The sequence below is a fragment of the Tachysurus fulvidraco genome, chromosome 15, assembly GCF_022655615.1.
Source record: "Tachysurus fulvidraco isolate hzauxx_2018 chromosome 15, HZAU_PFXX_2.0, whole genome shotgun sequence".
Taxonomy (NCBI): domain Eukaryota; kingdom Metazoa; phylum Chordata; class Actinopteri; order Siluriformes; family Bagridae; genus Tachysurus; species Tachysurus fulvidraco.
In genome coordinates this window covers 11,237,525-11,358,718 of record NC_062532.1, presented here as the reverse complement: position 1 = coordinate 11,358,718, position 121,194 = coordinate 11,237,525, and the positions used below count along the sequence as shown (strand labels likewise).

At 38.9% G+C, this 121,194-nt stretch overlaps 8 protein-coding genes and 1 long non-coding RNA gene across 16 annotated transcripts; 4 read left to right on the top strand and 5 right to left on the bottom strand.

Annotated features, from left to right (window-relative positions):
- The first annotated feature begins 5,735 nt into the window (after positions 1 to 5,735).
- Positions 5,736 to 14,164, top strand: si:ch73-364h19.1. The gene is made up of 5 exons (XM_027141341.2): positions 5,736 to 6,397; positions 7,274 to 7,383; positions 10,865 to 10,966; positions 11,066 to 11,242; positions 12,944 to 14,164. Exons 1-5 carry the CDS (start codon positions 6,304 to 6,306, stop codon positions 13,220 to 13,222), a joined length of 762 nt encoding a protein of 253 aa, XP_026997142.1. The 5' UTR covers positions 5,736 to 6,303; the 3' UTR covers positions 13,223 to 14,164.
- A 3,347-nt stretch (positions 14,165 to 17,511) lies between these two features.
- Positions 17,512 to 25,213, top strand: si:ch211-120g10.1 (E3 ubiquitin-protein ligase TRIM69). 2 transcript variants are annotated; one of them, XM_047800628.1, is made up of 10 exons: positions 17,512 to 17,668; positions 20,623 to 20,709; positions 21,354 to 21,452; positions 21,589 to 21,690; positions 22,532 to 22,666; positions 22,853 to 22,990; positions 23,096 to 23,147; positions 23,675 to 23,701; positions 24,207 to 24,233; positions 24,318 to 25,213. In XM_047800628.1, exons 2-10 carry the CDS (start codon positions 20,650 to 20,652, stop codon positions 24,863 to 24,865), a joined length of 1,188 nt encoding a protein of 395 aa, XP_047656584.1. In that variant the 5' UTR covers positions 17,512 to 17,668; positions 20,623 to 20,649; the 3' UTR covers positions 24,866 to 25,213. The 2 variants fall into 2 exon arrangements, with proteins under 2 accessions (XP_047656584.1, XP_047656585.1); XM_047800629.1 differs by lacking the exon at positions 24,207 to 24,233.
- A 1,118-nt stretch (positions 25,214 to 26,331) lies between these two features.
- On the bottom strand, positions 26,332 to 55,507 carry recql5 (RecQ helicase-like 5). Of its 3 annotated transcripts, none has more exons than XR_007137888.1 (19): positions 55,330 to 55,507; positions 54,960 to 55,081; positions 53,528 to 54,043; positions 48,953 to 49,049; positions 48,213 to 48,324; positions 47,938 to 48,100; positions 46,016 to 46,098; positions 37,386 to 37,607; positions 36,704 to 36,800; positions 36,001 to 36,040; positions 34,828 to 34,886; positions 33,386 to 33,459; positions 33,108 to 33,201; positions 30,987 to 31,187; positions 30,122 to 30,705; positions 29,973 to 30,008; positions 28,403 to 28,627; positions 27,862 to 27,934; positions 26,332 to 26,915 (listed from the first exon to the last, which is right to left on the bottom strand). XR_007137888.1 is itself a non-coding variant. In XM_047800627.1 (19 exons), the coding sequence occupies exons 1-19, from the start codon at positions 55,421 to 55,423 to the stop codon at positions 26,776 to 26,778; spliced, it is 3,042 nt and encodes a 1,013-aa protein (XP_047656583.1). In that variant the 5' UTR covers positions 55,424 to 55,506; the 3' UTR covers positions 26,332 to 26,775. The 3 variants fall into 3 exon arrangements, 2 of the variants coding, with proteins under 2 accessions (XP_047656583.1, XP_026997314.2); XM_047800627.1 differs by having other exon boundaries at positions 30,112 to 30,705; positions 55,330 to 55,506; XM_027141513.2 differs by having other exon boundaries at positions 29,973 to 30,012; positions 55,330 to 55,505.
- LOC113639581 lies at positions 41,370 to 45,958 on the top strand. Of its 2 annotated transcripts, none has more exons than XR_003439861.2 (3): positions 41,370 to 41,799; positions 43,302 to 43,500; positions 44,974 to 45,958. It is a non-coding gene; the product is annotated as an uncharacterized LOC113639581 (long non-coding RNA). The 2 variants fall into 2 exon arrangements; XR_003439860.2 differs by having other exon boundaries at positions 41,375 to 41,799; positions 43,367 to 43,500.
- A 4,071-nt stretch (positions 55,508 to 59,578) lies between the features above and the next one.
- cdr2l (cerebellar degeneration-related protein 2-like) lies at positions 59,579 to 74,077 on the top strand. The gene is made up of 5 exons (XM_027141462.2): positions 59,579 to 60,204; positions 69,165 to 69,277; positions 70,327 to 70,475; positions 72,225 to 72,389; positions 72,797 to 74,077. The coding sequence occupies exons 1-5, from the start codon at positions 60,126 to 60,128 to the stop codon at positions 73,677 to 73,679; spliced, it is 1,389 nt and encodes a 462-aa protein (XP_026997263.1). The 5' UTR covers positions 59,579 to 60,125; the 3' UTR covers positions 73,680 to 74,077.
- A 151-nt stretch (positions 74,078 to 74,228) lies between these two features.
- On the bottom strand, positions 74,229 to 91,563 carry arhgdia (Rho GDP dissociation inhibitor (GDI) alpha). Of its 2 annotated transcripts, none has more exons than XM_027141463.2 (6): positions 91,407 to 91,563; positions 79,593 to 79,788; positions 78,530 to 78,613; positions 77,124 to 77,200; positions 76,436 to 76,499; positions 74,229 to 76,149 (listed from the first exon to the last, which is right to left on the bottom strand). In XM_027141463.2, exons 2-6 carry the CDS (start codon positions 79,777 to 79,779, stop codon positions 75,950 to 75,952), a joined length of 612 nt encoding a protein of 203 aa, XP_026997264.1. In that variant the 5' UTR covers positions 79,780 to 79,788; positions 91,407 to 91,563; the 3' UTR covers positions 74,229 to 75,949. The 2 variants fall into 2 exon arrangements, with proteins under 2 accessions (XP_026997264.1, XP_026997265.1); XM_027141464.2 differs by having other exon boundaries at positions 79,593 to 79,785; positions 91,407 to 91,559.
- A 2,112-nt stretch (positions 91,564 to 93,675) lies between these two features.
- alyref (Aly/REF export factor) lies at positions 93,676 to 97,197 on the bottom strand. 3 transcript variants are annotated; one of them, XM_027141582.2, is made up of 6 exons: positions 96,826 to 97,197; positions 95,102 to 95,266; positions 94,855 to 95,002; positions 94,696 to 94,789; positions 94,412 to 94,601; positions 93,676 to 94,304 (listed from the first exon to the last, which is right to left on the bottom strand). In XM_027141582.2, the coding sequence occupies exons 1-6, from the start codon at positions 97,078 to 97,080 to the stop codon at positions 94,290 to 94,292; spliced, it is 867 nt and encodes a 288-aa protein (XP_026997383.2). In that variant the 5' UTR covers positions 97,081 to 97,197; the 3' UTR covers positions 93,676 to 94,289. The 3 variants fall into 3 exon arrangements, with proteins under 3 accessions (XP_026997383.2, XP_026997385.2, XP_026997386.2); XM_027141584.2 differs by having other exon boundaries at positions 94,696 to 94,783; XM_027141585.2 differs by having other exon boundaries at positions 94,696 to 94,762; positions 96,826 to 97,195.
- Positions 97,198 to 100,550: 3,353 nt separating this feature from the next.
- mcrip1 (MAPK regulated corepressor interacting protein 1) lies at positions 100,551 to 105,998 on the bottom strand. Its single transcript, XM_027141297.2, has 5 exons — positions 105,842 to 105,998; positions 102,904 to 102,991; positions 102,066 to 102,181; positions 101,767 to 101,862; positions 100,551 to 101,204 (listed from the first exon to the last, which is right to left on the bottom strand). Exons 1-5 carry the CDS (start codon positions 105,966 to 105,968, stop codon positions 101,140 to 101,142), a joined length of 492 nt encoding a protein of 163 aa, XP_026997098.1. The 5' UTR covers positions 105,969 to 105,998; the 3' UTR covers positions 100,551 to 101,139.
- Positions 105,999 to 111,523: 5,525 nt separating this feature from the next.
- On the bottom strand, positions 111,524 to 113,778 carry ppp1r27a (protein phosphatase 1, regulatory subunit 27a). Its single transcript, XM_027141662.2, has 3 exons — positions 112,987 to 113,778; positions 112,648 to 112,798; positions 111,524 to 112,452 (listed from the first exon to the last, which is right to left on the bottom strand). The coding sequence occupies exons 1-3, from the start codon at positions 113,396 to 113,398 to the stop codon at positions 112,332 to 112,334; spliced, it is 684 nt and encodes a 227-aa protein (XP_026997463.2). The 5' UTR covers positions 113,399 to 113,778; the 3' UTR covers positions 111,524 to 112,331.
- Positions 113,779 to 121,194: the final 7,416 nt, after the last annotated feature.

The window sequence follows — 121,194 nt, the reverse complement described above, 5'->3', positions numbered from 1 at the left end:
TAAAATGTACTAACATATATGTAAGCATACTTTAAATTTTATTCTGTTGCTGTTTCACCAAGTTCAGGAGTGTTTACCCTTATTGACGGCACCCCAATCTGCCCAATTTTAGTCATCCATGCTGCATCTCAGATCATCATTTGCATCCTCATTCTTAACTTGACATAAACTATTTATATTTCTCCCTCACTCACTGCAGCCCATACTCTATCACTCCTCCTGACATAGCTTCCAGCACTCTATCGACCCGTCCAGAACCTGACTCCCTTTTTCTCTCTATTGCTTGACTTAGCAAACACTTTCATCGCTTTACTTTTCTCATCCATGGACCTCCTCTGCCCTCTATCTTCTAAACCTAGAAATGCTTCTCACACTGCTCCTTAACTGTCAGATGTGTTGCACAGCAATCAAAAGGGAATTAAGAGCTGCTGAGTGTCGGAAGTCACAATGTGACATTGATCTCCTCTCATACGCTCTCTTCTGGCAAAGCTCTCATCTGATGTGACAGCTGCTAAGCCCTCCATCCTATGAGGGAAAGTTAGAAACCTCTGCACATGATCCTTGTATCTTTCCTTTAAGTTTTATTCCACCACCTCATCCTTCACCATCTTTCCTGTCAGCTAACTACTTCGCCCCTTTCTTTGACAAGAAGATTGGAGAATTCCACCAGTCCTTCTGTTCTACTTTATTCCTACACTTCATGTTCAGGATTTCCCTCGTTATGCTTTGGCATATTTTTCTCCTTTGTTAACAGATTGGATCATGCAGATAATCTGATCCTGCTATCACACCACCTGCTTGCTGGATCCCATTCCATTCATCTCACATCCATCTCTTCTATTATTAATGACTCTAGTAATGTACTGACTGCATTCAAGACAGCAAGAGATATTCAAATTCTGAAGAAACACACTCTAGATGCCTCAGACATCAGCAACTACCCACTTAAACACAGTGTCTACAAGTCAAGTCAAGAAGCTTTAATTATCATTCCTTTTTATACAGCTGGTATAATGGTAAAAGGTTAGTGTCAGTCCAGCCTCTGGATATCGAGAAGTCTGTGGGAAGAAACTGTTACAGAGTCTGGCTGTGAAAGCCTGAATGCTTCAGTACATTTTTCCAGATGGCAGAAGGGCAACAAGCGTGTAGCTCTCTTGTTTTCTGACCCAGAATACCCCACAAAATTAATTTTGCTTTCTACCACTCCTGACACACTTGTTTGCTTCTTGCCTGTTTGGACAGTTAAATCAGGGGATCCACAGCCACTCCATGTAGACTCTCCACTGGTGTCCCACAAGGCTCAGTCCAGGGTCCTCTTCTATTCTATTCTTCTATTTCCTCCCTTAGAAATCTCATGTTGATTTAGAGATCTGCATACCTTGCAGACATCTCATCAGGAATGGCAGCTCATCAGCAATGCCATCCCAGCAAAAATGAATTGTTACAAATTTAACAACCAACACTTCTTCCTGTCTCACATTGTTAACTGATTCATACCTGTCAGTTTCTCCTCTACAACATCAGGCCAACATTTGGTCAATTTATGCCCCTTTTCGTTTCAACCCTCTGCCTCTCCAGAGTCCAGCTGCATAAATTGATTTCAACCTTCTCAAGTTTTCCCACATTTCACCATTGCTTTCCTCCCTCGACTTGCTTTGTGTAGCCATCCAGATTTAACACACTGATGCTTTCTTAAGTGGTAGTGGTGCTCAATGGTTAAAGCTTTAGGTTACTGATCAAAAGGTCAGGAGTTCAAGCCCCAGCATGCCAAGCCACCACTGTTGGTTCCTTGAGAAAGGCACTTAACCCTCTCTGCTCCAGGGACGCTATAGCATGGCTGACCATGCACTTTAATCCCAATCTCCTAACAAGCTGGTATATGTGAAGAAAAAAATTTCATGATGCTATAGTGTATAAGTGATAAATAACACCAAACAGACCAGCACCCACCTTTCAGAAAGCACTTATCTGCTTATCTCACTTCTACTACACCCCAACTGGATCCACTATCTATCTGGTAACAAGGAAGACATGCATCAATGCTTTTCTCTGTAGAATTGAAATGCTTTTTTCATCCTTCTTAGTGGATGTTTCAACATTAGCTGTCTTAAAAAAAAAGAGCAGTCTTAACTCGCAGACTAAATGACCCATAACTGCGGGTCAGCTACTAAAAACTAAAATATTTTTAAGCAGACAATTTTTCAGTTAATGTAGATCACATTACAAAAAAGAAAAAAACAATAACATCCAGTAATAGTGATGTTTATTGTCTTAATTTTGTTTGGCTTAGTGTTTATTGTTAGCATAGAAATTTGAGATGTGTTTGTCTGCGCTGGTACAGTACATACTGGCACATCAATTTAAATGTATTTTAATGTTCCTGTGTTTTCACCATTCTGAGAAAGCCCAGTAGTTTTTGTCACACCCACCAGTTTTATCCTCATCCAGCCAGTTCTGTGGCTAACCACCAGCTTGTATTTGTGCATTTGATGCATTGCTTAATAAAGCTTAATTGATTGTTATGACAATTCCACCCACGGGTATAATATTTTCTTTAACAATGCTCTTTCATATATCAAGATATGTTCCAGTCAAAACAATATTTAAAGCTGTTACTGTATATTGTGTTAAAACAGATCAGTAAAACATGCCATCCCATTAAATAGATGTCTCATCAATGTGCTAAAATGTCTATTTGCAATGTGGCTCTTATTGTTAACTATATTGTCATGTAGTGGACCAATTCACAGACAAATAGCCTACATTCATATAGCAGTGTTTATGAACTTTATTACTTGAGAGCAGTAGGAGGATCACATTTGAGAGGAAACTGCAATTGACTGGTATGCAGGCTTGAATATAAAGTTTTATGTATTATAACGTACAAGTTTGTTTCTAAAGCAAAGCCATTACTTGTCAGAGAACAGGGTGACCACAGAAAGACTTCATTCAGACCCAAGTGCAGGGTTAAGACTAAAAGGGGTTTAAGTAGGAAAAACAACAAAGGCTACAAACACTAGGAACATGGAAACAGAAAACAACAACAAACCAAAGACAAGGACACTGCAAAAAACAGACACAAGACCACAGGATTAAATAGGGGAGGAAAAGATGGAAACTCAAGGAACAGCTGGGACAATTAAGGATAGAGCAAGGACACATCTGATACACAAAACAGAAAAAAGGCACATGGTATAAGACAACCAAAAACTGCCAGAATGTCCACCTAGTGTCCAAGCAGGGAAAAGTCCAGACATTTCCCGACAATACTAGGTGTATTTTGATGTTGAGGGTGACCCACTAGGATGGTTTGACATTTGCATTACAGATGTAATGCATGCATCCCAGCTCACCTTTGAAAGTGAAAGGTACGTGACATACGGCTAAGTACAGTGACCCATACTCAGAATTCCTTCTCTGCATTTGACCCATCCAAAGTGCACACACACAGCAGTGAACACACACCCGGAGCAGTGGGCAGCCATTTATGGAGCAGTTGGGGGGTTCGGTGCCTTGCTCGAGGGCACCTCAGTCGTGGCCGGCCCGAGACTCGAACCCACAACCTTAGGATTACGAGTCAGACTCTCTAACCATTAGGCCACGACTTGTTTTCTTTGAATGTGGACTGACTGCTCAGATGCATTAACCACATTCCTTCAGTTCAGGCTATGGAAGTAAAAAAGCCCACATGCAACTCATATGTGACTGTGGTCATGCCACTACAATCTCTGGTCTTGTTCACACTTCACATGGCAATAACATTCATCTCAGGTAATTGGAACATAAATAGCGAGCCAGACAAATCTTCAGACAGTCCTGCCTGGTTGAAAAAAGTCTAACCTTGATAACTCTAAGGAAAAATAATTCCATGTGGGTTAATTGGATGGTTAAGGATTCTTTGCTTCCTAAAAAGTTTCTACTGGGAACCTCTTCAGGAAACTGCATGATTCTGTGTAGACCCTTTAAGAGTTCCAATAGGTGTCAAACTCAAGCATGGGCTGAAACACTGTTGGATGCATTTGATTCGCTGCATTTAGGTATTAGACTTTGTGTCTCCTTGTTCTGAGGCAGGATTCTGTACTCTCTCTCTCTGCCGTGGCCCGGCTTTGTTTGCATGACTCCCGAACAGGGAGCAGCTGAAAGAACAATGTAGTGTGATTCTGTGATGAAATGTACTCTATATAGTCTGTGATGAAATGTACACTGAAATAACTGCGTCCACTCTCCTAAGAAGGCTTTCCACTTCAATTGGACGCATAGTTGTGGGGAGATTCTGCCCATTCAGCAACAAAAGCATTAGTGAGGTTAAAAAATAATGTTGGGCAAGAAGACCTAGTGCATAATCAGCGTTCCAGTTCATCCCAAGTGTTCGGTGGGACTGAGGTCAGGACTCTGTTCAGACCACTAAAATTCTTCAATGGCAGTCATGGCAAACAGAGAAGAGCAACATGTCCTCTTTTTATTTGGGAAAGTTTGTGGAAAGCCCACAAGTGTGAGGTGCTGACCACACATGTGATATTGATGTTTCTAGAAACTTTTGTCCATGTCGTGGTCATCCAAAATAAAGACCTACAAAAAAAGCTATTGGAGGTTGAGAACTAAAGATGGAAGTGGATGGACAATATATTCATAAAAAGTTTAAAAAAACAAACAAAAAAAAATCATGTGCAAGGTGATTTCAACAAAGGTAAAATCATCTCACAGTTAAAGCCTGACTAATTTTATATCAAACTTGAGGTGATTTGTTTCTACTGATTAAAAATATCTGATAAGTCGATTTCTATTTTGCCAGTGGACCGGATCACCAGTGTGCTGGTGATATATACTGTTACATATATATATATATATATATATATATATATATATATATATATATATATATATATATATATATATATATATATATATATATATACTGCTATTCAACATGCAATATACAAGACATACAGTCATACAGTACATTATTGTACAATATGCTGCTAAATACTTGTACTAAATACTTATTTATTTATTTAAACTATCTGCACTAAATCTATACAAGTATCCATTTAATGTAACTTACACCTTTGTATAAACATACTCTGCATATCAATGGAAAGGCCAATGTGCAATATTATGGTCACTTTACTAAATAGTCACTTTATTACTATCAATGGTCTCTTTATTGAAACTGCATAATGTGAATATCACTTGGTGTATTTATGTGTAAAAGTGTACTGTACAGTCTTATAGTCAAATTTATTGTCTGTGATTATATGTCTGTTTTTCTTACACCAATCAGGAGCAGCGCTCATAATTTCATTGTATGTTGGAAAATACAATGAAAATAAAGGCATTTTTATTCTTCTTATTCTTCTTCTGCTAATACATGCAATATATAAACAGTACATGCCATAGTATAAATGTTAGCACCTATTAGTCCAATATTTCCTGTAAAACTCTCTTTGTCCTAGATGAGTGTAATAATAAATTGAACAGATAATACTATGTAAAAACAAACAAACAAACAAACAAACAAATAATAGCTTTAGTTCATGCCCCAGACACAGAACACCTTGCAGAAGTGTTGAATTTGACAGCTTTTATTTAAAGGATAAAGCTCTAAATGAAGCCAACCTAAAGCCAGGACGAGCACAAACACAAACTACATGACTAAGTAGCCTAAAAGTATTATACCGAGTTTCTATCAGTAATTCCAACTAGAAAACAAGTGCACACGCACTGAGCAGTCTACTTTTCTGCTGTGTGTTTTGTTCTCACGAGCTTTGGGTTCCTGACGCACGAGGACGCGCGTCAGTTGTAAATCATCTTGTAAATCACTTTACGCTTAGGAAAACTTCCTCACAGCCCCGATCGTGAAAAAAAGAGCTTGTGGTTAGGTCGAAGGTGAACACACCACACTACACCACACACACTTTTCTTCCCAGGCTGTAGTAGACTGACGCCGCGCTTTATTTGGTTGCCAACAGGCGGCCCACTTTAAAAGCGCGAGGTTCCCCCTGATCTCCAGGACAACCGGTAAACGCAGGCGGAATTTCTCGCCTTCACCAGTGGCACCAGCGCGCACACAGGATCACTGGTTCTGCTCACGATCTGTCCCTGGAGAGCACTTTTCATCCTCCCTAAAAGCTTCACATAGACTTTTCCTGCTTCCGTTTACACGACGTCACAGTTGTAGTCGTGACATGACGCGCAGAGGACCAGCTTCTGGATGAATATAGATGGAGCAGCAGAGGGTGAAGTCTATCTAACATTTCAGATTTTCTGATTGATCCGCTTTAAAGGAGCTCACACTGATCAGAGATGTTTACCTCAGCTCCTCTAAACGACTCTTCTGTTTACACCACTACTTCCCAGGCTATTTCCCAGGATCAGCTCTCAAAGGTTATGATTGCATGTAAGTGAAAGTTGGGTTGAGTCTTATAATCTTCATTGTTTGTCAGTATAAGTCTGATTAGGACTGTAGGAACTGTTTAGCTATATTTATTTATTGCTTGAAAATAGAAAAATGACTATTCTTATGTCACTGGTCTGGTACCTATAGAACCCTCTTTGGTTCTCAAAGCAGGGTCTCAGGAGACCCAGGAATCCTTGAAGTATAGACAAAGGGTTAATGACGATCATTGTTGTTGTTACAACAGTAACACTGTTATCATATCTCACCATTATTAAGATACAGTATTATACAGTATTTATTAAAGTGTATTTACATTACTGTATTTGACCGGTTGAATGAAATGTCATCAAGAACCCAATATCTAAACGTACAAATAATGTCATCTTGGACCTAATGAGAACAATGACTTGATGTTATTACATTTACATTTGTTCTTATAAATTATTTAGAAAAAATATAAAGATTAAATGACACGCTCTGAAATAAAGGCACCAGATGGTACCATGCTTTGCATTAGGAGTGGTGCCAACAACGGTATCTTTTGTTGCTTTAATATGTCGCCCTGACTTTCACCTGGAAAGTGGGAAAATCGTGTAGTTTTAAAAGAACATTGGAACTTAAAGACAACTGACATACCTTCAGTGTAAAAGGGAATTAAAGTAAGGGCTCCTAAACATTCTCAGGAAAGAGATACACACTGAAGGAATGAAAGATGTACCCTTGAAAAGTACAGTTATACACCTTCATTTCTGAGAACATAAAATCTTTTCAGCTTTCAGCAGCTCGGTAAAGTGTCTGATGAATGGCAGTTAACATGACCATCAACAGCACGTTTAACACTCTGATTAATGAGCCTCCTTTCTTTTCTCTTCTCAGTATCTTGTCTGGCGGTTTTTGTCGTGATTGTTCTGCTGGGGTCTCTCATCTATCGAAAGGACCCTTCCTGCTGTAAATCCCAGGCTTATCGTGACTCACATGCTGACTTGGTAAGACTCACAACATCCTACTTTCACTCCTGAAACCACAGTAAAGAAAAAAGCCAGATCAGCCCCATTGTGTGCATTTTGCAGAAGAATATATTATACTGATTTCTCAGTAGCTCCATTTGCTGATCTGTTGGACGATATTTCTTTTGTAGGTCAACTTGGAGATATCTTGCTGTTCTGGAGATATCTCCGATGTAACCTAGAGCTATTAGGAAATCATCCAAATGGGGGAGATCTGTATCAGGAATGTTAGATATATTCCTCCAAATATCCAAATACTGCCAAAGAATGCTATTATTATTATTATTATTATTATTATTATTATTATTATTATTACTACTACTACTACTACTACTATTGTTATTGCCTCTGACAATATACATCATGTACAGATTAATGCTTTACAGTTTATTCTTTCTGTTTTGATCAAAAGTGTTAGCAGAGAGGACCTTTTTTCTGAATTTATTTGCACTTCTATTTGCAATTCAAATCAAGACTCATTGTTCAGCTGCTTTAGACTTAAGCCATCCTGGCTTAATAAAGCTATAATCCACAAGAGCACATGTGCTACACTGACTTTATTTTTATGGTTCTGCAGCATAACTGTTTTATTGGTTTCAAACCTGCCACATTTAATACAGAATTCGGTTTACTCTGATCTTACTCCTGCTTCCAATGCGGCTTAGCCACTCAGATTCCAGACCCGAATATAAACGAATGCTGTTTTAGGTCTTGTAGCAATAGATTTTCTACACTCGTATCTGTAGGTCAGTTCTGGATATTTTTTATAGGCTTACACGATACCGATTGTTATAAATAAGGCGCTTGAGCTTAACGATTGTGACCTACTTGAAATTGAAAAACACATGAATTTTTTTTTCTATTCAGTACTCTTGTCTACTTCAGGTGTGTTGAGAGTGAAGTAAAAAAAACTAGCATTGCAGGAGCTGTGGAATTGGTGTGGCAATGTTTATTTCAATAGTGTGCCATCCCGTGCCACAACATCTCCGGTGTAAGAGAAAGTGATATGTGTCATGAGATATTACTACAAATAGAAGTTTCACTAAACAGGACAGAAAGGCTTGATTGTTCCCAAAGGCCTATTGACATGCAGTGTACTGTATCTTGGCAAACTTATCTTGGATAACGTGTACAGTAATCAGATCCGTGAGCTTGTGGAGGAGGGAGTCTCCTCGTACACTGCTGGTGGGAGCCGAGCTCTGCTCTCTGATATATCAGCTGACCTCTCGCCATGTTTGGCTTCACACATGCTGTAGCAGAGGTTTTTTTGACCTCACAGCGCTGCGGGTAGAGTCGCACTGCTGTGGTTTAATTTAGCATGTCAAAAATGACCAGTTATTATTGTGTAGGAAAGCATTTAATCAATCTTTCTTTCTTTCTTTCTTTCTTTCTTATTTCTTCAGTACGTTCCTTATTTCTTTGTCACTATATTACATAGAAATTCGTAATATATAGACCTTTCTTTCTTTCTTTCTTTCTTTCTTTCTTTCTTTCTTTCTTTCTTTCTTTCTTTCTTTCTTTCTTTCCTTTCTTCATGAAACATCAATTTGTGCAGTCCTTCCTGATTAACGCATGTATGGAATCCTCTTTGTTGGAGGAGGAATATACCTGCATGTGCAGTACAGAAATGTGAGAGGGTAACAGATTCTTTCTGGATGCATTGGATTCTATTGTACTGTACTCAAACCTTCAGTGGATAAAAATCTCAGGTATTTTTTATTTTGTTTACAGAAGGAATTGAGAGGAAACGGATCACAGATCTCTTTCGAATAATGGCCTTTACCTGGGCTGATGTCAGACAGGAAGTGTGCCCCCTTCTTGCATCCCACAGTTTATCAATAACATATTTAGCACTTCCTCTTCCTGTGTTCCTTAGTGTTAATATTATGCAGCTCCAGGAGGGACTTATCTTAGCAGAACAGAGACAGACTTTCCTCAATCTTACTTGAACCCAAAGGAAACACATGGCCGCTTCCTGCTATGTTTGTCTCTGCAATGAACAGACAGATGCAAATGTGGCATGTCAGGAAGTCACAGAGATTACCTTTGTAAATACATTGTCACTACATTATTACTTGGAAGTGATTACATTATTATAAACTACATTGAGCCGCTCATATAACAGTTTATAAGGCTCTAACGACAAGCTGAAAGTTTGTAGCATTTCAGAATTTCTGAAGCGAACCAGTTAATTATAGGCAAATCTATCCAATGTAAGATTTTTTTTTTACATTCTGAAACCTTACTTATCTAGTTTTTTTTCATGAATAGTAGCAAGACTATTCCTCCTGTGGGTGAGGGGTAGAATTGTGAAGACAAAAGCTTGATTTTAGTTTGTACTCTGAAAAAGCCACAGCACTGAGGAGATTGTCCCCCCGACTTCGGTCTTGATTTTACACGCCTATGCTTTTTCACACTGCCTGAATCAGGGCGCCAAACAAAAGGATGTCTCTCTTTTTTTTTAAAAGCACCCCTGACCCTGCTTTTACCAAATGCATCTCTCTTAGTTCTGGTTGGGGGAGCGGTGGGAAAGGTCAAAGCACGTCATAGCAAATGACGTCACTGTTGAAGGCAGCGTTGTGATGCAGCTCATTACACATTTTAATGGACTGTAAAGCAACCATGACCACCTTGGGAGCTACAGAGCTCAGGTTATAGGAGATATAGGACTCTATCCACTTACAGACTACTTTATGTGATCCAATCCTGAAGGCATTTGTATGCTACATGAGGTAAGAAACGACTTGAGTGACGTATGAGGCTATGAAACAGAGCATGCTCGTTAAGCAGTACCTGCTGGAGAAACAAGCAAGGAACAGTGCAAAGCCTTTAAAAGGCTAGTCTTTAAGGCTGGTTACTAAGGCCCTGGATGACATAGTGTGACGCTGCATTGTTTCTGGAAACAAAGGCTCCTATTTAGACGTGGGGTAATCACCTAATGTCCGGCTGAGACTGAAGAATCCCCCAGGATCATAGGGTGGTGGCTAGCCCTAATCACATTTGGCATGGGGGCGGGTGGCTGCGAGGAAGTCGCTTGGTGGTCCAGTCATTGGCGCTATAATTTACGGCTGACCAGAGGTCCCTAATGGGGTCTTTTGTAGAAGTTCGAATAGGAGAGGACAAAGTGACACAGATGAAGAAGATGACATGAATTTATAGCCATGTTCTGTCTTTCGTACACGTACTATATAAATACATAGGATGAATATCAGAACATGTGTTTCTGATTTTATAAAAAATTATTTGGTTGTGAGTCAAAATAGTGGTCTTAGACGGCATCATGTGACACACTCACTGAGGAAGAAAGAAGTCTATGAAACAATGGTCTATAATCTACCAACATAACAGCATATGTTTATACAAAACTAGCTATGGATATGGTAGTGACAATAGCACAATGTAAACAAAACGTACTGCCTGATGTTGTGCTTATGATTACATGTAAATGTGTTCTTTGCAGGAGGCTTCCTCTCAACACTACAGTAGCAGGCAGACTTTGGTGAGCTCACCTTGCACTGATTTACCCCAACACTTTGACAGCCTCGATAACTTCAACCCGGAGGTAAACCATCTTAAAGAGTGACACGTTCACATGAGTTTGTGTTATAAAATTTTCTATTTGCTTTCATTATTTTACAACAGAAATCTTTCCATGTATCAGCCAGGGCAGCTGTTCTATGTGGGCTTGACCAGCACATACTGTCTTCCACCTATGGACCAGTCCCTTCCTCATCTGCCCTCCTATGAGAGCGTCCGTAAAAAAGACAGACAGCGACAGATACACATGATGATTGCAGACCGCTTTGGTCTGAATGGACCTGCGACAGCAGCGACAGAGGTGAGACCCTTTGTTTACCGTAATAACAATTCGCCTCTGAGGTGGATTATACTAACCGAATCATTATAGATTGTGCCCTCATGCTGACCCATAGTTATCGCTCCTGTCTGTTCTGTAATAACTAAATAATAATGGATAATGGATTTTGTTGTGGGAATTATCTTCAATTTTTGACTGGGCTGTTATGACGCAGATGCAAACAGCTGCTCACCTGCTCTGTTGCCATGGCGTTTATTTCATTTCAGTAGCCTTTGATGTCAGGTATATGGAGCGCTCTATGACATGGGAGTTACACATGAGTGCGTGAACTAATGGAGGGGGAAAAAGGCCTGTCAAACACAATGAAGGCTGAAAAGTAAACAGCAGAATAGAATGTGGTTTATTGTCCTTTCCTATACTCCTCTCTGTGACCCTGTCAATAGGTAGACCATTCCGCCCCCTCATTTCATCACTTACGGAATGTTTCCTTCATTCATTCTGCCTAATTGTCTGCTCCAAAACCAGGGGCTACTTCTAGACTTGAAGAAAACAAGGCGAGTCCTACATTTAAAGGCAAAATGTACTATGACTCCAGAGAGAAAAGGGAGAATGTATCAGCTGAGCAGTGACCTAAAATCACCATGCAAATGTACTATGTAAATACTGCAGGAAGTGTTCTTATTTTTTACTGGAAGTTCACTAAAATAACAACAAAACCTATGGACACTGACTATATACATACACATATACAATCATATACAAATTTATGAATGTCTTTCACAGTTACAGCTGATCATGTAATTGAAAGGAAAAGATGAAGAAATTTGGTTAATCATTAGTAACATGGTGTCACTATTATTACATTGTTATGGTCGAGCTGTATAGCAATCTTACTGCATATATGTAAGAACATAATTACACACACTCACTTAACTCAGTTTGTTTACTTTCTGTGTTTTACGTCAAGTCCATAATCAGAGAAAACTTTGCCAAGAGCTATAAATGCAAACGACTTCCAAAATAATAGACAAACTCCAATGAAATGTCAGTGTCCATTTTGTTAAACGACAATGTAGCATCACGTGTAGTTTCTTTCCCAAAGCCTTAGCTGTTATCACCCTCACAATCCCCCCAGCTATTGTGGTAGCTCATGGGATGTGGTAGCAGTGGTTAAGGTGTTCGACTACTGATCGCAAGGTCATTGGTTCGAATCCCAGGTCTACTGCAGGGCCCCTGATCAAGGCCCTTAACCCTCAATTGCTCAGGTGTATAAACTGAAATAAAAATGTAAGTCACTCTGGATAAGAGTGTCTGCTAAATGCTGTAAGTGTAATTCCCCTGTTTTTTTATAAACCACTTTCCTCTAAGCTTACTCTTTACTGCTGATTGCACTGCAGTCTTTTTGTCACGTTATACAATGTGCACTGTTTCTAATGGTTTTATACTATGAGCAAAATGTACATCTCTATATACATTTTTAATAATCAAGGCACTACACTTATGTTCAATCTTATATATACAGTATTCACAGTGTACAGTTTATTTGTTCTTATTTTTCAATTTATTGATCTAAATTCCTCTCAGTGAACTTGGTGTACTCTTTGCTGTGTGTCTGAGAGTTACCACAATAAAATTTGGTCGTATTCAATACAATGACAATAAAGTACCTTAACTATATATTGTATTTTACTAATGAACTCTTGCCATCTCTGTGTCCCACAGAATCCACCCACGTATGAGGAAAGCGTTCGGCAATCTCTTCAGTCACTTCAGAACTCAGACCCTAACCCTATCCCTATCCCTATCCCTATGCCTATTCCTATCCACATCCCTAACCCTAACCTTAACCTTAACACCAACCATAATGCTATACCACCAACAATGAGACCACAAGTTGTTCTCGCTCAGCCTGTGAATGCCTTGCCTCAATATGAGGGACTAACTCACAGTACTACCTCAGCGGAGAGTAATAATGTCCCTCATTCTGGGGATTCAGTTTAATGAAGGAGACTTATACTGCTCTAACCTCTTCATTGATGCTGATGGACAATAGAAAAACTATAGATGTTAATCTCAGAAACAAATTCCAAGTGAAATATAGCAATATTTGTTTAAGCCGGTGCAACTCAGAGGCCAAAAAGGTGAAAAAGAAGAAGAAGAAGAAGAAGAAGAAGAAGAAGAAGAATAAGAAGAAGAGGAAGAAGATTGTACCTTTACACAAACACTGTAACATAAACACAGAGCCACGAGGAAAATTCTACCAGTATTCAGAAAAAACATTCAGCCGGAGCTTTGTTTATCAGTGACTCCTGACATGATGTCATGAAAAAAAGAGGATTTGACTGCAGCTTCTTGCAAAGTTAAGAAAAATGAAACAGAAGGACAAAATGCAAAGGACAACCATGCATCAGCCTTAATAAATGTGACTAAGCTTTCTCAGGTAACTTTTAGATAGTGATTTGTTAGGGAGAGTGATCAATGATTGATATTGTTTCTTTTTCATTGTTTCTTTGTATATTGTCCATATATTATTATTATTGTTTTTTTGTTTTTTTTTTACAACCCCTGATGATGTTAGTAGTACGAGTTGCACGTGCACTAATGGTATGGTGTACTCTTAAATAAAACCTACATATTTTCAGGGTAAATTTCCAAAACTGGTTAAATACAACAAGATGTGCTGATCTATTATTTTTTCTCGCTGGGTTTTACACAGCATGATTGAAATCATGTACAATTATTATATCCGAGAATGTTTTCTTTTTGAGAACACGTCAAACACGTTATAGGGTTTGCATAGCTTTGGAACAGGAGTAGAAACATCTCCACCTGCATTGCAGTTAAAGAGTAAGCTTGTCTGGGGAAAATGTCATTAAATGTAAATCTGTTTAGGAATTTCTATAAAATTGCTAAATCAATCAATAAATCAATCAGCAGACTCAATTAGTGTGAAGACCTTGTTGAACCAGTATCTGTGAGTTATTCCTAGGTGACACTATCCAACTTTTTTCTTCTCTGTCTGAGACAACAACCCCCGAACACACTGATTTTGTTTGGCTCTCTTTGCATTTAACAAATTCTTCCTTATTTGCAATTCAATTCATGTGAATTTCCTTGGCAGCCAGTGGGTGGAGTGGTACAGCAGACAGCAGAGAATCATCTTTAACCATGTAAAGGCTTCTTAATTAATGACAAAGGCTTAATAATGACATTTAAGACCTGTGTGTAGAAGTAATACATGTTACGAAGAATGAAAAATATTTCCGCTTCTTTTGTACTGGTTACTTCTATTATTCTCCCTGCTGTGTGGAGCTCTATAAATCCCTGTGTGGCATTTGTTGAGGCTTTGGAAACTGCTGAGTCAATGTTAAATAAGTAAAATTGCGGCTCCTGGTGGGAGTGTGCAGAAACGCCGTCTCTTGCCCTAGTCCATATATATTTGATTGAGCTTTTGAGAACTTTCTAGATCTACAAATGCTGTTAAAGCTTCTATTGTTCTGTAGTATCCTTAAGAGAGACAAACAGCAATGGTGCTGTCAGCAACTCCCATTTAAAGAAAGCACAGCTGCTGTTGGCCCTCGGGGAGAAAGTCACTGCGGTGACAACAGCGTGTCGCTATGGTCCAAATAAAGATGCTGGGAATGTAACAGCTGGGTAATCACTTAAACAATTGTCCTCAGTGTGACTTGACACTTCAGGTCATGGATCATCTAAGTCATGGCCAATTAAAATGAGGACCCATGTGGAGAGAGAGTCTCCTCATCACTGACATTCCACTATCCCATTAGTGTCCAGCTTAAGAGCTGTTAAAACACCTTTTAAATAAAACAGCTGTAGGATAATTTGACAAATTTCTTTAGCAAAGAGCTGGTAAAAGTTGTAAAAACTTCTAATTAAAGCCATCGTTATACATTTTTACTTTTTTTTTTGACACTTTATCTGTTTATCACACAACAGATTATATAGTAATTATAAAAAAAAAAAGCCACCAGTTTTTAAACAAAAACTCTAATGAAGTAATGAAAAAACACAATTACAATTTGTTTGGTGGCAATGAACACATCTTTGAACGTGTGACTGAAATATTAGTGACAGTTTAAAAACAGTTATATTCTATTTAATTTGGTATAATGCAGTTAATGCCAGGCACACCCAATAGGTTATTTATGCAAATACGTAGCAGAGCAATATATAAAAGTTCAAATCTATATTCAGAATGTTCTTGGAACACTTTGGACCTGTTAATATTATCACTTGAACCCCACACCTTATTTCCATATTGCCGCTGACCATGTGCATCACTTAATTGCCACAATTTTGCATCGTTTAATGTCTTATTTCAGCATGATAATGGACCATGTCACATGGTAGGTTGATTGGCATCTCTGGAAATTTGTCCGTAGTGTTTGAGTGTGTGAGTGAGTGTGTGTGCCCTGTGATGGGTTGGCACTCCATCCAGGGTGTATCCTGCCTTGATGCCCGATGATGCCTGAGATGACCCGCTTTTGTACCCCTTATCCGACGCCCGATGACCCGAGAGTTCGGATAAGCAGTACAAAATGAATGAATGAAGGATACTTATTTCAATCCTCCAATGTCCAAACCAAATCTACAAGCATGAATCCATGTCATGAAGATCTGAGGCATGTCTGAGAGCAAAGGGAGGCTTTACCCATTATTAGAATAGTGTAATTATTATAAAGTGCTGCTGTAAATTCTGCTTATAAGACATTTATGAAGGAAATAAAACACAATGGTGCATGTTATTATAGGAAAATAATTGACATCACAGTGGTGTTTATGAAGCAGAGGTTAATTCCCACCTTGGAGTAGATTATATTTCAATAATAACATCATATTACATTAAAGTGTAACTTGTAACTGAAAAATTACTTGTAATCTTTGAGCCATTATTTAGTTTATACTGTACATTTAATGTTCTGGAAGTTTCATGAGACGAGTTAGTTCTTGTTACCACTTATCAGGTATTCTCTCACCTACAAACATATAAAAACAACTCCTTTCATGACAGAAATCTTAGAGAGTTTTGTACAACAGTTCAGTGTTCTGTCTTCACTATAACCAGTAGAGGTCTTTATTTGTTATGCGACACATTTTTAAATCTGTTTACTACAGACATCCCAAGTGTCCCGGAGTCTCCTGTATATTGATAGCGGCTCCCTGATGCCCGCAAATTAGTTACAATCTCCCGGAATCTAGAGCGAGCGAGCAAGAGCGCGCATGCGCGACAGAGAGTGCGCTCCAAACCTTGTAGCGCGCACGGCAGAGAAGGAGGGGGAGCGAGAGACCTTGCGTGTTTGTGCGTGTGTGCCTCATTAAGCGCATGTAAGACATTGAGCATCCTGATTGGCCTGTTTCGGTAAGTTAACCAATCAATTGTCAGTGTGGGCGGGCTTTTATATCTTCTCCCGAACCGAATTAATCAGTGTATCTACAAACAGGAGTGCCTTCATGGCCCATGGCAGAGGGAGAGAGCCCCAAAAAACACAGACACATATAAGACACATTTTACACCAGACTGCACGAAAGTGTCCTCCAGTCTTACAAGCGTTAAACTTAATGACAATTTTGCACTCTGTAAAGTTAGACTTCAGCATTGCCCATGGCGGGGTAAATGATTGTAAAACACGTGTTGACGTGACTTCAACACGTTTCATTTCATCTTCAGCTTATATGAATAGTAAAAGTGATCTACATATTTTAATATAATTAACAAATAATTGGGTAACAATTTACAATAAGGTTCATTAGTTAACATTAGTTTACTAAGTAAGTTAGCATGAACTAATAATGAACTGCACTCATAAAGCATTTATTTATCTTTGTTAATGTTAATGTCAACATTTACTAATACATTATTCAAATCTTGTTAACAGTTAATGCACTGTGAACTAACATGAACATAAACACATAAACAGCTGTATTTTTATTAACTAACTTGTCCTGCTTTAATAATTTATTTCTTTAGGGTGGTGGGGGTGTTGTTTTTGCAGGTTGGGATGTCTGGTGACATATGATTTAAAAAAAAACAAAAAACAAAAAAACACCTGTTCTGCTGTATTTTATTACCTTAAGTGAAAAATTAACCAAAAAAATAAAAAATTGCTTGTTCACGTGTTTATGGCGTAAACCTTCACTTTGTCGTCATCATTGCATCCGGAAGTTCCTGAATCATTCACTTAATCCCAAATGACTCGTTACACCCTACATCAGTGCACTACACCACGTAACTCTCGTGCACTATAAAGTGCACTATGCTGTGATTCGGAAGTGATGTCGGATTCAGCCGTTTTGATCTAACGGAGGTTTGTGAATGTAAACAAGGTCAGTTGATTCGGCGCAGCGTGCTGGCGGTCAGGCGCAGCTTCTCTTCTACCGTCTCCTCCTTACTCAGCACACTGTATTAAAAGCTCAACATCTTCACAGGTACGTGTTTTAGTCCAAATACAAGGCAAAAAAATATGTGCAGAAAATGACTTTAGAGTTTTAGGTAGTTTATTTTTTTTTTCATTTTTATTAATACATAAGGCACTGGATTGTGTTTATAGTACAGATATTACGGTATTTACGCGGATGAAATGTGCAGGGAAAAAACCCATTTCAGATATAGGTAAAAAGTGTTGCAATGTCAGTTCAAGGTTATCATCAATATACATGTAGTTATTCAGTGGCGCAGTGTCTGCGTCCTTCCCGTGTGTTCTGGCTGGAAAAGTCTCCTTTAACTGTGTTCAATTGTAACTGTGGGACATTTTAAAGCATCAACAATAACCTGAAAACAAAATACTCTGCACTTTAATCTGCAGTCGGATCTCTTTTATCTTAAAGAGCAATTTTCCTTCTAATGCATGATGTACTGATTTATAGTAATGCATTTATATAAAGCAAGGGCTTTCTGATGCATATGACTTAGTAAGAGATGAACCCTTCTCTTAATTATCCTCCTTAATTATACAGCACATTATTATTATTATTATTATTATTATTATTATTATTATTATTATTATTATTATGCCTCTTTGGCTCACAGCATCACTTTAGATAACAGTTATTGTGAAATATTTGATCCATCCAAGGTCTGGTGTCCTATTTGTGTGAATCACTGCGATCCGCCGCATCTCTAAAGAGGACATCGTGGTTATTGAATGAATGAATGAGAGATTCTTTACTTTCTAATGGCAGGAGAGAGTAGAAATATGAGAATACCATTCAGCTGATGATATATTTAGTAACAATTCACATTAGCTTTTGGTTCACATTCTTTTACTACTCCAGTAATAATAATCCAGAACAATGTGCCATTTTATATGAATATAACGTGACATTTGAACAATATTTCACAGGCTGATTTTGACCTGAACAGAATATAAGGGATCGTCTTTCACAGATAAGGCCTTGAGGCTTTGAGAGATTCTGCTGAGTTAATTTTCTGCAGAGTGCCATGCTGGCTCAGCTGGTGTGATGACAGCATGGTCTGCAGTCCCATCTCTGCATTATGCCTTTCCACATCTTTAGATTTGTTAATAACGACGTAACAAAGTCCTTAAAGTCGTGCAGAGTTCCGCACAGATTTACACAAAGCGATCATTTACATAGCGTGTGATAGCGAATGAATAATTGCAGGGGTTCATATTTGTGTCTAAGAGGAAACATTACATTTCATTATCAAAACTAAAGGTAACTAGATATAGATTAAATTAAAAGTAAATGAAAATGGTGCATTGTCATTCATGTTACGCAAGTGCTACTGTCCTGAGACTGTGTGCGCGTATGCTTTGCTGTAGAGCTGTGTACAGGACCCAAGGGAAACCCTGCTACACTACAGACAGTTTTAGATTTGTATTGTTTGCAGAATTTTTTGTGAACTTAATTGGTTTTCTTTTCCAAAATCTAAACAAATTAACCACATAATGCAAAGCAAACTGTGCAAAAATATGAATGAATTGTGAATGTAAACATGTCACACAGCACCACATGAGTATCCACTATGGTTTCATGTTGAGAAAAGGGTTCTTTTTCTTTTTTTTCATTTCCTTTTTGTCTCTCGCACGCTTTGTATTGAACTGTTATTCACACGGTCATGAAAGCGACTTTTGTGTTGCATGCTGCAGGATTCCAGTATCAGTGTGCACACCTTTAATGTCGTGTGTTTTTGTCATTTTATTCATTTCTATCAAGTTGCCCTTGTCAAATGTACGAAATATAGGGTTAATATCTCAGATTGCTTTTTTCCCCATTTAGCCACACCCACTCAAATGTACTATTATAATATGCAAAACTTACATTTTTAACCGATCGTAGGATTTTGGGCTGGTCTCCTCAACTACTAGTGAGAGTGTGAAACATTGATATAGCGAAACAATATATCTGCCACCCATCAATCAGTTCTAAGGAGGCGGAGCTAAGGCAGATGAAGCTGGTATGTAGGCTGCATCTAACCACTAGTATCCAGTGCAATTCGCCAATTAACCTGGTGGCTTCAACCTGCATTTTAAACAACAGTATAGTTCATGTTGAGGTTCTGTATCTTGGTAAGAATTGGATGAGGAGTACTTGGACCCCACAGATTGCAGCTATATATATATACTGTACATATATACATATTATTTTTACTCTAATTATTATTATTATTTTTTTTTCAGTAAAACATTTTTTTGTTTGTTTTGACTGACTCATAGTTCTGACTCTAAATTTGAAAACTCTAAACCTTTGTAGTCACTATATGTATTTGCCTTTTACATTTATCCAATGCTTTTGCCTGTTCACCCCCTGAATTTCACACTATTGTACGGTACATGACTTTAGGGAGGCCTGGAAATTTGGTTATATATGCAATTTAATATTGAGTGCCATTAATATTGGTTAAATCTCTCAAAACAGGACTATTCTTATTTATAAATAAGGTTAAAAGACTTACCTTTTCATCCTGATTCTTTACCTTTGGCCAAACATTATTACAATGCGAATTGTTTCGAGCCACCATCAAGATATTGAGCAAACTAGCATAATATATGACACAAATGTTTCACTAATTATCGAAGCTTCATCATGATTTGTGCTTAATGAATGAGCCAAATCTTTAAAATGTCCGTGAGCTAAATGATTGAAGGTCATCACAACCTTTTAATCACCTGTTGTCTATTGTCCTCTTCTGACTGGAACACTGTTAAGTCAATATAAAATCAAATAATGCAGAGAAATGGCCTTGTAAATTAGTACATTTAATCTAAAATAACCCTAAATTTCAGTCTTATAGGATTGAAATCATTTTGCCTTGTAATATATAAACTAACCACAGCATCACCTTGTAGTAATAAATACTTTTTAATCTGTATTGCTAACATATGCCAAGGATGATAACTGTTGGGTTTAATTGCTTTTAGGGGGATTTTCAGTGCAGACCTGCCAAGATGATGCACTGTCTCCAGTTCCTCATTGAGCCGGCCAAGAACTTCACAGTCAAGCTTAAGGTGAAGCTAAAGGGTTTTGGTATTTTCCTGTAACTCTGCCTCATAAGACTGTCATACCTGCATAAATGTTTTATTTCATGCACATCATGTCTCATAAAAAGAAAATCTCTCACTGCAAAGTCTACTGTAGGATGATAAAAGGGCTGGTCATGATATTAGACATTTAGCAAAAATTAGCATTAGACATAAGCAGCCCTGGCTTTAAGAGAGGTTTATGACATGGTTATACAAGCTTATGATGAAAGGGTCAAGAAAAATTCGACCTGCACTATGAATTATGTGATGTTCAATATAGTGAGTAAAATGATTGTTTGCATTTCTTGATCGAACCAAGGGCATGGTGGCTTCGGATAAGTTCGGATAAGCGTTAGAAAATGAATGAATGAATGATCGAACAATGGTTATTCTGGCTAGTTATGGTTACCCGGTTCACAAGCTGTGAATCAAGCAAGCAATAATAGGGAAGGCTGAGGGTAAAAGTATGAGCTGCATTACAACTAGGCTCTGAACCGTCGTCCTTGTTTTTCCCCCTCTGCCTGTCTTCTCTGATTAAATCATTCCCCAGTGCTTAGCAAGATCAGATTGTTTAGTCTTTTCATACTGACTCTGGATCTTTCTCACTAGCCTGTATTCTGTATGTACAGGAGTCTCATAAGAAGGCAAAAGATGAGAAGAGGGAGCCTCTGGATGAGTGCCAAGAATTTATTGTGAACCTGGCCAAGGACCTGAGCAGAGTCTGCCAGGTAGAATAATGTCAAAACAAATTCATTATCTACACCCTGGTCCAAGGTTATAATGCATATTGAGAATAAGAATGATCCCTCAGAGGAAACTGTGTACTGTTCTTAATGCTTCTTTCCTGTCTTGGTACGGATGCAGGTGTCTGAGGTGCTGGAGCACATCACCAGCTGCGAGGATGTTTGGCCTACATTGTCCTGTAGGGCTTTTATTCTGGAGTGGGCATCTCTGTTGGAGAGCAAGGTAGAGGATTACAAACCACATGCATATTATGTTTTAGTGGACTTATGTTTTTCTCCTTCTCTGTGTATGTATGTATGTATGTATGCATGCATGCATGCATGCATGCATTATGTACACTCTCTATAGCCAAACGTCTGTGGACACCTCAACATTTTAGCTTTGGATGCTAGTTGAACATCCCATTCCAGATTTATTCCCCGTAAGCGCCATTCTTCTGTGAAGGCTTTCCATTCCATTTTAGTGGAGATTAAAGTTAATTCAGTACCAGAACTAGAGCATTTGTGAGTGTTGGGCAAGCAAGCTTATGGTGCAGTCCCCTAAAGAAGACACTTCCACATCAACCTCGTCTGTTTATGAAGCGTGCTTTGTGCACAGGGGCATTGTCATGCTGGAGAAGGTTTGGGCATCTTGGTTCCAATGAAGAGAAATTCTTGTTAGACAGTCATGTGCTCCCATATAGGGGTTGTCTAACCTCTGGGTTCATGCCTCTGGCTTGCTCATGACAGATAAACTGAATCAATTCTATCCTAAAAGCTGCTTGTTATTATTATTATTATTATTATTATTATTATTATTATTATTAATGTGATGATCAGGTTTTCACATACTTTTGGCCATATAGTGACTTTAAGTGCAGGTTTAAACAATGATTTTGAAACGTTTGGCAATAAGTCTTATAATTTTTACTACAGTGTGTATGAATATGGGAACAAAATATTGACTGTATTTAATATACACGAATAATTGACTGGTTTGTATTAAGGGCTTGAAACCTAAGTCATATAATCAATCAGTTCTTGCCAATACAGAGATATGAACTATTAGAAATGTGCTCTGGCAGAAAAGGCCGTTGCAGACTGATGGCTGGCCAGAGAAGAGTGACTGGAAGGAACTGGCTTTGAGCAGCGAGCAGGATGTAGAGAATGCTAAAAGGCTCATCATGACCTGGATCAAGGATCTGAGGGCCCAGCCAGAGGTAAAACCAAATAAACAGCAGGGCTAAATTAAATACAAGCAAAACTTCCCATTGTATTACTGTGTTACTATCCAGCCAAGCTTTGAAAATCCTAACTCTTTTTGAAACACAAATTTTGAAGCCATTCTTGTGGTGTAGTAGCTGCAGGTCAGTAGACATGCTTCTTCTCTCTGTTGCTCTCTGCAGCAGAGCGTGTGTCCCGGTGAGCAGGTGGTGATGGTGCTGGAGGATCTAGAGAAGCAGTGGCGGCGAGGCCGTGTTCCAACTCTGCAGACTGCCGTGGAGCTGATCTTCTGGACACTACTCACAAAAGAGCTGAACAAGGTGAGGGACATGCGGCCAAAGACTCCGCTAAACGTAGAGTTCTCGAGAGCTCAAGAAGATTAAAGCCGTCTGAACGTCTGGTGATTTGAGGTGTGTACATTACAGGAGAATATTCCAAAGCAGTGGCTCATCTGGAAGCAGAAGAGTCAGAAAATTGGTAAGTCTTTTTAGGTAATTTTATCCATGCTACATTTTCCTCTTTGGTGCACTGAGCTTTGATGCAGAGCAGTAATGCAGCAGAGATGTGATTTGTTCTGCATATTTTCGTCTGTCGCAATCAGGCAAGTGCTTCCGTAGTCTGATGGCTTTAAACTGATAGACTCACGAGGAGCTTCTTCCCCTCCGGCCATTAGACTCCTCAATATAGCCTCTCTGTGTCTCTGCACTCCATGGACAACACACACAGTGCAGTTTGTACTGTTACTGTTACTAAACCAAACACAATGCACATTTCTAATTTACATCACATTCTAAACAAACATTCTATTTATTTATTTCTTATATTTCTAGTTTATTTATGTGCACAGTCTACGTAGGAGGCTTTTAATTCACTGCAACGTTATCTACAGTATATAATTTACATGTGACAAATCTGTGGCCTCAGAAAGATTTGTTTACTCAGTACATATTTACAGGTTATGTATATTGTCACTTGTTCTGAAATAATTTTCTTTTGATTTTCAGGTGCTATTCCTTACATTCCTCAGTCTGGTAAGTCTTTTGATTGCTAATAATTTTTCACCATTCTTTTTCACACACAGAGCGACAAATCGACTGAAGATCATTCGTTTTCACCAAGAGCTGCTGTCTTTAGTGACCTGGCATAGTGCAGAATACATTATCTTTATGTAACTAGGAGACACCAGTGGGAGTGAAGACCTTAGAGCGGAAGTGATTCACACGCTGCTGCTCCTTCGTCTCCTGTTATATGATGCACATATACAGTACACGGTTGTATTTTATATACAAACGCCAAATCTCCTTCCAGAATCTACAGGCAATAAATCTGATACTTAATGCTAGTTGCACCACCCACTGATAACCTTTGATACTATGGCAACCAGTAGTTAAATCACATTTTTGTACATTGTACAGCTACCGGTAACTTAAAGCGTTAAAATCTCTCTCTGCATGCATGAACGTAGCTTTACAGGTATGGTTGATTTAGCTATGTGATGATGTAGAAATGTTTTTTTTTTCCCCCCACACGTATCAGTATGGGATTGGATTTGCAATGCTGCAGGTTAGTCATCAGCATTCATAATATATGTACAGATTTGTATGAGAAATTTGAATGACTTATACAAGTGCGTCACTTCTACCACAGTGGAGGTGACCATGGACCAGGACACAGCGAACCCAGATCTTCTGATTTCAGCTGACAAGAAGCGAATGCGCTGTGGCTTCGAGCGTCAAGATGTTCCCAATTACCACCAGCGCTTCGATGGCTGGTGGTGCACCGTGGGCACTGAGGGTTTCGGGATGGGGCGGCGGTACTGGGAAGTCGACGTGGGAGACATGGACTGGAGGCTGGGTGTAGCTAAAGAGTCCGCTCTGCGCAAGGGATTCAAGTCACTCAACACCAACACGGGTTACCTGACCTTGCGGCTGGAGCGAGGCATCGAGCTGAAGGCCCTCACTGTGCCCTTCACTGCACTCCCTGAGTCCCTTATCCCACGCAAGGTTGGAGTCTACCTAGATTACGAGCACGGGCAGCTGTCCTTCTATGACACTGAGCGCCGCTCGCACATCTACACGTACAACGAGCGATTTGACGAGAAGCTCTTTCCGCTCTTTGGCACGGTAGAGATTGTCAGTGACCTGGTAATCAGGTCCCCTGGGGACAGGGGTAACTGCCTGTGCCTGTGGGGCTGAGGGTCCTCGATCCAAACCTGAGCTAGAGTTTTCAAAATAATATCATCCTTCCATCATCCCCCTCCCCCTGACCGTATTCAGTGGATGGGAAACATGTGGTCACTAGTGAATGACCGAAGTCCTTAGCTCTATTACACTCTATATAGCTTTGACCAGTCAGTAAACAATCTGTTGCTGCTGCTTCTGTATTACTTGCTGTAGTACTACCTGCACCTTATTAGAAAGCAATCTGCGCACTTTCATGTATTTATGAAATTATTATATATCTGTGATTTGTGAAATAGTATTCCAGCCATAAAAATGCACTTTCTGTGAATAAGGAGTCTGAATAAACTTACTTATGCTCAAGCCACCTGCTGTTGTAATGATTAAACTCACACTCGCACATATCCTCGGTGCAGCTCAATGGGCCAGGGTTCGACCTTGAGTTAAGAGTTCTTTATGCTTAAGGTACACACCAAACCTGGACAGTTGAAAAATATAAAAAAAACTTTCCAGTTTCAATCTTTCTGTGCCAACTGTAGCTTCAGAAAACTTTGTCTTACAGAAGTGGAATTTGGATTTCTGCTGTTGCAACTCCTCCACCTCAAGGTTCTGAGATGCTTTTATGCTCAGCATGGATGTAAAGAGTGGTTACTGTTAGCAAAAAAAAAAAAAATCAGTCTGAATATTCTCCCCGACTTCTATCATCCACTCAGAATCACAAATATCACTCGCTGGATGTTTGTTTCCACACAATTCTGTACCAACTCTAGTTGTGTGTAAAAATCCCAGAATGGCACTAACAAAAGCCACTGAGATTGTGTTTCGTTCACAACTTGAGCGCTTAAAGGTGGGGTTCACGATGTTTGAAACCCCATGTTGACATTTGAAATCACCAAAACAAACACGCCCCTAACACAAATGGGTGTTACCCCTGTTTTGATGGCTCCACCCCACACATACATACGTAACCCAGGCAACTATTATGGCAGAACCTGCTGGGGCAGCTGGCCGAAGGGATATTTTTATCAATAAATGAACCCAATGAGTAATACTATGGTAATACAAATGTGTTTTTGTAGTACTGTGTGTTGTACCCTCGAAAGGTTTACGTCCGTTTCACTCGGAAGACTCTGTTCAACACCTAGAACCCGAGGCAGAGGTAACGGAAGGTATCCGCCATGGCAAGGTTTCAATCGCTTTCTGCTAATGTCAGACATGCGCACTGAACACTCTCTCTGACGGCATATTGAGAAGATACGCCCCTTTCTGCTCATTGGCTACACGTTTGTTTTGTTTGTTGGCCCGTCTCAGTATTCTGAAGCATTTTCCCAACATCGTGTACCCCACCTTTAACCTGCATCATTTAATGCTTTGTGCTGCTTCCACATAACTAGCTGATTGAATAACTCCATATGAATGTCACCTACATGCTAAATAAAGTGCATGGTGAATGTAAATATCACAAGTCATAACAGTCATACTAAAAAGTTCACTGTAGCTCACTGGAACTACATATTTATTTACTCTTTTACATGGAAGTCAATCAGGAATCATGTCTCTTCCCTTCATAATGAGTGACCACAGGAAACAAACACCACCCATTTTATTTAAAGCAAAGAAAATGAACTAAATTATGAGTTCTGTAAAACAAGACTGTTGTTTCATCTTTGTAAAATGTCTGAACGTTGTTCAGAAATTCCTCTGTACTTAGCAGCGTCTAAAGTAGCAGCTAGGAGCTAAAGCTACATCACAGTAATCACCTGCCATTAAAGTGCACTAGTAGGAGCAAATGAGGGTCAGATGCTGAAATATGTTGCCTTCATATAAGCAGCAGCCTCTGCTATGTCCCTGAGAGAGAGGTAGCCTGAGGTGGGGTTTGGGGGTGGGGGTGGTGGGGTATTGGGAGTAGCACAAAGCAGGAAGCTCTATCTGTCCTCCTGTGCCGCAGTTCTGCTTGCTGCATCGGGATTGGCGAAGTCTTGCAGGTGTTTCCAGTCGGTCTCGTTTTCACAGCGCTGGACGCTGCCGAAGAGCCGCTTGATTAAGCTCTTCGCCTCCGTTTTCACTGAGGAAACAAACATCGCTCGCAAGTTCATCACCAGACACAAAAACTGACCTCAGCCTCAATATCTACATATATTCTTCAAGCTACATAAGAGCCTTAATATTGCTTTAGTTCAGCTTTGGGATGTTTCATTAATGCCAGACAACATTGACAATTTAAAAGAAAGGAATAATTGATGGCAAAAAAAAGTAAAAAAAAAACAAAAACAATAAAAGAAAACAAATAAGTAAATAAATAAATGTAGGTATAAAAAGTATATATTTATATTTTAAATAAAATAATCTTTTTTTAAATATGCACTTTCAATTTTATTTCAACAATATTTTTTCCAAACATTAAAAATGTTCCTAAATGGTTTAAAACGTGTGTGTGTGTGTGTGTGTGTGTGTGTGTGTATGACTTTTGCTAGAATAACTTGGTTAAGATTCGCCTGTAGAGAAAACCAGCACCTATGCCTTTTTCTGTAACGTCTACTAGGGCTGGAGGACTCGAACCACTTTCAGGAGGATGTCCTCCTTTCTATTCTCATTCTCACTTTACAATTCAAACTATGGCATTTTTCTTATAAAACTGTATAAATGCAAACACTGATGGATAGATGGATGAATGGATCTTTTACAAAGACACCATTCACCATCAATGGCCAGGCCAGAACCTCTGGGCAGATGTTTTTTGATACTCAGAAATTCAAGATGCCAATCAATCTTCACCCCTGACACACTAACTACAAAAACAGGGCTGTGTGTTACAGGCATTTGATCCTAACACAACCTTTTTTCCTTCTCAATATTCGCAATTCGCAATAAATTACAATTTAATTTCAAAGATTCTCTGAAATGATGTAAATATATTGTTTAAATAAAATCTTACATTTCTTTAACTGAAAATATGGATAATGACATTTTTCTCCTTCTCTTCTTAATGTGCAGTTTTCTGTGCATCTCACCTTTGACTCGATCCTTAGCTTTTCCTTCTACAAGCAGATGAGAGAGGAAGCGTGCAAATGACTTGAACAGGTCCTACAGACAAAAAGAATAATCCTGAGCCTTTTATTTGATGCAAATCAATCTCCCAGAAAAGTATTCTAACTTAACAGTTCTTAGACTCTCTCCTTTATTTTGTGGCCTCTATGTTCACTGTACATATGTGTACACACACACACACACACACACACACACACACACACACACACACACACACACACACATATATATATATATATAACATGCTGTACATATGTTTACATCTATAACTATATATATATATATATATAACATGCTGTACATATGTTTACATCTATAACTATATATATATAACATGCTGTACATATGTTTACATGCTGTACATTTGCTACATATTTATCTGCACTTGTCTATTTACACAATTGCTATTCTTTGTACTTCTGGTAGATGCCACACTGCATTTCGTTGCTATGAAAGTTCTCTTTCTGTCTGTCTGTCTGTCTAGAAATGTATAAAGAGACTCACCTTTGTAGCAAATTTCCCCTTTTTGTAGAAAGGATCCAAGATTCTCACAACAATATCAGCTGCTTCTTTCAGAGTCACAGGCTGGTGTGACACGTGATTGGCATCACTGTCTGCCTCCATCTTTCTCTCTTGCACCACAGGGTCAAAGGTCACCCTGCGTTTGCTGTCGGGTGGACGGTTGTGTTTAGTGGGGGGTTGAGAACGTGACTCTGCATCCTCACAGAGCTTTAAGACAAGACAATTACACACCATGTCAGACACAGAGACAGACATTTTTTTTTATTATATATAAAATCATGCATAAAAAGTTTTACAACACTTAAATAATTAACTACCATTTTGTTCAGGTTTATTCCAAATTTCCAGAACAAACAGAGAGGGAAATCACATTTGTATTCAAAACAGTGAATACATAAGACCTATATAAGCCCTTTATTACAACTGGCATAAAGCTGCATTAAGTATCTTACAACAAATATCAGCAGTCTTAATGGGGTCAAGCTGACATGAGACCCGAATCTAATGACATGGATAAGGAGCAACTTGATGACTGCATTATGTTCAGCAAATTGAGTTAATTATGACTACAAAATATTTATGAAATCCGAAAACAATGCGTGACATGAACTAAGGGATCATTTTCATGCTTGAAACACTGGGACACCAAAAACTCTGAGTAAACAACCGTATGTCAACAAAACATTTGCAGCATTTGGAAGACTTTTATCCAGGAAAACTTATGCTTTATTTTATTTTATACAACTTAGCAATTGCCCTATTAAGGGCCTTGCTCAAGGGCCCAGCAGTGACAGCTACGCTTTGAGCTACCACATCCCCCACAAAACCTGTGACTTGCCCCAGGCATTAGATTATAATGGCTTATTCCAACCAAACAGCTTCAGTAGAGCCTGCATTCATTGTGAGAATTTATTCAGGGTTATGAGGTGTGTCATATAGGGCTTATGTTGATTTTTGTATAATTATGAACCCAGCGCTTAAGTGACTATGACATGCTAGAGGGACACTAGTTGATATGGTGATCGAATTTCAATTCAAGTTTTATTTGTATTGCGCATTTATCGATGGATATTTTCGAAAGCAGCTTATTCATAATCAATAAAAATTCTAAATGAATCATAACACAACCTTATGTCAGCAAAAATGGTGATTTGACTCTGGCTTTTTTGTCCTGACGAATCTAAGCTCTGCGACAATCGGTACCTTATGGAATAAGGCTTAAAAAGTATTGGAGATGTGGTAGATTAGTAGTTACGGCATTGGACTACTGATCAGATGGTTGTGAGTTTGAATCCAAAGTCCACCAAGCCACAACTTCTGGGCCCCTGGGCAAGGCCCTTAACCTTCAATGAGAGATAACGTTGAAAGCAAGTTGCTCTGTATAAAAGGTGTCTGCCAAATGTAAATGTTTACGTAGTGTAATGACAGGTGCCATGAAGGGCTTATGTATTATACCACCGAAGAACTTGACCCACAAACTAAGAAGTTTAAAGTAATAAGAAAGCTCAGTTTTGATCTTCCACACTGATCTCGTGCTGAAGTGCTATTTTACCTTTTCTGGTTGTGCCTCAATGTCACACTTTGACTTCTTCCTATGGCGAGAGTGTGGAGGAGAGCAAAGAACATAATGAGAACATTCCAGACAGCTCCTACGTGATCAGAAGGAAAGAGTAAAGAATGAGAGGCATAACCTGATCGTACCCTTCAGCCTCTAGCATTGTTCTCTCCTCAATGCCCCGAGTGGCCTCCTCAGGCGTGCGTGTCTCCTCATCTGTAGTGCTCATACCCATGGAAATATCATCTAGGGTCTGCTTCTCCACACGCCTTGCGTTCTTTTCAGTGCTTTCCATATCCATGGAGCGTTCATGTTGAGTCTCCGTGTTATTGCTCTTGAGGTTGTGTCGAGTTTCAACAGAGGCACTTGCTTCCTCAGCTACCGAGACTGTGGCCTCGTTATTTTTTGGGGTTTCGTCCATGATCTTTTTTCCAAAGTACTGAGAGATACAGTGTGAGTTCTTAGCTGCTTCTGCAAATTTCTGCTGTTTCTTACTCAGGGCTTTGCCTGATCTCTTGCTGGGGCTGCTAGAGGATGAGGAGACAGATGGAGATGTTTTGCTTCTCTTTGTCTCAGGCTTTCCTTCTTGCGCTTCTTCATCGTGAGCAGGTTCTTCAGAAACGGACGCTGATGTTAGAGTCTCATTCTTGGAAGTTTTCAGAAACTCCGATGCGGACTGGAAGAGGGTGGAGGAGCCTCGGAATCCTGCACCCACTCGTTTTCGCTTTAGCTACGAGAATGGAGAAAGTGAAAAGTAAAATATTTCATTTGTTTATACTGATTGAAAATGTCAGATATAGTTGATATTGGAACACCAGGCTACTGTACAAAGGGTTAAATCTTACTATAAATGGTTAAAAAGCATGAGATGTATCTCATTAAAGAGTTGAAAATTGTTATCATCTGCACGTTGCTGTGGGATCAGAGGAATAAAACACTTTGTGTCATTAGAGGAAAACAAACGCTTTTAGAAAGCTAGGAGAACTATAAAACACTACAGGAATCTCTTACTGAATAGATCTGAGAGGCAGATGTGAAGCCCAGCGGATCTTCAGGGACAGATGAGGAAGAAGAGGAGGAGGCTGCTTCTTCATGCTTCCAGTGAAAAGGCTGCTTCCTTTTGTCTTCGTTCACACTGGAGCTGCGTGTTTCTCCGTCTTCGTCCACAGGTGGCGCTGCTGTGTCACCGCTGTCTTTCTTAAGCTCTGCTACCTGGAGAAAAGATTATATTAAGGAATAAATAATGAAAGGATTAATATTCCACTGCTGCCCAGAATCACAGGGATTATTCATTTCAATCTCCCAGAAAAGTATTCTAACTTAACACAACAGTTCTTAGACTCTCTCCTTTATTTTGTGGCACGTTTTGAGAATCATGGCTCGCACCAGGAGTCTGTTCATCGCATAGCTCTCTGCACGTGCTGTTGGATATTTCTGTGACGTTAATTTCTGTGACATTATGCTCAAGTTAGAGGACTTCCTTTCTGTCAAGCCCTCACCTGATTGGCTAACACGGTACTCATGTGTTTTCATTTGGCCTTCACAGAACTTCTGATGCTACACAGCTACAAACCTACACAGATCAGCCAGAACCATCTGCCTAATATTGTGTAAATCCCCCTTTTGCCACCAAAACAGGACTCTGACCTGTCAAGAAATGAACTCCACAAGACCTCTGAGGTGTGCTGTGGTATCGGTTACTAAGATGGTAGCAGCAGATACTTTAAGTCCTGTAAGTCACGAGTATATGGTGCCATCGAGGATGGGATGTGTTTGCCTAACACTCCTACGGGTGTCTTCATGGATTTTTCCAAGATTTTATTCCAATTCAATTAAAATTTATTTGTATAGCCCTTTTTACAATGTACGTTGTCTCAAAGCAGCTTTACAAAACAATATTATACAAAGATAAATATGATACAAAAAATCAAGATTAATATTAGACAGTTCTTCAAAAAAAAATCCTTCCTGTCCTGCATGTTTTTGCATTTCCAGCATCTTCTGCATATTTTATCCCTTCCCGACAGCGACTAGATGATGTCAAGATGACAACTAGAAGATGTCACACTTAAAGGACTCGCACACTATTACAGCTATTACACAAGCCACAAACATTCACTGGTGGTCAAAAAATGTGACGTAACACAAGAAGTGCCGAGGGGGTATAAACTTTTGAACAGGATGATCGGTGTAAATGTAATTTAGTCTTTTAGGAAGCATATACATATCTTATGTAGCAGCTGAAGGGTAGTACAAAAAAAAAATAAAATATGGTCTTTAAAAGGAGGAAAAAAAAAAAAAGAGTCGATCATCCAGGTACAACGACACAGAATTAAGGATCAAGTGTTGTGTAAACTGTTGAACTGGTTCTTCATGACTGTGTATAAACATCATCTTTTTCTACTTTTGGCTATTCCCATCATCTATTTCCATCTAAATCTATCCTCGGCATCCTCTACTCTCGCACCAATTAACATCATATCCTCTTTCAACACATCCCTAGATCTCCTCTCGCTCCTTCCTCTTGACATCTTACCTGGCAGCTACATGTCCAAACAATCCCAATCTATCCTCTCTGACCTTGTCCCCAAAACAGCCAACCTGAGCCGTCCCTCTGATGTGCTCGTTCCTAATCCCGTCCATCCTCGTCACTTCTAAAGAGAACCTCATCAGCCTCATCTCTGTTACCTCCATCTCTGCCTCATGTCTCTATCTCACTGCTGCAGTCTCTAACCCATACAGCAGAGCTGCTCTCACTACTATCTTGTACACCACTGTGTGTAAACATATGTGTTAGGTGATATAGCTTATTTGGTTCAGGGCAATTCAATATGAAAAACAAATTTGTTCAAATTATTAACATATTGATGTAAACTCATGATCTCAGCTGTATAATGGAAGGTTTTATATATTTTTTAATATAGATAGTGTAAGAAATTACTGTTCACAGCATTTGGCAGATGCCCTTATCAAGAGCAATTTACATTTTTATCTCAAGGGATTGAAGGGCCTTACTCAGGGGCCCAGATGTGGCAGCTTGGTTTACCTCAAATTCACATCCTTCAGATCAGTAGCCCAACACTTTAACTACTAAGCTACCACATGCCCCGATTTCGACATAAACAAACTCACTTTTTTGAGAACTGCAGCCTTGTACAGGTTTGCCGACTTGCAAGATCGGAAGACTTCATGCTCTATTTCCACCGCCATGGAAAGAGGGTCAGGGCTGCACAGGAAGTGGAATTACACAATAAAGACAGCAGATTAAACATTACAGAAAATGTCTATAGGTTTCCTGAAGTGACATTCAGTACACAAGATATCTGTGGTGCTTCATGATACTGGTGCATTAAAACTGAGTGGAGACCGGTTTGCTTTTTCTAATTAAAGAATAAATCTATACACAATACCTGGTAGACTGATCTGTTGTGACTCTGTGGTTAGTCAGAGATGCCTGGAGAAGAGCCAGACAATGCTCTCGTGCCTGAGACACACACACACACACTAAAATATTGACACTTTTCAAACAAAAATCAATCCTGTACATTTTGGTAAGCTTCAATTTCATTATCTGAAATATTATTATGAAATATTTCTAGTAGATGTTACAAGACAAAATGCAACGCACAGTTCTGCCACTAGGAGGCAGTTATTCCCTAGCTCTTACACCACCTCAGATAAGGAGAGCTTTAATGAAAGGAAAGGAAAGGAAAGGAAAGGAAAGGAAAGGAAAGGAAAGGAAATTGGAGCAGAGAAGCCTTTATCATCACCACATATATATTACAGCACAGTGGAAGATTTTTCTTTGCATATCCCAACTGAGGAGGTTGGGGTCGAAGTGCAGGGGCGGATATGATACAGCACCTCTGGGGCAGAGAGGCTTGAGAGCCTTGCTCAGTTGCCCAGCAGTGGCAGCTTGGCAGCGCTGGGGCTTGAACCTCGACCTTCCAATCAACAACCCAGAGCCTTAACCACTTGAGCCACCACTGTTTTTACACCGCCTGTGTATTGTAATCAGTTCAGACACTGGCTTACTTAAAGGCTAGTGCTCGATATCGTCACTTAGAATCACTCACAGAATTATAGTCATCGCAGATAAATCTTAGTGCGTCTGTTTAAAGGAAATCCTCAAAAACAATCAGCTGATTAGAACCGGCCTCATATCAGTTTCCTTTCTTCCAGAGAAAACCATTGTGTGTATCGCTGTGGCTCGTTTTACGGAACATCCATTAAGTCTGTATTGTTTCTAAAACAAATCTGTAATGGTGGTTTCAAACAAAAGGTTTATATTAAAGCACTAATATATTATGGTAGAATTTCTATAATATATTCACATTCAATGGGTTGTATGTTTATGACATTTTGGAAATATCCTTATCCAGAGCGACTTACATTTATCTCATTTATATAACTGAGCAGGGTTTTGATTAAGGGTCACAGTGGCAGCTGAGAATTTAAACTCACAACCTTCTCATCTGAAGTCCAACGTTTATGCTGGAGAACGTTTATTTTCACCAAGAGCTGATGTAGAGCTGAAGCAGATGATCCGTAGCTACACACTGCTTCTCCTTCATCTCGTACGATATGATGCATATATACAGTGCATTTTAGATACGAACGCCAAACTTCCCTCGGGATTGTTACATTTTAGGGAAAAGAAAACATTTGTTTTTGGGTGGCATGCCAGCTGTATAGAAAGCACTGTATACACCACTGGTCAGTGAATTTCTGAGTGATCTGTAACACAGTGTGGAAGCCCTGCTGCTCTTTACGCTGCCAGGTTCAGACAGACGTCTGTACGATAACGTGTTTAGTGAAAGCTGCAGTGTAAAAACTGCCATAAACGCCTCACCTTCACTGGGAGTCTTGGGATTCTCTGACTGCTCGCCTCCTTTAACGGACAGTCAGCATCTGGAAAAAAAAAACAAAAAAAAACTAAGCAGACTACCAAATTTAAATGGAGATGAAATTATGTCAGAAACTAACCACAATTTTCACATGAGCTGCAATCGTATATCAACTAATTTTGGTACGCTCGTAAACTCTGAGACGACAAAGTAAAGCATCGAGCTGAAGAGAAATATTTATTTAGAGTGTTACAAGGTGAGATCAGCGATCGGTCCACAGCCTTGACGATGCCTTCAGCAGAGCTCAACTCAGCAGTCTATTTTTATCCACTCGCGTTTGTCTCATATACCCTGCTGCTCCCGAGCGGTGCTTTAGATTTTATTTAAACTTCCATCTCTTAAGTAATGTTTATGCTTATGTTCTGTAAAGCTGCTTTGAGACAATGTCTATTGTAAAAAGCGCTATACAAATAAACTTGTATTGAATTGAAATGAAAAGCTGCTGCGATGGACAGCAACAGCTGGTGACCAGATGTGGGCGTGTCCATGCAGAGCGACTCGGTGTGGAGACTATCAATAGGAGTGAAGAAGGAAAAAGCCTTTCATTTCCTCACATATAGATTACAGCACAGCGAATCTCATTCTTTACGTGTCCCAACTTTGGAGGTTGGGGTCAGAACACAGGGTCAGATCATAGGGTCAGCTGTGATACAACACCCAACAGGGGCAACTTGGCAGTGCTTGGCAGTGGGGCTTGAAACCCGGTCCTCCCATCAACAACACAGAGTCTTAACCTGACTTAACATTAAACTGAGCCACTAATTCCTCCAAGACAGTAGAGTGCAGATGATCCATGGTAAAGAGCACAGACCGCTTTTCCTTCAATATCTTATAATATCCGTTAATTTACTAGACAGCCGTAACGGAGTTGTTCACACAACGATCCCAATTAGACACAAATATAAAAGGAGAAAAAACAAATGTCTAAATTTCTGGTAGCATTACATATGAAGATGAAATGATGCTCCTAGAACCATTGTGTTACCTAGAATCATTGTGCTAACTTGAAAAGATTGGTTTATTGGTATTACACAACGTCCTTTAATGTCTACTCCTGTATATCCTATACAGGATAGTATCGTGTACTTTAGCAATACTTAAATACACTGAACACTAACCTGGTGGAGCGAAGGTCTCTCTTGGGCCACCTGACCCCTGCTATAATAAACAACAGTAAACACACAATAAATATAAAAAGAGGGACATGATAATTAGTAGATATAAATAATCCTGATACTCCAATGCTTTCATTTCCCCAATTCGGTATTTGTTTAGCTTTTTGTTAACTGGAATAAGTTGCAAAATTTCCTTTGGTGAAGGAATCAGAACACATTACTCAAATGGACAAGTCATAAGGCCTTTATTTAGCAAACAGCTGGGAAACAGATGTGCTTTAGTATGAAATGAAAGAGAAAGAATGTAGTAGAGAGAGAGAGAAAGAGAGAGAGACAGAGATAGAGAGACAGACAGACAGACAGACAGACAGAGAGAGACACACAGAGAGACACACAGAGAGAGAGAGAGAGAGAGAGAAAGAGAGAGAGGAGAGGAGAGAAACACAGACAGACAGAGAAAGAGAGAAAGAGAAAGAAAATGTGTTCCAGTTTCTCACAAGAAGTTAGAGGAATACTGAAGTGTGTTGGTGGTTATTTGTGTTGTGTGGGGATTTTACGATTGTGTTGAGATTTGTGAAGACACAACAAGAAGCAACACTTGAACAAAAGCAAAGCTACAGCAGTCACATGATTTGAAGTGTGCTGTTTTTACTTGTTTCTATCTTTGCTTGCACATTAGTGGGACAGTAGTGCTCAATCAATTTACCTTCCGTAGACTCATCTGTTTCCTGAATAGATCCCCGAACTCTTTTTTTCTTTTCTCCGTGTCGTCCTCAGTGCCACACTCCCACTCCTCATCATACCTGAACACACACATACACGCACACACACCAGTTCCAGGGGACATCAGTCAGATTTAACCAGACCAAATCTCACAAAGCAAATACAGTTTCAATACACACACACATGTGCATACTATCTTTGTACACACAAAAGCATGCACATGCACATACAGTTCTCCTAAGTGTTTAACACACGTCATTACCCATGACTCAGAATTACAAACATACACAAAAAACGCTTTAAACACAAGGATTTATTTATATAATGCACTCATTCTCTGTTTCTACAATAACAGCTTGTTGACAGGAACCTGTATGGTAGATGGTCCATATAATGTACGTTCGCTGATATGAATAAATCTTTTAGCAAGTCGTCTCCAGTGTCTGCACTTAGTAAAGATCAATGCACACTGCAACATAGAAAAGTCTTCCACGCTTTAGCATGGTGGGTTATGGGCCTTGCTCAAGGCCTCAGCAGTTGATGCTGGTAGACCTGGGGTTCGAACTCACGACCTTCCGTTAAATAGTCCAACACCTTAACCACTAAGCTACCACAATGCCAAAGAAAGCTCTTAATGTATTAATGTGCTTAGTTTGTTAGCTGACCTCTCAAAGCCATAGCCTTTCTTTCCTCCTCCGTAGAGCTCGCGATCAAAACCGAAAGGTCCCCTGTTCTCAGAGCTCTGCGCTGGCCCCGTCCTCGTGCTGAGGGCAGCAGCTTTCTCCAGTTGAGCACGGACAAGTTTAGGGTTCTGACAGTAGTCGCAAGCGCCGGCGCAGTTTGGTGTCTGGTCCCCAAAGAACTTGGATATAGTGTCATGTCTGCATCTGGAGAAGCAGGAAAGACAAGTTCAGTATAATTAAACAATAAATGTTTTATTCACTAATGCTCAAACCATCAGAATCATCGGAAGAACCATCAAGGGTTCCTAAAGTGTATCAAAACACAGAACCTTTAAGCTTTTTCTATAAGTGGACACTTCAGTTTGTGCTGGATTACAGCAAACATTTCTTATTGTTCAACAGCCCAACACAACACCATGACTCATGCCATGCATGCCATACAAATGACTTGTGCTATTATTAGATCTAGCACCCAAGAAAAATTCTGTTCTGCCTGGACGCAGTGTGAAAATTCCTCAAGACATAGGTTTGTGTTGGACAGATACATGAAGAAAAAACATCTTATCTTTCCTGTCTGTCTGTCTGTCTGTCTGTCTGTCTGTCTGTCTGTCTGTCCCTGAATTCAACTTGTATTACTATTGATCAAATGCTAGCAGTTTGAGCAGCATCCAATCAGCAAACACAACTGTACAGACAAAGATAATTCCACTGAGGATTTGTATCTATTAAATGCTACATCCACACCTAACCCTAAACTAATTAGTACCTTACAGGTACATGGCTAGGATACAAGTTGGCTCATTTACATTTTTTATGCTAACTTGACTTACACATTTTTCAGCAAAGGAATCGATTCTTCAAATCACCTCATCCACCAACCCCACCATCCGCCCAGTGGATTCAATTCCTCCACAATGCTTCTGACAATCTCACAATACCTCATTACCATCACCACTGTTATAATTAATAACTCCATAACATCTGGTCATGCACCAAGTGCATTCCACAGAGTTAGGGTACTTTCACATCTATAGTTCGGTTCATTTAGTCCGGACCAAAAGCAAAAAATTATACATTGGAGCTTTTTAGCAGTTTTGGTTCCTTTTCACACCACACTGTTCGTTCTGTTCCGAACCAGTTGGAACTAACCAAAATGCAGTCATGTGATAACATCCACATCACTCATTGGCCACGTGTCTTTGAGCGTATTTCCTAAACTGCTTCTCGATTGGTCAGAATAAATGTGCGGGAAATTTCAACGAAACTCCGGAAGTAAACAAAAAGAGGAAATTACAGGAAAATACAGCATACGGTACACCATGGAGAGATGACTGAGCGCTGCAATTATGTTCGTGGTTGTAATCTACTACATCGCTTGTATACACCATTCTATGCAAAGTCTTAATTTTCAGAATGAAGCACGGATGCTGCTTGAAAATATTTTAATGCACTGCAAACGCCAAAGACGCATCGCAAGACACTTCAGGAGGCGGCGAGCATTACTTTTAGTAATTTAGTCCAAAATGCGCAATAATTTTTGAAGTTAGGTCTATTCGATCTCAGACCGTGTTCTCACCACAAACGAACCGTATCACCTCTTCAAGGAGGTACGCTTGTTTGGTCCGCTTTTGGTGCGCACCAGAGTTCGATTGCTGCATTCTCACCTGCCCAAACGAACCGCACCAAATAAGCAATCAAACTCTGGTACGATTCAACCAAACTAAACAAGGCAGGTGGGAAAGCACCCTAAGGTTTATTCCCTTCCTGAAGAAACCCACTCTGGATCCCTCAGACATTAGCATCTAACCAATCCTCTTCATTTTCTAAAATCCTCGAATGCACTGTCTACAATCAACAGTATCCCGTCTGTCTCTTACTGAGCAACTTCCAAAATCCTAACCCAAGTCTGGCTTCAAAGTGGCACATTCTACAGAGTGGCACATTCTACAGAGACTCCTCCAATCCTTGTGAGTCTTGGATTTTGTGGCACAGCGTCGCAATGCTTTGGTTCTTACCTGGAGGTTCGGTTATATTAGGTGATGTGGAGAATATCCGCATCTGCTCCACACAGACTCTCAAATGGTGTCCTCGATATCTTGATGAGATCATAGTTATCCCCTCCCTCGTACACTGATTTGATCTCAGAATGTCTGCCAGATATCTCAGCATGGATGGCAGCTCATCAGCTGAAACCAAATTCCAGGCAAAACTGAGTTGCTGTTCATCCCAGGTGATTCAACTCCAAGATCTTGGGATGTCCCTGGACAACAACTAGATTGCATTATGTCACTGTGTGCAACCTTGAGATATTCCCCTCATATTACTAATCTCAGACATCGATACTAATTTCTCCTTTTCATCATGAGAAGGATTTGTTCATTTCTATCCACACAGGAAGAGTTCAGAATTCTACTGCAACTCATTCCTGGAAGGTCCACCTTGGCGCACCATACCAACTCTGAGACTGATCCAGAATGCAGCTGCATGACTTGCTGTCTAAAGTTCTCCCTCACCACCACATTACTACAATCTCTTCCTGTAGTTGCCCACATCAGCATTACAACACTGACAGTTGTCTGCAAATCCAAAAACAGACCAGCGTTCACTTACAACAAAGCACACCCCACACCCTCTGATAGGGAAGCATACATCAATCATTTCTCTGTTCTTCAAACTAGATGGTGAAATGAACTTCCCTTAGATGTCCAAACAGTTGAGTCACTGGGCAGTGGTGCACAATGGTTAACGCAACTGAGTTTTAGATCAGGAAGCTGGGCTGGCAAGCTGCCACTGTTGAGCAACACCGCTAACAGTCTTTGCGCCACCGTTGTTGCATCACGGCTACCCCTGAACACTGACCCGAACTTTCTAACAAACTGTTATATGTGAAGAATATTTCACTGTACTTTAAAGTATACAAGACTTATAAAGGCTTCTTTATCTTCTTCAATCGATAACTATAGACCTAGATTCCCATGAATTACTTAAATCAGCACTTTACTATATTACCTTCCCGTCAGAGTTTTTTTTAGACTGATGGTATTCTTTACTCTCGTTCCTCTAGCAGCCACTAACTTATTACAGATATTCCCTAAAATTCAAATAGTAGAAGTGCTCGTTTATTATCTTTTTTTAGGCTGTCGGTTCTGAGCCATTATATTAAAGAGCACAATAAATTGCAAACAGGGAAAAATCAATATTGCACAATCCTGGCAGAATAAGGTTTAACAGGCTACAAAGACACACACACACACACACACACACACACACACACACACACACACACACACACACACACACACACACACACACACACACACACACACACACACACACACACAAACACACAAGCAGAGAGAGAGAGAGAGAGCTTACTTTCCATAGCTCACACCAGAAGGTTTCAGGTTACACCAGGGTCTGGGACAGTTCTTAGGGGGACTGGGACTCGGACTAAGCAGTCAATGAAAACATGTGTACAGTGGACCGCTCTACAATCCCACACAAAAGGCCTCTGTGTGCCACGTCTCTACAACACAGCTACAACTTCAAGAACAGAGCCACTATTAAATAGTCCAGTTTAGCAGTTATGCATATTTCTGTTACAGTTTTGTTCACTTGCTGATTACACAATGAAAAGATTCACAGGGTGCGCTAGTGAAAAGAACCGTTTTACAACAGCGCTGAGCCTCTTGAACAAAACAGATATAATAAAAATGAGTGTCACATGGTGAAGGAAGGCCTGAGGCTGAAATCTAACTAAGCTTTTTTTTGTAGCTTAAGTCTTACATGTGTGACAGTGTCTGTCTTCTTTTTTTTTACCAAATTTCAATTTCCTAATTTCAAAATACACGCTCTTACTATGCCAGAATAGTTTTAGAATTAGAAGATGGGGGGGGGGGGAGTGTTTCCAGGGTGAATGGAGGGGAGGAGAAGTAGGCAGTCCTGCTGAGACAAAAGGGGGTGTGTGGGGGGTGAGAGAGGTAAACAGAGAAAGAGAGGGACGACAAAAAACCACAGAAAAGACACAGAGGCAAGCAGTCTCTTGTGAAGAGAATGTAAAGAAGACCTAAAGCTTAATTCTGGCTATGACGGGGGAAAAAATCTCAAACTGAAATATAACCCACATGCATGTTAAGTAGTTAGTCACTCAACAGAACAGCAACAGCACTTCTGCGTTAAACAAGTACAGCAAGAGAAGGCAACAATCTGGGGGGAAAAAAAAACTTGGATTGAGACAAGCATAACAAGCGGAACAGGACTGGAGCGCAGTCAAAAGGCAGCAGCTCGGTGGTGGAGTTAAGTTAAGGAGTTAGGCTGCTTGTGGAATTCCCAAATCAACAGCTGGAACCGAAGCAAGCAAGTGGAAAAAGGGGGAAGCACTTTCCTTTCCCCTCAGGTAAGACAGGATCCCATGTTTGGTTCATGTAAACTGGTTAGGCTAGTTAAGGCAATAAAGTCAGTCACGCCTAATTCACAAATTAGAAAGATTCGTCTTTGTATTTACTTGAAGACTGGCTAAAGTAAAAACGAGAAACAGCACTAAATTCCTCGTACAAGCCGAACTACATTCAAGCACCTGCTGCATGCCTTTCAAACAAGCCATGAGCAAGGAATTCACTACACTATCCTGACAGCTAATCTTGTCCAACTGTGTTGCCTTCTAAAGTCCGACGCATCATTGTTCAAACAGAACAAATAAACAAACTTAGGAACCACACAGGATTTTGCCTCAAAAAAGTCAGCTGAACGGTATTTGTTCACCCCCGTAATGATGGACAGATGTAAACGTTGTTCAAAAGCACTTTCATGTGCTGTTTACATGCCCTGTTTACTTATAGACAAAACCTATTAATATTAGTAGTTTACATATTATTATTATATTTACAAACTAAACATATTTACTGTTTACTTTGTTGCATGCTAAAAGTAGCATATGTATATAAATCTACTGTAACTTACATACTTATACTATAAAACTTTACATACTGTTTCCATACTCATATGCTAAACTTTAACATACTGTATACATACATACTAAACCTTGGAATACTTACATACTAAAACTCTACCTACTGGTAACATAATTCCAAACTAAACCTTTACATTTACTTACAGACTAAACATTTTTAACATTACTTACTAACTAATCACTTACACACTTACCAAATAAACGTACATACTGCTTCATTCTCGCCTACTAAACTTTTACATACCGTTTACTTAATTACAGACTAAACCATTACAAATAACATTATCTTGTAGACTAAACATTTAAGTATTATGTTTACTCCAAAATCAACTGTATACAAGATAGTCTGCAAACTTAAACCAGACAGTAATACTTGGTACAAATTGTCATGCTAAAACTTTACATGTGATGTACATGCTGTTCACAGAATTGCAGACTAACCCTAAACACCATAATATGCTTTTTTATAGGCTTGCTAAAACTTTAAATACTAAATACTAAATAATGAAAAGCAACGACTAGATGCCTGTGGTCTTTAAAATTAAATAGCTGTATCCCCGACTGAGGCCTTTTTCTGTACACTGTGGCAGCCCCACCCTGTGATATACGCCGTTACAGCACACACCCGACTCAACAAGTCCCAAAAAAGCACACTGGATGACAGGCCTAGATCATTTTAACCAGCAGGTTGTCTTCTGTTTGGAGTCACATGTCTGCAGTCAAACAGAAAAGACGTTTTCTGTACCAAGTGTGCTCAGTCCGTTCAGACGACATGAACCAACAACCCAAGTGGATTTTGTAGGTGTAGTTTGTTAATAATAATTAGAGGTCTGGTATGCAGTGACTGAGAGATCTATGTTAAGCTTGACTTTCCATGGTCAGGTCAGACTATAAAAGACTGGTTGTAAAGTCAACTCTGAATTTGGCAGGAGGCCATCCAGATAGGAACAGAGCTTGTGCACTGATCCGAACACCGTCTGCTTGTTACTGACAGCTGTGACCAGAAGAGAATGGATGCCAAACAGGAAGCACTCGATATGCTCAAAAACATCTGGACCAAGCTACAGACTCTACCTGAAGCAAACTCCATTGAGATTGGAGGCTTCCTCATCCTCCTACTCTTCATTTGTAAGCAATATCTGTTACTTATTATTATCTCTTATCTCTCTAATTGATTATTTATTTTAAGGTTAAAATTATGTGATGTGTAAATGATAAATACTAGATGTGACTATTTAAATAAATAAATAAATAAATAAAAATCTTGGAATAGCCTTTTAAGTAAAACTATATATCAAAGGAGAAAAAGGCATCTGTGGAGTCGAGCGTATTGAGTTTTATGTGAACCGAGTATAAGGCTTTGGTAAAGGCTTGGTTAACTGTTTTTGAACAATGGATCGTTAGTGTTGGAATGAACAATTATTTTGGATGTGAACAGGTCTGGACTAATGCGTAGCTAACTGGGCTTTTCACGACAGACAAAATTTGAACATTTTCTATATACAGTTTTGTTCCTGTACTTATGCAAAACATTACTACAATTTTACAAAGTGAACTGTGTTAGAACTTTGATTCTTATCATCATCATCATCATCATCATCAGTCCTGATCTCAGCACCTGAGCTAAAAATCACTCACAGCATTTATACACAAGCCTCCTGGTCATCTCTTAACAGTAACATAAGAATAAGTAGCTCAGTCAGTGCTGCTTTGTAAACTATATAAATTTTTATTAACATGTTTTACGTCAGTCTGCTGTTTTGTTGATAAGGACACTTTGACCGCTGATACCTGAATATAAACTGAACTATGTCCGTTTCTGTGGCACAGCTTTAGGACATCCATTGAACAAAAAACATGGCTGGCAAGATTCTAAACTTTAAGCATTTTTACTGTCAGGTTGAACAAATGCTACATCAAGACCTGTTTGGAAACACTGATTGTTCATAGAGCTAGGTTTTTAAAATCCAGCATGTATCTAAATCACAAACAACGCTTGCATTAGTTTCAATGATGACCAATTCCATGTCCATGTTATGTCTGACAAAAAAAAAACAAAAAACGATGTCAACGGTTATAGTAACAGCTTTACTGTTAGAACAGCATGAACAGAAGGGTTTCTTTTTATTGCTATGAACAATACAGACTGAGTGCCAGTCTGACATCAAGGAAAAATGTCATTTCCTGAAACTGTCAGAAACACTAAGAGCTAATGCAATCTCACGCTCACTAATTTTACTCTCTGCGCTAACATTGTGGGTGAGAAATCACAATCTCTGTGGGTGTCTTGTAACTTCTTATCCACAGGTTGTCCAAGTTTGTTTGAGATGGAAAATATTGCGTCGATACATACATACCTTCACTTCACCTGGAATCTAAAATAATTAATAATTTAATATTAATAATAATATGTAATAATTAAAGATTATTATTAATAATAAATACTTATTGATAACTATTTAATATTAATAATAATAATAATTTCATTATTAATTAATTAGTAAACAATTTATAATTCTAAACTATTTTTTTTTGCCTTATTTGCTTACCTATGTGAAAGACAAAATAAGGTCTAATAAAATGGATGTTGTTGTCTTTCAGTGACATTCCTGGCCATGGTGGTGTTTGCTTGTGCACAGTGCTGCTGTAGCTGTGGACGAGGCTCAAGAAAGAACAACTCTGTCCTTTGAAACGTCTCTACAGTTCAGTCAAGCATGAAGAGATACCAGACAATGGAAGAGGCACAGCGAGAAAAGAAGGGACAGCGAGAGCTCACTATAAAAGCTTTGGGGAAATTTGGGCAAGTTTTTGCACTGGGGCTTTGCACAGCCTGCCTCGGTGACACAGGAAAAACTTCAGAGGATACAGAATGTGGCTTTTTATTCTTTTTATTATGTATGCGGTGCTTGTGAATAATCTCACAAATGTAATCTGTGTTGTACCTAGTAGGTATGTATGAGAATAACGGCGCAGGGAAGGTGTGTCAAAGCTATGCTCTCTAACTGGAACAGGAAGCGGAGGGTCAGTGCTTATGAGTGTGGGTGATGGATTGGAAGACCGAGCTTCCACTTTATGGTCCATGAGCAAGACCTTTAACCATCACCTGCTCGGTTGGATCTTGTTTCAATTGTCACTTTAAATAAAAAAAAGCATCAACCAAATTTGTTTTTAATGAAAGAAACTTGGGAAAGACTGGGATGAACCAATGCAATTCTGTATTTATTCTTTGTTATTATTTTTTTTACCAAGCCAAGCCAGAAGCTACAAGTACGATTTTGTTCATCCATAATATGATCATTATCAGATCTCTGCACACTCGTATCTAAACTTTATAAAGAACAAATATTTAACAAATCATATGGATTTTTTTTTCTTTGAAAATACAATCAGTGTGGTCAGAATTAGTGATAATGTTTCCTGAATGTCTGTATACAGATTAATAAACTGAAGGTCACTGAATCTTACATGTAGCACCTTCAAGCACTATTAATATAAACAATCTATAATAATACTGTTCTTCTTTTTAATGCAAATCTACATAAAAACCTATAAGACATTCAATAAACACAAATCTCTTAACTACTAAGTATAAAGTGTGTATTTGCGTTTGTAAAAAAAAAAAAGGTATCGTATGAAATCTTACCCTTCTTGCTCACAGAAAGCAACCATGGCCTCAAAGTCCAGCAGGGGTGCTTTGTCCTGTTCTTTCTCAGAACCTCGTTTCTCCTGAAAAGGAAAAAAAGCTCTTATGAAAACACACAATAACATGAGTAACATCTAAGTTGTTTATCTGGTAGTAAACGACTGGGCGGAAAAGTCGGTTAGGTTTTATGACGGTATGAACTACATTAAAAAGAACAACAAACACAGTCTGAAAATGAGCATATGGAGGACACATATGGATGTACTTAGCTAGATAATAAGTACACTGAGTCACTACATCCCCTTAAGCTAGTGGAATATAGACTTGGCTCAGACATAAAAAGGATCTGAGTTTTGTTTTGTATAACGCTTTTAACAATGGACATAAGACATATTGCACAAAGTATAAAAAGGTTAACATTATACAAAAGATTTATACCAAGATTTAAGATTAATATTAATATAAGATTATATAAGATTAATAGTATTTAGGCCTGAGGTGACTGTGGTGAGATATATATATATATATATATATATATATGTGTGTGTGTGTGTGTGTGTGTGTGTGTGTGTGTGTGTGTGTGTGTGTGTGTGTATATATATATATATGTGTGTGTGTGTGTATGTGTGTGTGTGTGTGTGTGTGTGTATATATATATATATATATATGTGTGTGTGTGTGTGTGTGTGTGTGTGTGTATATATATATATATATATATATATATATGTGTGTGTGTGTGTGTGTGTGTGTGTGTATATATATGTGTGTGTGTGTGTGTGTGTGTGTGTGTGTGTGTGTGTGTGTGTATATATATATATATATTATATGCCCCTTATCCACCAAGGCAGTTTGAGTAATGGTTCAGAGACATAGCCTAATTTAAAATCAGTTCGTTCTTTTTTTGACACCCAAAGCAACGGCTCTGAACCATGAAAAGTGGTTCTTAAGTAGCACCAAATCATTGGTAGTCTAGACTTAAGAACCGTCAGGGGCCGGAGGCGGGGCTACTGTGACCAACAAGACAAAAGAGAACGTCGTTAGCGCCATTTTTAATTCATTTTAAATCAGGACCTGCTGCGTTTGGATGCCATTGTAGGTTCGCAAAGCCATGAGCATAACAGTAAAGCAACATCCGCCATTGTTGATGTTGTGTTTGTCGCTGCAGCGCTAACGTTGCTGTATAATGTTGTATACAGTGATGTAAGACGGCGCTGTGATGGCTCTCTAGCCCATGGAAAGGCAAACTTAGGAGGCTTGCCAGTGAAACCAACTTCGAACCAGCACCAGCACTAGCTCTTAACCAGTACCCAGTTCATTCTGGTGGAAAGGGGGCATAAGATGGAAGAGGAAGAAACCTCGAGAGGATCCAGGCTCAAAAGGGAACCTCACTGGAGGGTGGGATTATAAACTGCTATTAACACTAGACAGTGTTATTATGAATAAAGTCCTTTCTACAGTCATATACACTTAGGATATACATTACTTATGTACACGATCACACACAAACGTAATCGATCATCCCAAATGGTCCGTTGCTGTCGGATCATCATGACTCACCTCACATTGGCCTTGTCAACACCCATCCCATTCCTGTCCTTCGAGTCAAGTCAAGCTTCTTGTCTTGACTTGAAGGACAAGAAACAGATCAAGCCTCAGATCCTTGTTTTCTCCTGACATGAGTGGAGCTTGACGTGTAAAGAGTATGGTAACTGTATTATAGCTTGAATGTATTATATTTAGAATTAAACAATACCTGATAGAACGACATGAACCACTTTTTAAGCTGCACCACTCAGGGGTTCGAACTTCACTTAAGTCGTGCAATGAATGAAGGAAAAGTATCATACTATATTTTTCACCATGTGATCTAATCTCTAACAAACTATTCACCAGACATTGTGTAATGTGGTCGGCATACGTGCCTGTTTGCGGTTGATCTCTTTACAGATGAGAAAGCGTAGTTGGTCTCTGTCTTTGGGAGAGTAGTAGATGCGGCAAGAAGAGGGAAGTCCGTCACGGCCGGCACGTCCTGATTCCTGATAATAACTGGCCAAAGACTTAGCCAAGTTCCAGTGAGCTACAAACCTGTGAGATAGAAAAGACGCATCACATCTATAAGCATGATCACACACACGAAGGTGAGGAAGAAGTTCTACTGTAGTCCTAATGATCTGTTGCTGATAGAGAGATCACTTACCTAACATTGGCCTTGTCAACACCCATCCCGAAGCTGATAGTGGCCACAATAACAGGGACTTTCCCTTCCATCCAATCAGCCTGTGAATCTGTGCGATCTCCTGCTTTCAGACCTGACATGAAAATAAACAACACAAACAGCATCTTTTATATTTCAACAGAAACTAAAAGAACAAAATTTGTTATTGTTTCTGTTTCATACCAAACTTGTGTCTATTCCACTGTTAACAAAATGAACTCTTGTCTCACAATTTACACACAACTTATTTAAGTACAAAAACATACAAAAAACAACAGACACCCACTGTTGTGTATATTTAATATGATATATAATATGATATATATATATATATATATATATAATGATGAATAATTGCATTATTAGTTGTGACAACATGCTATAAACACTCGTATTTGTGTGATTTGTATGATACAAATTACTGAGCATGGATTAATGACCTAAATGATCTTTGTTTCTTAGACAAAAAATAATAATTAATTCATTAATTAAAACCAACAACTCATTTTTCTTAAAAATACGCAAATAATAAATAATCGCAAAATTGCAATTTCTCTTCCATATTTGCACCTTAAAAAAATTAAAACATTGCTTTTTTAGAAGGACCTCCTACAGTATTTAACTCTTTCAATACCAAGTATTTATGTTGTGTGTGATGTTCGGATACAGTGTGTGTGATGTTCGGATACAGACTCTTCAGTGGAAGGTATTGAATGAGTTACCTGCATGGTAGGGCCTGGCCAAAAGCCCAAGCTTAGTCAATCTGTGTGCAACGTCCTCACAACTCTCTCTGGTGCGACAGTACACAATCCCACATCCCTTTAACACAGACACACACACCTTTATTAACAAATATTTACACACACTGGCCACGTTAAAAGAACACATGCTTATTCTTGCAGTTATTCAATCAAGACAAGGAGCAGAACAGTGAGTCGGAGCCCAGCGTGACATCAGCTTATTTTCTCCTGACAGGAATGGAGCTCGGTGTGCTAGCGTACCGGCTATGGAAAGTGTACTGTATTATAGCCTGAATATATTAGAATTAGAATTACACAAAATGTTCAATTGTATACCTAATATGCTTGTCATAGACTTAGGTTTAGATTAAGCGCTAATTCCTCTCTTTTCATCTTTATTTACATTTAATTTGTACATTTGATTAACATATTATTTTCTCTGTATGTTTAAGATTTAAGGTTGGGTTATTAGTTATGGAAGTGTGGTAGCCTAGTGTTTAAGGTGTTGGTCTACCAATCGGAACGGAGTTTGAATCCCAAGTCCACCAAGCTGCCTCTGCTGTGCCCCTGAGTAAGGCCCTTAACACTAAATTGCTCAGTTGTACAAAATGAGATAAAACGCAAGGATAAAGATGTAAATACTGTAAATGTAAAAGTTTTAGTTTTCTGTCTGGTCAGTGAGCATGGAGCACATGCAAATTGTATTCATTTCAGCAATATAAAAGGTTCCCCCATAGGTAAGTAAATGCACCTCATTTGAAATAAACCGTGTTTATGTAGAACGCATTAAGAGTGTAATCTATTTACAGGAAACTTTCTGCAAGTTTTATTTAACACGTCACACTTGATTGGTTTATCTAGCAAATTGAGGTCAATTTTCCTGAGGTAACAATATTAAAATTTGTCTGTGTTTATCTGTTATTCGATTACGGTTGGTCCTCTCACTCTAAAGCTTCTTGTGAATAGCAATTATAAAGAACGAGCGTTAGCCAGTGATGAAAATCTGCTCTAATATGAAGTTTATTAAACAGGTTATTGGTTTCTAGAGCTCCCAGAGTCTGTATGAAGAAAGACTATGATTATTATATTAATTTACAATTACATGACAAATGCTAACATCCAGAATGATCTATAAAAAGTGCAAGGTACTGTGGTTCGGTGTCTCTGGAAAAACATACAAGGATTCATACAAGAAGTTTAGTTGGCAACAAAAAAGGATAAATAGTCTGCATACTCTATAAATGCCAGTTTAGAAAAAAATACAAATGGACCGTCTGAGCTTTACAGTAAGAATGTAGACACACAGACAGTAAGAACTGAGTAAGAATGGAGACACAGACACTCTGGACTGAGGGAAAAGCTCACAAACTTTTGGCTGATATCACGCAATGTAATATGGCACGCAAATTTATAAAGGATTTCCTGGAGACGTGCAAGTTATGTTTTTTAACTATTCTTTTGGAAACAAAGCCGCTGTGAAGCTCTACTTCCCTCATGGAAGAAGGAAGCCATCATGTTTACAACATTGACTGTGAGCGCTTATGAGGTTCAGCTAAATACTGGATTTTGCAAATGTAATAGTTTAGACTCATTAATTTGTATGACTTTCTTAAATGAAAAATGTATGATCACACACCGGGCTGTTTTTGTAGGGACAACGATTTTTGATCTTCACACCTCTAAACATTCCACTGAACAAAACAAAATGTGATTGGTTGCTTTACTTTTCAGTCAGATGCCTGCTTGGGTGCTCCTTTGCCAATAAAAACCTGCTATGGAGGCCAAACCTTCTGCTCTGGCTACAGAAGTCTAGATATTCCATCACAATTATGCTTAGATCTTAATTTAAGAACGTCTCCCGATGTTAGCAAGCAAGTGTGAAGTTCTGAACCAAGATATGGCATGATTTAGGGACCTGGAGTACAAAAACATGTTACACAAAGCCAAAGAAGACGACACAACAGAGGAGTAACATGAAAGAACTTCAGGAGGTTATGAGTGAGTCAGGCATCATGGTAAATGTTATGAACGGCATTCGAATGTTTGTGGTTCTCGAATCTGAATCAATTCTGATGATGCAGGATCTGGTACTTCACAATAAAACTGCTTAGCTGTGCTGCATGTACAGGATTATGTCAGTGGTGATTTGAGTAAGACCTGAAAGGTGGAAAAGAAAGTTGTAGTAGTGATTTAAAAAAAAAAAAGTAAAAAAATAAATAAATAAAAGTGTGTATATATATGTATGTGTGTGCTTGTCACTAAGATCAGCTATGTTTACATATATAGTGATTTTTCTCACTCAGTCGTCAGTCGCTGTACTATGAAGTCATCAGTATGTGTTTCTCCTTCTGGTTGCCATAGTAATAACCTTCATCAGTGGATAGAGCAACTAGCATCCCGATTAGCAACAAACCTTGAAACCTTGATTCTAAAATGAAACATTCTGGAGGAAGATTTGGCGTTTCCATATAAAATGCATATATACATCATATCGTATGAGATAAAGAAGAAGCAGCGTGTGCTCTTTGCCACGGATCATGTGCACTCTACTGTCTTCAACAAGTCACTCAATTTTTGCATAAAGTTCAACTTTTTACCACTTTTATGCGTATCTGGACGCGCCCACATCTAATAGCCCGCTGTTGCTCATGTTTGCCAGACAATCTCTGGTCACTGCTTGCGTGAACGTAGCAGAAGAACTGATTTCTGGGGCATTTCTATAAAATGAAACATCATGGAACATCCAAAATTGTGGATAAATTACATCCTGATCAGTCAGCAATGAGTCAGCTAATGGCTTGAGAAGTCTGAGGACTGAAGTCAAGCTGTGGTCAATTATTTTCTCATTTGAACATAGCAAAAGAATCAAGAATCAACCTTTTTACCCCATAAAAATTCCTCCAACAAGCATCCACAAAGCCGGTGCAGTACCTCCATGTACCCTGTGGTACAAAATATGCAGAAAGAAATACACCATTCTGACCTTTTCTGAAAAAAAAAAAAACCCACAACAGCTGCAAGACTAAGTTTGGTGTAGAGCAAAGAGCAGCAGTGCGCACTAGAAACACAAGCATTCAGACAAAAGTAGAGTCTCTAACAAAAATCTACCAAAGAATATCACAAATAAATCATCGGAAACGGATTAATGGGTGAAGTGGATGATTTGAGGTGCTCATTTATTCCATCAAAAAAATAAAAATCAAAAATAAAATCAAAAGCAATGATCACAATTCATACAATTGATGCATAACTGACATAGGATAGCTAAACACTTCAAGATGTGTGCAGTGTTTGACAAAAGTCTCTACAAGAAGCGACACTTGGTTGTAAGCCATAGCCAGAAGTATTAAATTTAGTCATTCAGCTGTTTACCCAATTATCAGGGTTTTAGCACTTTAAGTGTCTGTGTCTAGTATTATTTATTATGTATTATTTAGCAAGCATGTGAGCACTTAAACTGGAGCCGTTTAAAGACATTGGCATTTACTGAGCTTACTAACAATACGTAATGTGTTTGGGTATGCTACAATGAATCTAAAGATAATGCGTCTGTAATTTCAGGACAAATTATCCAGAAGTTTGAAGAGAAAATATGATTTTTTTTTTATATCTTGCGATCAATGTTTGGTGTCAATATGCCAAAGTTTTGCATAGCTATAGGGATGAACAGTTTGGTCACTGATCATTGTGACTTGAGACTGTGACTGACTACAGAACGGTGAATTGTATTGTCTGGTGTCTTTATGTAGTACTGTGTAGCACTGTGTAATGTACTTATGTCCTGTGTTATTTTATGTAGCACTGTGGTTAATGTAGCACCAGAATCCTGGAGGAACTTTGTTCCATTTCACCTTGTACTGCATCAGCTGCATATGGAGGAAATGAAATAAAATCAATAAAAGCTTCTTCACTTGATTCTTGAAGTTAAAAAGTCCATTTTGCTCATTTGTTGCTGCTGTTGTTTTGACCGTTTGACAGTGCGGCAGATGTGGACTAGACTGTGCACCGTTGTAGAATGGTGGAGTTCCATCATCCCTTAAAAGTTTCAAGACTCTAGGCCCTGCGATTTGGTCTGCATGACTAGTGAGGTAATAATAATTCCATGCAATACCAACAGGGTGTCAATGCTTAAGGATTGAACCCCTAAATTCTATAGTATTAGAAATACCAGTAGGTACCTAGTGAGTCTTTCAGCTGCTCCCTGTTCAGGGTCGCCACAGCGGATCATGTGGTCCGCATATTAGATCAGGAGCAGGTTTTACGCCGGATACTCATCCTGGTTTTGGACCGGCACTGAGATTTAACTCTTCAGTGGCTCGGTAGCGTCTTTTCTTATTATTCTAGGAAACCAATGTTACACGCATCAATTAATAAGAAAGTGTGCATGTAAATTGATAATTTTAGTCAGTCTGAAGCATAAATGTGTGTATGATATTCTTCCAATTATAAGAAACCTGTGCAGACTGTCAAGATGTACTAATTACACACATTGGCAAGAAAGATTTTCTGAAGTTCTGAGAAACTGATGTATTTTACAATAGAAAAACAATGGCTGACCTTCTCAGCTGAGCATCCTCCAAGGGCTTCCTTAGCAAACGCATGCAGATGAACATAAGGGTCAGGCAGCAGATCTCGAAATATCACGTCGTACTTCAGGTTTTTCCGAAACACCGGAGTGGTAAAAGTGAGTGGTGATCGTAGCCTCAGAGAGCGTGTGATGTCCTCCTGCACCCGCTTAGGAGCCGTCGCCGTCAAGGCCACACAGGGGACGCCGGGCATACGGGCACGCAGGTCTCCCAGCTTCAGGTAGTCAGGTCTAAAATCATGACCCCACTGCGATACACAGTGAGCTTCATCAACAGCCAGACAGGCTAGCAACCTGCGGGAGCACAAGGAGCTCAGGCAAGGCTGGAAAGATGGAGAAGCCACCATCTCTGGAGTGATATACAGCAGCTTGAGCCGAGGAGTTTCACTATGCAGATCAGCCAGGATCTGCTTCCTCTCTCCAGACGGAAGCTTCGAGTTTATGGAACATGCTGGTATGTTTAATGCTTTAAGGTGCTCTATCTGATCCTGAGAAAGGAAGACAAACAACTCTTAAGCACAACAAATGAATGTGTAGTATTCTAAACAAAAGCAGTGCATTTCAATGCAGTTCTCGAGCTCAGTTTGAGCACTGAACTATACAGCATTAGAACACCAAGGAAGGAAAGGACAGAACAAAATGTACTAGCGGTGAGCTACCACTGACTAATCACTGCTGTGGATAAACAAAAAATTATTAATAGGGTATACATGCAGTTTTGAGTGGCATGGTGGTGAAGCAGGAAGTGTTGCTGCCTTGCAGCTCCAGGGATCATAGTACAAACCTGAGCTCTGTATGTTTCCTCCTGGTCCTCCAGTGTCCTCCCACCTCTTAATTTGGCTATGCTAAAATGTACACAGGTGCCAATGTGCATGCACTGTGTGTGTATGTATGTCCTGCAATGGACTGGTGTCCCATCCAGGGTGTATTCCTGCCTCATGCCCCGTGTTCCCTGAATAGGTTATAAATCCACCACATCTCTGACCAGGATAAAGCATTTACTGAATATAAAATAAGGAAGGAAGGATTGAATGAACTGAAATGAATTACGAAATGATGCATTTCATAGAAAAGCACAGGTGCAAACTGTCTGCCCATACACTCATACACTGTAAAACCTGATCAACTTCACTCAAAGCCTTCACTTCACTTCACCTCTAACCGTCATGACAAGCTTTGAATAATGAACTCGTTTCAAAATGGATTTGAGTTTTAAATGTCAAAGATGCTAGACACACACACATATATATACACACATACATATACACACACAAGCACATACACACACACAAGCACATACCCACAAACACACACACATATACATACACACAGACACACACATATACACACACATATATATATATATACACACACACACACACACACACACACACATCTACCTACCTGTATGAGTGCAATTAGAGGAGATATGACCAGGGTGATGCCAGTGCTCAGCACTGCAGGAAGCTGGTAGCACAGAGATTTCCCTGCTCCAGTTGGCATGCACACAAACACATCCCTGTCACCTGCATTTAAAGGGATAATGACGGTAGATTAGTCTACTTTTAAACTACTAAACACGTCAAGCCAGTCTTAAAATGTAACCCATTATCTTAAAAAGTAATTATATTAGCCTGAAACGCCCAAGCCGTTTAACTCTAGACAAGACAGACCATGCAGATGCTGACGTGTTGAGCTGCGACAATTCTAGCAAGTTCAAAAACATCCAAATTTAAAGCAATCTTCAAAACAAAACTGGTCTCTAAATCCCTACCTTTCATTACCGCTTTAACGACATTCTCCTGCTGCTGTGATCGGAACTTTTCAAACCCGAAATGGGTTTTTAAAGCTCTCTCAACAGCAGTCATTTCTTTCTCCCTACAAAACTCACACAGCCACAGCTGCACTCAGCTACACAGACCGCCGAAGAGTCGCGCAGAAATGACGTCACACACTCAAGCACGTTCTCCCTTATTTTTTTAAAACCCTTCATCTTTGCTGTTGTTGTCCTTTTATTTCCCTATTAGACTTTTCCTTTTATTTGCAAAAGTTAGAACTAAACTTGAAATATTTGTTACGTTATTTCTCACAAAAACGTTTTAATGTTATTTTCAGTAGTTAAATGATCATTTTAATAGTTAAATGGAATACACAAAATCCCCCCCCCAAAAACCCCAAAAAAAACAAACAAACAAAAAACTGTCTCACCAGGATCACTGACCAGATTTTAACCAATTTCATTTTCAATTTCCATTTATTAATGTGTGTGTGTGTGTGTGTGTGTGTGTGTGTGTGTGTGTGTGTGAGAGAGAGAGAGAGAGAGAGAGAGAGAGAGAGAGAGAGAGAGAGAGAGAGAGAGAGAGATATTATGATTATGACTGGTGTTGTTTATTGTAAGTGTTTGTTGCCTTATTGGACTCCTTCATCATTTGTAATGTTGCTCCCATTTAAAACAGTTCGGCTCAAGCCCAGACATTTTTAGGGTCATGATTGAGGACAATGTCCCGTACAGAGACAAGCTGTTTCGTGTTGAGGTTTTGTTCAAACCGACCATCGAAAATAGCCTCGCTGATAATTTTTTTCCCAACGGTTGTTGCGTTAAATCTCAACCAGATAGTGCTATTTTCTATATATATATTTTTTTGATTGGCTGGTAAGTGTCAGGCTCGACTAAGAACTCGAGAGGAGACGCGCTTGATTCCTGCCCGGTTCCTTAGAGACTCCTTCATATTATATGGCTTGATATTAATATATGTTGAGTTGTAGTAGATGTTGTGTGTCGCCATCTGGTGGAATATATTTCATCATATCTATTTAGTGTACTTACTTCTGGAGTTTATTTCTGGACCCTACATATTCAGATACATGTTTCACACAATGTTTTTCAATATGTCATTTTTCACATGGTATGACAAAATTTAGTTGCATTTGAAATGATTGAATTTATTTTTTAATTGAATTTATTGCAAGGATGTGCATGTAAAAGACAAACGTATAGATCAGGCAGGCATATGAATCACAAATGAGGTCAAATCTCTCAATACAGTTGATCAGATTGAACCTGCCACCCACTGAGCCATCATACCCTGCAGCTGTCTTGCCATCAGAATGACTGTAAATCATTCTAGCAAAAAAAAAAAGTACAGATCAGAATGATCTGGTTTTAATAATTATTGCCCTTATATTGCCCTTATAGACATGATGAAACGACCCATAGAAGGAGGAACAGCACGGTACATTACTGCAACACATTTTATGTCCAATTTTATGATGCTTTTATTATGCTTAATGGTAATTTAAAATGCTTATGTATATTTAAATCCATTATCTGCTGTAGGAGGCACACAGCGAGTAGTTCTGCTGCCTCAATGCTTCAGGCTTCCTGGTTGAATCTGAGCTTGGATTCCTGTCTGAGATGAGTTTCTGTGCATGTTGTCCCAGTTTACCCAGGAGAGGCTCCAGATCCACCATAATTCTGACCAAAAACTAGTGATTACTGAATAAGTACGAATGAATGAACTATCCGACTTTTCTTTATTAAGAAAATTTTTGGTTTTCCACATTACAATGAAATCACAAAGAGATTTGACAAATATGTGTTATACAAAAATGTAGAGCTTGGAAAAAAATAAACAGTTAAAGCCAACAAAGAAGCTTCTGGGTTATGAGGGGTACAGAACAATAGAAAACTGAAAAAGGTTGTAGATTTTTTTGCTTGATTTAAATGTTCCTTATAGCAGCCAATTTTGCTACAAACATTTTAAGGGAAAATGTTAAATGTCGGGTTAGAGTAAAATAGATTTTCGCTCCAGTTCTCTGAAAGCAGTGCAATCATTTTGTATGACCTTATAAAGAGTAGCAATAATTCAGAAGCTGACTGTATATAGAGAAGTTAATTATTCATGTAATTCTCGCTGGCTGTTCTGTCTCCTGTTTTCTCAATGTCATCGCTGTATATTGATATGGAAGCCAAGCAAGCACCCCAGAAAATCAGGTTTGTCTTTGTCCTGACACAATCTGCTACTGATCATGAAAAAAAAAGCAATTTCAGAACTTATATATATCAATCATAAATTAATTATATAAATCAATAACTATGACAATAACATCTAATTAGAGGAAATGTCCTTTGTAGAGATTGCATATAGTATATAGTGTATACAGTAAATAAATTATAATCCGATACTGAAATCTGGCTTTTGCGAAGATGAAGGTAAAGACATTCACTAAATAAGTAGCATAACAGTACAGATATATAGTTTTTTCCATTCTTGCTATAACTCTTGCTATGTTTCTCAAATGATTTCACAAAGGCAAAGCTTCTGGTCTCTCACGAACACTACCATTATTTCACAGTTTACTGCTGAAAATCTTGAAAGAGTGAAATATTTGAAAGAAAACCAATAAAGCAAACGCTAAAAATATATATGATAATATATAATTTTACACCCTCCCAGTTAGGCTTGTTTGCTATTTACTTTTTGCTGTATATATATATATATATATATATATATATATATATATATATATATATATATATATATATATATATATATATCAAGATGAATGCAAGTCGATGAATGAAAAGAATGAAAACAGATTGAGTCCTATTTTTACTCAGGCACTAATCTTGTATGCTTTATTTCTCCTGTTGATAAACCGACACCAGATAATACAGATTTCACAGTCAGCTGAACTCCCAGGAAATTCTTTAAGTACTCCAGTTATCCATCATCTTATTTCTAGCCTTAAACCTAATGATTGAGTTTATGTAAGTCTTATTCCTGTTGGAGAAGGAGGAGGGAGAGGAGAAACAGGAGGAGGAGGAGTAGAAGGAAGAGGTGGAGGAAGAGGAGGAGGTCAGCCACAGCAGCTAGGGTTGCCAGATTGGATTGGCTGTTTTCCTGCCAATCATAGATTTAAAGGCTTCCATTTTAGTGTTGGCCAAAAAGGGCCATTTTTTTTCAATCCAACATTTAAAATAGGTCATTGGTGTTGTTCTGACCAAGTGTACAAGAACCGGGGTATGCTGATATAAATTAGGACTGCATGAAGTGTATATGTTATTTTAGATTTCATTTATGGTTTAAACTATGCATTTAGCCTGTCACATTTGTCATGGTCACAGAGACTTTACTGTCTTGGTGTTGGAAAGAGTTACTATTCAAAATACACACACATAATAAAAATATCTGGATGTAATAAAATAATAAATAAATAAATAAATAAATACATTAAAATATATAAAATAAAATAAATAATATAAATGTCTGGATGTAATAAAATAATAATAATGAATGAATGAATAATAAAAACAAATAAAATAAATAATAATAAAAATATCCATTTGGATGGATATTTAGATATTTAACATTATTATTTTAATATATATTATGTTTAAAAAATACACGTGCAAAATGTATGCAGTTTATTCCTTCTTTCTTTTTTATTCTTTTATAAGCACAGGAGAGAATAAAAATTACAAATGAATATTATTATTTATTTTTATTATTTTATTTTTTATTTGAATTAGGACAGTAAATATGCCGGAATTAGCACAATAGCTAAATTTCATCCGTTGTCCTAAGGCAGGTATCATAAACCATAAAGTACAAATGACTTACAAACACAACATGCATGTAGACATGTTAGAACAACAAAGACTAAGTACAGTAAACAGCAGTCACATAGAAGTTAAAAGGCCACTATGAACAGACATCCGATGAGAAAATGATTTACATATGGGTACATCGCTAGTTTGATTTCAGCCATTGTTTAAGGTTTTTTTAAAGGTTAGGTAATTGGCACAATTCCTAACTTGAGTTGGTAATGTGTTCCATGATTGTGTGCCTCTGATAGACACCACCATTTGGCTAAATTTAGTTCTGCATCATTGTACATTGCAGTCTCCTCTGGTTAATGCTCTAGTGTTTACTTTAATGTTAGTTTTGTTGTTGTTTTTTTTGTATAAAATCTCTTAAATGGTAAATATTACATCGAAGGTTATAAATGAACCAGTTTGACGAAAATTAAAATTAAATAAATAAATAAAAATGCGTTCGGTTAATGCATAAAGAACATGTCATTGTTTCCAGTGAAAACAGAAAGAAGTCTCGAGTGCTCGAAAGCGGTCAATCTGGCAACACGTGCGGCAGCAGCAGTGAGGACCGGAGTCAGCCACCTCACCATCTGCACGAGCCGAACGGGATGTCGGGAAGTCGATAGAGAAAGAGGACGGGGAGGTGGGTGATGTCGGTGATTAGCACGGGAGTGGGAGGGACACAACTAAATGCATTGTACGAGAAATAGATTCGTTGCACGAACAGCAGAGACGCGTGCACTGTATTGAGTAGCAGCACCGTTTGCTCTTGCATCCGTGTTTTGTTTTGTTTGTGAACACATCAGTGATGTCAGTGTGTTAGCAGTCAGCTGCGGACAATCCGCTCGCGCACAGCTGATCAGACTCTTTGATCAGACTGCACCGATTCCGACTCACCGTCCTAAAGCTTCATTCATCCTGATCGTCGCAGAAGCAGCTGGTGAACGTTGTGTCTGTTGGAGAGGTGCCTGATGCTCGGAGCCAGCAGGATGGATGAGTTTGTGACCGAAGAAGACGAGCCATGGTACGACCAGAGAGACCTGGAGCAGGGTGAGTCTGTGATTCAACATCAAACATCTGCCTGACAACAGCTGCAGAGATTAGAGACTAGAGTTTAGCAAAAATAAAGCGCAATTGCAATGAGAAAAGCCTAGTAAGATTATACAAAAATCTGATGGCATCAGATAAGGATTTGATCTGTACAAGTGAAGGTGGAAGATTGAGCCTAATGATTTAGAACATAATATGATAAATATATTATTTTATCATTCTGTTAGAAATTGACCTATATGTCATTCATTCATTCATTCATTCATTCATTCATTCATTCATTCATTCATGTTCTCCCCGTACCTAGTATGTCCTTTTCCACAAATCCATATCTTCCCCATCTTCCCATCTCAGTGTGGGATTAAAGTGTTCTGTAGGCCATTTTAAATGGATGTCTTATTCTAAAAAGTCTAAATGATTTCTCAACTAAACATCTCAAAGCAATATTAATTATGTGAATACCCATATCGTGAATCTTCTAAAATGTTTATTGAGTTTTACATTTAATGTCTCCTTATTTTCATTCAATCTGATTGGTTGCACTGTGCAAGGAGTCTCCAGTGTCCTTGATTTATATGTTTTAACAGTAAGTATTCTGCACAGGAACGTCTTCCGGACTGAGCTTTTTTTTTTGCTTTCTGGTCTCTCCTTAACATGATGAACTGTTTTGTTAGCTTTAAAACAGAAATCAGCGAAGTTTTGTTCAGGAAATTTCTGTTTATAGTTGCTGTAACATAAGCGATAACTTGCCTAGTGCATTAAATATAGCTGTAAATGTTTAAAAAGAATGACATCATTTGTTAATGAAATAGCTTATGTTTTTGTTAGTACAACATGGCTAACTGTATAAGTGGAATAAACGACTTCTGGGTTTGCTGTTACAGGAAAATAATCCACTCCGGTTTGGTAATGACATCACTGCAACTCATCTAGATCTTTTTTCCCCATAACAGCACATCCTATTGTTTTTATTCCTTTACTTATTCATTTTTCATTCACAGTGTTGTGTTCAGTTTTATCTACAGTATATGCATCACTCTGTTCCTTCTTTTCCACCCTACTGGCTCTGAATGTAGACCATTCATTTTCCAGTCATCTTTGCAGACGGGAACAAATCCCCAAATTCACCCCTGTGAGTGTGTTAGTGCTTAGTAGGACATTTTTTGCCCTTTCTAACCTCAGAGCAAGCATTTTTGGAAACTATTTCTATTGCTTTGTAGATGATTGTGCATTTTCCAAGGTCTCCTTCAACATCATTTAATGACACGGTTTATTTGATGACAGTTTAGTTTTTATCTAACAGTGTGATACTGTGATTTAGGAATTTGAAACATAAAATTTGGTCTGTGGGAAGTGAGAGGGAATGTGCAGGGAGGGAATTCTCACCATTTCTGGCTGAATGCTGACGTGGAACTTGGAGTTGCACAGAGAGTTCTTGGCTCAGAGTGGGTTGTAAAGGATTTGAGACAGGACTCAAGTTGCGTCCAACAATGACAAAAATTCAAGGACAATAAAACAGACCTTAATGCATTTTCTTTCTTTCTTTCTTCTTTACCTACATTGTTTTGTCAAATGTGATAGAGACAAAAACATCCATAATTTAATTCTCATTCATCCAGTTCTGCAATATTGATTATACTGACGTAACTGCAGTGACCTCAGGTCACAAATAAAGACAATACAGCCTTTACAGGTCGAGTGCAGCTACTCAGACTGTGCAACAGAGCGATAACATAATCACACTTATAAGCCCAGAGCCCTGACAGAGGGCTCCAGTTGGATAATAATGCTTTTGAATGCGTTTAGCTAGGTTTCTTTTTGTCAATTGACAGAACAAACAAATAAAAATCAACAATTTAATTTTCTTTCATTCAATTCTGCAATATTGATTGTATTTAACTGCAGTGACCTCAGGTCAGGGATAAAGGTGCTAAAGCCTTTACAGGTCTGACATATAGATGTAAGATGCTAGTTTTGCTGCATGTTGATGCCTGCTACATGATGAATCTGAACATTTAGATGTTTGATGTGGAATGAAGTCAGATCTTATCAGTTCACCGGTATTTGACTTGCACTGCTACAAATGGCTCTGCGAAAGCTGCACACACTTACACACAAATGGTTTCCTATTACGCAAATTTATTATTGATCTTCCTCTAAACATTCAATCAACAGAGGATCGGCAGTTCTAGTGCTTTCTGGGAAAATCCACAGAAATACTAGGGTCGGAATTGCTAGATCAGATATTTCTCTCGTGTAATAGCCTGAGATTCCCATCACTGCTACTGCAGTACACTTAAAGTATTATTATTTGTTTTTTACCTGATTCAGCTAATCAGCAAACCACAAGTCATCATGGGTATCTTAGTCTTTAGAGGAGGATTTGAAACATGCACTAGTCCATAGCATCCTACTGGAGTGATATTTGGCATGCTTTCAGCTTTAACTAGTAATTTCCAGCTTGCTGTGTTCGAGAGAATGTTAAGAAAAATAGTGTGTGTTTTGTTAGCAACAATCTAGCCAACTCTCAAACGTTTAGGTCGGATGTACTGCAAGCTCAGTGTTAAACACCTCATTTAAAGTAGTGAAGTAATTTATTTTACTCATGGAGTGAGCAGCCATGTTGACACGACAATCAAACTTGGGGTTGATTCCTTTACATGTTGGAATTCCTATTTATTTATTTGTTTCCCAGGTGCACTTAGGATATTCAGAGTTACAAGCTTTAGTTAAATAAAATTGCATAGAAGCCTTTATTATCGCCACATATACATTACAGCACAATGGAATTCTTTTCTTCACATATCCCAACTGAGGAGCTTGGGGTTGGAGTGTAGGGCCAGCTATGATACAGCGCCCCTGGAGTAGGGAGGTTTGAGGGCCTTGCTCAAGGGCCCAGCTGTGGCAGCTTGGCAGTGCTGGACATGCAGCATTGAACCCCATGCAGCATTATCCGCTGCCCCGCATGCAGCATTACCCGCTGACCTGTGCAAGAGAGAGATAATACTGTATTGCAATTCTTTTGCTACTTGTAGTTGAAATAATGCTTTCTCTACACTGTATGGTGCAATTTGTAAGCCATTAGATGTTGTCACAAACAGAGAAATTCTTGACTGTTTTGGTAAACAAAATATGGTGTGTTATCATGGCAACTATTTCTCAAAAGCACAAGAAATGTGTCCCTCATGGTCAATCTAATACTTGCATATTGTTCAGCTGCTCCCTGTTTGGGGTCACTCCAGTGAATTTTAACATCGGATGCCCACCACTGAGAGTTATCCCCTCAGGTTAACAAGTAAGAGCTGTAAGAGCATGGGATCGTGCTATTGGACCACCAGGGACTTATACTGCTAATACTTCTCATCAACCACAAATGTGTGGTTGTTTCACTGAAACGCGAATGATATGGCTTTAACTGGTAAGACCTTACCCAAATTACATTTAAGATACTTTCAGTCAAAATAAAGGTCACAGTGGCTCCGAGGAGACAAACCAAGCCCCCAGAAGTTGATGCACTTTCATACACTTTGGTCATGACTTTAATTACGATTGTGCTCCAGTCACAAGCTTTAGCATGTACAGTGGTTTTCCATGGAGACACGTTTTGACACGTTTGTAAGAACTCACCTTTGTGGTGTTTATTCGCTCCACATGTATGGCATATCTTAGCCATAAAATCATTAAAAGCGTGTTTCTACTTGAAATTTATCAAGGGCTGTACGTTATTTTTATTTAAGTTACGTGAAAGTAAACAGGCTGTTGCTTATGTTTTTTATTTTTATCATTTAATCCACTATTTATATATTGCATCATAGTTTCAGTATATTGGCTTAATATGTGTTTAGATTTCTTTTTCCTCTATAGCTGACTTAATGTGTGGTAAAAGTTGTTGCAATAATACCGTTTCATTGTATTTCTCGTGCACAGCTGATTACAGCTCATCACTTGTAAACACCATTAGTGCTTCAATACTGCGTATCGGATAAAGTTCAGTATAAATATATTTATTTGTATTTGCATTATTTTATTAATATCACATTTCATAGAAAAGTAAATATGATATGATTGTTTTAAGGGAAGTTCTGGCTATATAGGATATTCACACAGATACACAGACACATTTGTATATTGTAGAGTTGCTATGCTATAGGCGCAGTACTGTGAAAATCAAACACTATCATGTGTAGCCCCATGACCTCCATACAAAGCTTTCCTGAGTTTTATCCAGGCAGGAAACAGAGATAGATAGAAGATGGATTATGTAGTTGCGATTACATAGCCTCTATCTTCTCCCACTTCCTCTTCGGCTGCATTATATTTTCATTAACTGCTATTAAGCCTGGGATTATCTAGATGGTGAGAGGAAAGCGTTTATAGCTCTGTTTGTACCCGGCAGACACTCTTAACAACCCTCCCACTAAGAGCGAGAGAAGACTAAAAAATGTGAGCGTACATGACGTATATTCTTTATATGGATAAAGTATAATAATTTATATTATACAAATCACAGTACACTTGCTAGATGTTTTACAATAGGGTTTTTTAATTATGTGTTCATTAATTGTATGTACATCTCATTTAGATGAATTATTTAACGTTTAACATTCATTTTTAACCCAGATAGTCCCTCATTTATTCTCATGTCATAATGTCAGTTGAGCTAACTAAAAATAGTTTAAACTGATTTCATTGTAGTGCTTTGCTGTATGAACATATACCCACTGACCACTTTATAAGGAACACCATACAGTACTTTCACGCAATCTGATTGGCCGGTCACGTGGCGGCAGCAGCACCGCAGTTGCGTAAAATCATGCTGATACAAGTCAAGAGCTTTAGTTAATGTTCAAAGCAAACATCAGAATAAAGAATAAATGTAATGTCTGTGACAGTGGCATTGTTATTGGTGTCAGACAGATAAGTCTGAGTATTCCAGAAACTGCTGATCTGAAACTGCAAAAAAAAACATTGAAAGTGTGACCTATACTCAGAATTTGTTCTCTGCGTGTAACCCATCAAAAGTGCACACACAGCAGTGAAAACACACACACCATAGACGCACACACCCGGAGCAGTGGACAGTCATTTTTATGCTGCAGCGCCCACTGCGGAGCAGTTGGGGGGGTTCGGTGCCTTGCTCAAGTCCGACCTCAGTCTGGCCGGCCTGAGACTCAAACCCCCAACCTTAGGGTTAGGAGTCAGACTCCCTAACCATTAGGCCACGACTTCCCCTTTTTGCATATCCCAGGTAATGGGGTCAGAGCGCAGGGTCAAGCCATAGTATGTGAGGTTAAGGACCTTGCTCACGGACCCAATGTTGATGTTTCAGCAGCTTGTGGACTCGAACCCCAAACTTCTGATAAAGCTCCCAGCACCTTAACCGCTGGACCATCACGTCCTCACTTGAGTAAGTGATGGCTGAAGACGGTTGAAACGAATGATGTGATGATATTGATGTTACAGCCCATCCACCTCAAGGGTTTTCTGCTCACCACGGTTGTAAAGAGTAACTATATGAGTCACTATAGACTTCCTGTCAGCTCAAACCAGTCTGTTCATTCTTTTCTGAACTCTTGCATCAAGGAGGTTTCAGCCTGGAGATCCTCTGTACACAAGATGTTTGTTTTTTGCACCATGCTGTGAAGTTCTAGAGTTTGCTGTATATGAAAAACACTGAAACAAGCCCATTTGTAATCAGCAACCGTTCCATGGTTAAAATCAGAGAGATCACAGGTGCTAATAATAAAGTGGATGCTGAGAGTGTGTGTGTGTGTGTGTGTGTGTGTGTGTGTGTGTGTGTGTGTGTGTGTGTGTGTGTGTGTGTGTGTGTGTATGTATATATATATGTATATATATATATATATATATATATATAAATATATATATATATATATATATATATATATATATATATATTCTGGAGTTCACATGTTTAACAAGCTAACAGTCTTCTGAACACACAGCCACAAAGCAATCGTTTCCACTCGGTATCTTAAGCTTTGTAGCTGTAATGAAAGTTTAATGAAATCCAAATATGTCCTTGGTTGCTGCTTACCTTTCAAAGCTTCACCACTGCGACTGAAGGAGAAGTAGAAAGTAAGTGTCAGCAGGCAACATGATAGCATTGACAAAGTTGAACCTGATGAATTTTGTCTGATCAATGTTTTGAGTTGTTCAAAAACTCTTATTGAAAATGTGACGTTTTAAGGAAACACCATACTAATACTGTATTCAGTGTTCATTCATGTGTAAGATTACAGGCTTTACTACAGTATAGATGAATTGTCCTAATCTTGTCTAAAAGCAGATTTCTATATTAAAGATGACCTACATACAGTAGATGAATAAAAGCAAAGCTCATGGGCTTCACGGCTTAGGTGGTTCATTCATTCTCCTTCCTCACATGATGACTTGAATAAATGTTCTTTGAGCGCCTACATCCCGGGGCCAGTGATGATGCGTCGCGGCTCCTGAGATATATCCGCTAAAATACGGATATGGAAATTGAATTTATCCAAGACAAATAGATTTTTTTGTCATATGTACACTCATAGGTGGCATTGTGGTGTTTGGGCTTCACAACTGCAGGGTGTACAGTATGTAGAGTTTGAATTACGCCTACTGAGATTTGCTGCACAGTAGGAACTAGTTTTCCTGAATGCGTGTTGATTTATATTGTTTGGTAGTTCTTGGATTGGCTGGTTTCACTTCTTCTCTGTACTCTATGACTGTGTTCCTGTCATGTGACCAGTCTTTCCAGTATACGCTCCATGTCTATCACACCCTCGAGCAGGATAATGTGCTTACTGAAGAGGAATAAATGGATAGACGGTGTGGCCTCCTATGTAGGCTTTTCACACTGCACTTCATTGTTCTTAACCCTGCTTTTAACCCCAGAACAATTCATACTTGTAATTTAGAAGTGGGCAGCACACTGTGTTGTACCTGGTGTTGTTTAAAGCAGTGTTGGCATCGGTTTTGCAGCGTTAACCCCACACTACAGTGCCAAATGTGTAGCATGAATCGATGCACCTTAAGAATGTAACAGTTACATGCTTAGCAACAGAAACCCAATAATTAATTAAACAGTGTGTGTTTCATATGACGTGATTTGTCCGGTCACTGATACCCCACCTGTCATGTAAACAGTATTTGCAGGGTTTGAAAGAAATCTATACCAAAAAAAATAAAAAATTCTCAAAAGGTGGCATAAAATATTAAAATCTTAGGGAAGTCTGAACAAACCTGGATGGCCTTTGATACAAACCCGGTATTTATCCAGACAGGGTTGTCGATGCTGCACATTTGCAAATAAGAACCCAAGGTTTAGGGATGTACTGTGTGAAACGTCAGATTATTATTATCCAGTTAGACAGATTACAGATTGTGAACTATATATATCTACATCTAATAATAATCTTGAATTTTTATTCTGTTAATTTCTTTTATTATTCCTTATTTCTTTTATTATTCCTTATGTTTACCTTCTGCTCTATGTTTATGTTCTGTAAAGCTGCTTTGAGACAATGTCTATTGTAAAAAGCGCTATACAAATAAACTTGGATTGAAATTGAATTGAATAAATAAACAAAATAAACCAGGATTCCTTTTAACCAGAGTTTTCAGTGACTCACTTGTTCAAGTGAAAAAAACAAACAAAAAACCCTTATGTGTTTTTGTGGATAATTGACTTGGAAGAATTGAATCCCAAAACACTGAGCACTCTCGACTCTCTGCACTGTATCCTAGCCTCTAGCTGTTTGTCACTGATGGTTCAGCTGTCTCTTTCTAGACAATTCTATACCTCTTACACTCTCTCTCAGCAACACCTTTATGCCTTTGTGAAGAATTTATAAAATGACCGAAAAGAGGGGAAAAAACATAGAAGAAGGTGTGTAATGAACCTTGTATGTGTGTGTAATGAATTGTCTCCTTGGTAAGACCTGCCCTGCTGAGTCTCTAGCCTGGGGACCTCAGGGAACTGTGCTCATGCAGCTGTTACGATGTGTCCTGGTCCTCATGTATGATTTATATGTTGATATGTTACTGTATGGTACCATGTTACCAGATGTTTGCTGCCACCGGTGTTTTCATGATTCATTGCTGCACTTATACGTATGCAATGGAGGTCAATGTTTCTGACCCTGTTAAGTCTTCCCTATACAAATATATTTATCTCCTTCACAGTCCCTGCTAGCAAACCAGCAGAAGTGTGTACTGCGTAGTCTGTGTTGTGTAGCAACCGCTGTAGCTTTATGATCGATGTTCTCCAGTGACACAGAGAGAATTTCATTTGCAAAAAAAAAAAACACACCAAAAAACCAGAACAGAGAGTAGCAGATAATGGTATACATACAATGGTACTGATGTATATCATAGAATATTGAAAATTTTTAAGGGAATTATTCATCGACTGAATTATTCATCAAATAACAAAATCAAATTAACTCACCTTTATCTTGTCCTCGGAATAGTTTTTCTTGTATTTACTGGACATTACAATTGTAAACACATCAGAATGAACCTAGCAAACAATACTAATTTTAATCAATAAAAACATACAGAATTAATATTATAACTGATAAGCACAAACACCTCTTCCACACATGCTGCTTGTAGCCTTCAGTATAAACCTAAAGCAGGTCTACAGCCATTACTTTTATTTTAGACTCATTTTGTTCTCTGTAACACTAGGTACAGACGCCCTGGCAGTTAGAAGTTGTGATATAAAACAGCTTAATCCTTCTATCGTGTGTGTGTGTGTGTGTCATATAAAGTATTAGTATAATGGTGCAGTGACAACATACTACACATTCACAGTGTCAAACTAGTAGCGACTTCTAGTAAACTTCAAAATCATTTCAACTTATTGAGCTTCAGATTTTATGCTTTCCTGATCTACTGCAGCTGCCCTTTTTTCCTTTATGTTCATCGTCTTGTCTTTGTTTGCTCTCTGTCAGACTTGCACTTGGCAGCAGAGCTAGGGAAGACCCTTCTGGAACGCAATAAGGAGCTGGAGGACTCGCTGCAGCAGATGTACATCACCAATGAGGAGCAGGTGCAGGAGATTGAGGTACGGCCCCCCGTCTGTTTGACGTGTAGATACGTCAAGCTGTGTGTGTGTGTGTGTGTGTGTGTTAGTCTGTCTATACATGCACTTGGCCACAAAGAAATTTCTCCCAACAGTGACCATTGTTGGGTCTTGGCATGAGGCCAGCAGGGAGCCGTGTAAGGCGAATAAGAGTATTTTGGGAGTGTGTGGGGGTTGGATTTGAGGGGGGGGGGCATGCTGGTTGCCTGTCATACTGCCAGTATCTGCTGTACAAAGCCCATTATAGAGAAGAAAACAATAGCACACTGTTTTAAGGATGAGTTTAGTCAGTATGCAGTATTTTACAGTAATGTGCATAATCCCATCAGCCTTTGTATTATGTGCACTCTACTCCCTCCATCAGTCATGCATCTACCATGTACCATGCATTGTAACACTGGCCTATGCTTGTACAAGTATCAGTGAAATGTGGCAAAGCAGCAGTTTTCTTTTCCCCCAGTTTTCTTTTTCTTTTTTTTTGAGTTCTCTGATTTAATAACTGACCCTCCTGACATTCCCCTTCTGACCGGATCACGTCCCTAAAGTTATGGCCTGTGCATTCTTCTTAACTTGATTTTCCTGCTTGTGAATTGTTTTTGACTTCATATCAGTCTAACATTAGACAACCATACATACAGTACGGACATTTCGAAAATATTAGATCAGCAAGACAAATTCTTTTATTTTCGCTATAAATCAAAGATGTTCGGGTTTGAGATCGAAAGACAAAACACATTTCCTGATATTTACATCTCGATGTGTTCAACAACTTGTCAAGATAACGTCACCTATGGTTGCATACCACCCAAATTTCAGGTGAGCATAAGTGTAGGAACAGATAGACTTAAAGTAAATTACAATTACTATTCAGCTGCATATCCAGTTTTATGCCAGAGACCCACTGATGACATCAGGGATCTTATGACTAAAGATCATTTGCGATTGCAGATGATTTCAATAAACAGCAAGAACAAAAGAACTGACCTTGTTGTTCCAATACGTCTGTTTATTATATTTATTTTCCCTGCTAGTATTTGTCCAAGCAAGTGGAGATGCTACGGGAGATGAATGAGCAGCACGCGAAAGTCTATGAGCAGTTGGACGTGACGGCTCGAGAGCTCGAGATCAATAACGAGAAGCTGGTGTTGGAAAGCAAGGCTTCACATCAGAAAATAGACAGGTGAGTACAATGAGTGAAATTCACCAGGGGGGTTCTTATAACTTACCTTAACTGTACCTAAATGTATATGTAACAAATAAAGGCTGCTTCTTCTTCAACTCCTGGTTAGATGAATATTTTTGTTAATTGGCTGCACTTTGGGATGTCAGTTGTCGGATATCAGTTGTCAGCTCTTGTTGAATGATGGTGTCACTACCACTGGTTATAAACCACACCATGATCCATTCTCACTAAATCCTTGGCATCGAATATATTTTTTCTTTATCTCCAAAGCACATACCGAGCTGGCCCATCAGGCCTTCTTGTTTACTCGATATTGGAGACCAGGATCAACCTTCAGGCACCCATTTACCCTCTACAGCACATACTGCATTATTTAGCTTGTTAGTCTACAGCCATGAACAGACAACATCCAACAAGAACCCACTGCTGATACTATACAGGGCATCCTTAAAAATATTTTGGTTTGCAGTAAACAGTAAAAAAAAAAAAAAAAAGGATGGTGGGTAGGTCTATATATTTTTTTTCAAGTTTCAATGTAAAAAAAAGTACAATTTTGGTGATGGTGATTACGTAGGTATGACTTTAAACAAATGAGCATATCGTGATGTCACTTACTGGGTCTTCAATTCGTGCCTTCGGGCGCATCATTGCAAACCTCATTGTGATGCCGGGCAGTTTTTCCAGAACTTCGTGCCAAGTTAAAGTGGTGTCGAGCTGTTTTTTTTATTTTTTTAGATGTATTATGGTGCCTGAACCCGTATGACTTTGAACGGTGACCGCAAACATTTTGTTTACTGCAGCCGCAGCCATCATTACCAAGCGCGAACCGTTGACTCTGACAAGGAATGGGAGCAGGAGACGAAGCGAACGCACAGGCCATAGTGTGACCTCTGTTAACCAATAGTGTAAACATAGATGACGTCACAGGTTTTTATTTAAAAGAAAGAATGTAGCCTTCGTTTGTATGTAGGCCTAGGCAATTTATATATTTACAATACTTATTAAAATATAATTAATATTATTTTATTGCTTTTGTATTAGTTGTTTGAAGAGTAAAAAAAAAATTGGTCGGTCTTAACGCAAATTTACTGTACAACCGGCAAGTCGGTTCTAAATTGATAGGGTCGGTCGGGTTACGGCAAACAAGCATATTTTTAAGGATGGCCTTATTGACAGATGGAATCAAATGAATATTGTGCTTAAAGTTTACAACATGGATTATTACCATTTTATTGTAGCCAAACCCGACCAAAGCCTTGACTCGTTCACTGTATTTACTCCACAGCGTCGATATTATCTTTTCAACAAGCTCGACGAGAATATACTGCAGCACAATAATACACATTCCATAGATGTGTAAAAAGTTAACTTGTCTATAATTATCTAAACATGACATTCTGTGAAGTTATGAATGTACAGAAAGAAGGTAGAAGCCTTTGTTTGTCACATATACATTATAGCACACTGAAATTCTTTCTTCGCATATCCCATCTTTGGAGGCGGGGTTAGAGCGCAGGGTCAGCCATGATACAGTGCCCCTGTTAAGGTTTAAGGGCCTTTCTCAGGCCAAAAGCAGCAGCTTGGGAGTGACGGAGGCTTGAACCTGATCTCCCATCAACAACCCAGAGCCTTAACCGCTTGAGCCACCACTGCCCCTATGTACCAAGTTGCTCTAAGGTTACAATAAAGTACTATGTGTGTTACTATTTTAACCCACGCCACACAAACTGATTTATGGCCACGCAGGTTGACGAGCACCATGGACATGCTGCAGGGCCAGGTGGATACGCTGACGGCCCGTGTGGAGGAACTGCGCACACTTGAAGAGCTCAGGGTTCGCAGGGAGAAGAAAGAGAGAAGAAAAACTGTGCACTCCTTCCCATGCCTCAAGGAGCTCTGCACCGCACCCAGGTATTATATCTCTGGTTAGATTACAGATATCTAATTGATTCGATTTGCTGGACAGTTAGTGATCAAGATGGCAATGAAACGACCTGAAAACGTAGAAAACATTTACTGTAATTTTAGAATACAGGCATTCATATAGTCTTAGTACGTAAAATGTTGTTTGAACGAGGATTCATTTGTTTAAACCCAAATTCCTCTGTATTTAGTTTGTAAGCCACTACCTAGGGCTCTGCTATCATGGGACAGTTCACCAGGACCAGGGAGCTCAATGGTACAGCTGAGGTTTTGCCTTTCAGAAATGTAGAACCTTAGAAGTAGAATTAGAAAACTTTACCATCCACCTCTTTCAGATTTCAACACATGTTGGATTTGTTTGGTTTATGTACCCATTACAATTGTTCCCTTGTCAGGTATGAGGATGGATTCAGGGTTTCTGACCCAGGTAGTGGTGACCTGCAAGAGCGGCGGCCAGCAGATGATGAGAACGATCACCTGCGTGCACTGGTTGCGACTCTTCGTGCTGCTGTGTCAGCTGAACGTGGGCGACGGGAAAATGCAGAGCGCGAGTGCACTGCCGTGCTACAGGAGTTCGAGCGCTTGGAGCAGCGACTTCTGGGTGCTGAGGGCTGCCAACAGCGTGTCCATGAGTTGGAGGCAGAGCTGCAGGAGCTACAGCAGCTACGCAAGTCACGTGCCTGCTTACTGGTGGCTGAAGATGGCCTGGAGCAGACGCTGCTCAGCAATGCCCCAGAAACGGATACAATGGAGGACATTGCAGGCACATCTCAAGAAAGCTCTAGTGAACCACCAGTACGCAAGAGCTGTAGTGACACAGCACTGGACGTCATCTCAGCCGTAGACGCGTCTGGACGACGCAAAGGAAGCTATGCACTCCATGCCAATGGGGTGCGCAAACGTGGCATGTCAATCTTGCGTGAAGTTGATGAGCAGTATCATGCATTGCTTGAAAGGTATGAGGAGCTGCTGGGCAAGTGCCGGCGCCATGAAGAGAGTCTGTGCCATGCTGAGGTGCAAACATCACGACCTGTGTCCAGAGACCCGTCCATGAAGGAGTGTCGCGCAGCAGAGGCCGCAACACAGCCAGGCACGCCACCGCAACCTCCCTCAACACCTGAGGCCATGGAGGGCATCAGCCGGCAGGTGGAGTCTGTGGACAAACGGCTGAGCCAGAACACACCAGAGTACAAGGCTCTGTTCAAGGAGATCTTCTCGCGCCTGCAGAAGACCAAGACCGACATCAACTCCACTAAAGGAAGGAAAAGTGGGAAATAGCTCTAGGCTTTCCTGCTCATAGGAATGCATAGTGGGAGCTATTATTCTACCTTAATTAATTGACCAGATTCAGTAAGCTGGCATTTGAAAAAGTTTCCTGCTAGTGCAGAGCTAATGGCTAGAGTAGAATATCGGGGCTTACTTGTGACGTTGGTGGACGAACACTGACAGAGCAGGTTATGTCTTATGGATCTTTCCTTAGTTGTTTGTGTTGTAAGGAAGAATTAAGATAGGTTCCAGGAAAACCAACAATGAGAGACTAACATGCTAGCAGGTGACCTGTATTGGGGGGAGAAAAAGGTACACCACTGCTTATTATTCCTATTTGCTTAACTGTATGTAACAACAACCTCTATTCTGTAATCACCTCTTTCCAATATTAAAAGACACTTTGCTTATCAGGTGTTTCACACATTTATTACTTTGAGCATGGATGAATGAGTGAGTTGACAACATGATGGTCCTTATGACTTCACAACCAAAAATCAATAAAATGGTATGTCCACACCAAAGAATTAGGGGAAAACTGAATGAAACAAAGAACCACAATCCATTTTGAACACTTTTAATGTTGACACAGATGAACAGTAATCTCCTTCCACAGTGATAGAATGACAGAAGTACACAGAGCCCAGACAAAAGCGAGAAGCAAGTGCTAAAAATCTCCATGCAACATTATAGGCAATGTTGTCGGTGGGAAAAATGTGTATATCGGATGTATTCCCTATTCTGAGATTAAACCTTGAGGTGAAAGCGGCTACACTGCATCTAGAATGAAAGAACACCCCAAGACCAAAATTGTCCATCTTACCCACACACACCTCGGTTAGAGTTTTGTGTTCATGTTTGAGGTCTTCATAAAGCAGCTTGTGGTGGTAAATAGTGGAGGCACAGCCAGTGATGTTGAAATTTTTATCTGAAGCATATAATAGTTGAGGTCTGCAGGCAAAAAAAAAAAAAAAAAAACAGCCCTTTCCGCTACGAGAAATCACTTTAGTACTTAGTGACAACTTGCGTAGACCAAGATGCTAAGGGCACGTTTCAAGAAGTGAGCACTTGCCCTCTTTAGAAATGGACATGTTTGGGGAAGAGAATTTGACTTGACAGAATTTAGAAACGAATAACACAAGAGAAGGTACAGGGGACAATACAATTTCAGCAGAGTTCACCTACTTCTACTGGCCTTCATGTGTTGGTTTATAGTGAAACAAAATAAGTGGAAGAGGCCCCGGATGAAAAGATCCTTCCCAAGTGGAAACAGCCGGAAGCAGAGCGAGCAACCTTCGCTCCAGCCATGGGGGGAATGATTTTATAATATTTAAAACTGTTACACTTCAAAAGGCAAAAAATTCCTCGACATCGTGCTATAGGAATAATTTCTTAAGGCCACATGTTTAAAAGAAAAAAGAAAAAAAGAAAAGAGGGGGAAAAGTTAGGGGTGGGGCAGGTGGGGGGTTAGAGAAAACACATAGGCCACCACTAGGAAGGCTGATCAGTGGGAGTTCCCCCAGTGGACAGGAGGTCACGTTTGCAATAAAGTCAGCTACATTGTTTTTGAAACACTACATTACCCACGTGCAAACATCCCTGCTAGGAACACATGTTTAAACGTCAGCTAGAACCACTCACACCAACCACTGCACACATTATATCAAACATAAGGTACACGTTATTTTCCCACATGTATAGGGTTTAGGAAAGTCAATAGCTCTGCCAGTGGCAAAACGTCATGCGGCACCATTTCCCATTACTTCTTTTCAAGGCAGATTATGGTCATTTAAACAAACAAACAGACAGACAAAAGAATGAAGAGAGAGATAAGGAATGTAAGGAAATCTGCACACAGGACACACACATGGGTACGGTATAGGACACAGAAGGATAAGCATGGGGGATGTGAAGATTACCAACAACAGCCATGTCAATAGCATTCATGTTTTTGAACATTTTTTTCCTCTCTTTTTTTTTTGTACTTTTATATACAAACAAAACAAAAACACAAAATTTGGATTGTGCACATTTTTGTTTGTTTTCACATATATTTTTTTTTCATGAAAATCCTCAATACTCGTTCATTGGAAGGGAGTGAAGGGGAGGAGCAATTGTAGAGAATGACAGATGCTAGAAAGATGGACGGAGTGAGCAACGTCGTCGATTAACCAGTTACTCCATAATGATGGTACTTATGTGGAAATGGATAGGAAAGAGAGGGAGGAAGAAGAAGAATGGAAATCGATGGAGAGGAAAAGCAGCTGAGGTTCAGGAGTGACTTAGTCTTTCCAATCCTTCTTGATGTTGAGGTTCCACTCCCAGGAAAGGTGGTCGTGCTTATCATCGTCAGTAAACTTGGACTTTAAGGTGTAGGTGCCACGAGCCAGCATGCCCTTTGGAGCCTCCTCCAGTGGGGTAAGGAACTCGTATTCGGTTGGTCGGGGCCCATAACTGCCCACCATGTAGTCGCTCTTGTCAACTGTATTACAGAGAGAATGAATTAAATAAGAAAAAGAAAAAGTAAGCAACACTCAGACAGTTGATTAGGTTACACCTAGTTTAAATGTCTGCATATAAATGTACTATACATCTCTCTCACACAAATCTCTGATAAAATGAAAGGATGACCATGAGGAGGAGACAAATAGCAAGCGAACCAATCATACTAGCACTACAGTACTACTTTACTGCCACTAAGCAGAAACTGAAGTGGATGGAACAACAAATTATTTTTTTAGTAGAGTTAGCAACATAATCATACTTACTCTTCACCCCTTTCCTAAAGGTTTGTTGTACATACTTCAGACCGGAGACGATCTCCTTGTTTACCTGGAAAGATTTACATAGAAGAAAAAAGGGATCAGTTTCCTGGACAACAGCGTTAGGCTTTACTCAGCCCATGTGCCATGATGCTCCAAGACCGGTTTTCAGTCACAGTGTAGCTCACTGTTACATTAGACACAAGACGGGTACAAATGACCAAAATAGGAAATCTCTTGGCGATGTTAATGTTAGAATGACAACTAATTCAATCAAATGGCTTTAATAGAAATCAAGGCAGATAAAATGTTCTGCTGCAAATTGGTTAAAAGATACTTCCACTGGTCACTACTAATTACGGTCTCCATGCCACGCTCAGTTATAAAGGTCAATAATCGGCGATAATCGGCGTGTAGTATTTGAATATTCTCATGAACGACTCTTTACAGATGCTCGCAAAACATCACCATTCTAGAACACTGAGCATAAAAGAAACTGTAAAAGAAATTTCCCACTAATGAACTTTTAACGACAGCACAAAGCCGTCCGTGATCGGTTGTTAGCACGACTGCTAGTATCGGCTGGGGGAGATTTGACAGAAACTGTTAACGATGACTAATACAAGCTGCTGCGGTGTAGAATGGATTCTTTGGTCCAAAGCAAAAAGACCACAGAAACAAACGACCGTCTCACCTTGAAGCTGATCTTTATCCTGTACTCCACTCCTTCTTTAAGAACAAATGATTGCTTTTTGAAGCTCTCCAGGTCTCCTGAGTAAACAAAAGCCCAGACAACAGCAGTAAATACACATTCCAAAAGCTTATTCAAGGGTGTTCTACTAAATGACTCAGGAGATGAGAAATAGCTTCAAAACTAGAGAAGAAGAAAAAAAAAATCAGAAAGTCCAGAAATACTTGGGAAGTACCGCTGGAATATCATTAACCTTTGTAAATCTAATATGACAATTAAACAGAAATAGCAGCATTGGAGACTGCAGTGCGAGTCTCTATCCAGCAGATGGCTTTGTGCAATCTGTCCTCCTGCACTCTCTCCTCTACCTCAAGCACAAAGCCCTGCTTTCTCTCTCAGCCATTTTTAGTTGCAGTCAAGTCCGTGTCTGAAGTCTGAATTACACCGAGACAGTTGGCCATGAGGGTGTATGGTAAGGGTTTCTTTCTACGTCTCGCTCGTTCATCAGATTGTACATTGATTTGTACATTTTTAACGATACACTATATGCCGGTCTAAATCGCCTTTTAGGCCGAGTACAATTTGGATCGTTTTTGGCTAAAAAGATCTTCGGTGGTATTTGTAATAAACGGTAACAGATACCAGATATACCACAATCTAACACACATCGATCGATTACGTTTCACATTAAAGAATTCAAAACATTCTTGATATTTAGTTTGACAGGACGCACTCAGTGCCTCTTTAAAGAGAGGAAAATAAAAGGTTTCTAAGAGCTTGCTCGGTTAATATTCTAGAGACACGTGTTGACAGGCTGTAGATTTTATTGGGGAGAAAAAAAGAAGACTGTCCTACATAAAACATTAGGAGGTCTGCAAATACATTCTCTAATGAGCCTCGTAAGTGGCTGTGATTCACAAAGGAAAAGGAGGCGTAGATCTACCAATGTGTATTCAAACTCACAGCACTCACACCACCTAACTTAAAAAAAAAAAAATAAATCTTTAAACTATTATTCCGGGAGATCAACTTCATTCTAGTGTATTTTGAACATGGTAGAATCATCAGTTTAGACACTGCAATAAGTACAAAGTAAATATTTTACCCATTGCATATTTCTGTGCACAAAATCTGAATTATTGCTACTCTTCAGGTTGTACAAGTCGGTGATTTTATACTAAATAGGTTTTAGTAAAAAACAAAAAAAAACAACAGCTTTATGCAGCAAAAGTATTTGTATGAAGTGCATTATGTATAAAGTACAACAGGAATCAATCAATAACCATTATCTGCTTAATCAGAAGTGGACATGATCGCCAAGCACGCAGTTCTAAACCCAGGAGCTCTTATATACATTAGGCATGTTGTAGCATGTGCTTTAAGATAACAGTCTGCTTGTCGTCACTCACCTTGCAGGTCAAGGGTCAGAGGAGCAGGGGCCGTTTCACACACTAAAGTTAGCCGGGTAACTTGGACGTTGGGAATGGTGGGATCTACAAAAAGAAAAGAAGGAAAACATCTCGGTTTAAAATCATGACAAAATGCTGGGTGGATTCTTAAGAGACAGGACTCGACCGGCTGGGTTTTGACAAGAGCCGGCGTATGTGGACCAAAGCTATTGTATAAAAAGACATTAAATCGACTAAACTCCACCTGACCAAAATAAAAGCTGGAAAAAAGAATGGAAAACAGTGGAGAGTTTATTTGGGTGCTTCTATTAGGACAGCGATGACAAAGCTGGGCCTGTGGGGATGTGACCTCCTTTCTGCCTATTCATCTCAAGACCTGCCGTCTACAAAGTCGGCGCTTCGGTGCACGGGACGTTTCCAGACGTAACCGTTATTCAGGACATCTAGTGAGCGCTGAAGCGGTCCTGCTTCTCCAAGCACACAACCTCCTACAACGCGTTTGTCTTTTTTTTGTTATTTTCAAAATATTCACTTAGGACTCAAGTGTAAGTAAATTCCGATCGCTGTAGCAAATAGCACATTATATATATATATATATAAATATATATATATATATATATATATATATATATATATATATATATATATAATTATATTACATGAGGAATCCATAACCACCTTGAACTTCTAACTGTAAGAAGCAAAGCGTGTTTACAGAGTCATTCACAATCTGTAAACCTCACCCCATTAAACACGGAATTTGAGACGAGTGCACCGAGTAACAGAAATATGACCATAACATACAGTGAAGACGAGATGTTAAAGTTAACTTTAACAAAGACCTGCATACGGATGTAGAACGGTGTTATTAGGAAACAAGGAAGAGAATTCGGTTTGAAATATTTCTCAGTTTCCACAGTTAGCTCAAACTCAACACAAACCTTCCTAAGTTGTGGAAAAATCCTTTTATTTTGCTTTCACTGAGTTTTGATGGTCTTATTTCAAGTTGGAAAAATAATTTTGTGGTTTCAGTTTTAGTTATGCAACACACACACACACACACCTGCGGCCACGGCGGTCGAGCCAAGCAAAGCCTCTTTGTACTTGCGCAGGCTCTCGTCATCCTTGTCCAGCTCCTGGATCTCCTGCAGGGTCTTCTGTGCCGGCGGCTTGTAGTTCACAGCCTCGCTCTCCTCGTTCTCGGCAGCGATGGCTGCTAGCTGCTCTGGGGTGGGTTCGTGCTCGGCCATGATTTACTGCTGGAGACACAAACAAATAAACTTATTTCTGCTCGAGACTTGCAATTGAGACGCGAATATGACTTGTGAACAACAGCCCGAAGTCTTTATCGCAGAGCCACTTGCCGTTCCTCAAAAGTATAGAAAGGATGCTCACATCCAGTGAGCATCAGTTCTGCAGGTAGAAACACCTTGATAAAGAGGACAGAAAGAAAGGCTACAGAACCACTCTTTACAACTGGGCTGAGCTGAAAAGCATCCTGCATGCAGATTAGGATGGAACGGCAGACCATACGGAGTTACACCCCGGTCACCAAAGAAAAGACGTCCGACACTATAGTGTCTTAGAAAGGGTGCTTACAATTTGTATACAACCATAAACATCCCTTGTAAGAAGATTTACAAAATCACAACACAGCAGTTCCTATTATTATTATTATTTTTTATCTAGTCATATAACAGTGCACTTTCACACTGTCGCGCACGAACCGCTCTGAGCCGGAGTGTGTGACTTGGACACAAAGGCTTGGCAGCAGCCCAATAAGGAGGACGTAATCGGGGTTGTTATGGTAAGAGAGAGGAAAAGGGAGGAGGTTGGCCCTAAGGAGAGCGGGCTCTCGGTGAAAGGCTGGAACTGAGAGGCCTGAGTGAAGGGGAAGAGAGAAAAAGAAAGCGAGCGTTAACATGCACAGCTGCATTCAGCTCTAGATCAGTAAAATATGGGTTTATAAACATACACCCTATTACAAATCAAACGCTCTCACAGGTAGGTCATACAGGCTTCTTTAGCATAGTGTGCAGCTTCCTTTTTCCCTAACTGGAAGATGCAACACACGTACGCACTTTTTATTCTGCTGCAATGCAGCGGCATTGAAACTGATTCTTCTCTAGATGTTGAGAGCGGTGAGCGAGTGCCAGCGGTCTGTTGCTCTCTGCTCGGCTTGTGCAGCGCCCTCTGCGTCTCGGCTGCAGCTTCCTGTTCCTGTAAGGCTACAAAGTACTTTTGCTCAGTGCTACTTTTGCCTTACATGGTGTGCGTGCATGTTTGATTTACAAGAACACATGCAGAACAAAACTAAATTATATTCAAGTGGTATTTTTCCTCAAAGCATATGAAATGTGAGCATTCAGCAGAGATTCAAGACAAAGCAGGCCAGAGTTTTTTTTTTTTAATAAGACATGACTTTGTCCAGAACAACACAACTTTTTACGCAAGAAGCTTTTTTTCCTATTTGGGAAATCATATGAATCCTGCTCATGCTCTGGACTGTGTGCAAATTTCTGCACAAGACGTTCTCTAATTCAAAATTTTTATTTATTTGTATCGTGCTTTTAAACAATGAACATTAGCTCAAAGCGGCTTTACAGAACAAACATAATAAAAAAGTAATATAAAGATTAATATAATACAAAGTTCCAGATTATTATTAGCCTTATATTTAAATGTGTTTGTATTTATCCCCAATGAGCAAGTCTGAGGCGACTGTGGTGAGGAAAATCTCCCTTGGATGGTAAAGGAAGAAACTTCGAGATGAACCTCATTTGGGTGACAAATTAGACAGCCAAGAAGTCTAACTAATGTAAATCTCATTCGCTCAGGATCAACATCATAACTCACAATGAGTTACTGCACTTTTATATGGATTTACACTGTCAATTTTTGAAAGCTTCTACCTTTCAGTCAAACACCCAGATATAATATTAAAAAAAAATATTTATTTCAGATGAAATGCATTATCTGCATTAAGGAATTATGAAATATTCAAAAAATTGACTGTATAAAAGAGCTCAGGGTGTAAGAATCTGTACGCTTTAACGCGGCGTAACACCATTACAGCCAGCAATTTATGCCCGATGATTAACGGCTCTGGTACGTCCCAAGCTACGCCGAGCCATATACTCGCTGGTGTGCCTTCATAAAGCTTTTCTATGACACCTGGCAAACATGGCAGCGGGGAGAGTGAGCGCAAAACTTGTGTTGTGTTGTTTAAGGTACCCAGCTATCTCCAGGTGAATCCAGTGAGCAAAATCCACCCCTAATGCTTCATACAGTATCACACACCACTCAGAAGACGCAGCCATGCAGGCAGGTGTTAAACAGATGTGAGAACTTACTGCAGAAGATCTGGATGAAGTCATGTGCAGGGGAACGAACCCAGAATGTTACACGCCCTCTCCAACATCCACCACAGATGTTGCGTTTATAAGCACGACGACAACACACACGGCGACAACGCACACGGCATACGTAATAATCAGAACAGAATCGTACCTGTTTTGCCTAAACACACTAGAACGTGACTTTTGAACATATGAACACAAACTACGTGTACACTGCACCATTTTCCTGTCCAGGGCCTCTGCATTCCTATAAAGGCAGACAATCCAGTTCTGCCAACAGCGCGTTTTGGCAGGTCATCCCTAGGAGTGTGCTTTCTGAGCTGAGCAGCTTGGAGGTGGGGGAAGGCTCAAAGAAGTTTGAAAAACTGGGGCAAAAAATATCAAAATTACAGAAAGAGATCAGTGTCAATTTCACAGCGGTATGAAGAAAAGCTTTATGCTGGAATACAACATGTACTGAGGGTGACTCGGTGTAGAGAGTAACATCCGGCAGCCTGGCACCTAGATTACGGGCAGCGAGATGGTGGAAAACCTGCCCAGAATGAAAATACTTTGTGCACTCTTTAATAAAAGACTTCCCTCTTGTAAGAAACCACAGGCAGGAAAGTCATTTCACAACCACAAGCACAGCGAGGGCAAAGAGACCATCACTGTATGAACTCCGGTCGATGCGCTGAATTTACTTAATCACCGTGAAGTAAATGAAGCCTGGAAAAGACATTTGGGTTAAAGGCCCACGTGCACTTTCAGCTGTGGTTTAAAGCACTGAGCACGGAGAGAACGTTCAGCCGCACCGTTCATCAAAACATTTTACTGGCTGGTAAAGACGACGTTTATTCACAAGCGAATGGAGATGAAAAATGATCTGGATTTACTTCTAGACCTCGTCCGAAACACTGGGGCTGTAGTGGAATACAGATAATGTGTCCTAACAAATACACATACAAACAGAAGAAGCATTTTTTTTACTATTATTATTATTTCTTGTTTTAAAGTAGCTCATCAGAAAGGATAACCGGGCATTTGTCAAGTCAAGTGAAATTATTTAAATTCCTTTAAAAATTTTGCGAGCAAATATCAAAAAAAAAAAAAAGTTACATATGCAGTGTTTTATTTTTTCAGGGCTTCTGGAGACATAGTGATAGGGTCCGTATTCAATACCAGTATAGTGTTACAGCAATAGGTCCGTTCAAAGATGACAGTAAATAAAACAGACTGTTTTATAACATCTAGTTCAGAGGAAGTGCTGGTGGTCCTCGATTCGAGCAGATCAGAACAAACCTGCTGGCCACTTGAGCCAGTCTGACAGCGCTGTCACACACAGTACACACTTGCCAGCTTGAACTTGATGTTCGCTTCTCCACCACTGCTGTACCTTCAGTCACACTACCTTACCATCAAGTGTAGAACCTGGGCCGCACCGCTAGACTTGCATGTGTAAGCATGGACAACTGAAGTGTAAAGGATGCGAGATTGAAAATCCCACATGATGGAATAGTCTGGGAGGATAATCTGCATAATCCCATGACTCCTTTAATATCATGAGCACTCCAATGACCATTGAGTGGGATTTAGGCATCATGTAGATAATCAGCTTTAACAAATACTAATCCGAATCGGTTACAGGTATCAGGACCTATAGGCTGCTTCTAAGCAACAATATCCTGATACGATTACTGCGTTTGCGATTACAGTTAATGAGGCTTCACTTCACAAAGTGTCAGCCAGAAAGTCTCCTCTACAAGACTAATCAGCATCCTCAAGAGATACAATTATCCTCGCTAAGTTAGCTGGGAAGACGAACTCATCGTCTCTAAATACAGATTGCAGGTTTCACCGCCGCACATTTGCTCGCGTTCACCTCACATCGGATACCAACCAAGAATAACGTTGCTTAAACTGAACAGGACTGAGAGGGTGTTGGAGATGATCTGCATCGTCAGTCTCCAGTACCGAATGCGATGGAAGGAGAAATGATGACGATCAACTGATGCGCGTTGTTTGTTTGTTTTAAAATAAGCTTTAAGTGACACGTGTGCAAAAAAAAAAAGAAAGAAAGGCTTAGATAACTTAGTTTTTGGAGCAGAACCATTTTTGGTTTACAATAGAAGTAAAGCTTGTATGCATCAGCATCTAAAAATTCATTCCCTTTCTGCTACCCAAATACCCTTATTATATCTGGCTGTTGCTTCACGAAGAAGACTTCATGACCTCCAAAACCTTACTGTCATTGTCCTTTAACTAATGAAGACAGAACCTTTGAGCTGAATACACCATCATGACGAGAATAGTTTTTAAGTCGGATTTAACAATACTTTGCGATGCGACAAAAAAAAAAAAAAAAAAAAAAGACAAAAGCAAGCCTCACTTCAACCTTTTCTTTTTGAATATCATGCAAAAAGCCTAAAGAGGTAGAGGAGCTGCTGAGTGTCATCAGGTTCATGTACAGACTCATATCCTATCGTATCTCACTTGCTGTAGCGTCACTTATCTTAGCCGATTTAAGGCCATTACAAAGTTTCTTAGACTTATAATCTTTTGTGACTATTTTTACAGATTTCACTTGTTTTAGACTTAGTGGTTATTGGGTTAGAAGCCAAAGAAATGACAAGACTGGAGCATTTTCCAAAGTCCCATGTTTTCTTCAATATTTTCCCATTTAATACATGAAAAAAAAAAGAAGTCAAAGCTGCTAGCTTAAACACGTGTAGCAATACTATTTTAACAAGCTAATTAAGAGTAAATAAAATCAAAAGAAAAACTAAACTAATCATACAGTGTACAGCTTGCACTGTTATAAATAGGACAGTCACCTAGAAGATTGTGAAAAATCAGGACAATCCATTTTAATATCAATTTACAACCCAAGACCTTCAAATACCATTAACTTGACACAGCAGAGCGAAATATTTGTATATTAAATACATACATACACACACACACGTATATACACTTTTCCTTCCTATTCTACTGCGATGCTCCCACATCACTATTAGCTGCAGATCAAACCCACAATGGCTCAACAATTTCCTGTACATGGCTCCTCCTCCTCAATTCTTCCATTTTCCCTCTGTTAATGGGTTTTAAAACAACATTTAAAAACTTATTCAGGGGGCATCTGGTTTAAACCTGAGGTGTGTATCAGGACTGGGAAGACCATGCAGCACTAAGCCAAACGTCATAACATCATTGGCAGGTTAAACAAAGTCCTGCACTCGTTTCTAGTAGAGATCGATTCTGAACGTGAATGAAGGAATAAAACCCCTTCTTTTTCTGGCCACCAACGTCAGGTTTAAATCTAGATTCATACACATATTCTATGCCATAAACAGACACACAGATAGTGGCAATGTGTTAGACTGCTCATATCCATAAAGTCCATCAGGAAATGTTTGGGATTCAACCAGATTAGAATCATGGCTTTATGATTAATATAGAGCTCAACACTGTTACCATAACTGGGTCAAGGATCATTTACACAAGGATAATGGAGCTAGAGTTGGTTTATGACTTTAATTGAGCAGTATTTCCTCTTATACTGTGGATTGGGAAATTACTTGAGTTTGCTTCCTCTTCCTCTGAACACTTGTTTCAGCACTTCATTGGAGTTCACAGACTTAAACGTTAGAGCACTATGGTGTCAAAAGAAAACCCAAGGGGCATATTTTTGCAGATTTCCTCCACAAAACATATAATACTCACAAAATTCAGAGTGCACGCAGTTACACTGACCTTTTCTCTAACACCCCCTCCATGTGAGTCACCTTTTAAAAAATGAAACACAGGCGAGAGGAGACGCTTCAAAAGAGCGCCAAAATGCACAAAGGCAGATGACACGAAGAGGTAGAGTGAGGATGGTGTGTGTGAAAATCAAAATACCGGTCTGATCACAAACCGACAGCGATAGAAGTGTTGCATTCATTTAAAAAAATCAATTATAAAGTCCATCCAAGTGTTTCAGGGTGGAATTTATCTAAGCACAAAGCACAGCCGTACCTGTAGCTTGAGCTGATGTAACATTATTGAAGCAATACAAAAAGATCCTAGCAGGTTTACCCTTTGCTCCTGGGGTTGAGCTGTCTTAACCTACCTACCTGACCTGAAAGGCAAAGCGTGATCATTTTAGATTTTAAACATGTATACAAGGATGCACAGTTACTTCTGACACAGTTTGAACAATGCTTTCTAGTCTTTTTTTATGAGCAAAACAATGCATGTATAAAACACACACACACACACGCGCAATCTCTTGCTCACAGATGAACCTATTGCTACCGAGTCCATGTTTATAACATCAGTAATTCAAGCATCTGCTACTAAATTGTTGTTTTTTTGCATGTAAAAACAAGGCTAACGGACTTGCTGAACACGTTATAAAGTAAACTGCAAGGGAACACAACCTGTTTTATTCAGACAGAAGTAAAGCTTTGACATCAGGTGAGTCAATATAATTCAAGCAGTCTGATGGGAAGTTGAGTTAAAGCGAGACTCTTCTCAGATCATTCTGTGCCTCTCAGATATGCTTTAAAAAGTTTCCAAGCCTTTTTCTTGGCACTGTTTTTTTTTTCCTTTGAAGTTTCCTTGTTTACCATTTTCCCATTGTCCTCTTGGACCTGCTCATATTTTTAGTCATGTTCCTCTGCTAAGAGTAAAAATAAATAAATAAATAAATATAAAAACAGCCCAGATCCAGCTTATGACTCATCTCTGAAGAGAACAAACACTGAGCAGACCTACTTGTGGGCTCTTCAGCACCATCAGCCTCCCGCCAATCCTGCGACGTCTGACTCGAGCGTTATCACGCAAAAATTCAACACTTCGCTCCAATCTGCTCACATGCAAATTCCCACCCACCAGCCAGCTAAGCGCTATTACACCACAGCTACCAACCAGTGAGAGTGAAGGCTGACAAGCGATTCCTTCAGACACACAAGTCATTCATTGTGATTTTATTTGAGCTGCTGCTTCACAGGGCGGTGTAACACACTCGGAGGAGAGTGCTATCGACCCTCTTCTGCATACAGGAGCTTACAGACGTCTATGATTGGCTAATGTGACTGATAAGAGAAAGACAGAAAGCAGGCCATGCCTCACACTCAGATAGCAAGGCTAAATATGTGCTCTTGGATCCTAGCCATGAATGTCTGTGGCTTGTCTACACCACTCAGGGGCCCAAATATAACAATGAAACCCTGCGAGAAAGCCGGTCTGCTTCTGACAAGTATCCATGTTGGTTTTTATTATATATTCAAGGTCATGCAACTACTGTTAACCTAAACAACAAACCCAAACAACGAGCAATCCACAAAACAGGAAGTATCCAAGCAACAAGTCTGGAAAATCTGGACACTGTTGAAGGCCAAATATTAAAAGCCTCTACATTATGTAACCAATTAAACGAATTAGTGAAACTCTGGACCCGAGCTACGAACCAGAGTACTTTGACTTGTTCGACCATTGGTACTAATCCCAGAGACTTAACATTCATGAAAAGCACAATTTCACCTTTATGAATGCCAGCATTTTCGCTCGCTCACAAGGTCTCGACAGATTCTACACTAACATTTGAAGCTGACAAAGACAGCTGCTTCATTGTGAATAGGAAGCGGTCTGCCTGCCCCAGGCAAGACACCACAGGCTTGTGTCCCCTGATGGCGATAGGCGACTTCGTTATCGTGATCTCTACTTGGTCAATAACGCTTATGCCATGAGGAGAGAGTGAGTGAGTGAGTAAGCGAGTCAGTGATGCAGAGCCCTACATTATCAGCAGTAATAAACTAAATGCACATTTCCAGGCAGATGATGACTGCATAGAGGAACTGTAAGTAAGGTAAGAATACAGCGTGGCCAGAGAACACAATGAAAGACACACGGAAGATGAGAGCTGCTCTTTTGTTCAGTGTGAGGCCCCAGGAAAAGCTTAAGGTCTGAAAGAGCTTCATGTCAACAGATTATAAAAAAAAAAAAATTAGGTGTAGATTTCGATCGCTCCAGAATCAGAGTTTTATTGTGATAGGTACAACCAAAAATGCTTGATTTTGTAGAAGATTTCCTAAAAAAAGAGAGAGAGAGAGATCCACCAGTGTGCCTTAGAAAACAGAAAACCAAAGAAAACAGAATTCTTCTTTTAAAACTAGAACCAGTGAAGACAAATAATTCAATACGATAGCTCTGCTATGGGATGGGATCTGGCTAAATGTGCATTATGGTTACATCACATGATGCACTGCAGCCCAGATCTGTGGTCATTTAAAAACTAATTTGCAAGCTATTCCTCAGAGTTTGCTGGATTATGCTTTCATGTTTGTGAGCACACAATCACAGAGTGACTGAATTTTTTTTTAATCCTTCACACGAGTCATGGCTAATGGCTTATTTAAGGCTAAGCACATGGGTGGCCAAGTGAAAAGTCAGAAACATATCCATGTCTCACGTGTTTAGAGGTTCTATTTCACACCTTATAAGCACCAGGGGCTGTGAGAATAACTAGAATACCTTCTCATGTGCAATTTTGCATGCATGCCAAGACCTTTAACAACAGCTATGGTATTGTACATAAGCGTCACTGATCTTCTCTCTTTGCACACGCGTCACCTCAGGTGCACTGTGCTGCTATCTGCCTTACAGTATGTGTATAGTTTATGAGTATTTGAATCTCCAGCTGCTTACATGACTGAGTTTAACCAACAGACATCAACGACATGTGATGGCTCGGTCTCGTCTTATTCCAACATCAGTTGTCTGGTGTGCACAGAAACACGGGTACATGAATAATGGTCATTCATTTCATTAGAAACATGCTTTGACAGCAAAAGTAATTAAAGGGGGTTGTGGGGGGAATGGAGACAGCAAGACAAAATGTCATTTAACCTGTACAAATCAAAGGAACAATGCAAAACCCTCAGATTTAAGCTGTGCACTAGATTAGTGAGAGGAAATGTGCTTGAGGTGACGCAGCACTGCATTCTTTCTGCTTCCTGTTTCTTCAGCGTTTTTTTTGCCAGAGATCTTCCGCTTTGAGCGCATTTGCAAAAACGATGCACGAGAGACAATTGGCAAGGCCACGCTTGTTCACCAGCAGGCAAAGGGAAATGCTGTATACCGTGAAGCATTTAATAACCTTTGAAAAACTCCACAGGTTTCCGAGCAACTTTCTGGGGAAACAATGGAATTCATTTTTATAATAATGGTTCGAGTGAATTACCAGGAGTTTATAAATGTGTTAGTAAAGGGCACATTTTCTCTGGGTGTGTCTAGCTAAATGATGCTATAAACAGTGAAATGGGGTTATGGGATGCAGTTGTAGCACAGAGCTGATGCTTTTATTAATAGACACATATTTCACTTAATGCGCATTAATTAAAAAAAAAACTGTACAAAATTTGTATTCAGACACTAAATTATCCTTCAACGCATTGTTTTGTTTTATGTTTCTAACAATATATCAAATTGGATGGATTACCATTAGAATTAAAAAAATCTCTTACTATTCTTCAATATTTATTTTTATGATTGTTGATAATCAAGTACTTGCAATGTCTACAATATGAACGTACTTCTTTATCAAGCCTCAGTTACTTGGGAAAGTGCAAGGCCTAGATGATGTTCAAATCTGGGTTTAAGCTGTGATTTCAGCAGTCTTTTTAGACCATCAGTTTGTATGGGCTTGTAAACAAAAATGAATTGTAACAAACAAAAAGCATAAATCAGAGTGAATGATTTTGTACGTTAAGTTCACGTTTCTTCTCTTTACTCTATTTGTAGCTGTCAAATGTGAGCTGCAACACCCCATCAGTGGCTTTCAAGCAACCATCCTAAAAGATAGTGAGATTTTAGATGAAAAAAAAAACAAAAACAGATATTGTCAGACACCGATAAAGAAGACTAACACCACCAAACACAACTCAGGACCAAACAATTTTACAACGTTAGATTTGGTGAAAATGTGAACCTGGCTTGACGTAATTGATGTTTTCACCTGACCTAGCCTTGCTTCTCACCCAAATATCAACTGATCTGTCTAGTAACAGAAAGCTTGGACATTACTGAACACACCTAAATGAATAAAGATGTGACATGAAGGCTTTCCAGTCTCAGCAGTGAGAAGTTGCAGCAGTGAGAGGGGGCAGAGACACCGCCCTGCTTTTACAGCCATAGAACAAACTAGAAACTCATTCAGGACGGAAGAGGAAACAGATCACACAACACCGTGTGTGCATTCAGTATTCATCTAAAGGTTCGGCTTCAGACTAAATCATGACTGAGCTCTAGACCTCAAGACTGATTCAGGAACAGATCGCCATATAAAACACGTGCAATACATACAAAACTATCAATGATCTCAATTACACAAAACCTCCAAACCTTATTCTGTATTTACAGCTCATGAAGAAATCAGACGATTTTTTTTTTTTTGGTACAAGAAATAAAAACAGCGAATGTGATACATTTCGACCACCTTTGAACTGTCCGTACTTGGTTCTCTTCCATACAGGAAGTTGCACACATTTTCTCCCACCCGCATCTCGGTAACCCACCACATCTAACATCAGGATTGGCTACCAGTTCAATCTCGCGCGCTGATTGGCGAATTACGTTTCAGCGTTCCTATAGCAGGGGGCGGGGCTTACCTCAATACGGGTGGAGAAAAAAACAATCGCTGGTTAGCAAACCTAGCCGAATGGCTAAGCAACGCCCAGGGTAGATAAAGTCGGAAGTTGGAAAAAGTTCTCTAAACAGCATCTGTATCTCTTTATGAACGCGGAAACACTGAATTTGAATCACACACGATAGTAAAATGCCTCATAAATATCACACTTTTACTAGAAGATTCTGGAAAGAAGGTTTACGTTACAGCTAGTTAGCCAACAAGCTAATATTAATATGCAGCACGATGTAAAGCCGTTAAACGCATCTATGAAGCAGTTACTGTATCTGTGAAGCGGTTGTTTCACTTGTAGTGTGTTTCCTCAGGCATTTTTTTTTGTTGAGGGTTTTGTTTAATCCCCCAGAGGAAAGAGTCGTGTCAACTTTCCCACAGGCGACGTCTCAACAACAACAACAAAAAAAAAGCATCACGTCAAAACGTGAGTCCAATTTTAAAACGTCTAAACGTCACGACATAACAAGTAAAGATAAAAGGTGTGTGGGTACATTTTGTACTTGAACGAATGCACACAAGCTCGTTATCAGCACACGGATAAAACCTGAGCATTGTTCAATCCTGATGTGTGCAGAATGAGAAACCTGATGGTTTGCACCGAGGACCGACACGTGCACTGATATACAAATAAACAGAAACAAATAAACACTTCCTTACACTCCAATAGCTATAGACAGAACAGGAAATAGCCGAGCAGCAACTTCACATTTGTTCCCGACTCGCTAACGTTAGCTCGAAAAGCTCGCGTCGAAATTCACAAACAACATAAAACTAATATCGAGCTTCACCAATAGTTCACCGAAAAACAAACCGTAATATATTTAACCCACGATATATCGCTATTAAACCCGCTTACCGTAGAGATGCGGGTGCTGTGACAGTCAATACGCTAGCGTGAGCTTCAACTGACTTTTCAATGGCGCGAGGAGGGAGCGGCGATGTCAGGCAACCACCCGCTTCCGGGAAAACCGGGGCGCGCGCACGTGCTCGCGGTCGACGCATACGTGCGCATGCGCACAACAATAACCATTCCGCCAACCAGAAATGAGTCAAAATCCGGCGTCGTGAACACATCTCTTTTTGATCAAATCTTATTGGTTTTACTGGTATTTTGATCAGTTATCACTTTCCTATTAAGCGATATTGTCAAATTGTGAAATTATGAAACAAACGCCAATATATCCTAAGTGTATATATATATACATACATACATACACACACGCATACACACATATATACTACATACACACACACACACACACACACACACACACACACACACACACACACACACACACACACACATATATATACAGTCAACATTGGACTGCACTACATTCTGCAACACCTGGACTGCCTAGGGACATATGCCCGGATTCTGTTTGTTGACTTCAGTTCGGCACAATAATTCCGGAAATTCTCCACTCCAAACACATAAGGCTCACTATACCCCCTTCCATCTGTCGGTGGATCACCAGCTTCCTGACAGACAGGAAACAACAGGTGAGACTGGGAGGTGTCACCTCCAGCATTCGGGCAATCAGCACTGGCGTTCCACAGGGATGTGTCCTCTCCCCACTTCTATTCTCCCTCAACACTAATGACTGCACTTCAAGTGACCAAACTGTTAAACTCCTGAAATTTGCAGATTGCAGTCTCATCCAAGATGGAGATGAGTCTGCATACCGGCAGGAGGTGAAGTGGCTGGTGCTATGGTGCAGTCAGAAACTGTGCAGAAACAGAAACACCCTCAAAACTGTGGATATGATAGTGGCCTTTAGGAAAGACCCCTCAACACTACTCCCCCTCACAATATCCAACAGCCCGGTGTCATCTGTGGAGGCTTTCAAGTTTCTGGGCACTACCATTTCCCAAGACCTGAAATGGGAGTGCAACATAAACTCTATCATCAAAAAGGCCCAGCAGAGGATGTATTTTCTACACCAATTAAGGAGGTATAGTCTGCCACAGGAGCTGTTGATGCTGTTCTACACCACAAGTCATTGAATCTGTCCTGTGCACATCCATCACCATCTGGTTTGCTGCAGCAACAAAACAGGACAGAAACAGACTGCAACACAGTAAAAACAGCAGAAAAAATAATTGGTGCCTCCCTGCCCACTCTCCAGGACTTGTACAACACAAGAACCAGAAACCGGGCAGGAAAAATCAGTACTGACCCTTCGCACCCTGGACACAACCTCTTTCAGTTCCTCCCTTCTGGCAGGTGCTACTTTGCTTACTAAAACTGCCAGACACAGGAACAGTTTCTTTTCCCAGGCAATCACCCTGATTTACAACTCACCATAATTACATTCACTGCTTCATATCTATAAGCACTGCATTATCAGGACTGTCAGTCATCAAATCATCTGTATATATTACACACACTACCTCTGCTATATATTGTACAAAAAGCATAATATTGCTTGCACTCCCACACTTTTACATAAGTGTTCAGTCATGTTCTATATTCATATTTAACTCATTCTGTCTATATTGTATCTCATCTACATTGTCTTGTATTGTGTTACATCTGTACTTTTGAGTCACAAACAGCTGGAACCAAATTCCTTGTGTGTCAATATACACTCACAGCTTGATATGTAAAAAAAAAAAAAGTTCAGTATCCAAATTTTGCTTTTCACAGTTCTACCATCAGTTTCTAAACATCAAGCATTTCTTTACTGGTTTATTAGAAATACTAAATCAGTGTTGATAAACTGCTTGGTACAGAAAGTGTGGCCTAGTTCAATACTGCTATATTCTGACTTCAGGCAAATGATAAAAGAAAACAAAAGGGGATTTAATTTTTTTTTTAACAATTAATTTGTATTGCCCACAGACCTATTAAGCCAACATGCCAAGTACAACACACCAGCTAATCAAAACCTATTTGACTTCTAGTGGAACGTGACAGGTTGACGTGACCGCTCAACTCACACAAAGGCTATGAATACAAAGTTATGACTAAGCCTGAAAGTATAACATGTCCTGCATACCCTAGTCTCTATTATAAACCAAAAAAACAAAAGTAGTTTTTTTAACCAAACTGGCATACAAACATTCCTAACTTGCAGGGAAAACAAAACAAAAAAAAAGATTAAAAGATTATAAAGTCAAGATGAGACTCTGAAAGGTGTTTTAATCAAATCATGACACTTCATTCAGAACACGGTCGTTATGTACAAATATTTAATGTGATGAACATACAGTATGGAGGGCTAAAGAAAAAAATAAAATAGATACTGGGGCACACCAATTGAAGTGCAAAATAATCCGTCTTGAGAGTTCACCCAAAATGTTAAACAGAAATAAGCAGTATTAACAGCACTGAAACAGAATTAAGTAGTTGCCATTGGCTTTACAAACCAGCTAATATCTGTACACTGAAATTTTACGCTAATTGCTTGTATACAAAAGGAAGCAGAGTCATTTGATACTATGTACTGCAGGTTTTATTACAATGATCTATAAAGGGAAGGTAAAGACAAGCACCTCCACACTTGAATCCTACAGTCAGTCAAGACTAGGTTTTCAAAAAGAGAAATAAAAACCAAATGGTAGGTAAAAAAAAAAGAAAAAAAAGGAGCATTTAAAAAGGAGAAAACTGGTACACAAATTTAAATCACTTGTGAAGACATGTAAATGTAAAATAGCTGGCATTTCAAAGCAGTAACAACCACCACCCCAGAGCGATGCCAAGAGAGAAAGCTGCAGCCCGAACAGACTGGTCAGTTTAGCTGGTGTCCATCTGTGAAGACCAACAGAAAAAAGAAAAAAAAAAAAAAAAGTCAATCTAAAGTCTAGTTTCTTTACTCTCAAAAAATATAAAGAAAGACCAGAGCTAACAGAACATACCCTGGCATTGTAGGCATCTAGCTGGGCATCTAATTCTTCTGCTGAGAGCTGCTGTTTGTTATTGCCTCTTCCCCCTCTGCCACGGCCTCTGAGGCCTCCGCCTCCCCGACCTCCCCGTCCTCTCTGCATGCCCCCAAAGCCTCCCATCTTGTTCCTGTTTATGCCTCCTCCTCCTCCACCACGATTCAGACTGAAAAGTTTCAAGGGGAAAATAAATAAATAAAATTGATTACACCATAAAAGCCAACTCAAAATTTGACTCTTGGTAAAGAAATACAACTGACCCCTGCATCGGAGCTCGTCTCTGTGCATCAATCTGTGACGTGACTAGCTGAATATTCATTGGACGACCTGAAACAAAATCAACAAAGGCTGAATCTATAAAATTAATAAGCACAATATTAAAAATGCAGCAGGAAGGAGTTCAATGTTTTGGAACTCACCATCAAGAGGAACGCCGTTGTATTGTTTCATGGCTTTTAAAGCATCTGCTTTTCTCTCAAAATGGACATCTGCTGTGCCAAGACTGCGCCCTGACCGGTCATAATGGACTGCAGCCTTCTTCAAGGTTCCAAATTCCGCGAAAAGTTCCTGTACAGAATGATCACACACATGAAATTACAACCAATCACAACCAAGTAGATGCTGAACACACGTGTGGCAGTAACTGTTAAAACTTGTAAACAATACCTGAATGTCTGCATCAGAGACACCAAAGTCAAGATTGGATACTAGCAGCTTTCCTCCGGTTTCCACGCCTGCTCCTCCACCGCCGCCGCCGCCACCACCTCCAGAATTGGTGCTGTAGCCATTGTCAAACAGGTCATGCTGCCACTTGTCAGGGAGCTGCTTGGGCTGCAACAAACGAGAGAGAACGCACCTGCTGACTTCGGATCCCGTCTCTCACTGACAGTCCACTCGGCTGGGTGCTGGGGCAAGCAGGGGGCTCCACCTCAACAAGGCCGGCGGCACCCAGCTAACTGTGTTCAGTGTGATCCAGCAATCCCTGCCCACCCCATCACTACATACAAGTAAACCAATGCAAAGAAAATACTGCAACGTGTGCGGCGCTGTGCGCCACGTGTACGAATCCAGATCAGTGCAGGTTAATAACAGGCAAAGACAAGGAATACAATAATGCTTAAAAAAAATATTAAAAAATAAGATAGACGAGTGCATTTCTTAGGCTTCACCAGGTCTACATGTTGCTCATCAGGTACTGTGTAAAGAACGCTTGGCTGTCAGGACTGTCTGATATACCTAAATGAAAGGTTTGTAAAAAAAAATAAAAGAAAGAAAAACTGCTAAAACTTAAGTACAACTTGATTAAAAAGTAACAATCCTGACTTTTTGATGCACATTTCTGAACGCCTACACCTGGTGGCCTGTTATTCCCATCTTCATATCCTTACCCACCCACTAGGAAGCAACTACAACAGCAAGCCACCAAAACAACCCCCAAAAGTCTCTTGCCATTCACTTTAAATGAATCCTAGACCTCCAGATGTGATGTTCCACGGCTGCTTTTCTCAAATCTCCGCTGAAGGGGAAAAAAAATGGTGCGGGATGAATCTGAAGTCCATCGAGAACACGATGTGGGGGGAAAAAATAACATGTCCATGTAACTGGCTGTGTGTTGTGCAAAAGCCACTGCGACCAAAACAGCGTCCATTTTGAAACAGACATTTTGGTACAGCCCATAATATTCTAAATTACGAATGCTTTAGTTTCGTGCCACTTAATATTAAAAGGCTTAAAAAGGCTCGAATAAAAACTAAAGTCCATTTTTTTAATGCTCCTGAATCTCAACACTAAACAGCACTAATTTTAAGAATAATGAACACGGGCCCCTCCCAGACAAAGGACTCCACCAAGAAAACAGGCCGCATTCAGGTTCAGCTTTAAAACAGACAAAAAAAAATAAAAATATATGTTGAAATCTTCGAGTCGGACCGCCGGTCATCTCGGAGGCTTTCGAGCGCTGAACATCGGACGTGGAAGAAAAACACAAAAGTTGAAAAGCCACCATTTCAACGACAGAAGCTGCTGGATCCAAAATGGCGCCGGTTGCTGAAGGTTAGCCGATAAGCCACTTTTAGCCACGACGTAGCCGAATTAGCTCAATTCGCTCCGTACTGTTGATTTCTCAAAGCGACGAAAAGACAAAATGGGGTGTGGGGAGGAGAGAGAATATTATGTACAAGGTAAAAGCCAAATTTAACGAGCTTCTCCACATTACATGACATTTGGAGAGAAACTCCGGAGGGGCAAGTAGCACTGCTGACTAGCAAGCTAGCCATCGTGTATGCTAGCAAGCCTAGAAAGGAAACAGGGGGACTTTCACCCAGGCATTTTTGGATGTGCGCAAGGTTTGGTCCGCTTTCTCAGGCAATTTTTCTTTAGCTTTCTCCTACCCTGCTGTACGGCGTGGGTCTGCTTCTGCCACGGTTCAGGTTCTGACGATTCCTCATGGGACCTGAGCCTCCGCCGCGGCCTCCAAAGCTTCCGCCCGCGTTAGCGCCCAGCCGCCCGGTGCCTCCAAGCCCTCGGCCACCGCCGCCACGGCCTCGGCCTCCTCTTCCACCGCGGCCGCCCGCGCTTCCTCCTCCTCTCTGCTGCTTATTCTGCTTAATGATGTCGTCCAACGACATATCCATCTTGTCTACCATTGTTTAACCTGTTTAACACTAACGCGGCTGCTCACTAAAATAAAACGCTACTCTGCCCCTAGACCGAATGTTTTTAGAACAGGAAAAGGCGCCTTTACGGATTCTTATAATGCACAGACGATGACGTAACACGCAGTACGTACTTCCGCTGTAACCGTCCAATCACGTCGATTCGAATTTGCATGTGTAGAATTGAACGAGACTTCTTACCTTAATATTCCCATAAAAACTGAAATGGCTGAAATTCAGTATTTAGGATGGTTAATCACTAAAGATCAACGTAGAAGATATTCAATTAATTTTGATGCTATTATTGAACGAAAAAAAGAAAAAATCTTAAACCATTGGCTTATAAGGTTTCTCTCGTTAAGAGGTCGAATTCTGAGTACCAAGGCGGAGGCTATTTCTCGATTAACATATCTTGATAAAAAAAAAACAATGCAAGGAGATTGACAAAATGTTATATAACTTTGTTTGGAAAAACAAAACGCATTATATAAAGAAAACTGTTATTATGAATGCTTATGAAAAGGGTGGCCTAAATATTTTGGATTTTGCAACATTAAATAGTACATTTAAAATTAATTGGCTTAGACATAATTTTATTCCCTCACATTTTTTTCCAACTTGGGTGGCATTCAGTTTTTCCTTAGTTGTAATTATGATATTAACAAAATACCAGTAAAACTAGCTGTTTCATCACCAGGCTTTTCTTTTATGGTCATTGATCTACAAGCACAATTTCTCACTGCATAGGTATTATATGTGGAATAATAAGGACATTGTGTATAAGTGTAAATCTCTTTTCCTTGAGTATTGGTTTAAGAATGGCATAATCCTGGTAGATCAATTGTTTCATTCACTTTTCACTTTTGGTGAGTTTTTGGCTTTTTACAAAATCCCTGTAACACCAAAGGATTATGCTAAAGTTTTTGATGCCATATCTCCTAAAATTTGTACTTTATTTAAATATTCAACGAGAGTAAATACTCAACTTTGGTCCCTACCTAATATTGTTAATACCTATGAAAGCAGGATATGTTTGTCCTTTAACTCCCGCAATAGATAAGAACTTTATTTCAAAGAGATATCGTATCTTTGCCTTATGTTCATTCTTTCTGGAACCGGTTTACAGATGATATTGTTTGGAGAAAGGTTTGGCTATTTCCAAATCAGTATTTAATTACAAATAAAATAAAGAAATCAAAACATTTTCTTGTGAAATTTAAAAGCGATATAGACACAAATTGTACATTTTGTAATAACAGCTTAGAAACTGTTGTTCACTTATTTTGGTACTGCCCACTTGTAAAACCCTTTTGGGAAAATGTTTGTGATTTTATTGGTAAGAATATTGATGTTAATTTTGCTTTATTTTGGAAAAATGTGCTTTTTGGTGTTTTGAAGAATCAAGGAGACCACCATGCTACCAATAGTATTTACATAATAAATCTGATCCTTTTGTTAGCAAAATTTCACATTCACAAATGTAAATTTTCTGGACAAAACCCTGTTTCATATCATTTAAAAAAGAAATGGAACTTTATGTTGATTCTATAAGACTATCTCTAAAGCAAAAGGCACTGAAAACTTTGAAAAATCTGTACTATATTTAATATTTTGTTGTAAATTTCCCCTAGCATACTGCGTATCTGTATTGTTATTGCCTAGTTTGTTAATTGATGTCTGTTGTTAATTCAATTAAAAAAAAAGAAAAAAAAAAAGAGGATAGAACAGGGCATAGTGGAAGCACAGTGGAATTCTTTTCTTCACATACCCCAACTGAGGAGCTTGGGGTCAGAGTGCAGGGGCAGCTATGATACAACTTTCTATTTACTTTTTTTGTTTTTTTTTTTATTTATTTTGATCATGACTTACTGCTCCACTTGTTTCTGAGTTGATTTGGAAGAGTTTGGGATGAAATTCATCCAATTTAAGGGTCCAGTCAAATATTCTCTCTCAGTGAAGTGGTTTACTAAGCTAACTCGTGCTAAATAAATGATTTTGATCATTTTTGGAGTGAGGCTGAGTGAATCGACACGACTCTTACTCAAATGACTCTTACTCAAATGACAACTTTTTTTTCTCTCACTGGTGAGGATTTTTATCTATTTAGGTAAAATGCACAGATATATCAAGAAATGTCACTGTGATTAAAGTAAAAAAAAAAAGAGTGTAAATAATGCTAAGAGGTGAGAAGCATTGGAAGTCACTACACTAGCTTACAAACTTGTGTCAGCAGAGAAGCACACAAGGATAACCAACTTTAGTATTAAGCACTTTACAGCTCAGCGGGCAGCATAAATAGTGACAATTTGGAGGGTTGTGATTTTTTGGAGGTTGTGATTGTTGCTGGAAATGCAACAATAATATGCTGGACCTAAACTACTCTTACAACCACATGTCTGGTCTTGTGATGGGAAAGAAATGTGTTTTATATATATATATATATATATATATATATATATATATTACTTAACAAATGTCCATTAATTCAATCGATTACTTTAATTATGATGGATGTAGTACCTCTTTCAAGGCAACACCACCATTCAGTGGTAGGAATCGTAGGAAAAAAAAAAATCACAATCCTCCATCTTATAGATTTTAACTGATCTGACTACTTACATGAACTGAATGTGATTAATCCAAACCTTAATAACACAAGGATTGCACCCAATATGTTTTCTGAAGAAAAAAAAAACCTCTTACCATATATTTTAATATTTTGGTTTATGTTTCTAAAATAAATCTGTGCTGAAGGGGGTTTACTTATGTTTCTTGGCCTTACGCTCAACTCTTACATTACAATGATGTGAATTTTGACAGCTTGAATAATTGAACTGAGTGAGGGCTTCCACAAAGTCTCTATATGACATAACATATGGCAAGCATCTTTAATAACTGCCCCAGCCTGCTTAGGGTCATGGTAGGTCTATGGGCAATCCCAGGATCACTGGGTGTGAAGTGAGAGAGTAAGAGAGGACACCAGTCCATCACAGGGTATCATGCACTCACACTCATTTAGACCTTACGCTATTCTACCAATGTAACTGGAACTCGGCATCAAAGCGGGGTCTCTGGAGGTGCGAGATGCCTAAGCAACCCTCTGCACCACCACGCCACCCTTTTGGAAAATAGTCATATTAACAGTGATTACATATATTATTTTGTCATGGCTGATCATTGCTCAATTGATCAAATGCACTCCCCAGACATATACTGTTTGGACACAACACAACCATGAACAGTATGAGCAGCAATAGTTGAATCCTGCTGCATTCATATACAGTCATGCAAGTTATTGAGGGTAAATGAGAAGAAGGCAATTGTGAGCTCTAAATTGAGATACCATAAAAGACAATTTTATTTCAATGTCAAGGCTTAAAAGACAGAAAATAAAAAAAAGTAATTACACTTTTGAAAGTATGTATTTTCTTTAAAAATAATAAGAAGAATGTGGTAAAATATTTGTGGTATAATATTTATTACATTTTTTGTGAATGTGGTATAATATTTATAAAAATATTTGGCCTGCCTTTACTATTCCAATATTTTATTCTATCAAACTAACTTAAAAAAAAACAAAAAACACTTTTCATGAAAGTGTCATGTTTTGAAAGTAAAGCCTATGTATAAGGCCGCAGCTTGTCCTTTTTTCCCCCCAGAGTGTGACTCCTCCTGTCAGTCACCACATTTCAATTCCCTCCTTCCACCTTCTTCTGTCGGGTTTATAATCTTTATCATAAACTATGCATACGAAAAAGAAATCCAGAATACAAAACAAAACAAAAACAAAAACAAAGTGATGACAAATTCCCTGAAATTTGAAATCTCTTAAGAGTTGCAGATTTGGGATGATAATTTTTGATACAGTGGGTCTTGTACACACACCTGCCAGTTTGTCCAGAACAAAGTTTGATGAGGCAGAGAAGGAAGAGGCTTTCTGGACTAATTTGGCTGACAAAGTTGCTGGCATAAAAAAAGGTCCCAATAAGAATGAGTGGGGAGAAAAAAAAGGAGCAGCTTGGCTGTTAGACCAAGATGAGAGGAAATTCATTAAGACTTCTTGCAGTCCTGTGTGCTTGGCCTCCTGAGTTCACTCAGGTCAACTGGGGTGAAGGCTGAAACAGAATAAACACATACATCATCAGGACTTTAGAATTCATGGTGTCTAAACAAGATTAGCCACAATATCCCTGGGTGTGAGGTGGGAATATTCCTGCATGTGCTCTGGATTTCCCACTCACTGGTCATTTGGTGTTTTATCCCTGCTTCATCAAAATGCATTTCCTATACCCAACAGTAGAGGGTGCAATGTAATAAGTAATTTAGCTATTAACATTTCAAAGACGTTATACATCCTCCTAAGTGAAACAAATCAGTCAGCTTACGCAAATATATTTAAAAGATTAATCCTAGTTTGTCTCAAATGGCATACTCTAAAATCACAAATATTAATGTTGGCCAGCTAAGGAACGTTAGGTACCCATGATAATACAGGCCCTGTTTTTTTTTAATAGCATTCTCAATATTAGGTGACATTTAGTTCAACCAGACTATATTTTTGATTTGATTTAATGTGATTAAAAAAAACAAGTGTAGACATTTTAATTTAGTAATAAGGTGAGTAATAACGTTAAGATACAAGAAAACATTTGAATATGAAACTCATGAACAACTCACAAAGCAAATTTGGGTTTGGGTTTTTCTCCACATATTCTTGTGGTCCTCGTTCACTGTTCTGAGGTGATTTAATGTCTCTTAGAACACACAGCCATGCTGAAAGGAGAGGATAAAGAACATTAGAAACCTGTGAATTTTAGACTTTCTAGTAGAAGTAAGTCTGTGTACCTGGACTGCACCCGGCTGCTTTGACACTCATTTTGAAGTGACACACTAATGTTACTTTAGTTATTTTAAATAAAAGAAAGAAAGAAATGACAATATGGACATATAAGAATGTGCATATAAAAGAGACTTACTGTCATGGATAAAACGCACATTTTCTTCATGTGCCGGGGTGTAAAGCTCGCCGGTATTAGTTGGAGACCGAGGACTAGAGGTCCGTTTGTATGTATGCATTCTGGGAGCAGAGGAGCTACACGATGACAGAATAATTAGTTAGAGTCCCTTTTCTCTGAGACCAGTTTCAATTGTAAAATTGTAAAATATTAAATCATGCATATTCTACCCAGAAGAAGCGGAGTTGATCAGCAGCTCAAAAAATTTGCTACACCTCAATGTATTGGTGGTTCAATTTCCTTCTTGCAAACCAGCCAATGGACATCATCCTATCTTTTGTTATTGTCATCTCCTATATTATTTTGGGCCCGGATGCGTTTCTATTGCTGCACTTGCATTCGCTCTAAAGGATGCTTTTTGTTTTGGGCTTACATGACACATCGGTAGAAGGGCCTGAACATACTTAAATTAAAGATTTAGCCTTCGACAAACAAACGAGCATGTAGAAATTATGGAAAACAACTGAGCATAGAGCTGTGAGAAATGTATTATTTCTTAAAAATAACAACCAAACCGGCTGTTTTCCACTTTGTGCATGTTGTTTACTTGGTCTAGTTATATGCATTGTATATATAACTGTGTAGCCAGCATTGTTTAAACAAAATGCCTGCTAATTGCTATACAGCACACCTGAACAAGTCAAATACAGCAACAACCCAGTACTAGTCTAGCCCCGTGTGTGAACAATTTTACTTCGGAGAAAAGTTACATAAATTAGGTTTCATTGCCAGTGTGTTTGCACTTTGCAACATGTCCAACCAAGCTGGCAGTCAGAAGTCTAATCATTTAAATCTTCACCTGGTCATTGTGTAATAAATAGGTGTGCGTCTCCTCTTCTCGGTCCTGGATAATAACTTGCTGAGAATTCCTTTGTGGAGCACGATACCTATGAACAGGAAGCATAAAGGGAGGTTAAAATGCAGATTTAGATTGATGGGCTTGTCGTAGCTCACTGAAGAGTAATATAACACTTGGCTGCATGCTCAGCAAAAATGATGTTTGAAATAATCTTTCCAGGAGAATGCAGAATGCTCTAGTGTTATGAGTGTGACATCACATGAATTTTGAAGAATTATGTATAAAAAAGGATTATTCTAAACCTTTAGAAAATTGAAAAAAGTAAAGGCAATAACTCATTAACACACTTAAATCACTAACTGAATTCTGAACATTAAACTGGTAAGAGATCTGAACTTTTTACTTTTTCGGAAATAATAATGGAAATGATGGTGACTTGTTTTAGCAAGAAACTCTGAGAACACTCTGAAAGTGTTCTCCACTATGGAGAGTTGCTGATCGCCCAGTGTGATAAACTATTATTCTCAGAGTAATTGTTCGAGCCTTCGTGCTGTGTGGCTAATGTTCTTGTGCTGTCAAATGCTTTCACTATAATGCTTTCACTTGTCCCTTTTTAACTTAAGAAGCCTCCGCTTTAGCTTTAAAATCTGGTCACATTCATTGCCGTGTTGAGCTTTAAGGTGGGTAACCATATACGTTTTCCTGTTCCCTTTTCAATTAACATACATTCTGATAGTGTGGATAATCATATCAATGATGCCAATTATTAGCCAAAACCTCAGTGCATCCTTACTGAACACTACTGATGTTCACTACGGATAATTCAGCATTGCAAATGTGATGTTTTTGTTACATGTATTACATAACTGACATAAAATCTGGAGTAGAAATTAGAAAAGGTAAAAAGAAACTCATTCCATATTATGCTGAAACTTTGTGCTTATATCCTTGGAAATACACAAACATACACAAAATAAAACCCTCTGGGTTCTTTGGTTGACACTCTGGGGGATGGCGTGTTCCCCAGTAGAACCAATTTAAGAAGCAAGCTAAGAAATAAACCACTACTGGTTGTGCTGTTGTAGAAAAATACTTTATTTCTCCTTTAACAGCATCTGTCCTGAAATGTTTTATTCCTCTAATATCACAGCACTTTAAAAGATGAATACATGGTGTGCCATGCTTTTTAACCATTAAATGCTATATAAACAGTATAACAGTTGCTCTCAAACACAGCTTGTCAATGTTAGGGAAAAATGGGACACACACAAACAAAATTAAATCATGTTTCTTTACTTATTTTAACACCACACTTAGTAAAGCGTATAAGGATTAGTTTATGCTGTTCTTCAGCAATGCATCTCCCTGTTGTGGAGTTACTATGGAAACAATAACATTTCCCTGAGTTACTATGGAAACAATAACATCAGAACAATTTAAGTTACAGCTGGAACAACTGTCAGATCTGCTGTTCTAGAAATAAACCAACACCTTCTGACCAAGAGAATTCAACAGCACTGTGCTACTGTGAAACATGAAATGAATAGGAGTGTGAAAACGGCCACAAAGCCTTTTGGGGCTTAATCACGGCTCGATTTTTTAGAGGGGAAAGTGAGGTGATGTTTTTAGGTCTATAATGACACTTGATTGTGGGATCATGGGAATCATGGAAAGAATACAGAGAATCATGAATCATGTGTTATTGCAGAAGAATGACCTGTAATATATGTTTCCATAGATGCAAAGAGAAAGGTTTGTACAATAAACAACGCTTGCTGTACCTCCATTTCTCTGTGAGCAAGTTGCAGCATCTTTACCTTCTTTAGACCCAAGTTTACTCATATTTGAATGTTTGCCCAACCCTTATTATATTATGGTATTCTCGGTCTGTGACCTAGTAAACCAGTATCAGGACGTATTTACTGATAGAGACACAAGCACTTGTAGCAGGTCATGAATGTAAAATGGAAGTCCTTATCCTGGTCAGGGTTGCAGTAGTAGTCATCTACTTACTGCTACTGTAGGTTTTTGGGACTTGGGAAGAGCCTGGAGAAACCAAAGACCATATGAAATTTGTCAGACACCTTAACCTGAGCTCAGGTTCTAATATGAGACCATGGAGATGTGATGCATCAATTCTACATTTACACAAGTCTTCTTATAACCTTATCTAGTAAACCACCTGAGCATCCACAGGCCTTACTTTTACTCTTACCATTTTTCTGTCAGCAAGTTGTGGCATCATTTACACCTTCTTTAGAACCCAAGCTTACTCATATTTGAACGAACGTCCAACATGATCACGTGCTAATGTATCTAAATAATGAGATGAATGTTCAAGATACGCTTCAGCATTTGCTTTCATGACAACTTTCACAACCTGAAAAGGGTCGAAGTATGAGTGGAATTTCCATTTCACAAAAATGGTGGCATTTTTAACTAGCATGAAAACTAGCAAAACCTATACATCCAGCTTTGACCACAAACCTCTACCTATCCCAGAGACGAGATGCACATGAAAGAAACACGTCATATATATATATATATATATATATATATATATATATATATATATATATATATATATATATATATATAAACACACACACACACACACATTGTGTTTGTTATTGTTTAATGCTAACGAGCTAATTCTGTCAGTAGCTAAAGCAAGTAATTTAAAATATTTAACATTTAAAACACTCGGCAGCTCGTTGTGACTTCAACATCGTTGAATTGACATTAAATTACATTATATTTATTTTTAGGGTTTCTAGCTAATTTATGAATTTCTTTCCTACATAAAATATTAAGCAGTTTATGAGAAACACTCGTTTGCTCTCGACGCTAAGCGGCTAACAAGCATCTCATAAAAACACCTGAGGAAATCAGTGAAGATGTCAATGAAATGGTGCAGTTAAGGTAAGATTTAACAAACCTGTAGGCTTCTCTCTTTTCACTTTCTTTTTTGGATAATAGAAACACAGGCTATCGTCAGCCGCAGTGCTGCTAATACAGCCCAAGTAGCTCCGGGTCGGCAAAACAAAAGCAATAGGTTGGCGCATGCGCAGTGCAGAGCTCCAGAAGAAAAGAGCTGCTCTCAAATTTCCAAACCATCAGCAGGAATTCACAAGCAGCAGACAAGTTAGATCAGAAACACATTCACATCCTACAGACCTTTACCTTTACCTCGAAGGCATTTAAGTTCACACATCACTGCATGTAATACACCTCACAAAGGCTAGATTTTCTGAAAGTGTTCAACAAATTCATATATACACTCAATCAGGGGTTCTGAATTTTTATTGTAGCCTCTTTAAAAAAAAAAAGTTTATAAATCTAAATATCCATAAGAAATGGTTTATTGTAAGAACAAAATCTAAATCTTCAAAATTTAACGCTTATTAATCGAATAGGAAAAGAAATTGGATGTGGGGCTCATGGTGAAAAAGGTTATTATTATTATTATTATTATTATTATTATTATTATTATTATTATTATTATTATTATTCATTTATTCATTCATTCATTCATTCATTCATTCATTTTCTACCGCTTATCCGAACCCGAACGTCCCGGGTCACGGGGAGCCTGTGCCTATCTCAGGCGTCATCGGGCATCAAGGCAGGATACACCCTGGACGGAGTGCCAACCCATCGCAGGGCACACACACTCTCATTCACTCACACACTACGGACAATTTTCCAGAGATGCCAATCAACCTACCATGCATGTCTTTGGACCAGGGGAGAAAACCGGAGTACCCCCGAGGCACGGGGAGAACATGCAAACTCCACACACACAAGGAGGATGCGGGAATCGAACCCCAACCCTGGAGGTGTGAGGCGAACGTGCTAAACACTAAGCCACCATACCCCCCATTATTATTATTATTATTATTATTATTATTATTATTATTATTATTATTATTATTATTATTATTATTATTATTATTATCCCAGAGAAAATCCTTTAATTATTAGGCCTGCTTGTTTTTGAATGATTGAGGAATTTATTAGGAATTATTAAGTTAAATACAGAAAAGTACAGAAAGTACTGAACATCACAAGCCATATATTCAAATATTAGGCAAATTATAATGTAGAAATGTATAAAATAATATTTGGCATCTTTATTGGAGCTATAGAGTATTTTTTATTTCTGGATTTAATTTTCTGCTCAGATAAGACATAAAAAAAGTAATTGGATTCCAGATTATTATTATTATTATTATTATTATTATTATTATTATTATTATTATTATTATTATTATTATTATTATTATTATTATTATTATTATTATTATTATTATTATTGATAATAATAATACTAATAATAATAATAATTTATTCATTCATTAATCTTAATGATTAATGAATACATCTGAGATGTACCAAATTCCTCATGAGTCTTGGAATATGTGGCATTACACGGCGATGGTTTGTCTCCTACCGAAAAGAGTAATTCATATCTGGTGATATGGAGGGAATCCAGATCTGCTCCACACAGACTCTTCACTGGTGTCCTACAAGGCTCAGTGCTTGGTCCTCTTCTGTTCTGTACTGGAGCTATGCTGATGGCACTCAACTCATTCTTTCCATCCCTCCCTCAGACATTCATGTTTCCGCTTAAATCTAAACAAGTCTCTCAGATATCTCATCATAAATGGCAGCTCATCAGCCTGCAACTTAATCCCATCAAAACTGAATTGCTATTCATCTCAGGTGATTCATTGCTATGTAAGGATTTTGTAATCTCCCTGGAAAACTTTCTGATCTCATCTTCAATCTCTGCACACAACCTCTCACACCACTAATCTGACACACTCAGGTTAATGTCACCATTACCACATTTAGAAGTAGTCATCTACTTACTGCTACTGTAGGTTTTTGGGAGTTGGGAGGAGCCTGGAGAAACCAAAGACCATATGAAAGTTTGCAGACACCTTAACCTGAGCTCAGGTTCGAATATGAGACCCTGAAGATGTAATGCATCAATGCTACATTTACGCAAGTCTTCTTATAACCTTATCTAATAAACCACCTGTGCATCCACAGGCCTTACTTTTAAAACATAAAAAAATTGCCCTTCTGGAATACTCACATGTTGTGAACTAATTACCAACAAGAGGTGAGATAGAAATGGTTTAATCAGAAAATACTTTAGAAGGTAGCAGTTGCCAGAAATACAGTTCAAGGTCCTCAGTTTAAAATCCAAATCTTGACTTCAGGCTTGAATCACGAACAGAATATGTCCTTCAGGTGGTGCTGTAGACTAGAGAACATTTTTTTACTCTCCAAGAATAAATGCCCTTCTATTTGCTATATGTCTTCAACAATAGATTTTCTTATTTTTTTAAACATTTTTTATTTTCATTGAATTATTGCTTTTTGTAAAACATTTTTGTGTGGCAGGATGAGCGTACAAATCAAATAGCTACGGTGGGATATACAAACACAATAAATTACCTCAATTGGTGGGGTGGATGCTCAGAAATGTTTTGGGAAATCATTTGAAATCATTGTGGTATTCACTAATATCCTGTTACAATGGTTGTATCCTATGCAAGCTCCTGAATGCCACTAATGTGACTATCCACTGATAGACAAATTGTATAATTGGCATATGGGAATATACAAATGAGTCTCATCACTGAAAGTGTTGATGAAAGGCTGTGATTATATACACTTGTATATTTAAATTGCACACATGGATTTATGCTTGTAAGCCTATTGCTTGCGTACGGTTTTCGAAACAGAGGGGGAAAAAACACAAAAAAACTATTTGTTTAGACTGGTTGAAAGTGATAAGTTGTTTTCAATGGAACGCCACTGTACTAGTAAAAATAGGTTTAAATATAAAATATGATAAAACAATTATAATTAATGAAAGTAAGGCAACAAAAATCCATAAATTCTGACTAGTTATTCAATTAAGTCAGAACCCATGTAGCTGTATTAAGGAGGACGGGCTGGCCTATGCCTGACAGAGAGGCTCAGAAATATACGGGGTACCAGTGTTAGGAGGGCAAGAATAATTAGAGACTGGTTTGACTTTATTTGTAAGATGACAGCTGGTTTACTTTGTGACTATGAATAGACGTCATGCTAAAACTAGAATAAAAATTTCCTAGTTACACACTAATACTTTTTGACCATGTAGTATGCAGTTATAAAAGGCAGTTATTTATAATTTGATGTCACCCAGATAAGGATGGTTTCCCTTTTGGGTCTCTCAAGATTTCATCCTAATCACCTCAGAGACTTTTTTTAATGCCACCATTGCTTCTGGTTTGCTCATTAGAGCAAAATGTTCTGTTTCTGTAATGCTGTTCAGCATTTTTAAGTCACTAATGTGACTGACAAAGCCACATTGTGCCAATCCTGTACATGTCTAGGATTGTCCAGGTGTTTGGATTTCTTGTTATTGTCAAATTCAAAGAGAGACATATAATCTCTATGGTGCCATCATCAGTAGGCTTTTGTTCAAATACTTGTTACGTGTTTTCCCATTTTCCCAAGATGAGACTGAGAAGGTTGTGCTGGTGCAAAAGAGGCTGAAGAATACATCAGTGCTCTGGCTGAGAGTGACACTTAAAAAATACAACTACACATAGAAGGTTCTCTGTATGCTTGGTGTCTATGATCATTTTCGTATATGTTTAATAGATTTATTTCACAGTCTCTGAGAAATCAGTTTTCAGCTCCTTGTTGAGCTTTGCCTTTGGCTGAGTTTTGTAATTGTCAGCAAATGTAAATCAGCTCGAGCTTGAATGTGCTTTGCATTTTGTGAGTGACATTTATCAACATACGCATGTAGGTATGGGGAAAAATATCAGCGTCATCAAAAATGTTGAAACCTTTACATACAACATTTGTAAAAGCTTGCTAAAGGAGGTTGATTAAATCAAAGTGTCGAAAGAAAATTTGTGAATCCTTTAGAAATTTCTATATTTCTGCATAAACCAAAATATAAACCAAAATAATCACTATAAACCAAAATGTAATCAGTTTCAGAGAAGTCCCAAAAGCAGACAAAGTGAACCCAACCAAACAAATCAGACAAATATATTATACTTAATAATTTTTTTATTCAGGAAAATCTTCCAATATTATATATCTGTGAGAGGCAAAAGTATGTGAACCTAGGTTTAGTACTTAATTTCAAGGTCAAATTAGAGTCCATCTGATTTCAGTCAATGAGATGACAATCAGGTCTCCATGAATGTCCTATTTTATTTAAAGAACAGAGATATCAAAGTCTGATGGTCATGATGCGTGTTTGTAGAAGGGGATCATGGAATAAACAATGGAGATTTCTGTGGACTTCAGAAAAACAGTTATTGTTGCTCATCAGGCTGGAAAAAAATTGTCTTTTATGTGTTTGGACTCCTACTCAGGTACAAATGGGGGAAATCAGAATCAGAATCACACACGCAAGGAATTTGGTTCCAGCTGTTTGTGACTCTCAGAAGTACAGATATAAATAACCTTACAGACAATGAGATACAATATAGACAGTACAAGTATTAAATATATATACTTGTATCAATACAAAAATACAGTATCAATACAAATTTTTATGAATACTGTATTAAATATGAATTTAAGACCATTGGAACATTCTCAGAAGTGGTCAACCAACAAAGATCAGAGTTGGATCAGATTGGAGTCAAAAGCAAGACATGTAACAGTCTGTTGGGTCAGAATGGAATACAGGATAACTTCTAAGTAACTAAAGGCCTCTTTTACTTTGGCTAATGTTAATGTTCATGAGTCTGTGTCATCAGGTGAACACCAAACAACATTGGAGTTGCAAGGAGAAAGCCACTACTCTCCAAAAAGCACATTGCTGCTCATGAAGTTACTAAAGATCATATGGACAAGCCAGAAGACTATAAAATACTTTGTGGAGGAATGAGACCAAAATAAATCTTTTTTGTTTTAAAATGAGAAGTGTTATTTTTGGAGAAAGGAAAATATTAAATTCCAGCATAATAACCTTAAACCATCTGTGAAACATGGTGGTGGCCGTATCATGCTTAGGACCTGTATTGCTGCATCTGGGCCAGGAAAGCTTGCCAGTATTGATGGATTGAATTCAGAAATTATACTAAATGAAAACGGAAAGACATCTGTACATGAACTGAATCTCAAGAAAAAATTGGTCATACAACAAGACAACGTGGTGCCACAAGCACCCAAGTCTGTCTACCAAAGAGGAACAAAAAAGGAACAAAGATGATGTTTTAGAATAGCCAGGTCAATGTCCTGAATTTAATCAGAAAGAAAAATTGTGGAGGGACCTAAAGCAAGCCGTTCATGTGAGGACACCCACTAAAATCCGAGTGTTGAAGCTCTTCTGTACTGAGGATTGGGATAAAATTCTTCTAAGCTGTTGTGCAGGACTGATCAAAAGTTACCAGAAACTCAAGGTTCACATAGTTTCAGATATGTAATGCTGCATCATTTTCTCAATAATTTAATGAAGAAGTATAAAATTGTTGGCTCATGAATTGTGTTTACTTTGTTTACTTTTAAGACTTTATGATGTTTTGAGTCATATGTATGCAGAAATATATTCATTTCTAAAGGGTTCACAAACTTAAATAGATGTTAATACTTTACAAAGCACCTTTATTTATTAAAACAGTAAAAAAGAGGAAAAACATAAGACTTTACACAAGAAATTCCACAAGTTTGTAGAAATAGTGCACTCACTTTTAGCAGTACTGAAAGTATAGTATATGGCTCATATACAAATTCGATCATTAAAACGTACAGTACATGTTTCCAGTGTTGCCTCAAGCTGCCCTGCAGACAAGAGACACACTACTGTCCTAAATAGTGTACAGGTCAAACCCATGCCAGTACATTTACCTTGTTTTAAACAATCACATAGCTACAGTTTATATATTATGCACAGATCTGTGAACATAACTGCAATTCCTTGTGTGACTGTATATGAAAGTTGTCCTGCTCTAAATTTTGCACAGGATGACGTGCTTGAGTTGATGAAATGAGACGGCTGGGTTGGCCCTCGGGGTGCAATGTAATCCGAGCTCCAGAGAAGGTCGCACTGTATTCAGACATTGAGAGGGGATAGTATGTGTGCAGCAACTGCATGGTGGGGAAAGGGGGATTAAACGGACCGAAGATTGGAAGTACAGATACATGGCAGTACAAAGAAGTATACAAATACAGAATATATTAAAGAAAGTGGCACAAGCATACAGTTTCACTTACAGATATTCCTATGTCACCTTGCACTAAAAGAAAATAAATCAATGTCCTCGTTCCAATTTCAGTTCTCTAAAAAGCAAACAAAAACAATAACCAGAAGCTACTTTGATTGCACCATCCTCTTGACAGATTGAGTCCAGAGGAATTGTTCCTTGTAGTTCTATTGGGTTTTCTTGTGCTGGCACTTAAACACAGCCCACTTCAAACAGTTTGACCAGCTCTTTACATTCAGGGTCAATAAGATTCGCTGGCTTCTCTCCATTTGCATTCTCAGCTTCTGCACTAGCACCTAGAGAAAGTAGATACCTGTGGAGAAAAGTAGATTAAATCACTAAGGTGTATTTTTTGGATTAAAGGAACATTAAGCTATATAGTCCTTTAACATCTGTTATTATTATTATTATTATTATTATTATTATTATTATTATTATTATTATTATTATTATTATTATTATTATTATTATTATGCTTTAACACATTTATCTGGCAACTTGAATATACCGTGCAATCTCAGGGTAGCCATCGCTGCAAGCCATGTGCAGAGGTGTCCAGCCATCCTCGTCTCTTTGGTGAACATCAGCTCCATATTTGATCAGAATCTTTACACACTCCAAGTTGCCTGAAAGAACAGCCTCATGGAGAGCTGCCATGCCTGTTAAGAAAAAAGAGAGAGTTGGGAAGATGAATGGCGTAGTTTACTCATTTTTTCCTCACCGATGTCTCTTGTTCACATGTCATCAAGATTCAAAGATAGACCACTTCACTCTTCTCAGGTTTGCACATTAATTTCAAGCGAATCAATTGTGGTTTAAGAAAAATAATAACGCCAAGCTTGCTTACCAGAATGGAAGATTGTATCCACTCGCACTTTCCTCGCTCTCATAAAGCGGCCAATCATTTCCAGATCTCCATGGCGTACGTAGTCCTGGAAGACAACATCGTTGGTGAAGCGGACAGTCCGATTAGGTTTGCTCGATGCAATGGGAGTAGGCTGTACAGGTGTACCGTGGTTGCTGGCATGTCGTGAGGGCTTGCTGTAGACAGTCTTGTAGGAGGAAGAGGTGCTTTTGTAAGCCGGAGTGTAAGCAGGTGGCGTGTAGCTTGGTGTGTACTTTGCTGAGCTGTAGTAGCTTGGGGAGTAGGAGCTGGTGGAATAGTTCTTCGGAGTATAATAAGTAGGGGTGTAGTGTGTTGGGGTGTATGTGCTCGGACGTGTGTACTGAGACACAAGGTTCTGGCAGCTGTACTTCATTACTGCTATGACTACGCTTTGCCTCCTCCACTACACTGAGATTCGGAGGAGGTGCAGGAAAAAAAACCCAAACTAACCCAAAATGCAGGCAAGGTCTTCGAATTCAAAGGCCAACCCTATGTCTTATTCTCTTTTGTAGACTTCCAAAAACACAGTAACAGAAATACTTCACAGTCCTTCTTAAATACTTTATCCTCTTCTGTTAACCTTTTTCAGTAGACGTCCAACACAAAGTACTTGACGATGCTTCTCAAATGCTTTACTCTCCAAACCAGAGTTTTTACGCTTTGTTCATTCAGTTTTCTCTTTTCTTCTTAGTATACTTGTACTTGTGCCTTGTAGATTCTCATTTTGGATTCCCCTCTGACTGTACAGGCTATGGTAGAGCCCTTTATACCCTTTGTCTAGTTATTTTGGGGACGTCTTGTATCAAGTGACTTCACCAAAGAGGCGAGTGGCTGCCCCAGAGCCACTCCCAGAATGTGGACACATGGGCCACAACCTTTGACTCTGTTCCTCGTTTTTCAAAAAATCAACCAATACGTGCAGTTTGACATGATGGAGCTAGACCTATATTTGTTAGTAGTATTTCAACAAAACGCGATTCCACTCCTCTTGTTGACCGTAGGCAGCAGGTGATGGAAATGAAAGTTTTACAGCAGGCACACAGCGTACACAAGCCCCATGTGATTTTTGAAATAGCACTTTCAAAAGATCATTTGAAAGTGCCATTAATCATGCCACTTCATGCGGGTCAACAGCAGTTAGGTAATGCCACATGCTTTGGAACTAGGGCATAACATTCAGTATATGGTCTCAGATGGGCGAATGGAGTTTGTGCTAAGTATCTCATTTATATTGAACAGACAAAGATACCGCTTCGTTTTATGCTGATAATGCTTTAGTGGAATTAATGGTAAGATTTTCTATAACAAGTAATTTCCCATGTACTTGAATTCATTTGAAATGGCCATACACATTAGTGTATATGCTTTTATAAGACGTCAGCATTTAGAACAGAACAAAACTGTTTATTTACAAGTAAACCGGATGATTTAGAACACTGTAGAAAAAAACATATAGGTATCAACCCTCCATGTCCTGCTGCTGAATGTGGTGTCGGAGAAAACATATAAATCAAACTTGCTAAGTTGAACCTTTCCCTTAGTATGGAATCTTAAAAGTCACATGGTACTGCTCAACAATTATGTTTTTAGACATCAATTTGTCTGCATGGTGCAATTTAAGGGCATTTTTAGTGAAAACGTTTTCACGTTCACCTTCAATTTCCAACCAGAGATCATGTTCCAGATATAGACAGAATATCAAATCAAAGATTCCTCACTGTCCACTATTCATATCCACTATTCCTTGCTGTCAGGCATACAAACTCAAACCCTGAGTGAAAAGAGAAGGCTCTCCTTCTCATCTAATGCTGTGCTTTGACCACACTCTAAAGTCCAGACCGATATAGACTGCAGTATTCCTGTAGAAAGACTTTAGAGAGCAGCAGAGCTGGTTCAATCTGGATTTCTAACTGTCTTGGGCTCAGTTCTAAGCATTTTAAAGATCTAAAGAACATACCTAGCCAAGAGAAATAGCAAAGGCATACGGTAATATCCTGATCCTTTCCTAAAGGCACATGTGAACACCCAGGAGACATAACAAACCGTCTGACCAGAAGACATAGACTGCATAATTAACACCACTGTGATGATATTTTTATGGCTGCTTGTTTTATTTTCCTGTACTTCAAGTTACTTAGTATCCGATTCACTTAAATCATCCCGTCACCTTGTTGCTTTCCCACTGGTCTCAATGAAAAGAAATATTAAACATGATATAATAAAGAATTCTTTTTTAAAACAACTTCAAATTAGTTAGTAACTGAAGTTGTCCTTGGTTGAAACGCTCCTGGAATAAAAAACCTTTCTGTCATGTCGAGGAGAGTAGCGATGCTTGAAGGAGTGCTCAAGTCTAGACAAATTGATTTGGGGACTGTTGAACGTTTGTGACTGCAGGCTTCCACTTTGACACTTTGCTATCATATTTCACGCTGACATATATGGCAGTGAGCATAGAAGGTTACTGAGCTCCACCTACTAATCAGCCAAAAAGAGGTCTGATTGGCTTGTGAAGGGTTGTTTATCTGAGGAGCTTACGTCATCCTTTGGATATGATCCAGGATGTTGTGACCTCTCCAACTGCGGGGACATCACCAAACATCAGCAATATTAAGCCCCTCTCTTTAACACCACCTTACCATTTAACATGGTACACTTTGCTTGCTTAAAGGAATTAAGTTCTGACCTTAAGCAATCAATCCTTGCAGCCTAAGGAAAAATATATTGGTTTACAGCAAAGACAAGTTGGAAAGCAACCCCAACAAACCACAAATGTTTAAAATAAGAAGAAAAGCATGCCTGCTTACGGTAAAAACAAAATAATATATCAGGGTATTCAACTAAAATTTGTGACCCTCTTACATAAACTTCCTTTTTTTTTTTTTTAGAAACATCATCTTTTTAATGCAATCAGAATTAGTGTTTACTTCATGACTATAAATAAGACAATAAAATGTTTTACATTGGCACATTGTGTTAACCCTTTCACAAGAAAAGGTAAGCTTGACTTCCCACTAATCCCACACAGATCTATGGAAAATCATAGCAATGCCACCCACTCATACAGTTTTCATTTTTTATTTTATCTGCCTGTGATCTCTTGTCCTGTAAAGGATAAAGCAGTTACCAAGATGAATGAATGAACGAATGAACGAATGAACAAATGAATGAATGAATGAATGTAGTAAATGCAGAGCCACATGGCAACCTGTTCATTCTCACAGTAATAAACACCTTCTTGCTTTCACCCACAAACTTTATATTTGAACACCTGTATTAAAAATAAGACCGCATTTTTTTTGTCCGAAAACATATCTCTGAACCAGGGAGAGTCATCTGTTATGAGCTTTAGACGGGGGAATACATTTATATTTTTTAATAACAGGCACACCAGAAACAGTACAAATTCCTATCCCTTCCATCTCTAATGCTCTATATGGGTAGCATTTGCTCTGATAAGCTGCCTTCATCTAAATAATTTACATAACTGTCAGAAATCCAACAGAAATTCCTCTACAGACGCTAAGCTGGTTCACACTTTGAAAACTAGAATCACGTTAATGTTCTGTGGTTTAAATTCAGTCCTGTTCATTATGCTTTTCAAATCCTGAACTGTGTTTATCAGGTGAGAAGTGTAGTAGGTGCTTGGGGTCTGGCTAAAGGGATGACCTCCAAATCAAGGCCACCAGTAGAGTCAATGCTGAAAGCATTTCGACTTGCAGCCAAAAAGATTTATGAATCATCTCACAGTATCCAGTGTCTCGGAAAGCCCTTATTTTTGTCTGAAAGAAGGACTGGCCGTGGGCTTGTATTGGAGTGCAACGTTGGAAAGGAAGCTTTCTTAATAGATTGATGGATAGAGGTAGAATTACCAACACTTGGCCAAAATATTTAAAATGCTAGACAAACTGGAATTGAGTAGGTAGGTGTGGACATTGCTTACTTACCAACTGGGGCAGCAGCGGCTGTTTTGTTGAGCATAGTGAGCAGGAATATGCCTTCACAGGGATGGAGAAAAGGAGAGTCTATATTGGAATGAAGTTTTGTGAGGGAGTCAAATTACCAGCACTACAGCCAAAGTCACTAGGTCCATTTAATGCCAGATCTGCATTCTCAAAATATGATCCAGGCACAAAATTCTCAGAAGGACACAACCCGCTCGGTACAAAAGAAAAACATTGAGAAGGACAGTGTGAAAAATCCTCATCTAAATAACAACACTGCCTCCATCACCCCAAATTAGCCTCACAAGTAAAGTCTGTACTTTGATGGAATTACTCTCCTCCTGTGAAAGCCAGAATTGAAATAGATATTGTGGCTAATTCAGGAAACTGTAATCCAGGGCCTGATCGAGGACGCTAATAGTTTTCCTGTAAAGCCAGAATGGATCCTGTGCTAGCATGCAGACATTTAATCAACAAAGCAAAAACAGTTCTTTGAGACATGCTACATCACACTATAAAGTACCTGCTTCAAAGCTCATATTATCTTTCGACTAAAAATCAGACTAAATACCGTTGCAAGACAAAGTTGTTTCGGTATTAAGGAAAATAACATGTCTGTACTTTTGAGAGTCACAAACAGCTGGAACCACAGCTTGTGTGTGTCAACATACTTGGCCAATAAACCTGATTCTGATATTAAAAGTTTTTACTCTCATGAATTATATGACTAGTTGATAGAAGAAAGCAAAGTCTACATCATACGGAAACACGAACCATAGGGGTCTAAACGTCGAGTCCCTGGGTGCAGTTCTGCGTGACAGTATAGAGGATATCTGGTGCCTAAATCTAGCTTGACCTAACTGGTTTGCACACCTGGCCCTGGCACTGAGGCACAGTCCGATGCCAGGCTCTAGTTTTTAAGCCCCTAGTCATGTTCATATTTTCCACTGAGATTTTAATAACCATGAACAAAAAATAATACTGAGAAGTTATAGTGGTTTATAATCCTAAAGATTGTTTTAGAGTTACCATTAAAGCAGTCTTTAGGACTTTTTACACTTTAGAATGATTGAGTTTCTTGTGTCACAATGCACATTTTTCAATGTCAGGTATTTCCCCAGGCTATGCCGTGCTCTTCCGTGATGTTCAGTGTTTTGCTTCCTAAAGACACCAAGCTGTTTTTCTTAAATGTCCTGGGTTTGTAATGATGATAATTCAGGCTTAAGCCCTTTTTAAGATCATTACTTGGTATACTGCTTATAGTAGTCCTATAGTCTTATACTACTGACAATCCCAATCAAATCTTGGCCAAATTGTATTGGGTAAATTTGTGTGCTCACATTTGACTGATGATACTCTGAAGATCCTCTAATGATAAACCTGCAAATACTACTTAAGTCATCAATCCACATAATCTGGACTCGAGAACCAATGGGCTTGCACAAACAGAAACAAGCCCCTGGAGAAAAAAATGCTAGCCATTCCTGGCAGGGTAAATGAGGACAAGTTGGAGTGTGTGTTCTTCAAAGTGAGCTTGAGGCCATAAGCATTTTTTCTGTCTATTATGATGGTAATCTTAGCTTTGAGAGTATGTGGAGCCAATTCTGTAATAAATTGACAAAAGTACGTCAGAGTGGTTTAAATAAATGATTGCTTGCTCAAACAAACATTTTTGGTTCTCCAGCCTATCCTCCCATTGGTGGATTTTAAATGAGTCAAAAACTTATAAACTTATAAAAAAATATAAGTATATAAAAAATATAAAATATAAGTTTTTAAATAAACTTATAAAAATTATTATTATTATTATTATTATTATTATTATTATTATTATTATTATTATTATTATTATGACTTTTTTAAAACTTTGTCTTTGGTTGTCTTTGGACAATGGCACCCAATGTGAATTGTTGTAGCTTAGTGGCTAAGATGTTGGACCACTGATGGTGAAGAATGGTTGTTAGTTCAAATCCCAGGTCCACCAAACATACACTGTTGGGCTCTTGAGCAAAGACCTTAACCCTCAATTTCTCACTTCTCAAAAAAAAGAAAAAAGAGATTTATACCATTGACTCAACTCACAGCCAAATAATTATTTTTATAATGAACTCTTTTGCAATAATACTGAAAGGTCCTAGGCTATGAAAATGGACATCCTGAACCATCCTGGAAGCTGATGACATCTTTGGATTCATAACATGATAATTCCAACTGAAATAGAACAAATCCAGCAACAAAGCTCTATGCATTCTGCATGACTGCAGTGTGCAGGTTTGAGCCAGTACAAACTGGTATTGAGTAGGTAGGTGTGGACACTGCACGCTTACCAACTGGCCAAATCTAAGCAGCAGCGGCTGTTGTGTAGCATTACAAGCATGATTGAGAAAAGTCTACAATGGAATGAAGGAGTAGAATTACTTATACTAGGCCAAAAAGTGCTGAAAATATATAAAACATATTTCTGAGAAATGAACATGTGAGCATGTGTAAGACTAGAAGAAAACCAAACACAGCTTTACTATGATGAAGTACTCTTTTTATATGGTAGTGCATTTCTTTATTATTTACAATAATTTTGACCACATTAGATGTAAAGGCTTGCCTAAAGTGGTATTAACCAGGAAAAATTAGACATATCCATCCATCTATTTTCTGTGCTTCTCATCCAACACAGGGTCATGGTGAACGGTGAATCTCAGGGGACTCAGGGAACAAGATGGCAGACACCTTAAATGGGTTGCCAACCCATCACGTACATACTCACACAATACATCCATCATAGAGAAGCAATCAACCTACAACCTACAATCAACCTTGGGGAAGTCGTGGCCTAATGGGTAGAGAGTTTGACTCCTAACCCTAAGCTTGCGAGTTCGAGTCTCGGACCGGCAATACCAGGACTGAGGTGCCCTTGAGCAATTTTTTTTTTTTTTTACAATGTATGACTTTGGACTGTGGGAGGAAACTAGTGTACCCAGAGGAAACCCCTGAAGCACAGGGAGAACATGTAAACTCCACACACAGAACAGATTTAATCATAATTAAATTTGTGTACATATTACACACTTTGTCTATCATATATGCTAAATTATTTTTAGACAGTAGACACATCACTTCACATGGTATACTGAATGACAGCTTTATACTGCTATAACAGCAGGTTATTGAAACCGAATTTGAGTTCATCTTTCATCACAACTGATGGATTGCGTACACAGTGAGCGTCCATGCGGTCACAGTCATGCGGCTTTGGCTGCTAACCTTTGTTTGGAAGTGTGTTAGCATGGCTGCCAAGAAGAGGAAGTAAGTGTGACTAGGCTTCACAGGAAGGATTAAAGTGGCAGGATAATTCACGTGTCATATTTATAGTCATTGTACATTTAACCCTTATGTTTTGCCTGGTCCGAATAGGTCATTTAAATGAAGCTAAACGTTCTACGGTGTTAAAAGTATTTTCAATTTCATAGATTATGTTAAAGTTAAATAAAGGTTGTATTCATTTAAAAGAAAAACATCATATTGGCAAATATCTACCAATGGGAGAATAGATGGAGAATAATACCTAGAGCTGATTTAGATGTTGCCAATCCACTTACCAACACGCGAAGCTCCACACAGACCTTAGGTGAACTTACAAGCTGTATAAAGAAATGAATTAGTTTACTGCAGCGAATCTGATATAAAATGACTCAGGGCACTGTTGGCTTTCAGACTGAGACGTCTTTACCTCTGCTGGGATAAACAGAATTTTAGTGGTTGAAGATAACACCTTTCAAATATTTGTTGCTTATAAACCAGCAGAGTCTCAGCAGAACTGGGTTTGATATCAACATTTAATGTAAAGATCAAAATATTCCTTTAAAAGTGTTTTATTTTTAGTTTTGGACCTTTTCTATGAATATATCGACCCTAGTAGACACTAAACATAGATTAATTTATTAAATTCATTAAAAGTTATCACAAAGTAAGCTGCATTACAGAACTAAGGGTAGGTTGCTGAAAGTAACAGTATGGATAATTAAAACTGGAGATAAAGAAAGCATGAATATATGCAAGAATTTTATAGTGTAGCACTAGGAGCGTGAGGGAGATCTTTAATGAATGTTTTAGCAAAAGATGAGTCGTGTTCTATAATTACATAAGGCATCTTCAGGTATTATTCATTAGGTTTGACAATTATATGATTAATTTGATCTGCCTTCTTGACGAAACAGAAGGACAGCGTAAA

Bases quoted from the DNA above. Each gene is read 5' to 3' on its own strand.
- si:ch73-364h19.1 (XM_027141341.2), top strand. From the start codon at position 6,304: ATGTTTACCTCAGCTCCTCTAAACGACTCTTCTGTTTACACCACTACT. The intron at 6,398-7,273 runs GTAAGTGAAAGT...TTCTCTTCTCAG, and splicing joins CTCAAAGGTTATGATTGCAT to TATCTTGTCTGGCGGTTTTT. The intron at 11,243-12,943 runs GTGAGACCCTTT...TGTGTCCCACAG, and splicing joins CTGCGACAGCAGCGACAGAG to AATCCACCCACGTATGAGGA.
- si:ch211-120g10.1 (XM_047800628.1), top strand. From the start codon at position 20,650: ATGATGCACTGTCTCCAGTTCCTCATTGAGCCGGCCAAGAACTTCACA. The intron at 20,710-21,353 runs GTGAAGCTAAAG...CTGTATGTACAG, and splicing joins ACTTCACAGTCAAGCTTAAG to GAGTCTCATAAGAAGGCAAA. The intron at 22,667-22,852 runs GTAAAACCAAAT...TGCTCTCTGCAG, and splicing joins ATCTGAGGGCCCAGCCAGAG to CAGAGCGTGTGTCCCGGTGA.
- recql5 (XM_047800627.1), bottom strand. From the start codon at position 55,423: ATGACTGCTGTTGAGAGAGCTTTAAAAACCCATTTCGGGTTTGAAAAG. The intron at 46,099-47,937 runs GCACGTATGCCG...TTTCCTTTTCAG, and splicing joins AAGAGATCAACCGCAAACAG to GAGAAACGAGGTTCTGAGAA. The intron at 36,801-37,385 runs GTCAGCTAACAA...GTGTGTGTTCAG, and splicing joins AAAGGCTATGGCTTTGAGAG to GTATGATGAGGAGTGGGAGT.
- cdr2l (XM_027141462.2), top strand. From the start codon at position 60,126: ATGCTCGGAGCCAGCAGGATGGATGAGTTTGTGACCGAAGAAGACGAG. The intron at 60,205-69,164 runs GTGAGTCTGTGA...GCTCTCTGTCAG, and splicing joins CCAGAGAGACCTGGAGCAGG to ACTTGCACTTGGCAGCAGAG. The intron at 72,390-72,796 runs GTATTATATCTC...TTCCCTTGTCAG, and splicing joins GAGCTCTGCACCGCACCCAG to GTATGAGGATGGATTCAGGG.
- arhgdia (XM_027141463.2), bottom strand. From the start codon at position 79,779: ATGGCCGAGCACGAACCCACCCCAGAGCAGCTAGCAGCCATCGCTGCC. The intron at 77,201-78,529 runs GTGAGTGACGAC...TTGTTTACTCAG, and splicing joins TCTGACCCTTGACCTGCAAG to GAGACCTGGAGAGCTTCAAA. The intron at 76,500-77,123 runs GTGAGACGGTCG...AAATCTTTCCAG, and splicing joins GGATAAAGATCAGCTTCAAG to GTAAACAAGGAGATCGTCTC.
- alyref (XM_027141582.2), bottom strand. From the start codon at position 97,080: ATGGTAGACAAGATGGATATGTCGTTGGACGACATCATTAAGCAGAAT. The intron at 95,267-96,825 runs GTAGGAGAAAGC...CGTTTGTTGCAG, and splicing joins GACCCACGCCGTACAGCAGG to CCCAAGCAGCTCCCTGACAA. The intron at 94,602-94,695 runs GTCAGTTGTATT...GAAACTTTTCAG, and splicing joins AGACGAGCTCCGATGCAGGG to TCTGAATCGTGGTGGAGGAG.
- mcrip1 (XM_027141297.2), bottom strand. From the start codon at position 105,968: ATGCGCCAACCTATTGCTTTTGTTTTGCCGACCCGGAGCTACTTGGGC. The intron at 102,992-105,841 runs GTTTGTTAAATC...TCCTGTTCATAG, and splicing joins GAAAAGAGAGAAGCCTACAG to GTATCGTGCTCCACAAAGGA. The intron at 101,863-102,065 runs GTAAGTCTCTTT...CTCTCCTTTCAG, and splicing joins TGTGCGTTTTATCCATGACA to CATGGCTGTGTGTTCTAAGA.
- ppp1r27a (XM_027141662.2), bottom strand. From the start codon at position 113,398: ATGAAGTACAGCTGCCAGAACCTTGTGTCTCAGTACACACGTCCGAGC. The intron at 112,799-112,986 runs GTAAGCAAGCTT...TTTTCTTAACAG, and splicing joins GGATACAATCTTCCATTCTG to GCATGGCAGCTCTCCATGAG. The intron at 112,453-112,647 runs GTATATTCAAGT...TTTTCTCCACAG, and splicing joins GGCTACCCTGAGATTGCACG to GTATCTACTTTCTCTAGGTG.